Source organism: Ambystoma mexicanum, chromosome 3q (genome assembly GCF_040938575.1).
Source record: "Ambystoma mexicanum isolate Mex_15411 chromosome 3q, UKY_AmexF1_1, whole genome shotgun sequence".
NCBI lineage: Eukaryota > Metazoa > Chordata > Amphibia > Caudata > Ambystomatidae > Ambystoma > Ambystoma mexicanum.
In genome coordinates, this window is record NC_090926.1 from 30,136,331 (window position 1) to 30,280,509 (window position 144,179).

A 144,179-nucleotide genomic window follows, 5' to 3' on the forward strand; every position below is an offset into this window, starting at 1 on the left:
CACCTTAATCATCTTCTCTTTCTTTTAGCGGTGCAATGGCACTCCGAAGCAGAAGGTCGTCGTGGTCTGGGTAAGTTGCTGGTTTTTCGTTCTCTTCCTTGCAAGACGCAGGCTGAGGTTGCGGTGAGCTTTACGTTGCTAGAAGCAAAGTAACACAAAGCACGGACTGATGCTAGGATGAGGCTTATATAGCCGGGCTTGTAGCCACACCATCGTCAGGATGGCCACACCTAGTGCACGTGCTAATGGGCCCAGATACTGCTTTACAATGCCAGCCACACCTAGTGCACATGCAGATGGATGCTAACCCACACCAGACTCCCATATTTAATCTCCAGAGTCGCCAGGACGTGGGCCACATGGCTCTTCTGTGCGTCCCACGAGGACGAAGGGGGGTGGTCGTGTGGGATCTCCCTAAGGCGCCCACCACACGGGAGATCACTGAGCACATATGCCCCAGGGCAGCCAGCCATGACAGCCAAATTATCAGGGGTATGGCTGTGTTCTAGTTGATTGATGGTGTATAATAGAGAGTAAGCGTTGCGGTGTGATATGGTGGGTATTTGTAGAGGGCCCGAGATAAGGCAGGACAGGATGGGGGGGGGTGGACATACATAGCGACATACAGATAAGTAGTGACCGGGGTCGATAAAAGTATATATGGGGATACAGGTATATACGGGGATACATGTATATAGAGTATATCTGTTACATCCCTTCCATCCGTTTCATCCGTCGCACCTGGCAGGTTAATGTGTTGGCTGACAACTGCAATGCCCATGTGTGTGGCCTATGTTATTAACATATTAACATGTGTATTCATGTCTCTTTTGATGCAGTGGAGGAGGAGATTGTGGAGGAGGAAGGTTATTCTGAGCCCCAACCAGGCACCAGTGGAGGAAGTGGTGTGGTAGCCCATGAGAATCCATTGGTGCTACAGACCATCCTGGCCAGGGTTGTCTCGGAGTACACCTCGGAGGACACTTATGCCTCTGGTGCTGAATCGGACATGGAACCCACATTTCTGTTGTAGGTGAGCGATTCTACTGTGGATGCGGTTCTGTCCCAAACACCTGCAGGGGCTAGTCAATGTTGGTATGTCAGTCTGTGGTGGTTACGGCTGCATGGTCACGCTCCACAGTATTGGCTGCTGTTCCTGGGGCAGCTGACCAAGGGAGAAATGAAGTCCTGCAGCCACAGGCAGCACCAGCGCAGCAAGGGCCAGGTATCCTTGGGTTCGGCAGGTGTGGGGTCAAGCAACGCAGTGGCCGTGTGCTACCCGGAAATACTGTGTGGGAGCAATCCATGTATACTATTGCACAGCAACAGGGGGCATCATGTGAGATGTTGGCACAGGGCATTGATAGGGTGGTCAATTCCATACTCCCCCCTGAAAGACAGATGGTGCTCCAGCAGCAGGCATTGCAGTCCACATGCCACTCGCACAGGCTGGACATGTCATCCAGCAACAGGGACCGACGGGCTGAACTGGGGGCTCTGCGCACAGCCATAGCTGCTGATGCTGAGGCCCACAGGGTTCCCCTGAGGGAAGAGAATACCTCCCTCAAATCTACTCTGGCTGCACTCGAGTTGGCCAGCAGTAAACAGGCAGAAGAGTAGATGGAGCAGGTGATGAACATCTGTGGAACTCCGTGCAACCCGTGAGGTCTTGCAAGCGGAGATCCGTGCATCCCGTGAGGTCTTGCATGCGGGCCTCCGGGCCATCATGATGCAGAATCCAACCTTTCAGGCCTGCATGCTCGCTGCCATTGAGGAGCAGACCAGGGCTATACATGGTCAGCCTCCCTTACCACACACACCCCGTAATGCTACACAAGAGGGCGACGACAGCATCGACAGCACTCTATACTAGCAGTTCACGCCATGAACCCATGGAGGTTTATTTTCCCTCAACATCCACACATGTGGGTGTTGAGGTGCACCCTGCACCTCCTCCCTCCTGGGTGTGCCCCCCCCATCCCCCTGGGCCACCATTGCCTTTTCTGATTTTTTTTATTTAACTTTTTGGTCTATTGTGCATTCATGTGACAGTGTGTGGCATCTGAAGGCATCCACTATGTGTTACGGCTGGGCCCATACAGGCTGGTCTTGTGTTGGTACACTCCTGGTTTGTGCCTTAGGGTCCAGACACATATGCCGCTCATGCTTCCCCTTTCCATGGGCTTGCAAGGAGGGCAGTGTGTGAAATTAACCTACACAGAGGCATTGACCTTCCATCAGTTCTGTGGTCGGTCTGAAGTCCAACCTGTGTATACAGCCCTAGTGGGGAATTCATGATTGTTTGTCCAGTGCATGGTTAGCATACCTTTTGTTTGGACATCGATTAATGTGCATTTTTTCATGTTACATCTTCATGTATTACCTTGACTGTCTCCATTATGGATTGCCTTCCTGCTGTCTGCGTTACCCTGTCCTCTTTAGCTAGCAGAGACACACTCAAGATAGATGGGGTCCATGTGGAAGCTTTGTCACTTTGAGGCACTTGTGCTATTGTGATTGGTCACTGTGACATGGTCACCGTTGGGTCATGTGTTTATGATATGTTAGGCTGGAAGATGGATGTTCCGGTGTACGATTTCATTTTGATGTGTCAAGAGCGAGTTATTTTGGACCTAGTACCATTTGTCGAAATGCACTTTGTGACAGTAGCGTTATTTGTTGCCCATTTATTTGTCACTTTGGACATTGCATGGTGTAGCAAACGGGCAACTTGAAGTTTGGGAGGGTTTAGGTGACATACCAGGATTTAGATGTGATGTTTTCCATGGGGTTAGTGGCATACAGCAGCTTCAATGTGTGCGCCTTTTGTTCACACAGGATTTGGTTAGTTTAAGGAGCTAGGGATGCACACAATGTAGCACTTCCAAGGACACATTCCCAGGGTGGTACGGGTGGCCTTGACACGTTCCCTTTCCCCTCCCATGCGCAGCAGGCATACCACCATGTCCACCGGTACGTCACGCCGTGTTGCAGCGTTGTGCAGGACACATGCTGCCACAATGATCCTGCACAGTACTGGTGGTGCATATAGTAGCTGTCCACCGGAGTGGTCAAGGGAGCGGAAGTATGACTTTAGCACTCCGAAGGTGCGTTCCACTATGGCCCTAGTTGAAATATGGGCTGCGTTGCATCTTACCTGGGGTGGTGGGGTGGGGTTCCGTATTGGCATCATCATGTAGCTGCTCAGAGGGTAGGCACTGTCCCCTGGGGAGGTGAGAATGGTTATGATTAGTTGGCTTCGTCTATGTCTGTCAACATGCATGCATGCATGTGCACATGCATTTATACTCACCAATGAGCCATGTGTTGCCATGCCTCCCAGCTTCCAGGGTGGACCCTGGATAGTTGGCATATACAGAGGTAATGATTCCCTTGGCATCACATACAAACTGCACATTGATGGAATGCCAGTGCTTGCAATTCCGAGAGATGTGCTCTGTGGCTCTAGGTGGCCGTAGTGCCACATGGGTGCAATCAATGGCACCAAGCACTTTGGTGAAGTGTGCCACCCCATAAAAGTCTTGGAACACGGCCTGCCTTTCTGCGCCTGTTCTGGGCATGTATATGGGCCTGTGGACTGAGGGGCGTGCAGTCACGACTGCCAACACCTAGTGCAAGAGCGTGACTGCGTGGCCTGTGAAACACCCCCCCGCCCCCAACGATGGCAGTTGCCCACTGAAATGACCCAGTGGCCACAAAATGCAGCACATTGAGCACCTTTTTCAAGGGGCTCAGTGCTTGGGAGCACAGGTTGGGTGATGCGTCATCCAGTCAGTGATCAGGTCTAGGATGTTATGAGGTGGAAACCTATACCTGCCATAGAACTGGTACTCGGGCATCCCAAAAAGGCTGGTCCTGGGTAAAAAAAAAAAAAAAAAAAAAAAAAAAAAAAAAGAAGAATGAGGGGCCTGGCTAATACTTCCTCCTCCTCCTCCCACAATCACTGCTGCAAGGAATGGTACATTCAACTTTGCTGTATACAAGCATTTGTGTTCTTGCGCGCTTTTTATGAATTGTTTTAGGTGCGCGGTGACCTTACGCCTGCTTTCGCTTGGCAGACGTGTTTCCATATTAGCGCGTCTTTTCCCACATGCAGGAGAGCCCTGTTCAATTCCACGAATACGGGTTTTTAGTGAGCGTGTTGGCGTTGCAAGTATTTTACTGTGACGCCCAGATTTACGCATATTGCTGCACAAGGAGAGAACAGAAAACACTGACTCGAGGACAATCGATACCTATCCCCAAAAATGGTTGCACACACCAAACCAACCTAAATGTAACATGCAGTATTCTGCTAGCAATTTTACATACTACACATTACCTGACGTTGCCTTTTCATAAATGTACAAGTAATAGCATTCTAGGTACTAGCAAACAGGCAATTGTACATATTACTGCTTTAACACAATTGCCTTTCATCAATACCAACTTGACTATAAGATGATGCTTCATGAAGATCTGCAATTAGAGCATACCCTTTTCATGACTAACACACCACCAGGCAAGCAACACTAAACTTTCTCCTCCTGTATTTATCTCTATGGTTATCACAAGCCACTATAAACACATGATAAACACCACCTCCAAATGCCATGGTAGAAGGAACCACCATGGCAGAAGTGGAACCACTTACCGCCAACAGATTTTCATTTCCACTTTTTTTCCTCTTTCTCCCGAGAGCCAAACAGGATTTAAATGATAGCAAATTCGCAAATTTGCTAAAGATTACCTTATCTTCATGCCATTGCTTGGAGCCACAGCCACAAAGAGTAAAATGCCAAATATGTGACAATACACATACAGGTTTCCCACAGTATATAATTTTTTGGATGCTCTGTATGCAATGGTCACTTACTGAGGAGTTTTATGGACTATTCTAATCAAGTGAATTCCCTAATCATTTCTAACATTTATTTTCTCTCAATTATAAAAGATCTTATTTATTTAATATTTAATATTTATATTGCGCCGGTAGCTCGCGAGCCTCGGGGCGCAGAAACAAGGACACGAGAACGGACGGAACAGATAGTGATTAGACAGAGCAGACGGGACAGTCACATAGAATTAAGCTAACTGAGGCATATGCCGTGATGGCCGTTTATTTGAAGATATGGGTTTTTACCTTTTTGCGAAAACGCGAGTAGTTGGTTTCCAGTCTAAGGTGGTCTGGTAGGTTGTTCCAAAGGTTGGCTGCAAGGGTTGGAAAGGCTCTACCTAAGCCACTTTTGAGTTTGTGAGGTGACGTAGCAATTTTAACAAGTTGGGATGATCTCAGTGTTCTATTAGGAACGTATGGTTTGATCCTAGTTTTTAAGTAGGTTGGTGCCTTTCCGTAGATGCATTTGTGAACGATGGTTAAGGTTTTGAAATGCACCCTATCTTCGATTTTCAGCCAATGAAGCTCTCTTCTGGAGTTGCTGATATGTTCTGTTTTAGTTTTGAGCTTGACAATTCTTACCGCGTTGTTCTGTACAATTTGGTAGCTTTGTAGGCATTGCTTGGAGGCACCCAAGGACTAGAGCGTTGCCATAGTCAAGGCGCGATAAGATGGTGGCTCTTGCTATGGTCGCACAATTTTCCTCGGATATGAAAGGTCTGATGGCTTTTATTAGACGGAGGTGGTAGGCACAGTTTTTTTTGATGAACTGTACTTGGGCGTCCGCACCCAACGATGTTTCTAGCAGCATACCTAGGGTTTTAACCTTGCTTAAGACCGGAATGGGGGTATCTTTAATGTGGAAGGATGTGTAGGATGCGGGTAGCTTAGCACGAGCAGAGGATGAGCCGAAAATCATGAGTTCCGTTTTTTTCCCGTTTAGGCACATCCAATTGGTGTCCATCCATTGCTCCACGTGGTTGTATATCGTGGTAAGTTGCTCGCTATCTTTCTGATAATTGCCACTTAGTTCGAATACAAGCTGTGTGTCGTCAGCATAGTTAGTGAAATAGGTGTTTATGTGGTCTAGAACAAGGCATAGGTATTTTAAGTAAAGATTGAACAGTAGGGGTGACATACTGGCCCCTTGGGGAACTCCACAGAGGATTTCTTTTTCAAGGGAGAACTTGTCCCCCCAGTGCACTCTGGATATTCTGTTTTTGAGAAAGGACATTATCCATCTGATGGCTTCATCAGAGCAGTTGGTGGTCTTTTTTAGCGCGTTCTGGAGTAGGTTATGGTCGAGGAGATCAAATGCGGCGCTGAGGTCGAGTAGAACGAGGAGGCCTGTCTTACCCTTGTCAATAATACCGAGCATTTTGGTCTGCAGATCTAACATGGCCGTCTCGGTACTGTGTGCGGGGCGAAAACCAGACTGCTGTGGGTGGAGGGAATTAGATTCCTCTACGTGTGCCTGGAGCTGCATGGTGGCGATCGTATCCATGATTTTGAGGATGAAGTTGCAGTTTGTTATGGGTCTGAGATTATTCGGATCACGTTGGTCGAGATTGGGTTTTTTTACCAGAGGGGTTACTGTGACTTTTTTGATGGCATTAGGGACTTCCTAATCTCTAAAAGAGGCATTAATGATCTTTGTCAGGATGGGGGCGAAAATGTCTATGTTGTCCAATATTATCTTAGGTGGAATGATATTCTCTGCACAGGTAGTGGGTTTCGTGGTCGCCAGTACTTTGATCATTTCGCTGTTGTTGATCTCTGTGAACTTGAAAGTTCCAATACCTGCTGTTGCAGTCTCAGCTGGCAGAGTAACTGTCGTTTTTTTGTTGGTCAGGGAATTTATGATGGCGTCCCTGGCTTTTGAAATTTTGTTGAAGAAGGCGATCTGAGTGGCATCGCATTCTTCTTGAGAGGGTAGGAAAGGAGGGGTAATGGCTTTGGGTTTTTCTATGGATTTGAGGATATTGAATAGTTTGCTGGTGGAATTGGTGGCTGTAGAAATCTGTTCGTTATAGAAGTTTTTTTTGGCCTCGGTTATCATATGTTTATATATTATTTCACTTTCCTTCCAGCGGGCTTTATTGGCTGATGAAGGATTTTTTAGCCATACATTTTCTCTGTTTCGTTTGTCCTTTTTTTGTTCTGCAAGTTCTTTGGAGAACCATTGTGGTTTTTTTTGGGTGGGTCTAGTTGATTTAGTTTGAAGGGGGGAAATTTGGTCCGTGAGTTTCTCGAGGTGACTAAGTAGATTTGCTAACGTTGTTTCGCAGGAGTCATTCTCGGTTTGGTTTTTATCCACCTCAGCTAGGCATTGTATGAGGTGGTTCCTATCAATGTTTTTGTAGTTACGGTGTGTCGAGAGGGTCGGGCAGTTAGGGGTTTTGGGAAGAGGCAGGGTGATGTGGAAGGATATGCTATGATGGTCTGACCAAATGCAGGGTTCAGTCTTAAACTCTCGGGTTTCGAGGTTGTTAGAGACGACCCATCTTATACAATTATTTTCTTTAGCCCGGAAGATTGTGTGGTACACAAGCATGAAACATCTTTTTTCCGGGTTTGGATAATACCAGAAATGGAGGTCTTTTCCTCAATTTGAATAACAAAACTGAATACAAATGGGCAATAAGCCAACACAGTCACTTTAGTAAAAGAGTTTCTCACCTTACAATCACTTTTCCATGCCCTTCTATGTCCGTCATTCATTTTTTTTCCATTTAGTGGCACAATAAATATTCTATATAGAAACCACGGCACACTTCGGAAATCTAGCTGCTTTCCAAATTCTTATAATAAAAAAGTAGCAATAGGATTGACTCTTGAGGTACTCTGCAGTGGATGTTGGGGGGCGGTGACTTTAAAAAGGGATATGTAGGTGATCTCTGCACTACCCAAGAAGAATGCCATCTAGTGTTGTAGTGTGGTTTCCTCTTATGTTCAAGTGTGGGAGGTCGACCATGAGGCTGGGCACCACAGCCGCATGATTTTATGCAAATGGGGAACATGCGTCTGGCCATCTGCAAGGTGGTGCAGTGCATTTACAGTGATTTGCAGTCCAGGAGGATGGTGATACTTTTGCATAAAACGAGTGTGTACAAGCGCGATTCCACCATCCCACTTGCCTATGTGGCTAACAAATTGTACTCGATTTTGTTTGTGATGTCTCCGGAAAAAAATACACAAGAAAAAAAAACCTGATTGATTAAGCATAGTGAAATCGGAAGTAAAAGCAAATTAAATTTGAAGGGGAAAAAACCCAAACAAAACCCACACACAAGAAGGAAACGTGCAATACTGGAAAAGCGTACCAGAGAGAATTTCTCAATACCAAATAAATGGGGCGGAGAGGATATGCGGTGAGAAAATAAAATTGGGATGGACGACTTGCAGGGGAGTGAGAAAAATAGAAAGAAAACAGTAAGAGGGAGGCCAAATGAAAACATAAAAAATATAGCAAAGACTGTAGAAAGCATTTTGACAGAATTGCAAAAGAAACTCCAATTTGCTTTCCTTCAAAAAAAGCGGGCATACATTAGATTAAAAAAATGAAATGCATCAGAAGTCGTCATAAAAAGGTTTTCAGAGTTTGTCTCTAGGTTACGTTTTCATCAGGAAAGAATTCTTCGAATTGCCATAGAACCTCACATGGTGCTATGCAATGGCAATTTTCTAAACAAATGACTGGCCATTAAAAGTAGCCATAAGATAAAATGGGGTTTCTAGAGAAAGTACACTGGACCCTTCAATTCTGATCCTAACCATCTAATCCACCAACATAGGCGGAAAGATAAACCTGGAGGGACTAGGTCTCATCTGCTAACCTTCAGGCAAAATCGCAGAAGAACCCTTTAGATAAGCTTCCCTCATGCTGTTAAGTGCAGCCCAGATGAACTAGGCTGTGATTGTGCAAAATCTTTGGAAAATAAGGGTACATTTGCCATGATGAAGCTAGTGTGGGACTCAGTGGACCTTCTGGCTCGAGGCTGCGGGAGGTCACGTTCTGAAGGAGATGCACCATCACGTTCTGAAGGAGATGCACCATCAGCAGTACAAGCCACACAGACGGAAACCTTGGGAGTGTTTTTCTTCATTTTTTTGACAATTGCAGGACAGTATAATTAAAAGAAAACACAACTCATGTACATCAATATTTTGATTTTTATTGAAGAAATATATAAAATACAAAGGGAACGGGGCATCAGGGTGGTCACAGGACTCTGAAAATAAATACATTTGATATAAACCACAACAGGTGATAAAGGCTATTTGCATATAATAAAAATAAAACAGTAGCTGTACCAGTATCAATAGAAGATCCTCAAGGTCGTAAATAATTTATTTATGTACAATAAATAACAAGATAACTTGGGAGGGAGGTGATGGAAGTGCAGAAGTGGCCATTTGAAAGTCTTAAACAGAACAGCTAGTCATTAGGTTACATAGATCTTACAGGCTCACACAGAACGATCCTGCACTTCAAAAACAGCTCACAGAATTAGGCCTCATACAGCAGAAACTTGACTGATTACATAACACAGCTATCCTACTAGCTACACAGCGCTCGTAGGCTCAGGCATTCGACAGCTGAGCTATTCCTCAGGAATGACATTTACCTATATGGCCACCTATGCTTTTGCTCCACCTCCCAGATAGAGGAACACCCTCTAAAATATATTAATACAGATCATAAATATGTATTCCTCCCCCACACAGGATTAGAGGTGGAGTGGGGCAGGGCTCTAGAAATGGAAGTGATGGCATAGCACATTGGCATTGCATCTCTGACATCACTTCCTGACTAACTGAAAAGAAGATTAATCCTTTATTCCAGGACAGTGTTCCATCGATTAGGCAACATCATTCGTCCCTGTAGATTTTGACGAATTAGTGTGTTGTCTGGTTAGCTCCAACCCCCGTCCCCCACGCACTCCATCTGCTTCCCTATTCTTGGTTCCCTCCTGTGCATGAGCATCCCTTTAACCCATCACCTTACGCCACCCGTGCTTTTTTTTAACCATGCAGCAAACACTTGCCTGGTGGTTTTTTCGTCTGCATTGTCCTCCGCCTTCGCCACCCCCAGTCGTATCTCTTACCTTCATCTCCTTCAGTCCTCACTCCCTCTTGAGCCTTCCGTATCGATTTTTGCAACTTCACAGATTTACCCTCGACGACTCCTCTCCATCGCATCTCCTCTCTCCATCACTTTCTCGCTCCATCTACCGTCTCTCCCCTTTCAACCTCTTTAGAACCTTTAGTTTGGTCCCCCAAATAACTCCCACAATCCTTCTTCCCTCTCAATCCCCTCTAATTAAACCTACCACTCAAACAATTTTGAGCCTCCAGCCATCCTCTCAGTGGGCAGAGAAGAGAAAAAGGAGGTATGTATTGTGTGTGGACTGGATACCCCAATATCTCCGTCGCAAGACAACCAAACATGAGTCCCCTCTCACAATGTCCCGGAATAAAGGATTTGAGTACAGTTTGTATGCAGCAGCAGGATAGAATAACAGATGAAGTGTGTCCCCAGACACCGCTGGTGTAAGCCTCACCCCCCACACAGAGGCCATGCTTGCTGCGTGCAAGGTCTCCAGTGCAGTCAACAATTTGGTCAACTTCTCCAGCTGGAGTGTTGTACTCAACCAGGTCTTTTAGACCATTGCACACCCCTCGGGTGATCATGGTGGGAAGCGAGAGGAGGCATTGAGGCACTTCTTGGCCTGCTCCAATGGCAGCCATGGGACATTGCAAGCTTGTGTGCCCTGCCCAGGTGAAACCGAGACATCCCAGTGTCCAGACTGTGGCACAAACATGTATGAAGTGCAAGACTGATGGTGCATGTCCCACAGCCAGCCACACATAAGGACTATGAGTAGGCACCAGGGTTGGAGGAGATGCCATTCCCAGACTTGACAATGGTAATGACACTGGTGGCAGCCACCTTGGCTGGGGCGATTGGGCCATGTGCAACAGTGCGAGCAAAGGTTTGCAAGGCATCATATTTAGCACGCAATGCGTCAAGCTCGCCCCGCATTGTGTTGTTCTCACGAGCCAGCTTCTGCACCTCTTGCTGAAGGTCCGTCTTCTGCTTCTCCAGCTCTTCCTTTTGTGAGACACGCTTTACCCTGCAGCTGGCGGCGTAACCCCGGTTCTTCAGGGTGCGACGTCGTTGCTTGAGCCGTGCCACCTCATCTTTAGACAACCCCCGCAGGTGGTGATTCAGCTCTCGTACCGTCATGCCCATCAGCTCATCATCAGAGAGCACTGGGGTATTCTCCCCCATTTCTCGCTTCACCTGTTGAGAGACAAGGGACTATAAACAGGAGCAAACATTGGGTATTTAAACAACTTCCCAAGATAGTCAACCTTGCATTTATTTGCTGAGATGGCCCTTCAACGTTAGAACCCTAAACGATGGTTGACTGGTGTGGAGGGGTGGATAAGACTGTAGAGTCCGCTAGCTTTGAACTTATCCATTATAAGTTTCTAAATTAGGTTAGTAAGAGGGTTGATTGGGCTGGGATGGGCAACATAGGAATGAGGACATCAATGCCGACTAAGACGACAGGGGAATACGTTTTTTCCAGCAGACAGCAACATGAAGCAAACCAGAGTAAATACTGGTCTGGATATTTCGCTAGAGTCTAAGCATTTGGTTGACATTTTAAAGAGGCCTTAGTGCAAGGATCATCTTTTTTAGACTGACTGTTGGTTTGGAATATACTTCTTTACAGACGTTAATTTAGCCTGTTCAGCCTCAAAGATGTAATGTAATCAGTGCCTTAGAACATTGTTTACATAGGAAGAGCAAATGGCATTTTTGGATGATCGTGGAAATAACTTCTCACCTTCAATGCTTTTGATGATATTCCGTCTGAGGACATGGCCCTCCCTTGGGCTTGGGTTGTACTCCTGAAAAAAATAGAAATAGTTATTTGAAGACAACTCAATTCTTGTCCTTTCAGATCCCCCACAAGCACTTCTCTTTGTATGTTTTTCACTTCTCCTATCCCAGAATGTGAAACCAAGCATATTTCGAACTACTAAAATTTCCCTACACTGAAATAGATAATTTCTGGGATCTTTAGATTGATGTACACCAACCAAAATCAAATGATTATTGTATTAATGGGATGGCTTGCAAATCAGTTTGTGTGGATAATATATTAATTATTATAATTTTCTAGTCATTTTTCCCATTTTTTCTAAACCTCAAATGTTCATATTTTAAAACCAATGTTCTCATTTCTTTCTTAAGTAACCACTCATTGCACCAAATACATTTTCTTACTATGGTGTATATATGTTTCAGGATTGTGAATACCAAGTATGTTCAACTACTTAATCCCATCCCCCAAGATGGACTTTTAGGAAACTTCAATACAGCCAGAACACTGATTTTGTTTTATTTGAGGCATTCATTCATTCATTCATTCATTGTGAGGAGAAAGTAAGGCAATTTTCCGTGTTACTAATTGTGTAGATGATGAGTGCTATACAATTAGAATACTAATTAAAGTATAGCACATCATTCTAGTAATATTCTATCAGGGAGCAGAATATGCACTCGCCACTGAAGAATAACAAATGGTAGGATGTGTGTATGTCTAGAACTTATATGTCAATTGACATGGCTGGTCAGTCGCTTGCAACAGCATCGTTATCCGTTTATATACAACGGTTCAACTTGGCGCCAATAATAAAAGTGTATACTTTGATAATGTGTGTAAAATGGTTACATCTGATTTGCAGTAACTTTTGGAATGTTGAGTAAAAGGAGTAGTTACACTAAAATACAAGTCTTTTAAAAACCTGTGGTCTAGAGAGATTATTAAACCTCATTGCTTAATTGACAAGGCAGCCATATCAGAAAATGGAGTGGCTGCGCAGACCCTTCTTTGGCGTTAAATCTTTAAAACATGAGCCGGGATAATCAAGAATAGAAATATTCTTAAACATTTGAAGTGTGTAAATAGATTTAACACTTTAGCAACTCTAAACCAGAGAGGCACTCTTGCCTGGATTCAAGGATGTGCCATCATTTTTTCCCCACAACCTTTCCCCTATTCCCCCCCCCATAGGCCACTTTGCACAGCCCACAGCCTGTCTGGATTGTCACATTTGCTTTTGCCGTATAGACGGGGAGACGCAGGAACAGTCGGATGGGAACGGTGGAGGTACATGAGATAAAGGAGTGGGGCTGGGGCAGCTTCCCATCAGGGGAGGGCAAGAGCAAGACATAGTGGAAGATCAAGGGTGTCCCCTGCACAAGAGACTGTATTCGCATAATTGACCTAAAAACATTTGACCTAAAACATTTGTTTCGGTCAAATTAAATGAAAATGATATATGGGGGTGGACAAGGGTATAGATTAAGTTGAGGGGAAGGCGGAGGGGAGTTGCGCGGGGGGGGGCGTTTCACTCCCTGCATTTGAGAAAAAAAAGAAAAAAAAGTTACATAAATGTCATCAAATGTGATTAGGTCAAATGTTTTGGGTCAAATAGACCCAAACCCAAGAGCAGGGTGGCAGTGGAGATGGTGTGGACTAACTGCCACCCACAAGAAGAGGGACATGCATACAAGTCGGCGGGGGATGGAGGGGCATGTTTACATAAATTCCCCGAAGAACCAAAAATCAGGCTTGGGATATCAGTTCACTACAAAAGTGACATGCTGGGAATTTTCATGGGACCATCCTCACAGTGTGCACTGTCACTGGCTTCATGCCAGTCCCATGGCTTTCTAGAAGGACTCTTCTCTCCCAGGTTCTTCATCATATGAGGATCATATGGCCTCCAGGTCACCTCAGCAGTTGGTCACATGTCCAATTTAAAAGGACCTACCAGAATGTGGAGGAAGTGGATGTCAACATTCTACCGTCTGCTGCCAATATTTCAGGCTGGCACTGTGGCAGAATTTGTGCCACAATAAGCTCTAACAGGTCGGTTACCCCCCTCTCCACCCGCCCCAACTCCCCCATTGACCCCAGTTTAGTAAAAACGTATATGAAGGCACACAAACAGAATTTGCCAAGTAAAGATTTCTTGATTAGCAATGTTGTACTAATATTTTAAAATGTCACCATAAGTCATTTGTACCAAAGATAGAAAATTAGCAAGAGTACAGCATTTTTGTGTACCGCTCAAGACAGACATTAGTGAGGAGTGTCTGTAAATTGTCAGCTGCATGAATGGACACAAATAAATATACCTGTTAAAAAGGCTCAGAAAACATTTTTTCAGTGCAAGGCTTTGTGAGGCTGGGTGCAGTGTTGCACAGCAGTGCCCTGTATATTGAATGCTTGACCCATAATTTGCTGTGTAGAGATTGTTCAGAAGTTTCAAAAAGCCAAAAGGTTCCCAATGTTAAAGGAAAGTTAGAGCCTGAAACTAAGCCCTTAGTATGGATTTGCGGCAGACCGGGTAATGGTCAACATAAGGTGGACAAGATGGCCCTTGTCGGTCATTGATGTCGACGGTTTTCAATATACAGTGAACAAACACTCTGGAGAGGGCAGGGCTGCTAACGGTCCTCAAGCCCAAGTGCAGCATTCCAGCCCTGCTCATCCAATGAAGAGGTATTTGTCACTATCAGCACTCGGCGTCTCCACCTGGGGTGCTGATACTTGTGCGTTTTAAAGGGAACCATGATTTGCGCAAGTCATGCATCCCTTAAAAAGAAATTACCCATATGTCTGTGATTGGAAATAAGTATTTCCAGGACTTGAATGTGAGCACAGGTGAGTGGGCTGTGGTGCTCTAGGTGTGGCACTCCAGTGGACACTGCATCCAAGGACAGGTTGAAGGCTGGGCAGAGGAGTAGCGGCCTCGCATTTAAAGGATGGCAGCTACTTGCAGGTTCCACTTGCGTTCCAGCCCCAAATTGGCCGGCTCCCTCCCGCAGGTGCGAATATACAATCAATCATACAGCAAAGCGAGCTCTGAGGGTGTGGGGGAGGGGGGGGGGGGGACCAACTAGAGTGTATGGTATTTATTTTAATTTCTGAAGCACGCTAAACCCAGGGGAATCAAGGCACTGTTACAGAAGCAGTTACACATACAAGAAGCGATCACAGTAATATACCCGGGCAAAGTTTATGCATCCTACCGTGTGCAGTTTCTGCTAATAGCCACATTTTTAGAAATCTCCTGAAGACCCTCGCTCTTAGAGCAGAGAAATTGGAGGAGCGAGTTCCACCGTTTAGCTGCAAAGGTTGGAAAAGAGGCACCACCAGCTTTGGCTGGTTTGTATTTCGGTTGCAATAGTTTGTGATCGCTGACAATGTTCTGCGTCAATTAGGGGGGGAGCAGAGTTGAACAAACATCTATGTGTGATAGATAGTGTCTTGAAGATAATGCGCTCTCCGATTGGAAGCCAGTGGGCAGGTTTCCTGGCGGCCAAGATGTATTTGCGTCTTGAGATATTGAGCGCTGCTCTAATGTCTTTCCAGATCACCTGCATCTTTCCAATGTTCCGGTCGGAAGTGCCGGAAAATAAGGCATTACAGTAATTCAGCCTTGTATGATTGCACAAGCAATTGCGAGACAGCTGTCCTGGGAGAGGAAGGACCGGTCGGCATTAATCCGTTTAGTTTGGTGTGCAGAGGAAGAGGCTATAGCATTCACTTGGCACGGAAGTGTAGCGTCAAGGTAAACGCCAAGGGTGTTCACTGATGACAGGTATTTCGATGCCATCAATGCAGAAGGATATGTATTCGACATTGAGGTTCTGAATTACTGCGGCAGCCCTACCAGGAGGAGCTCTGAGGCAGTGAATGGTCATCCAGGCCTGTACTGCTGCATAGAACTTGTTTAGAGAGCGGGTGTCCAAGTAGTTGCCAGAGGTATGAGGATTTGTGTGTCATCGGCATAGTTTGTGTAGGATATGCCAATGGGGTCAAGTAGATCGAAGAGGGATTTGGTGAATATGTTGTAGAGGGTCAGGTGACATGATACGTGGGGGGCTCCAGGGGATAGGGGGCAGGTGGGGCACTGTGGTTCTCGACTCTCACGGACCGGCCTTCAACGAAGGTCACCCAAGTGGTGGCTTCCGGCGATAAGTGTGCTGCTGTGGTGGTGTTGGCAGAGGATCTGATGATCAACCAGGTAGAAGGCAGCTGAGAGATTAACGAGGAGGAAGAGCAGGAGGAGGAGGGCCGGTTTTCCCTGATCTCATCAAGCTAGTTTTTGAGGTCAAGCAAGGCAGATTCTGCCGTGGGGTTTCTAGTTCCCTCTGGATTGTGAAAATCTCTTAAATTAGACTTGGCCATTATGATCGCTTGTCTATGCTGCAGTCAATTGCAATTTCAGGAAGTCTGTGGGAGATTTTTTTCCAGTTGGCTTTAGCCAGGCGTTTAGTTTTACTAAGCTCAGGGAGTTTAGGGGTGAACCAGGAATTGGCATGTTTTAGATTTTCTTGGGACTAGTGGTGCAACTGCGTCCACTGCTAAGGTGAGAGTATTTGTGTATAAGTCAGTGAGCAAGCAGGGGTCGTTGGGAGTGCTTGCAGCAGAGGGGCAATACGGTCCTTCGTGTGTTTGCGAGAGCTGCGTGCCCAAGCTGGTGGCAGGGCAGGATGGGCATGTGTGGTACGCTCATGAGGCAAAATGGTGGAACACAATGTGATGGGTCAGACCAAGGGCACAGTGTGTTTGCATGGACGGCTATCTGGCAATTGAGGTCAGCTACCCGTTTAGTGTGTGGCCCTTTAGGCAGGTGAGGTTAAGGACACAGGGTAGGAAGCCATGAGCACTGAATGAATTGGCTAGGGTAGATGCATTCAAGTCAGATGGATCATTGAGGCCCAGGTTCAGGTCGCCCAGTTCTAGACATGGGCTCGATGCCACTGCATGCATGATATCTTCTTCAAAGGTCAGGAGGCGAGAGACAATGAAGATGGTCATGTGTCTGTGTGAGAGGGATAACTTAACTGAGAGTAGGACACAGTTCCCTGCCATAAGTACTGTGGTGTACTTATGGGATGGATTATTTGGCAATCAATAGTGAACTATTGATCACTACTTTGCATAAAGATCTAGTTAGCTTTGCGTAATCAATAGAGAAACTAAGAGTGGATGGAATAGCAGGCAGAGAACTGGGCAAACCGAGTGGACTATTGCAGTTTGCGGCCATCTCCCTTTCAGGGTAGATGGTATAAAGCAACAGGGTAAGAAGATCGGTCAATGATTTTGGGTTCCGCTCATGGGTTGAGAATCAGTGGCACAGATATATGCAACCAGCGGCTCACAGAACTAGGGTTGACAAACGCATTTGGATGTGTGATCATGTTCATTTTCAAGAGTGTTCACTTGTCAATACAAGGCACTCCCCCCTCTGCCCCAACAAAATATTTTGCACTATGAGATTTATACATCAACTTTACTGAAAAACATGGAGACCAATGCAGCGTTTTACAGTAGCAATACTCAGTGATCCAGATAAGATTTTGAAGTGGGAGTATATTACTCCCTATTTTTTTTTAAAGTTGGAAGTCACAGTAAAAATCTAAGTCCACTTCCCGATGGGAGTATTAGAAAACGGAAATGTCTTTGTAAGAATAATTCCTTTGCACACCTAATCATTCCTACACATGGATACTGTTCATTTCTTAGAATTAGGCAGTAGTAATAGTAGTTTCTTCCCGTTGTACTATGTGCACTACTGGTCCAAATGGATCTATGGAGCTGTGCGAGTGAAAGCAGGGGAACATGGTCCTACGTGTCAGTTTCTTATTTTTTGTTGGGAGTCAATTGAAATTCCTGTTATTTGTACCCGCTCTTCATTCTCAGGGCTCTCGTTATATTTACATTCATTTCATATTTGATCAATGGCCACTTAAGAGTCACAGATTATTTTCCTCCAAATATTCTAGAGCCTTGTGTTTTTTTTTAGTCATTGTGAACTTTGATACGGGCCTTATCCAAATTCTTGACCCAGAATGAAGCAATTCCTAATTAGAAGTCAAATTTTGAAGCACAAATATCCTCAACAGACAGAACTGTCTCAGATAATTGGCAATGTATAAACTGTCTAGTGGCATCATGAAAAAGTAAAGGCACAAAAGTGCTCTTAGTATCCTGTGGAAATGACTGATCGCCGACTGTTGGCTTTGAGGCATTTTTTCCAAGAAACTTTGCCTCTTAACCGAAGTCCGATTTTACAAATATTTGATCATAATTTTCGGGGCATCTGCGATCAGGACTTTGAGCTCAGTTTGTGGGTCTGACTGCCATTGACAGAGTAACGATACTGGTGAAATCTGTGGTTCAGAATACGCTGCTTATGGAACTGGAGTCCTTTTTATTATCTACTAGCAGAAGTACCCGTTCGCGAACGGATTCTGTAGACATAACACTGATCCTAGGTCGGTGTTGCGATTGCTTTTCGCTTGATGTGCTTTGCTCCCTGAAGTAAACTGCTCTGGTATGGACGTGTGTGGCTTGCTGGCATACTTTGGGGGCGGCGAGAGTTGGTATGCTGCTGCATCCTGGGATCTTCTGTGCTCTCCCCACCTGTCGCCTCACCCTGGCATGGTGCAGTTTGTTGCTGTGTATTCCGGTGCAAATATCTTGTGCATCCTAGGGCCTGGACCGTTTTGTATCGAGATCGGTCCTTCTATGACCAGTTTGATGTTTAGCCGATATTCAGCCAACAGTCTCATGGGTGAAGGGGCTGAAATCTTGGGGGGGGGGGGGGGGGGTGGGGGGGAAGGGGCAGGTTGGGAGTAGGGTAGGGTGTCCCAAGTGGAATGTAGCCAGTAATGTCCAGAGGGTCCTAACAGGTAACTATACTAAATTTGGTGCAGATTGGTGAAACGATGTGGAATTGTATAAGCAACAATGCTTCGCATATATATATATATATATATATATATATATATATATATATATATATATATATATATACACACACACACATACCCACAGTTTCTCGTTTATCACCTTCTTAGATGTGAACTTACGAATAGTGGAACAATCACTCACGTGTGAGCTACACAGAAAACCAACAGGGTCAAACATGCCACTTCATGCCAAAAGTGGACATCCGAAGAGCTTAATTTGGAGTGTACCATACGGAGAATTCGTTAGGATAAGAAGAAACAGCTCTACTCTGGCCACATATGATACAGAGAGTAAAACCACAGCGAGAGGATTTTTACAGCAATGTTATCCGAAGAAGGTCATCGAAAGAGCGTACCTAAGAGCTAGAAGTCATGACAGACAAATTCTCCTGGTGGACAAAGAAAGACAACTAGGAAAGAGAATGAAGAGACACGTCTTATCCTAACATATGATAGTAGAACAACTGAAGTAAAACGAGAGTTGCAGAGACATTGGAAAGTGCTCACTATTGATAAGGACATTGGTAAGTCACTCAAGAAACATCCAGACATCAGTTTTAGAAGGAACATTTCGATCAGACAGTTTAGTTCATAGCTTTATGGATAAAGAAATACTCGATGATGCGAGCTCCTGGCTAAAAAAAACGAAAGAAAGGTTTCTACAAATGCACAAGGTGTAATATGTGCAAGTTTGCAAAAAACTGTGCCACTTTGGAACACCCAGTAACAGGGGTAACTGCACATCAATGAAAAAATCACGTGCGACACTGAATACGTGGTATACATTCTGTCATGTAAGTGCAACAAGTGGTACGTGGGAAGCACCTAGTGCAAATTGAAAACAAGAGTGCAACAACATGTCAGGGCGATATACAACAAAGATGCGAACTATCCAATGGCCAAACACTTTACTGAATACCACGAGAACAACATGGAAAGTTTTGCATTCTTCGGAATCCATGCCATCGAAAATGGTCCTAGAGGAGGAGACCGAGAGAAAAAGCTACGACAACAAGAAACCCGTTGCATTCTAGATTTTGAAACAAAACAGCCAAGGGGCCACAACATGGACGAAGAACTGTATACCTTTCTAGGACATTGATTGTTATGATCAATGGTCCTTATGTCTGGTACATAACTGATTTGAAGTAATTTCATAAACTGGGTTCCAAATAAATATGAACCAAGTTTTGTTGCAGATTTTAACTAAATGTTGATCACATGTGTCGTGGTGATGGGTATTTGTGTGCTTTTGTGGAGAGCCACGATTGTGGAGTGGTGTATATTTTTAATATTCGGACCAGTATGAACTGACACATAATGTAGGCTAGAGACATGCAGGTAACATCAATTGGGATATTGTCAAAAAATTAATCTGTTCTGAGGCTGCTAAGAACTGAGCACCAAGCACTTTATGGACAATTAAGTCTTTATGCACGTAAGCACCTGGAACTTTGACAAACTGCACTAGGCACTTTATTTGACAAATGTCGAATGCACTATGCACTTTACGTTAAGGCATAAGACACTTTAAAGAAAATAAGGAACTAGATGCAAGCTATGTATTACCACATTACTCGTATCAAGTGGAACATCATTCGAATAAGTTGCAGGCACTATGCTCTCTATTTTAACACACCCAACATCTGCAAGACTAGTACAAAGTGTGCCGTAGGAGAGACCATATCATTAAGAAGTTAATAGTTCACTAATGACAGTACTGGGTACCACGATAGTCGTTAATGATTATTCAATCACTGACTTCACATGAACAAACTCTAACGAGGTAAAATACATAATTGGAACTAAGCTTATCTTAAGATGGCCGCCGGCACACAACTAACTAGCTACTAACATGCAAGACCCTTCTTTATTTCCACTAAATGCCGATCTGCATGTCCTGTCTCTATGCCTACAGTTGTATTGTTTTGTATTTAACGCTATGGTGATAGGATACTGGTGTTGTGAGCAAGCGGCGAGTAACGCCGCGAAACGCGTCAACTTTTTTTTGGGAAAGCCGAAATGCAAGGCATATTATATACGTCGATGCCAACTTTTAACCAATAAAGAGGTTATAAAAGACATGCTGAGAGTGATGTAAATCTCTGAAGTAATATCCGAAGGCGAGTGCTCCTCGAATGACTGATGGCAAGTCAGTTACATGGATGATATATATAATATCTGGTAAATGCATTTGCATAGATAGCGTGGGTGCGTTATGCTCCTACAGCCTCTGTCCATTGGGCACACTGCCCTCTTCCACATGACATGCTGCATCCTATGACTCATCAGTAAGTCACCAATGAGTCTATGCGCTCGCACAACCATTCCAGTATTTTAATTCATCATGATAGCATACTGCTGCATGACCACCATTAACACCTTAGGCCTATCATTGTGTTCTTCTGCCTTGATGTTTGCCGTTGACCTCACATTTGATCACCACTACCTCACAGTGCCACCTTGACTTATGTACTTGCTTTGTATTTTGGTCAGTGCTGCCTCACATTTGAATTGTGTTGTGCCCTAAGGTCGCTTTCAGACCACATTTGGATTGGGTTGTGCCCTATGTTCGCTTTCAGACCACATTTGAATTGGGTTGTGCCCTATGGTCGCTCATCTGCGATCCGACCGGTGCCTCTTGATGCACCCAGCCACACCGATACCCCCTCCCCCCTCCTAGTACCCTTGGATGCTTTTCAGCCCACTCTGAACCTATCCACTCCTGCCTACCACAGGCTAGGTCCACCCAACCTGACTGTGTCCTCCTCCACACACAGTCCCGCCCAGCACAAAATCATGCCCATAGCGTCCTGCAAGCTCACCGTTGCCACCACCACGCTGCTCATTCTCCTTGCAACACGCACTGCTCTCAAACTCTATACTCCTATCCATCCCCTCATACCCACACCACTAAGCCCACTCCCCTACCACAAGCATCTCGCTACGCAGGATACAACACTACCATGCCACATCGCACACCCTGTGTCGTAATTATGCATAGACTAGAAAGACTTAGAGCTCGCACACAGACCACAGAACTTAGCACACTACCCCTTCCCACAGAATTCAGAAACTATCGACTGAGTTCCCGCAACACTTCCAAACACTGCCCCCGCATGGGACACCCCACTCTCCCACAGCCCACCACCCACCAACCTCGCCTCATCCCACAATACCACATCACATATCGGAAACGACCACCACGCGCACTTCCACAAATAAACCACACACACCTCACATCAAATGTGCCCTCCTCAATGTCCGATCTCTCCCAGCTCATGCATCTGATATTCATGACCTCAAAACCAACAATAACATTGACCTATTAGCCATCACCGAAACATGGTTACATGAAGCATCAGGCCCCACCGTTGCACTACCACCTGGCTTCACCATACTCTGATAAGATAGACCTGACCGAATAGGAGGCGGAGTAAGCCTCATCTACAAGGAGAACCTCCAGCTCCGACTTGTCAGTCACCCCTCGACCAACAACTCTGACCTCTTATCGGCCAAACTCACACTGTCAACACTCACCTACTATACCGCCCCACAGGCAACACCCCAGACTCCCAGGATAACATCATTCACATCCTCAGCAATAATATCAAAAGCTCCACCAAAACCCTTTTACTAGGAGACCTCAATCTCGGATTCAACGATACCAAGGACAAATCTGCAGCCAGTCTCACCAAGTAACTCAATGACCTGGGCTACACCCAAATAGAAGAAAGTCCTACTCACACCAAAGGCCGCATTCTTGACTGGATTGCAGACCATAACTGCCGCTCCACTATCACCTCTAATTCCTCACTGCCCTGGACTGACCACAACTGCATAGAGTTCTCTATTCCCATCACCAAAAACCACAAAACTCTGACCCCTGCTAGCGCTGCACAAGTCAGAAGCTCTAAAAAACTCAGGATAATCTGTGCCCATACCTCAATACCCCCGAGTTAGCTCACCCATTCGCTAATGACCCCAATATCCTAGCAGACATCTACAAAGATGTCATCACCAAAGCTATCAATGAACTAGCACAATTCAAATGGAAAAAAGAGAAGAAATCCCTACACACCAACTCATGGTTTACTGAAGAACTGCATTCAATGCAATCCCAAAAAAGAGCAGCACTAAAAAACTGGAAATCTGACCCCTGCACCAGTACCAGTACCAAAAACAAATTCAATTTGATCTCCCACCAATACAAGACAGCTATCACCGATGCCAACGCCTTCAACACTCGAATTTCCAATGCCAAATCACACTCTAAAGAGATCTTTGCCATTTTTAATGAGCTCATCTTCCCCCCCAATACACTAGACGAAATAATCAAAGATGAAGCTTGGTGTACCAGCATCCAAGCTGCCATGCTACACAAAATTGACCTTCTCCAAAAGAAAATCAAAGACCACTGCAAAGCACTTCCACAACAGACAGGAACTAAACCTACCAACAACCCACGCACCTCGTCCAAGCCCACCATACCCGACTTCTCCTTCACAGACGTCACTGAATCAGAAGTTATCAACCGACTAAAAAAAAATCTCAAACCCTCCCCCTGTAAAGGCGATATTTGCCCACCAAAACTCATCAAAGACTGCGCAGACTGCTTTGGCTGCTCTTCACGGCATTCATCAATGCGTCCTTTAAAACAGGCATCATCCCAGCTACCCTCAGAGGCCTGGGTCTGGCCTCTCCTAAAAAATAAACCTACTCTCGACCCCTTACAAGCAAACTACAGACCAATAACCACTGTGCCATTCCTGCAGAAATTACTGGACAAAGCCGCACACTGCCAAATCCAACACTTTCTGGAAACCCACTCCATCCTCTGGACTAGGCAATCAGGCTTCCGGAAAGGACATGGCACAGAAAGTCAGATCACTCAAATCATGGACAAAGGCAAGCCTACTCTTCTGCTCCTCCTAGATCTCTCAGCCACTTTTTGATCTGGTTGATCAAAAGACTCACTTCACACCTCACACACTCAGCCAACTTTTCCAAAGAAGCAGCCCTCTGGATCACCTCCTTCCTAGAGGGAAGAGCCATGAAAGTCTTCTCGGACAGCGCCAACGCCACTCCCACGACAATCCACTGCGGGGTCCCTCAAGGATCATGCACTGCACCCACACTCTATAACTTGTTCACCAAGCCCCTCTTTGACAAACATGACTCATACGGCATCACATACACGAACTACGCAAGTACTTCTACCCCTTTCAGGATCATACAACGAAGACGCCAAAGCACTCCACACAATCTACTCCGTCATCAAGGCATGGATGGCAGTTAACGGCCTTTTCCTCAATGGAGACAAGACTGAAATCATGATATTAGGTCAACAGAACTCCCTAGACAAACTTGACAAACTGTGCGCTAACTTCTCCATTGACATCCATCATCCCCGTATCCACAGCCGTAAAGACACTGGGAGTATACCTTGACTCTTCACCATCTATGACTAGACAAGTCAGCACAATCACTTGCGCATCTGCACACACCACCAAACTCAAACGCCATCAAGCCCTAGCTCTCTAAACCCAACTGCCTCTCTATAGCGAGGGCAACCATTGGAGCCAAACTGAACTACTGCAATGCACTCCTAGCAGGCACATCAGCCAAAAACCTAAACAGACTACAAATCACGCAGTGAAAAAGGGGTTTCTGCGCCCATCTATTACTGCGCCACAGTGAAGTTCCGGTATCAACCAAAACCAGTTTTTCTGAATTAATTCATCTTATATTTATTGATAGCCCATAAGGATGACACGTGTTTCGGCGCCCTAAGTGTGCCTTTTTGAAATCTGGGCATTAAGGCTTGATATACTATCGTCAGAATGCATACACTGGTCTTGTGTTGTCACGCAGAAACCCCTTTTTCACTTTTTGCAAACTGAGTGGGGGAACTCTATGTCTCCGTTCTCTGCTCCCACCGGTGCGACACTAAGACTTTATTGCTTTATTTAATTTGTTGAGGTACAAGATTGACTGCACAAAAAGTTCCCCGAGCTTCATTAATACAAATCACGCAGAACAATGCTCTCCGGGCCGCTCTTAGTATCCCAAGAAGAGAGCATATCACCCAGGCCAGGCACTCAGCCCAATGGCTCCCGGTCAAAGAGCGGATCACTCAAAATCCTCACCCTCACTCACAAATGCCTCTCTCTCTCCGCCCGTCCTACCCATCAGAAACCATCCTCAAACCATCCTCCTCCCGTCCCACCAGGACGCAATAATCCAACCTAATCTGCATCCCACGCATCAAAAAAGCCAAAGCCAGAGGCCTAAGTTTCCCCTACATTGCAGCCAAGACCTGGAACGCTCTTCCTGCAGACATTAGAGCGGAAAACTCGCTCCCTATTTTACGCAGGAAACTGAAAACCTCATTCCTTGCATAATAATTAGGAAACGCTCAGGAATCCATGTAAATAACATTGCTAATGTATTCATGTCTACTGTAAATACTGTATTCGTATGTAATTACTGTATCCTATGTAACTAAGATATTGTCTGTAACAAGCGCCGCGATGACCCCGGGCTGACGTGCGCTCTACAAATCTGAATACACACACACACACACACACACACACACACACACACACACACAGTCCAGCTGTTAATTCTATGGACAGACAACACACCAGCCCTGCAGTAAAGATGAGTCGGATGTGAGATTGCAAGAAAAGCCAAAACAAAAACTACATATCAAGTTCACTGGTAAGACAACAAAATGGTTAATTGAATTTACTACCAATAGTTTATTCTCCACCTGAGGAGAAGTCCTAGTCGCCAGGTACGTTACAAGATTTGCGTCTACTCGCCCCAATGTTGGGGGTACTAGATTCCACTGCATGCTATCCTAGAACTCAAGTGGGTACAACAGTATTCAAAATAATTGTACTTTGCTGTAAAATACAACACTGCTCTTTACAATCTTTGATTTCCGGAGGTCTGGCTTCACATGCTGCCTTACCTTGATGATTGTTCATGGTATTGAGAGAAGAATGTGCTGAGGGTGAGGCCAAAAGGGGTATTAATAGGGAGTAAAAACTGCCACACTTTCAAGGTTACTAAATATGATGTGCAAGAAATATTGTCAATACCCATTATTTGGGATATGGCTATTAAGGGACAAGATTGGCGGATTGTATAGGTGTAGAAAAATCCAAAAGAGGGTTATAGGGTAAGGGTTAGGTTGAGCCTCATGCAATTTTTTGCAGTCTTGGCTGTAAAAAAAATACATCTGATCAAAATAATGGTTGGGGTTTGAATTGTTAATGTATGTATATAAATACGATGAATTGCTGGGAGAACACGCAACAGTAGCTATCCTTTGTTGCCAAATGAAGCAAATAAATGATAACGGGAGGTCTAAGGGTGATATCTACTGAAATTCCATCTGGTCCATTGGGGTAGTAAAGGTCACCATAGTATATAGGTTTGCTGCTTTTGAATTGTATCAACAATGTTTATAATTGCTCATAACAGAAGATGATTGTGATCCTTTATTTTTATCAGCAGTGAGAGGAAAATAATGTGTCATGATCACAGCAAATGGATCGCAGCACTCTACAGGCTTGTAATGGGCTTAATCAACTTAGTTGGAAGGCAAAATTAACAACAAAAAGCCTGGAAATGATAATCTATGATGGCCGGGGTCATTTTTCCCTGGCTGTTTATTCTAAAGGATGTCCGAATCTTCCATCCAATGGTATTGTCTGAAGCAGTGCTTTCTTGGACCACTTGCCTTCCCTACAATTTGGAACCAATTTTCCATAACAGGAACATTTATAAAAATGGACCCGATGATTAAGGAGAGGAAAAGCAGAATTAGGTAGGAGTTTGGGTCCCTGTGTGTGTATGATATGATAACCTGGGGCAACTACTATTGGAGAAGCTGCTCTCAATTGGAGATCGCAAAAGAACTAGGTACAAGCAAATCCTGTTATTAAGACGGTGTGGCTGGAGTATTTGTACTCAGTCTATGCTGCCTCTACAGCTCAGAGGATAGGAATTATTCCTCACAATTTAGAAACAAACAGGTCAAATCTCCAGACAATATAGCCAGGAAGAGATTGGGGGGATGGGAATTCCTGAAAATCTGATGGCTTAGCTAATGTTACAATCAAGGTGAATACCAAATAAATTATAGTCAGAAATGTAAACGTTTTCTCTGGAGAATCCACTTGGGATAAATTGAGCATTACACTTATTCAGAAAAAGGGCAAGGGCGACAGTCCAAATAATTATATGCATATTATTTTACTGGATGGCTATAGAAAAATATTTCCTGCCTGTATTCTTTAAGAGCTCACTAAACAGGTATTTGAGACTGAGCGTTCAAACAGTCTTTCGGAGAAAAATGGGTACCTTTATAAATGGGATGGGGGTAAATCACTTAGGCATTGGTGAAATCTGAAGCCCTGCCTGCTTGGATTTTTCCTTCTGCTTTTGGCTGTAGTTTATACGATAGCCTGCCTCTAAGAAAAGATTCCTGGGGTATTAACAAGGGTCTACCTAAGGTCCTGATCCAGTTACATACTGATGTGGCGGTACGGGTGAGGATCCAAGATTATGGGGTTCTCTAGAGACATCCCCATATACATACCTCCAAGTATCAAAAAGGAGGGGAAATTGAAAGCACATCTTTTTCCACTGCAATTGAAGCTAGCCTAAGTAAATGACATTGTGCTGGACCACTTTCCCATCAGTTTAATGAGCTCCTGTGTAGTTGAAAAGGACTTGGATATAAATAGGTCCATACCAAATCCAAAATAATAAGATTTAATGGTAAGAAGAAAAAGTTGACCCATCAATGGAATATCCATAAACACCCGTCGGAGGAAACTAGAGAACTGTCCTATTTAGGTTGTGGTCAATAATCGGAACTGGACGACTAACGTGAAAATCAAATTAAATAGAAAGTTGATATCTTTGGTCACAAAGTTGAAAAGGTTTGATCTTGAATATGGTGGTTTCACTTCAACTCTGCCGATTTGAAAATATAAATATAAAATACCACCCCATACCCGTTATGGATTGAAATAACCTTAATAAAAAGTGTGCACTGGCTGACAGCCACGAATGGTTTATTTTGAGGCAACTTAGTATTAAGGCTAGATAGCTGTCATTTTACCAAAAGTTTCCCCTGCTAAAAGATATCAATTGCGCTGTAATGGAGAATTGTTAGAGCAGATGTGAACCTCTGTAGTCTGGCACAGATTTGGAGCTCAAGTTTGGATACCTAGGACTAAAAGATCTTCTAAAAAGGACAATAAGATTGGTTCATGTGATAATTAGAGGTAGCTTTGATGGTGCACTATAATAGAGTTTTCCCCCCAATATTGTATACCTCACATTGTGTGTTATTCAATTTCTAAGTGTGTATCCTCAGAATACCTATGAAACTATGTTTTAACTAAACACCTTAAGTAGTTAACCCACATTCTGGCTTAGTTTGTGCACATCAAACACAGACTTTGTAACAAACAGCTCACTGTAGAGACGCTAAAGCATCTTTTTTATACAATGTGAGGAGATGATTTAAGACCGCAGCTTTTCAGTAGATTTGTACATAAAAAATGTAATGTCTACTGTATATAAACCTGTAATCTCTACACAATTATCCTGGTTATGTGTTTTAGGTGGAAGACAAATATCAGATTTGTGATGTATTACAGAGTCAAGTTTATAGAGGAATTTTCCTTTTTACATGTATTTTTATTATTACTTTTTAGATGCAATTGTATTATCAGTATTGGCAGAGGCTGGATTTAAAAATCAAAACAAAGAAAATGTAGAGCTTCTTGTTCCGTCAATGTACTGGCTTGTGAACCGTAGCAAACACGTTTAGTCTCATTTCTATTAGGCAACAATAGGCAATTGACAGATGCACTGTTCCTTCAGCCCATGTTGTAGAGACTGTCAAAAGGCATTTGCCCGAAGAAATGCCCAAAAGGTAAGTTATAACCAAAACTATGTCTGGGCAAAATATCAAACTGATGCCGCAAGACCTTTGAAACCAGTTTTCAAGTCTGTAATGTGGGGACAGTCCACATGCCAAGTCACTTAGGGTTTGAATTTAAGGTGGAGAAATTGAATGCGCTACACCATACATCAGAAAGTATCAGAAAGTAATAGAAATCTAGAAGTTGGTTTGTAGCTTCCATAACCTGAGAGTGTTCAAGCTAAAGGATAGCTTGGTGCGGTCAGTGAGGGGGGGGGGGCAGGGGGTCATTAAAGCACGCCACACAATACTGCTCATCACCATTAAGCAATTCTTTAAGAAGGAAGTAAAACAAGTTATCTGACTGAGCCCGACCAATTCTATTGGCCAGCATTAAGTTAGCAGCCCGTTTGGCTATGGTGGTTAACCATCCTCATCACCGGAGTAGGGTAACATCTTCTTATAGTTAAACATTTTTTAAATCACAAGGCTCCCTCCAATAGTCAGCCTGAACCTGGAACGGACATGGATTGTAAAATCCATCATACAAGGGAAGTCAGCAAGTTCTTAATTATTGGGGGTTAAACTATTTGTATTGCTCAGATGGACGGAGGCTAGGCCTCCCCCAGCAGCACTAGTAGTTCCTTCTTTTCTTATTGGAATGTAGCACTATTGTCAGGTCAGTCTCTCATCAAATATTAAACTTAGACATTAAAATCATCATAGAAATGATCATGCAATGTGGGGACTTGGCTATGCACCAATTTTAACATGAGGCTTATTATGACATTTTTCAGCTAGCATCCTTATGGCCTCTTTGCTAGGCCTCCAAAGGAAAACCACACATGAAAGGTTGCTACTTTTTAGCACATATTCCCTAGTTGGTTCAAGGAAGGGATAACATTAAGAGACAAAATACCCTAGCAGCACACCAATTTAGTTATAATATTCTAAAAAAAAAAAAAAAAAAAAAAAAGAAATAAAGAATGTTAGGGTGGAACACTCCCGTCCCTCGCACACTATGTGTGTTGCAGAAATACAACCAAATATTTATACAATTCAATAAAGATTATTAATTCATATGTTGCTTGTGCAGTGTATATTTTTATAAATCTCAAACATAATTTTCAAGTATTTCTCATCAACAATAATATTCAAGTGACAAAATGTAAAGATTCTTCAAAAAATATAGATCAGTCTTCAAACTAGAAATTTGTCTAGAGATATGTTGTAAATTAGCAACAATTATACTCATTGTTCAACTCATATTCAATATTCCATATTAGGCAACATGTCTCTATTCTGCTCTACGCGTTTTGGGAATTATTCGCTTCGTCAGGAGCTGCTAGTTCTCCTTTTGTACTTCCTTCCTTCCTACAGATGTAATATTTCAGTTATTATATTCATATGTGATTTCAAATATTCAATGCATCTGTCATATTTAGTTCTGGGATTGCGTAATCATCTGGATGATGCTCCAAAATGTGTAGGTTTCTATTACATTTAAAGCGCTGTACTTTATAGCATATTCTGGATATATGTCCCAGCTGGATCTGTATCCAGCTGCGGGTATAACAATATAAAAAGGAGGATGGACTATATCTTAAAAAGTAGCCAATTACAATTAAAAAGGTTTAAAATTGAGAGTAGGATTATGGTTATACCTCTTTCGAGTTGATACTCAGGTAATCTCTTCTCACAGTAGGTTCCTTATTCCTCCGTCAAGACTGGTCATGTTGCAACTTTCAGCTGATCCTAGTGCTTGTAATTTGCTAGTATTCCACTTTCCCCATTCTGGGGTAATCATATGGCATCATTCAGCATGAGTAGGCATGTCCTCCCTATAAAACATGGGTAAGAGTTATGTCACTCTTTGATTTAATACCCGTGATATTACTTATGAATCGTAAATTGATTTCCTCCCTTACCTAATTATGAAGTATGGGGACACGTCCTGTCAAATTGTAATACCCGTTTTCTGTCTGTATAGCCCCAGTGTTCTGTTGGTAATCCTTGCGGTATCCGCTAATCCAACCCAGATATATTATTATGGATATAACCATTTTAATTCATGTCAATAAGTATTTCCCATCTTCGATTCTGTCAGAGCTTACCTTCTGTGTAGGATCCCAGCCGGTTGGGTTTAGCTGCAGTAACGCTGCAAAAGACGAGCGTAATCCAAAATGGCCACTCTATTTGTGTGTGCGCGTCATCACGTTGGTAGCGTGAGGACGTCACGATTGTTTACTTGCGTTACGGCGTGACGTAGGTATGGTGTTTTTTAAAAATAAATCCTGATTAGTGTATATTAAAGCTTTATTAAAGTGCTACACTTTCTCCCCATGGTCCAGGTCAGCATTGGGAAGACACATTTCCTACCTAGCTGCAACCCACATTCCCGCATAGTTGGCCCGCATGCATTCACTTTCTGTGCGCAAAATAACTTATCTTTCTAAGTTTTTGGAAGGGCAGATGGAGAAATTTCCCATTCTCACTTCATCAATTTACAAATGTTTTTACAATTCAAATTTTTTGAGCATCATCCTGGAACTCGCCCTTACCGTACCATGTTCACAATCAAATCCTTGTTGTTCAAGATGAATATCTTTATATATTTGGCACAGTGCTGAACATTAAAGCATTGAGTTCTTGACATCATGACATTTCTTTTATCAATTAACTTGTTGTCCCTTCATCATACAATTTACCATTGTTCCGCAACAGTTTTACAATACATTTTCTTTGCGTGTTACCTACACTGTCCATGGACTTACTGTATCTTGTTGTTGAACTGTTCGATTTGAATTGTTTATTATTTCCCTGCAACTAGGGGTACTTATGATCGTTGCATTTAGGAAAATTCAATTTCAGTTTCAATCCTAATCAACTCAAAGCTGTTTTCAAACGAACAGGCTTAGGCTGAATTCTTCGTTCATCCCATCATGTGTAAGGCTGTTCAGCATCACAATCCAGTAAATCTCTCTCTGGTCCATCCGCTTCCCATGGTTCCCTCCCGTGGGTGCTTTCTTCACTATCTCCAGTATGATCACTTTGAGTTGTGCAATTGTGTGTCTGAGTTGAAGTGTCTCGCGACTGGGGATTTTGCATTGTTGGTTCCGATGGCACTGTTCATTCCACCTCTCTTTTGCTTTCCTGGTGGTTTGGCCGACGTAGAAGATAACACATTGGCAGCTCAGACCATACATCACTGATTTGGTGTCACATTTTGCAAAGTCATGGAGTCTAATTTTATTCCCCTTTTTAGGGTGTCTTACATAGCCTCCTTTCATCACATTGTTGCAATTATTACAACTTAGACATGGATATGTACATGTTTTCTTAGTACTTAGTCTCATTTGCTTTTCTTTTGGTTGTCTTTCAGCCTTCACTAGTTGGTCCCTTAGGTGCCGTCCTCTTTTATAGGCTATCATTGGTGGTTTAGGAAAACGTTGGTGTAATTGTGGGTCCAGTTCTATAATCCGCCAGTTTTTTAATGGCTTTGTCACATGATGACTTTGTCCTGAATATCTCAATGCGAAAAGGAATGGTATTTCGTTTGGTCTGTTTTTTGGTACCAATAAGTCAGTTCTTTCCAAATTCCTTGCTTTCATTCTTGCTTGATCAATTATTGGTTTGGGATAGCCCCTGCCCATGTATCTGTTGGTCCATTTCGCATTTTCAGTTTCCAATATAGTCTCAGTGGAAATCACCATCTTCAACCTTAAAAATTGGCTATAGGGTAGGTTATCTTTCAAGTGTTGTGGAGGTAATGTAATGTGTTGTTGACGTCTGTTTTTTTGTGATAGATGTTGGTTACTATAATGCCATTCTTGTTTTCAAGTTCCACATCCAAGAAATGCAGTAGTGGTGCACCCACTTCCATTGTGAATCCAATCCTTCTATGGATAGAATTGACAAATTTTAGGAATTCGTCCAACTCAGTTCGGTTGCCTCTCCAAATCACAAAAACCTCATCTATACACCTTTTCCAAGGATTATTTTCCTGGACCATTGCTCCTTATTCAAAATATTGATAGTTTTAAGATGATGCATAAATAGATTGGCATATGCTGGGGCCATTGATGAGCCCATCGACGTCCCAGCTGCTTGTAGGTAGAATTGTGACTTCTATCTGAAAAAGTTGTTGACTAATATGATTTTACTTAATTCCAGAATCAAAACTTTGTTGGCCTCACACTTGTTATCTCTCAGTAATGCCCACTCTAGGGCTTCCAAGCCATCCTGGTGCGGAATTGAAGTGTAGAGGCTTTGTACATCAAAAGATATAGCACGTCTGTTTCTTTGATGTTACTCAGTCCTTGGATGCAATTAAAAAGAAATCAGTAGCATCTCTTAGGTATGTACTAGTTTTTTGTACCAAAGGTTGAAATGCTTTATCAACATAGATTGCCAATGGGTTAAAGATACTTTGTCCCTGAAACAATCAGTCTTAGTGGTGGATTCTTTACATCTTTATGTATAGACTGGATATCGCAGAAGACACATTTTCCTGTCAAATGGCCATCCGATAACGCCTGTATTTTATGGACTTCCAAAAATACATAAAGATGTAAAGAATCCACCACTACGACCAAATCTCTTGAATATTATTGTTGATGAGAAATAATGCTTGAAATTATGTTTGAAATTTATAAAAATATACACTGCACAAGCAATGATATATGAATCAAGAATCTTTATTGAATTGTATAAATATTTGGTTGTATTTCTGCAACACACACATTGGGTGTGCGAGGGACGGGAGTGTTCCACAAGACTGTGGACATCTACTGTTTTTCTAATAACATTAAGAACACTCAACTCCCTTCTGGGTGCTGTCCAAATGACCACATCCAAAGATTTAGTTGACAAATTGATATTTGCGTATCAGAAAAAAACCTTTGCACATGTTTTGCCACTCTATAGCAACTTCTTCAGGCAATTTTATAGTCTTCAGAGGATAAAGAACAAAGAAAAACAGTGATTTTATAAGGAAATTCCAGGTTTCCCCTACCAAAAAATATTTAAAACTTTATGAATTAGGTTTGGTCCGAGTCAAAAGTATTTTTTGTAGAGAAATATATATCAGGAAGAAACACTATCTGCACTAATGTAAATAGATCCACAATTACGAGCATATTATATATAGTGCACATGGAAATATCAGCTTGATAATTGGGGCTCATTTGAGCAATTATAGAAAAATCAGTATAAAAAGCTCATTTCTTACATCAAAAGGAGGTGGTTTAAGAAAATACACATTTTGTAATTCATGCAAGTACCAGCGAATTGCAGTGGGGAGAGTAAGGGGAGGTAAGAGAAACATATTTTGGGTCATACTTGCGCAGGAAGACCAGTTAATACATTCATTACTGTGCTTGTAAGGATATTTTAGATTTAAAAAATCTTTTTTAAAAAGGCACTCCAAGATGGCTGCCGGGGCAAGGAGACGTGCGTGAAGCTCTCTCCCCCCAGGCCGTCACGGAAATGCTGCAGAATTAGTGCCCAATCGAAGGTCAGACACTGCCCCACACCTCTTCTAACCTCTAGTGCGATGGATAAGGGGGGGGGTCTCAGACCCTGCGGTAGTGACCGCATAAGGACCCGGAACGGGTGAGGGGGAAGACTGCCCCTCCCCTACCGAGGAACGCCAGAGATGACTGCCTAAGGAGGCGCGGCCGGTCTGGGAAGAGCCGGGCGGCATTTCCTCTGAATGCCGTCACAGTGACACAGGGGACCATCCGCGGTGCAAAGGAGACTCCCCTCCTCCCTTCCACGGCGGCAAAGACGGAGCTGAGCTCAAGGGGGGCAGTAGTGAATGTTGACACCTGGCAGCGCGCATAACCCCAGGCGCGAAGGGTGGAGGGACCCTGTACCCACGGACAAGTCCACACAGGGGGGTGAGATCCCCCACTCACCACAGGCCATAAAGAACAGTCGCCAGAGGAAGCGCAGGCACACCGCGAGTAGCGAGGACTGGGCAGATCTGTACCGAGGAGCAGCAAATACCCCGCTTCCTCCCTATAGCCACATGGGACGTGCTACAGACGACCCAGCAGCAGGGCAAAACAGGACCACAGCTGAGGCAGAGGCAGAGGAGCGGCAAGAGGACACAGCAGGAGGGGACCCCCTGCCCCATATTGCGGCGGGCTCGGGGCCCCCCGCCACCACACGCAGCAGGATACATCCCCCCACGCAAGTCTGACATTGGGGGCGGCGGGGGTAACAAACCCCCACCAATTATCCAGGCACCCCTATGTGGGTGTAACGAGAAGGGGGCAGAGAGGAGGGGTCTCCCCCCACACAAGCCAGACAAGGGGGTCTACGAAGAGGGGGTAAAAAGAAGGGCAACTCCCCCCTGGCACTGGAAAGAGACGCTCTGCAGGATCAGCGATCGGTGCGCACCGCGGATATTACCCAAAACAATGCAATCGCCCCCCACACCCCACACACACCAGTGCGGGGTCGTGTAGAGGAAGACAAAGGCTCAGAGCATCATCCCCGGCAACGTTAGAGACAGCGCCACACGCCCAAAGGGACAATGTCTAAGGCCAAGGGGAAAGGGGCCACAACCAAACTCCCAGAACTCCAGACAGAACGCCAACCTTCTGCAAATGTGGTCCTCAGATGCCCCAATACAGACCAGAGGAAGGGCATATGAAGACCCCCCCCAGCGAAGGCACTTTGCCCGCATCCCACGACCAAACACCCTCAAGGAATGACATGCAAGCTTGGTTCATGGAACTACAAGAAAAGTTCATGTCAACATTGCAGGAACAATTCGCTACGATAAGGGAGGACATGAAGCTGGCGATTCACGACTTGAGGCAAGACCTGACCAAGCTGGAGGAGCGGACTGATATACTCGAGAGAACTCTCCAATTGACAAAAGAAGAAACACAACAAAACAGCGAGACGCAAGAACATCTGGTGAGATTAACCCACAATTTGGAGATACAATGTGAGGATCTCGAGAACCGCTCACTTAGATCTAACATATGCATAAAACACATGGTGGAGTCAGTTCTAGACAAAGACCTCAAAATGGCAGTCCAGGAGGTGTTCAGGGACATCCTCGAAGCATAAGAGGCGGCCGAAATTGGGATCGACAAGAGTGCACAGGGTGGGCCCAAAAAGAACTGGAGCGCCAGGGGAGAGACCTAGAGATGTTCTGGTAGCACTCTCCTCATGCCCACAAAAAGAGCAAATCCTGAGAAGGGCGAGAGGGATGGACCACATAAGAATGAATGGGGAGGACATACAGCTGTACCAAGAACTGGCCCTGGTAACCCTACAAAAAAGAAGGGAGATGGCCCCCCCCTGGTCAAGGAATTAGTGACAAGGCAAATACGCTATAAATGGACATTCCCTTTCGGGCTACTGTTCACCTGGGAGGGCAGACAAAGAAGAGTGACCACATGGGAGGAAGGCCTCAACTTGATGGTGATACAAGCAGACGGAGAGGAGGAGAGTCAATCAAGCAAGGGGAGAGTACCAAAGGAGGCCGAGAGGATGGGAAACGGTTCGGCAAAGAAAGAAGAACACAGGGAAAGAGCGCTGCAGGGTGACGCCCCAGGACGATTAATGAGGATATGGCCAGAACTGGCGGTCACTCTGAGGGGACATACAAAAGCCGCTGGGTGGAGAGAGTTAAGTGGGAATTCAGTGGCACCAAGAGAAGTTCAACATGGCGGCCCGGGACGAACCCCCGGTAGTGGGGTCCGGTAAGGTCGGTGTGAGATGCGGGTTTAGGAATTCCCGCAAAGTCCCCCCCCCCCCCCCCCCCGAGTTTAAGGAGGGCAGGGGGCGATGGGCAGAACACCATATCATCCTTAGGAACCCGTGCCCTACTCGGGGACAGTTGTTTGGTTCAAAATGAATAGTTAAGGGTTGGGGGGAGTTACCAGATGGTGGTGGGGGGCGCCCGGAAGACGGGAAGCATAGCAAGGAATGGGAACCGAGGTAACTGGACTTGGGTTAGGACACCATGGGGAATCTTCGAATCCTAACATATAATCTTAGGGGCCTCAACTCCCCGGTGAAGAGGAAAAAGATGGAGAACTTGCTAAAGAGGGATAAAGCGAATGTGCTACTACTCCAAGAGACACACATTAGAGCCCGGGATAAACAGAAAGTCCACATTAGGGGGTACAAGATCTGGGCCCAGGCAAACGCAACGGAAACAAAGCGGGTGTGTTGATTGCGGTGAAAGAAGGAGTACACTTCAGCCTAGTAGATGGGCACATAGACAAGAATGGGAGGTGTGCATTTGTCAGCTCTGCGATAGAGGGGCAGTGCCTCACCCTAGCTTCAATCTATGCACCCAACACGGAACAAGACAGTTTTCGGAGGGACACGATAGGGAAGCTCGAACATTTTGTAAAAGAAGAGGTAATTCTGGGGGTGGGGGGGGGAGACCTTAACCTGGCTTGGCACCCACACTTAGATAGAAGCTCGGGGGGCTCCCACAGCCAAAGGGGCGTCATCAAAGCATCTCCGGCAGAAGATGGAAAACATGGCCCTTTGTGATGTATGGAGGGAACTCAAGGGCGACCAGAGGGGATACACGTATTTCTCGCATGTACACAATACAATGTAAAGAATAGACTACCTCTGGGCATCTTTGGGACTAATGCACAAGAATCAGGGAATAGAAAAAGGGTCAATCTCACTGTCGGACCATGCACCACTATGGACGGAGGTGAAACTCACGGGAAAGAAAGGTGGTCTCTGGCGTTGGAGGCTCCCACAGGACCTGCTCCAGGATCCTGTAGCAGGAGAGCCGATCAGGGACATGGTGGACGACGGTCTGGGAGGCGTTCAAGGCAGTGGTCCGAGGTAAAATGATAGCCCTAAAAAGGTATCGGGGGATAAACAGAGGCACAGATGGGAAAAAGAGAGGGAGTCCACGATAGTGGACATACAGGAGAAAATCCTGATACAGCCCACCAGAAGCTTTAAAATGTCCTCACACAAGGGCAATCAGAAATGCTCCGCACCAAAAAAAGCAGAGAAATCCCCATGTACCTCAAACAACGCTATTATACTAAGGCCAACAAGGCTGATAAACTCCTCGCCAGGCAACTCTGTGAAAAACAGAAGGGAATGGTGGTTAAAAACATCCAAAACACACAGGGGCTATCTACACGCACGCAGGACATGGGAGAGGCATTCAGGGAATTCTACCAAACGCTGTACACTACGGAATCTCCGGACAGTACCACCCAAGAGGCCTACCTACAGACCCTCCCCATCCCACAGATATCGGAAGAGGATAGGTTAGCACTAGGTAGCCTGATATGGGAAGATGAAGTGAGAAAGGCAATAGCAGAGCTCCCACCCAACAAAGCACCAGGCCCAGATGGCTTCACAGCCCCATTCTACAAGAAATACGCAGATAATCTAATCCCATTCCTAACTAGGTTACTAAACTCCAAAGATAGCAGGAACGTGACCCCGACAATGAACGAAGCAAAGGTACTAGTTTTCCACAAAGCAGGGAAAAGACCCCACATATCCGGCATCCTACCGCCCCATAGCCTTGATAAATTTGGATTCCAAGATATACACAAAAGTCCTGGCAGCAAGATTATCTCCGCTCCTCCCCAACCTGATAAACCGAGACCAGTCAGGCTTTATCCCGGTTCGACAACGGCTGATACACCTAGTGGAAAAGACGGGCATCACACATACTCCGGCACGCCTACTGTCACTAGATGCCGAGAAGGCTTTCGACCGGGTGGAATGGTCTATGCTGTTTAAAACTAAATCTATGGGCTTTGGGGATCAGTATATTGCAATGATAAGAGCCAACTACAAGTCCCCCTCAATTAGGATTGCCATTAAGGGGGGAGGTCACTGGAAGGGTTGATATCATAAGGGGTACAAAGCAGGGCTGTCCACTTTCACCCCCTCTTATACGCCATATTCTTGGAACCACTCTTGATTAAAATTAAGGGAATCTAGGCACATTAGAGGGATAGAAATGGCAGGCATACAACACAAAGTAATAGCCTATGCAGACTACATGTTAATAGCCCAAGAAGATGCGGGGAGGTCATTGGCGGCAGGTGAGAGAACTGGAGACGTTCGGGGCTATTACCGGACTTAAAATAAATAGGAGACAATCAGAAATACTGATCCTGGCGGACAAACGAGGAGAGGTAGAAAGGGAAGCAGTAACACTAGACCTTAAGATCGCAGAAAAGGGGATCAAATAGCTTGGAATAACACCAACACACCGGGTAGGGCTCCTATACGAAGGCAATTATCCCCCACCATTAGAAATCATAAAAAGGGACCTGGGGAGATGGAATCCCCCCACCCCCCCTGACTGTTTCCTGGTGGGGCAGAACATAGTCGATTAAGATGAACATCCTCCCGGGGCTTTTATACTACTTCCAGGCACTCCCAACCTGAGTTCCCAGATCATTTTTCAAAGCACTTTCAAAAGAGGTAGTGTCCTACATATGGAAACGGAACCCCCCCCTCCCCGAGGGTCGCCAGGGCGGTCCTCACAGCCCCTACTAGGGAGTGGGGGATGGCCCTTCCCCATTTTCATATATTTATGGTAGTATTTACCAGTGAGCCCAATTAAGGGTGCTCCGGGAATGGATGGGGAAGATACCCAAACAATCTGGGCGACACAAGATAGGGCAGTAGCTAGATCCCCACTGGGGGAGCTACTGTGGAAAGCCAACACAGGCACCCCAACCTCCACATCAGCAAAGTAATGAGAACTACATTAGAGGCCTGTGATGTCCAAACGCGTAAGGGTATGATGACCATGGTGAATGGCCCATTTACCCCCATCAGTCGGAATCCCCAATTCCCACCTGGGATGAAACGAGGGGCATCCGAGAAATAGGATACAGCGGGCTGCACGAAAATAGGGGAAATGTTTCAGGACAAGGAAATTAGACTATTCGGGGCATATAAATCTCTGCTGAACCTCACAGATAGGGATCAGTATAACTATGACCATCTTAGGCACTAGTTAGCGACACCTGAAATCAAAAGGGCGGCAACAAGAAACCTCACACAATTTGAAATGTATGTCATTACCAACTCTGGGGTCAATAAAGGGTTCTCGACGCAGAACTCAAATGGGCATATATGACCAAGTGGGAGAAAACATTGGGGGGGAAGAACTACCAAGATACCTGTGGTTGGATTTGTGGACGCAAATTCGAAAAATGACCTGCTCGGTCCCAATGAGGGAAATGTGGGTACAAATAGTAGCCCAATGGCACTACACCCCAGAAAGACTCCACACAATGTACCCCCATGCATCAAACCAGTGCTGGAGAGGGTGTGCAGAGGTGGGAACATGGAAACATATGGTGGGACTGCAAGGGGATCAAAAGCTTCTGGTTAGAGGTAAAGACTGAGATGGGGAAAATGCTTCCAGATGTTGGACAGCTGGGGGAAAGGGTATGGCTTTGCGGGATGAGAGACAATGCGGCAAGGAAGTAGAATACGTCACAGTGGAGGAGCTTTATGGGACTACTTATAGCGGCATGGACAGAAACAGTCCAAAGTTGGAAGAAGCTGGACCCTCCACTAGTATTTACACGGCTCTAAAAGGTTTGGTCACAATTGGCTATGGAGAAGCTGACCCACACAATACAAGGAACTGGAGGATTCTTCACAAAGGAATGGGGAACGATCCAAGAATATCTACAATCAGACTACATGGAGCAATGGTGCCCCCATAATATCAAAGTTACAGAAATATTTATTTAGTGTATAAGATATTCTGGTACAGAAAGGTTCCAAGCAGATCTTCCGGGGGGGGGGGGGGGTTGTGCATCGGTTGTGTACTCTGGATTTGAAAACAAAACATTTAAATAAATCTGCTAATCATTAGAAAATAGAGGTACAAGAAATTGTTTGCATAAAAACCTTACTGACAGCTTTAATATGCAGATGTTGACTATTGTACAAAGAATTGGTAAAAACACTTTGTGAAAAAAAAGTTATGGAATCCGAGAATGCAAATTGCATTTTACTAAAAACTTTAATAGTAATAAAGATAATGGTAACAAGAAACAACCTTTTAAACAGTCATAAAAAATGCACTCTACTGTGCAACCCTATATTCTATAAATCAGAAAATGCTCACACATGCCAAGTCACCATAAAAGCCAATGTAATATACGGAGGACAATACAGAGTTGAGAATCTCGTGGTTTGGAAATGAGTCAATTGCACATAAAGTATGGATCTCAACCCAAAAAAAAAAAAAAAAATAATAAAAATCAAAAACACCCACAATATTCTTTATATTAAAACTTGGTCTGCCCACGCAAAATATAACAATATATTTTTCCCCTTAACTCCTCCCCTCCCAGTAATTTGCTAATACTTAAAACTATGAAATTGCTGCTTATACACAAGCTCTTATGATAGAAAGGTCAGTATCCATCATTGATCAAATAAGCACCAATCAGGTTGATATCCGTGCACACTATAAACGTATACAAGAAATTGGATATGTCTGCATTAGCTCCTATTAACATCGACCCATCAAATTTATTTCTTATTCCTAAAAACCTACTTATGATTCAGACGGTAATGATGAACAAACATAACTAGTGTTACAAATCAGAATCAAACTTTCTTTGGATGAGAAACGTAATATCCTTTCCCTTGACCCACCTGGAAAAAATGTGCTGAAAAGCAATCTTGCACATATAAATTCATAACAAATCAACCATCCTATTTTTTTGCTCTTGGACAAAATATTGCTTTAGTTTATTGAATTACAAGCTTGCTCTTTTCACAGAAGGTGTTCGAGCAATCGAAAGTCGTAGGCTATCCAAATGGGTGGAGTCTAGTAGCATAAATTGTTCCGTTTCAGAAATTATTGTTTCAACTATTGCAAAATATTTATTTAAATCTGTTTGCCATGCACCTCACTGGTCTCCATCAGAAAGTTGTTGCTTTTAGTTTAAATTGGCAAACCAAAAAAAACTCACAAAATTCACCTACAAGCGATAAAGGATTTAAAAAAAAAAAAAGCTGGTGGCTAAAATAAAATTCAAAGATTTAAAAAAAACATGGTCTCAAACCTGAAAAAAACAAATGTTTGAACACCATGAACAACAGTCGGGGCAAGCTAGAGAATGGTGAACTAGTACCCAAGAAGTCATCAAAAAAGTAGAGGGTTGTTGGGAATTGATGTGGGTAAGGAGAATTACAATTAGAGAAAGTAAAGTCAACATGAAGCATCAGAAAAGTGATATTCCATGCTTTTGACGAAAGCAACGTTGCCATTTTCTTGCTGATTATTTTTACTGCAAAACTACAGATGGCAAGTGTGATATATATATACACAGGTGGGTCGGATTGCTGGTGTAAGCACACACCCTCCTGTATCATTTCTTGCAATAAAAGAAAAGGTGGTAAACTCAGCGAAACATCATAATTCGAAAACATTTGTAGATCCGGAAAGATCAAATAAAATGTGGCAGAGCTACATTAATGATTTAGCCATATAACAGGCATGAATCCTAGATGGCTTTGCACACCTCCAAACCACATTTGTTTTTGTAGATGGATTGTTCAGAGTCAGAATTTGTGGTTTCCTTCTTCACAACTCAGGCCTGCCAGCAACTTCCAGTTACAAAGAATTGTTCTTTTAAGCCAGTAGAACGCATCTCAAAATCCATATATTATTGGGGTTAGACAGTTCACTTTTTGACTTTTCATATCCTGGCCTAGAACAGAAACAGAAGCCTTCATCGGGGTGTATCTTTCCAGTACCAGGTTGACCCCCTCTGCCACTCTTTCACAAATTTTCTGAGTTTAAAGACAGAGCCAGATCAAGTGGCCGAGTGTACCCTTAGAGTTATTGCATTGCCAGGAGCCATCATTGCGGGCCAGTTTCTTCTGTGCACTCGTTTGGGCAAGGAGTTTATCTGACACACCCCCATGCTGCAGACAAGACTAGATAGGCATTATAAGTAAAGGTGCTGTATTTTAAATAGTTCTATAGTTTGGAGAGCCCTGTAGTTTAATCAGGTGGATTAATTGCCTATTGCAGAACGACAGTCGTTGCCGGATGTGTGTTGCAGTTTGCGACATGCACGTCATAAGCTGCAATTTCATTGAGAGCATGCTCACTTTAGAATGAGACCCCCGAAGAGGCAACAACCCACAATTCTAAAAAACGTTCCACATATAATCGCATCTTTTCATCTATAACGAAGGTGCATGTCAATTAACTCTTCATGCTATAGCTTTATGTCAGTCCCGTTTAATATGGGTCAACACGCCCGCATTCCCTTTGGGAGATAATAAAGTCATGTTTTACTTTGATAAATAGATTGCTGCAATTCCCAGAATTCAAACGGTAAAAGTAAAAAAAACAAGGATTGTATATACAGCCCCCAAAAGGAACTTGCATGTTATGGTGTATGCATGTTTTGCTAAGCGCTATCTGGCTTTGTTTTCAGTGATATTGAGTTATGGTCTTCCATCTTCACCAAATTGCTTCTGTCATGATTCCTGTCCCTCATGTCCCCAGCCCTCCAAGATGTCAGGCTGGAGCCAAGCCACGATCACCTACATGGCCCTCAAGGGCCTCTCCATCCCTCCAAAGACCCACTTGGAGTCAGACTTGGCGCTTGTGGCACCAGACTCCCTCACTCCCATAGGATAACTTTGGGGATTGGACTTTTAGTGCTTTGATGTGGACCAGATGGATGCCCCCACATATTTCGGTTCCCAGAACTGCATGTGCAGTCTAGTCTTTTGGGTGTGGTTCAGCTCAGAGACACATGGGATACCCAGAGACTATTTAAGCCACGACCAGGCTGAGAAACATGCTTTGTGTTTTCTGCACCTGCAGCGTGACACTCACCATGTTCGGATCGGTCTCCAGTAGGGCTGCATCCCTTCTGCGCTCAGCTCCTGCAAGAACAAGAACACCGTTAGGAACAGCCTTACCTAGCGGCGCTTCTGCCCATCATTCATCGCTTCTTCTGTTCTGCAGGCATCTTCGGCGGTGTCATGCCCATCGCGGCACGCCGCTGCCTAAGGAAAAGGGAAAAGAACAGAAAAAAGGCATTAGTAAGTATTCAGCAATTGTTCGCTTATTTTTAAAGACTATACGAGCTTCAGACGCTTACCTGGATCCCAGCCGCTCTGGGGGAACTCAGTCTCTGGAACTCATCCATCTGCAAGAGGGAAAAAGACACTCCAGGTTAGCGTGGAAACATCTAGAGGCGCTGCATATCGCGCTTACACCTCATTTCTTCTTCATAACCGGCATCCACGCTGAAAACGTCGCAGCACCTAAAAGACACAGAAAAAGAACTCAGTTCAATACAAATACAAAAGGGTTGCAACGTGCATCACGCGCTCACTCAGCTTCAGCACTACTCATCTCAGCAGCACGTCGCCATCCCCAGACGCCGGTCATCATCTAAGGAAGGAAAGGAACAAAGTTAGAGAACTGTTCAAAAGACTCATACTTACCTGTCGGGCCAGTGAAGTAACTAGGCAGCAACGAGCCCCCATCAATCAACGCACCCCACCGCTGAAAGTAGGACGGAGAGCACACTTTACAAGAAAACAAGTTGAGCTGTGGATCAAAGGGGAGGGTTGGACCCTGGGGAAGAAGGGGTTCAAGCACACAGAGACAATAGGGAGTTAAACTCTACCAATCCTGTGTTTCAGGCCCAGTCTCCAGTCGAATAGCCTCCAGTGAAGGGTTCGAGGTCGTAAGAGGTCAGAACAGGCCGAGTGACGTCCCCGTGGATACCAGATGAGCGTTACAGCTTCTGGTACCATTGTTCCACTGCCCATCCTCTACATAATTTAACAATTTACTTTGCTAAATATGCACAAGTCCTGCTTGGAACGATCAGGGCCACGTGAATGCTAAATAAGCACACAACATATTTCGCAAGAAGGTTTTCAACATGCATCGATGCTCCGAAAGCGTCAGCTCGACAGGCAAGGTCTGTGCTTCCACACTTCCAGGGCAGGTGGATCATCCGGGCACGTATGATGGTAGCAAAATAGCCTTCTTGTCCTTCCAAAAAATTATAAGAAATCGGTGGGTGCTGTAATTGGACCCCCGACTTTTGCAAGTCAAGTGGAAGGCCGACACCCCGGTGCCACATGCTATGCCACCTATTTTCTGAGAAAAAGGACATCAGTTACTAGTGGACGCCAGTAACCGTTGCAGTAGGACAGTAGGTCTGGCGGATCATTCAATTGGTGGCAATCTTTCACCACTTCCTTCCCCCAAAATGCAGCGATCAAGCAGGGATTGGCTTCTTGGGTGAGCGGGCTTAAAGCGAGTCATGAAGTAATTTTTTCTGATAGGTCAAGTGAGTTTCTATGGTACACAGTTCAAATGAAAAACTAGAACGTTAAGTTAATGTTGACAGTTACTGAGCGTGGCTCCGAGCGAGTCTACTGGTTTAGGAGCCGTGGCGTCACAATATTTCCCATGGAGCAACCAAGAACTGAACTCATGGCTTTTAACTGTGCTGATTATTTGATGGCCGAATACTTGACTCTTAGCCTTTACAGCTCACAGTACTTTTCTTTAATCCACATATGCCACCCCTCTCTCTACTAAGAGCATTCTCCTTCCGGTCACGATCAAGCATTATTTGATAACGCATCATGGTCCTATTCAGTGCTTTAAGCGGGATTAGAAATTGGGGGGGGTTGGGAGGGGCTCCCGTTAGAGGGTGCAGCCCGAGTACGGGTGTGCTTAGGCCACGCCCCCTATCGAGAGCCCCCAATCCCCTGAAGGGGTGGGGGCTGCTAAAAGAAGCAGAGCTATAGCGCACCGATATTATTAATTACCTTTGATGTGCCCAGCCCACTGTTCTACTGCACGTGCCAGCTGAGGTTCCTTTTATTGGAGAGCCATGTCATGACCACATTCCTCTGTTTCCATAACAAAAAAACAAACAACTGTAAACGCCTCAACATGTGAACCAACATTACAACTTTGGGTGCATGGTGCATTCCATCATAGGAGGCTAACAGACCTCTCGTCACCTGGTGATCATAGATCAAACTCCACACTGTGGAATGTTTCTTCAGTCCTTCCATGCTTGCTGTTAATGCCCCTGATCATCTTACTGAGCACAAATTAATAACACATCCTCGTCCTCAGCTTCCTGCCATGCAGGCCCTCTTCCTTCTGGTGACGCCAGCGGAGACATAGACGTTCTGGCCAGTTTCCTTCCCACTGCTTGTTGGGTATCCTCCCTGGAGGTTATGGCTGGTACTGGGGCAACAGCTGGCTGGTGATGAGGCCGGACAGACCCTCGCAAAGTGGTCAACTTTTCCACACATGCATCCTTTGGCCGGGCAATCGCATGCGTGCAGCAGGCCCCATCTGCACTGTGGGCATAGTGCTGCACCTCCCATGCCAGCATCCTTCCGAGCCCACTCTTTCTTGAAAACCTTGCTTCCCTGCCATTTCCCTATAGCATATACGTCCTCCAGTTTCACTCTCTGCATGGACATGTCCATGGCGGACGCTCTTATTTCGGCTAGTTCATGGGACTTGCCCATCTCTAGGATCCTGGCCAGTGTTATATAGGGCTCTCCAATGACCTGCTTCCTCAATTTAGCCAAACTGCAGGCAAAGATGATTTGTTGCCTAATCTGTTCATCCTCATTGTTGCACAATGCACAGGATAGAGCAATGTGCCGCAGCCTTCCGTGGAACGCATCCAGGTTTTATCTGTCTTCCTGGCTTGCTGACCTCGACCTGAACCGCTCAGTCACGGTTGATCACGGCCATAAAACAGTCATTCAGCACCTCAATGGCAGCTGCTTACGATAAATCCATAGGCTGCAGTGTCTTGAACAGATTCTGAACTGCGGGACATGCCGAATATAACAAGTTCGGCCGTCACCCGCTCACTGATCTCAACAGCAAAATGTTCGATCAATGCAGTCCGAGGCGCAAGGCAGGCTCTTGCTCCAACTAGGTCTGATCCACTCTGCAACGCCAGCTGTCCTTGTTGACGGTGTGCACTGCCACCTGCCTGTGCGCCATCCCCAGTCTTCCATGGCGTATTATCAGAGGCTAATGTGGCCTGTGCTTGTGCTAATGTGGAATGCCACAGTATATCCGCGTGTGTGTGTTGGCACGAGCGCTCACGAGGAGACGCAATCCTATGGTGTCCTTACCACCACACCCGACTGATGAGCACAAATCTCCCACCATCTATGCAGTTGACCACCAGCCCAGCAGGTGCAACCGTGCGCTGTGTGTTCCTTCTCTGGGCTAGTGCTCTTGGGCCTTAGCACAGATGCTCTGAGCCCCAAGCGAGGACAATTGTTCTTCGCACATGTTCACACTGTCCCACACACGGAGCACATACCATTTCCTTACTCACTGAGCTCCTGAGCATGGCTAAACAATGCCCGTACTCTCTACCCTATCTGAGAAGAGATCATTTACACTACCCCAGGCACGGAGCACACATTATGCCTTTCTCGTAGTTATGAAACTCCTTAACATGGAGCACAGAGCAAAAATGGAACAAACCATTGGTGGGTTACCCACCCCCCTTTTTATGAGAAGAGCTCCAAGCGTGGAGTGGAAAACTAAAGTACTTTTTTGTGTTTGTTCTTGTAGCCTTCACACAGTGCCCCGACTTCCAGAGGTCCCACCCTCTCCCTCTGTAACGGCTCTGATCCGGAGTGCACGGGTTCAACCCTTTGTAATGCCACGGCACGGCAGAGTGCAGGCCTGCACTGCTGTCGGCATATAGAAAAATGTGTATTGTGTATTTTGAGCGGACAAAAGTCACTGCCGCAGCCCAGGCCCAAATCAAAAAGGAAGATCTTCCTGGAATCATTCTGGAGTCATCAGGTGACTCCATCCTAGAGTCATCCATAACTAGTTCAGTGAGATCATCCGAAACCATGCCGAAGTATGCGTATAGGCCGAAATATTCAAATGAGATTACTATAGAGTTATCACAGAAACTACTCCAAGAGGAGTAGTGATTACTTCCAGTGATGATCTTGTATTACTCCAGGATGACCCCATAACAACTTCAGGGATGGGTTTGAATTACTCCAGGATGACCCTGTGACAACTTTAGGATGGGTTTGAAATTGTGAACGATTATTGCAGACAACTTCAGGAGGATGTTGCTTTCAAACGATTTAGGAAAAGGGTTTTGATTCCTTGTATTACTATAGGGTTAGACTTACGGATAGTGTACTGGAAAACATGGAATTTGTAGCCGTTACTTGCCATCTTTGCTAGAGCACTCAAATGTCATTAACTAAGGTTTGCTGATTTAGTATACAAAATTACAAATCCACCCCACAAAGTCACAAACCAACCTCTAAACTCCCTCATTTCACATCTCACCTCTAGCCTACATGGCATCACACCCAATAAACTCCCACAATTACAAATCACTGCACTAAAATAAACACTTTCAGTGACCTAAACAGAATCCGTTAAAGGTCTACCTGCATGACAAGACTGCCGATCACTTCACCAATATCACTATGAGCAGCTAGCAATTAGTTCGACCATTCACCACACCTAAGAAAACATTAGCTGATCACCAACAGAAATCCAATAGTACAAAAACATGTACTATTTACAAGTTGGCACCAGCCTAAAAATTCACCAAATCAACTATAATTGTTCTGCACACAAGGGTACTTGCATCTTCAGTTTCACAGAGCAGCAAGTGAGCTACAAATTACATTGTAGATTAGTAGCAGGGGCTAGTAGCAGGGGCTGGCGTGGCAACCGAACTCGGTTGTGGGGATGTTCCAATTTTTAAACTGTAATCTGAAAGATTGCGCAGGTGTGGGGTAACGTGTAGGTGTCACTTCATTGACCAAACAGGCATGACCGTCCTACTGTAACAAGAACACACTGTTAAGACGACATGGTGGTTTGAGATTGTCAAATTAGATATGTCTGACAAAACATTTGTAGCAGACAATTGACGGGTTACTTTATAGTCCAATATTTTGCAGTTGTTGCACAGCTACATCTCTGGGAACTGTAACATTACACAGACATCTGCCGATTTAATGTTGCGTCAATCAATTGTCCAGGTAAAGTAAGAGGCAGGTTCTGAGGAAGGAATGAAGAACACTAGCCATCTCTGCCAAAAGACTTAGGTTTTCCAGCTTTTGTGAACAGCCATTAATACGTTTTGGAATAGACCGTTTTCACCCATCAGCTTTTACAACATAATGCTCTTGTTTTTTCACTGCATCTTCTTTTTCCAGATTCCACTAGTAGCTGCTTTTTCTCCTCTACCTTTCTTTTTAAAGCCTCAATTATAGCTTTTCGTTATTTCATCAAATGTATCCTGTGTCTTAATACTGTTTCTTGGCTGTGGCTATGAAAGTTGAAACTTCATAATGTGACTACCAATACAACAAACATTTTGCCTGAGCTGTACACTGGGGTGACTCCCCTTAAGCGTGACCCTATCTGCCCCCTTGGAGTTTTGCTTATTCTTGCTCTCCTGGGCGCCTTCCCTCCCTCCCCGTGCAGCTACCCACAACTCAGTGTAGCCACACACATAAAAGTGTTTATAGGTATATACCCTCGAGAGTGTGCTGTGATCACTATCATTTATAAATAGTGGCGAGCTGCATCACCAATTCCACAAGGTCTACGAATAACGACCTTGAATTAATGAATGGGACAGAAAAACGATTGGTATTTGCTAATCACGCTCTACCTTGGACATCCTAGATTGGTTCCCCAACCCGTGGACTACATTTGGTCACCTGGTCACTATACCAAGTGTTCAATTTCAAGGCCTTAAAGACGGCCAAGGTCGAAACATGTGTCGGCTAACTTTATAGGAATAAATTCACCTACAGATGGATATTGTTTTACTTTCATTCGAAAAGACTGTATACATAACTTTAAGGAGGTAGAGTACGATTCGTTAATACCAATCCACTGTCTGTCCTAGCTGCACACATACTCTGACCTGGACTACGGTCCCCGAGGGCGTTCAACCCATAGTGCTTTGCCAATAACATAAGAGAAATCAGTAGACCATCTATACTTTAGAGCAGTGGTCTTCAAACTTTTTTGGCCTGGGCCCCCACCCTGAGCAAAGTTTGGGCAGGCCGGGCCCCCCCAAAAGTGCCAGATGGACAGTATGTAGAAATCGCTATGAACTTTTGTATGCCATCACTGCACCCTACTCCCAGTACAGACCCTGGGCTCTCCCCACCCTACTCCCACCACTATCCCAGTGCTGCCGCCCATCCTGGTCCCACCAAAGTCCCATAACACAAGCATACACATTTAAATAAAAAATAAATCGCCATAAACGTACCTTCTGCAGGGGACTGCGCGTGGTTGCTAAAATGCCCCGCTGCAGGTTGCTCTGGCCGTATGTGCGAGGCGGCGCAGGAGCACCCCCTCGCACATACATACATGCAGTGCCCCAGCCAGCATTTCCAATGAGCTATGCAAGGCTGGCGAAGCAAAACACCCCCAGCCTTGCATTGGCTCAGTGATCATGTGCGGCTGGGGAAATAAACTGTCAAAGGCAAACAGCGTTTCCCTTTGATAGTTCAGTCAGCCCAGGAGCACTCCCTCAGCTGGAAAAAGCATCTGAGGGAGGGCTCAGTGTTTCACTGGGCTGGCTCCTCGGCTCCTACATAATGGGTGAGGAGGCCAGTGCGTGGACGGCCCCTCACTCATTATGGTTGAGAGGGCAGGCTTGGACTTGCCTATATGGCAATAGGACGATGACCGTCCCAAAAATGCAAAATGCTAGTGTCGGCCTGTCAAAATGGGCCACTTTTTTGGCCAATTTGGGCCAGTTTGAGGAGTTGCTTCAATATGCAGCTAGTAGTTTTGACCATTGTTGCTGAATACATATTCCTTAAATATCACAATTTGTTTACATTTGAACAAAAAAACAACCCCTTGGGTACTATCCAAACAGTCTGTGACTAAAGGACTGAATATCCATTTGCAACTTCTGGCCATTTTTTCCCCATTGGTGACTAAGGCAGTTTTATGGTCCAGTCTGACCATGTGAGCCGCCCCTTCCCATTTCCTCCAATCTAAAAAAACAAAAAAAAAGTCACATTTCATGCTGGGCTATGGCGCCCCGGCGCCCCGCCCCCCCTGTGATGGGGGCGCGCCCCACAGTTTGAAGACCTCTGCTTTAGAGAGTTACTCTAGAGGAAAGAGATAATGTAAATGAGGTGGGCATTGTGTAGCGTTCATCTGTATGTGTAAAAAAAAGGGAACGACTCCGCATTGGGACGTCAGATGTACTCTTCCCCCAAACATCAAATAGATGGAAAAAAAAATAATACATTGCTTACCTAACTAGAAAAGCATGACTGCCTTGAAATACATTCTTCTTCGCGTATTTCTCTTCTACCTTCATCGATACCCTCTATCAGCAATTAACTTCACCAGGAATTGCAAAGGCTCAAATTCCCCATCCTTTCAAATGCACAGAGATTTGTTGGAATCAAAGAGTGCCATGATGATTTGAGTTATTGTCTAAAAGAAGAAATAAAATATGTAAATTTAGTATGTGCTAAGTATTTGTGAACCAGGTCTGTACCCAAAAGCATCAATTTTAGTGGGCTTGCTATGGATGTTCCTGCCTGATGTGTCCTGATTTATGAGTGAAGCGTCTCTTGGTGCTTGGTTAACTTCCTCCAGGACTTCCAATCATTCTGGCTTTAACTAGTTGTATCTGTTTGCAAATTTAGAGGTGGGTGTTCTGGAGAGGCAATACGTTCTTAACTGCAGAGCTCTTGTACCTAAAATGCTGCATTCATTTTGTGTGTGTCCTTTAAAAGACAAGAGCCCGTTTCAGTTTCTTAAATGTAAATATCAACCATAGAGAGCCTTGCAGGCAGCAACATGTACAGGAAATAGGAGGGTATGAAGGGACAGAACCCATGACCAAAGTGATCTTTACTGGGGGAAGAACAAAGTAAATATTACACCTTAGCAGGAAGGCCTTTGCTAATACTAGCCAGGCACCATCCTCCAGAAGGGTCAGAAGTCTCCCCCCGCACACCCGGGCCGCATAAGTATCGCTAATGTGCAATAAATTATGCACTACAGCAGAACTAGTGCAGTGCTCATAGCAGTGCAAAAATCCTGCAAAAAACGAAACCATGCTATGGGTAAACATTGCAGAGGTATGGTTTCTCACACATGCACCACGGCTGGATACATATAGATAACCTATCACGTAGAGGGCCTGGTGCACCCGAGGAAGGCATGGACTATTTGTGTGGAACATTGTGGGGGCATTGGAGCAGCAATAGCATTAAAGCCAGAGAGAGGCAGCCAGTATTTATCCCCTACTTGGAAACGGTTTGAAAGCAATCAGCCTGATCGGTAGAACAGTCATTGTGTGGAACTGGGAAGGAGTCGCCACACTCACGAAAAGGGGGCCTTTGTATGCTGAACAGCTGGGGAGCCTTATGGTAGAGGCCTTTAAACGGGGGATGCCAGGTGGTGGGGGTCTTGGAAGGATTATGGTGACTTTTTAAAAGAAAATATAAGCATTTGTGGCTTGGAGGGGGGGGGGGGGGGGGCAGAAATCATTTTACTCAAGGGGGGGTCTAAGAATAAAAAGCTTGAAGTTTGCCTTAAGCTTAAGCCGAAGACCATTGCCTTAAGGGAATAAAGTGACCCCAAACTTACAAATAGCAAAGCAATTCACAGCACTCCTTTCACGCCCAGGTCACAGAAAGCTCCTGCTACCGCGCCATTCCTCGGGTACACAAGGCTGCTGATAAATCCAGACAAGCAAGAAAATAGCTCAACATCATCTAACGAGAATGAACTGGTACCATCATTAGATACAAAGAAAAACCATAAAAACATTCACCACAGATCATCAAACAATGATCAAAAAAGATTTTCAAAATTAATGACAGGGATCACTATCCGTAGCAAGCATTCAATAAAGTTTACAGGCAAACTATCTTCAACTGCTGATGTCGAGTGGTTGGGGAAAAAAAACTGCATTGAAGAGGCAATAAAATCCCTCCAGGAACCTTATCAACCTATATAGAGAATGTGACATAAGAATAACTAGAACGTACAGTAATCCCGAGTCCCTGAAACTTACATTTGTATATATTAAATCATGTAGCGATTTCCCCAAAGTGTTGAACAAAGTAAACTGAGTAGAGCATGGGTCATGAGGGGAATTAGAACACGGTCCCCTGCGCCCATAAAGGCTGGCACAACTAGCCCTACTGTGAACCGAAAAGGCAATGGAAAAAAGGGGGTAAACAAGCCATCTATGTGCTCTTTACACTAAATGACGTAAAAAGCTCTGCCTCGCGGGTATAGCATCCGTAACTTCCAGCAATGAAAAAAATAATATTCAAAAGCATTACAATACAAAATGAGTCTTTGAATGCCAGACAGTTCGCTTTTTATGTGGGGCAGCTTTGACCTTGAACTTCAGAGTACCTGCCCTGTACACTTTTCACATTACACAAATCTCAACAATCTTCCACAGATTGAAAAGGGGGACGGGTGGGAGTTCAGACTCTCCTTTAATGCAAATTCAGTTGCTGGACAATTAATGGATGCCACTTTTTTTTTTAGTTGGCTGGTGTTCAATGGCTTACGTGAAAGCAATGATCAGGTTGCAAGCATTGTTAAGAGAAATAAATAGATGGGGGCATCTGTCCACTGTTTGTTAGAGGAGTCTTTTTCTCTCCCTTCTTCATGAGACCTTGGATGGCCAATATCTGCAACCATTCTCTGTGCGCAGAATCACAACGGCAAATTTAAGCCGAAAGCACCTTGTGCCACCAGAAGGAGGAACGCGGGAATCAAACAACTCAATTCATAAGGGCGTTTCAACCATCCCCAGCCTGAGACTACACCTGGCGGTGTGTGCAGCACACCCCGTACCAAACAGCGACTCAAAAAGTCTGCCACACACTTCAAAACTTAGCCAGCCTTCATGCTAGCCAAACAAATCTTTTCCACTTGGCCCCCTGCTTCAGAATGAAGCAATATTAAAAGATGCTGCGAAAGTCACACACGCTTCCCACAAGCCACACAGAACAATCCCCACACACGGGAAAAGCTATGCCAGCGGGTGTCTGTGCACTGGCATGCACCTGTCAGCATTGTGTCCTCTACTACAATAGACACATTCTGACAGGGGCTATGCGACACTGTAATGTTCTTATGCAGACAACAGAGTCAAAGCTTGGGTATCGCTGGGTCCGTCCTTCACAGTAAAGCACTGGAATGATTTTGCTCGTACCCACTGAAGGTGTGGTCACATGTACGAGTTGTATATGCACCGTAGAGGACACATAGCAATGTCGCACACAAGGGCACAGCAAGCACGTGGATAATCAACCACTTTAAAGCAACTAGGGATTTTGCAAAGGTTTGTTTAGTACCTTAAGCTTCTGTCATTTAAGCCCACACATGCACTGTCACCTAGGAACCAGGGAGGATAAGTGCTCATCCAAACTAGCAATCAAAATATATGTTAACATAACAGTGCCAGCAAGATAACAATTAGGTTTTTTACCTTTAAAAAGAATAATAATTCCTGATAACAAGATAGTCACTCTACAGGCAGTGGTCTTCAAACTTTTTTGACCCCCGAGCCATCCCCAAGAAAAAAGGTACTTGGCTTTGGCCCTATCCACATGGACTCCAAAATGTTTATCTGGTGTAGAATGGTGCAGGTGCCAAACAACGTTCTTTCAAAATCATTGCTTGCAATAACTCAAATTAGAGGGCAAATATTTGTAAACACAGCATTCTGAATTTTTTGCTACAGGGCACGTGACTAAAGTAGTGTTGGACATTTATTTCCTACAGTAACGTAGGATATACTCAAGTACAAAAACTTGATTATCATCAGTGCAGTCACTTGCAAGTTGGACAGTGGCATACTGGAGAACTAGTGTGAAGGGTGGGCCTGCCTTTCAGCAGCCAGCCATCACTATTGGGTTTATTTTTTGCAATAGCCAACCACAGGTTTTCTTCCAGCTTTGACCAATATTTAGTCTTTAGGGCTGCAAGTGTTGAAAATCCAATCTTGCAAAGGTACGAGGTGCTGAAAGGTAACAGTACGTTGTGCATTTGGATAAAGTAGGAAACTGCATTTTGCCAAAATCCACCCAAGGACAATTTTTTGAATTGTCTCTCCAGTAGGCGGTCACTTTGAAGTTCCATTAGTTCCTCCTGGAGGTGTATTGGTAGGAGGGCGTGCCTCTACGTCTGATAGGAAAGGCTGAACCACTCAGTCATTGATGCTACAATTGTCCTCTGGAAAGTACTTTTGAGAGTGGTTCTGAGCTGGTTTCCCATTAGTTCAGCAACACATGAAAAGATCACTCCGCCTCCTAAAAATCATCTGCTAATAATGGAAACAAATCAGAATGCAGAAATTAACCCTCCTCCTCCAAAGCTCCAACTTTCTTGAATGCTGACATTTTTGCGTTCGTAGCCAATGATGTGGTTGCTTTTCTGTGCCTTGCAAGGAGAGGTTTAAAAAAGAAATATAGCTTTTCAAAGAGGTCGCCATAGTAAGCTACCAGTACAAGCCAGTGTGAATCACGCAGAGGCTCTTCTTTCGTCTGGTCTAAACCCAGGAGAAAGCGTCTCACTTTGTTCCCGAGTTACTAAACACAATTTAAAACGTTGCCCCCTCGAGAGCAATCTGACCTCTGTGTGAAACAAAGCATCATGTTCAGCTCCCATTTCTGCACATAATGTGGCAAACAGACGGGCTCTTGTGCAGTGCATCTTAATAAAATGCACAATCTTTACAACAGATGTCAGCACTGCCGAGAGTCCATTCCCCATATTGCACATAGGCAAAGCTTGCTGGGGATCACGCAGTGTGTCCACAATATATGTGAAGCTACTACCAACACTTCACTTTTAACCCAGTTCTAGCACCAGACATTGAAGGACCACCATCCAAGCAAATACCAACACACGCCTCCCACTTCAGGCAGTGGGAACTTAGGAAGTAGTTAATGCCAATGACTATAGATGCAGTTGCTCTGCCCTGAATTGGTTTACAAAATATTTATCCAATATTTCAAGCACGATATTAATTCTGTACTTATAGAAGAGGACAGATCAATAATGCAGCGGAAAATTGTGGGTCATCACATAAAGATACTTTTGGATTTCTCTGCTGCACAGTCACTAAGCATTACCCGGTTGACCGTGAGAATTGTTGGCAGTATTACTCGCAGCATCTGTAAAGGGCTTTTTTCCCCTCCCTCCAGATAAAGTGGTAAGAAGCTTCCAAAGCATTTGCAGGTATTGAGGGCACGTTTTATCAGTGTCTTCTTGCCCGTGTATGCCTTGCAGCTGCCGTACAAACAAATCCCTGGTCTTTTTTGCTAATGTTTTGTTGCCAAATACGCCTTAACAGTGTTGGCTTCAGGCTTGCTAATGTAGCGCCACAAACCACACGCTGCAGCTTAACCCGTCAACCACTGCGATCCATGTGAACCCAAAATGCAAAAAAGACATCATATTTCCGTGTGCAATTTCTCGTGTCAGTTTCCACCTCTCTTTCCGCTTTTCGTTTGAGATTCCTACCATCTTTGGGCACTAAAACATCCAGTTCTATGTGTTATTTCTGCATTTTAAAGCCCGAACACCAAAAAAAAAGACTGATTCTTCCCCACCCGCCGCTCATTACCTCGTCAATCGGGGGTTTGGGGGGCCCCGAACACCCAATTCCCCCCCCTCCCAACACACACATCTTACCCACATGCGCGCACACACAGTCCAAAACTCACCTCTGCCTCCTGTGACGAATCTGCTGGGGCTCACAGCGCCTGTCAGCCCGGGCGCGGTTTGACAAGTATGATAGTTTGATTTAGAAAGACTGATCTGTGCGGTCACAGATCGGTCTTTCTAAATCACCCCCCGCTCCCATCGGTACAGTGAAAAAGATATTTTCACTTAGTACCAATGATCCATCGAAAAAAGGAGCCTGACTGAAAACATTGCAAACCCCCATGTTAATTTGGGTCACGTTATTTTTTTAAAACCATTTAAAGTTTTCAAAAATTAAAAAGGATTTAAAAGATTTAAATTGACAAACACCACATAAGATTTAAAACAAACCATGTGAAAAGGCTGGGGGGGGGGGAGAGGAGGTGTGACAAAACCATGTGAACAGCTTGAGGGGATTAAAAAAAATCTCTGAGCAGGAATGGGTCAGAAACGCTGCTTGGATAAAAAAAAAAAAAAAACAACATCATATTGATACAAGTCTCACTGTTCAGATTGTGAAGTTCTAGCTTGAATTTTTTGTTGAAGTGTGGTCCTGGACTAGGCCACAGGGTGGCAAAAACCACACCTGGATGCATATTGCACAGGGCTGATATAAACCTCAGTACTTCTACTCAACCCATGTTACATAGGGAAAAGAAATCTTCACTTGCCTGCGTGACTGGGTAAAGTGCTTCGCTGGATTTTTCTTGCTGGGACACAGGTTGACAGACCAACGCTTGGAGCGATGCTGCTGCAATGAAAACAGTTATTCAAGGATACATGGGTCTACCTGCGACAAAAATGAGCAAGGGTTAAAACCAGCTCTTGGGTGTTAGGCATCAGCTAGTAAGGGTTCCATGTGTTAAAAATGCTGCAAAAATGGCTGTTTACAGAACAAACAAAAAAAATATATATATTGCAGTAAAAGGCTGTGGTTTTGCCACTGCCATCCATGTAAAGGATGCGGGGGACACCCCTGCAACTCCCAGACCCATTATACCATTTAAGGGGAGCATGGGACACCCCCACAACCCCTGCTCCCATTAAAATGGTATACCTTTACCAGGTCAAACCACGATTTTTTGTAAAGGTAACATTTTTGCCGCAATTGTATTACTGCATACCGCTAGTAAGCCGGACTTAAGGCTGGGAAACCAGGAGAGTACACAGTGCACTGTAAATGCAACTCCCACATGAGACGTGGACTTTCAGTACCGCCCCAAACTGGACATGAGAAAGGAACAGCCCCAAAAATAGGTTTGAAATCCCCGAATATGACTCCTACTATATCTTTAAAATTACCCCACCATCACCCACAGCAAAATACAGTAGTTTTGAAATAAATAAATAAGGACATTACCATCGGCAAGTCGTAATACAGATGTGCAGATTTTTTTTTTTAAGGTGCCATTGCTGTTGGGGTCTTTGCTGTCCAAGATGAGATGATTGAGCCAATTTGTGTTCCTGCAATTGAAGAAGTACAATAAAAAAATATTATAGATGTACCAGATTGAGCGTACCAATATTTGTGCACTACACTCTGCCAGTCAGTACACATCCTCCCCCGCACACAAAAGGAACCTAGGGTGCAGGGTCCAACTGGGAAATCTCCGAAGTTCCCTATAGGTCAGTCCACCCCAGCTGGCAGAAAGCAGTCAGAGGACATACCTGAAAACGTGACTCAAAGCCACAGAGACAAAAAAAATAAAAGAGCGAGCGAGAGTAAGAGTATCAGCTTGTTATATTTTACCATTAACAGTTGAGAAGTCCAGCCTGCTGGCATTCCAATCAGGCATCTACATATCTTACATAGAATATGACAGTAGTTCTTAACTCACCGAGCTAACTTTTGGAAACATGAAATAATAGCCATGTAGCTCATACTGCAGTTAGGTAACATTGCTGATGTAGCAGCAGACTCCAGAGGGTGCCATGCCAGACACGAGGGCCCCTGGCTTCTCTGCAACATGTGGTGCCACATGCAGGCTAAGGCCTGACACCCACATCAGGATGATATACACGAATTCCACTTTAAATCACTTCTATGGCAGCGGTGAACCCAAAGTGCTGTTGGTAATGCAGTGATTTTAGTACATCAAGGGATGCAAAGACTTGCTCTATAGTAGATGGCTCCCAGGGTAGCTCAGCAGGTTGACAGACCATTGCTGAGACTGTGTTTAAGGATGAATTTAACCAAAACAATAAAAACAAAAATATATGCAAAACTTGTTAATCGAATGACTTTTTGCAATTTTTTTTTAAAAAGGAAGTGCTATAAAATATTTTTGGCCAAGGGATGGGCTGGGGTATTTCTGCCTCCGTTTAGCACCCATGAACCCATTTTAATTTCCTAATAACTGCTGTCAGCACAATGGAAGCATTTATTTGTAAACAGAACATCTTTATAAATATAACCTGTGATAAAACACAAAGCAAGGGGCACACAAATTGTATTGGTGTGGTGCTCAGGGAAATAAATAAATGCATACATCTCAAAAGAAAAACTAGTGAACGCAAGTTTCAGCAGCGTTTTTGAGTTTGGAAATGACTTTCCTTTGAACAATAATGTGTCCAGCATGTAGAATGCCTGCTTTCAACAGTGACCACCCCGTCCCCGCCACAGTGATGTTCATGGCCCATTGATTTCCGTGGTGTCCTTTTCAGGACAGAAAAAAACAGTATGAGCAAACAGAGCCAGGAAATACGTGAGCGAAAGCTGGGGAAAAGGAGCACTGCTTAGATTAGGTCACCGAGTCCCCAGCTTCCCTCTGCAAAGTTGGGGGGATTGGTAAAGCCATGGCGGAGCCTGGCCGGATCTTTGGACCCGGCACCAGATGTCATGCCGGATCTCAGACCCAGCCAATGCCGTCCCAAGGACCAGAGGGGTGACGAGGCAGAGGGACAGCCAAAGCGGGGGGGGGGCGGTGTTGTATGATATCTGGCTCCCCCACGGCAGATTGCTGGAGAGCCCACCAATCTGCTGTGGGGGAGCTGGATATCATACAACACTGGCAATGCATGCTTCTGTTGCCGCTCGCCTCTTCTTCCCCCATGGCCAAGCAAGGTGGGGGCAAAGAGGGAGAGGGACACAGGGGGAACCAGCATTGCAGTGATCCAGCCCCCCTGCCCCACGTGTTAATCTTCATGGGTCCAAAGGGGGAAAGGGAAGCAGAGGGCTCGATAAAGGCCTGAAACGCTTGCTTCCCGGCACTCCCTCCAACTGTGGTGTGCGGTCTGAGTGGAGAAGCGGCATCCCTTACCAGGCAATAAGACGCTGTCGGCACCAGCAGGAAAAAACAACGCAGCGTGGACACGCGATTCAAATGCAGGAAAGTGCACGTCCAGGCTGCGTTTATTTACCGCGCCCCCATCAAGTTGCACTGACTGAGCATGTATTTTCGATTTTCTCGCTGTCCTGGATCACACGCCCAACAGTTTGAAGACCTCTGCCTACAGTATGGCTATTTTTTAGCGCTAAATACTCATTATGTTGCTGGCAAGACTACATAGGCGTTGCATTTTCACTGTATACTAGCAAAGCAACATGCAGGCACCTAGCCAGTGAGACAACGCAGGTAAATCAAGGAAGTCGCAAGGAAATGAAGGAAGTCAGTCCTATACAGAAAGAAAGAAATATGGTCAAGAAAGACATCTTGTGGTACAGACTCTGGTCGGTACAGCTCAATGCACTGCCTGGCAGCACTGAGCGGAAAACGTTCAGAACCCCTCACCTCGTAAAGGCAGTAAAGTTACAGAAATCATACCAAGGGAACTGCATGCCGTCGTAGTGAGCTCATTACTGTTTTAACAGTGAAAACTGTGTTGCTCAGATAACGCAGCGCTGGTCATTGGGCCGGCTCTCGTCGGATTCGAGATCCGGCACCAGATGTGTAGCTGGATCACGGGAGGTAGAAAAAAGGGGAGGCCTGATTATTGTCTATGGCCCTTCAGGCAGTTCTGCAATATAATAAGGGATAAGGCCAACTAGACCAGAGATGACAAATAACTATTGTTTAAATCAAAATAGTTTTTTATTATCCAAATACACATATCATGAAAAAATCGGCTCCACAAACCAAATGCAATACATCCCTCCAAAAACCATTCATTCATAACTCATCCATCCAATAATCATATTTGCAAAAATTGAATAAAACAAGGTGATACTTTGTATATACCACAAATAGTAAATCAGTCAATTATAAGTTCAACACTCGATTATTTTACAATGTGCCCCTCTGTTGGTATTCGGGGTTTTTTTTGAAAACTGTTGTCAACATGTTTCGGTTAAGTTTTCACACGAGGATGAGACAGTCCCCTCGTGTATTGACTTAGTGTTTAACCTTCTTCAAGACAGGAGAGCAATCGCCAACTTGGCGTTGTCTCTTGGTAAAAAACCAAAGGTGAGCGGTGTGTGGCAGGAGAGCCTTGAATCTAAAAATAAAAAAGAATAAAAATTGTCATCTCTGTGTTTACTCAACAAACTATTTACTTAGTATCTACATATAGTTTGCTTAGTTAACTATATATCACCTGTTAACCTCCTCTGAAACTTTCAGGGGCTGGCGAACCAGTGTGATGGAGTCGATCCCGTAGTGAATGCTTCCAGCAATGGCGCTTCACGTAATGGATGCCCTATAGTAAAAAGGACATGTGTGTTTTAAAATTCAGAAATGAGAACCTACTCAGGTCATTCACAAATAATGGGTTGGTACTCACTGTTATTCTCAAAAAGGAAAATATTTTCTTTTTTCTAATTTCCAGTTCGAAAATAGTGCCAATTAATTCATTAAAGCAACTGCGTTTTTAAAACGCCTGCGAAGGAGAAAACAAAGCATATGAAACATGCATTAACTGCTATGTTTCAAAGCGGCAGCAATCTGTCATTGTTGGATAAACTCCAGCACAATCACGCTTTAAAACCGGGAACACTTACTTGAGACAGCCGTATGTTTAATCGCTGTTACGGCTCACTGGCAAGAAGTGTAGCAAAATTTACGGCCGTGAACCGAAGGGCTGCCTATGTAAACAACAGACACAGAGCGGCATGATTAGTGTCTGCTCATTAAACTTGGTGCACTTCGGCACTGCTGTTTATGAAAATCATTCTTCTCTTACCTTGTTAAAGGCGAGAGATGGAATCCAGGACCCTGCTGCGCAGTCAATAGTCTGCGCTCCTATCGTCTGCCAGAGTTTTTGTAAACGCTGTGCAGGCATGCGCTTAGGCCTCACAAAGCGGTCGCTTGGAATTATGGGCTTCGTAGTCTATACTGACATATACAGGCTGATTCACATGTCACTGCCTGAGAATCTCGTGCATCCATCGCGAAATATTCTGTTTGTCAGTCTTGTGTTTCCTGGCTCGACATCTGCCGGAAATGTAGCTCACCGTCTGACAGACTCATGTAAACGCTGTATAAACATGCGCTATGGCCAGAGAGAACAACCGCTTGGAATTGTGGGCTTCGTAGTGCGTAGTGTCACTATGGATGATATAATATCGTCCGTGTTCAAATATAATAAGATGTATATGTCAGTATAGACTACGAAGCCCATAATTCCAAGCGACCGCTTTGTGAGGCCTAAGCACATGCCTGCACAGCGTTTACAAAAACTCTGGCAGACGATAGGAGCGCAGACTATTGACTGCGCAGCAGGGTCCTGGATTCCATCTCTCGCCTTTAACAAGGTAAGAGAAGAATGATTTTCATAAACAGCAGTGCCGAAGTGCACCAAGTTTAATGAGCAGACACTAATCATGCCGCTCTGTGTCTATTGTTTACATAGGCAGCCCTTCGGTTCACGGCCGTAAATTTTGCTACACTTCTTGCCAGTGAGCCGTAACAGCAATTAAACATACGGCTGTCTCAAGTAAGTGTTCCCGGTTTTAAAGCGTGATTGTGCTGGAGTTTATCCAACAATGACAGATTGCTGCCGCTTTGAAACATAGCAGTTAATGCATGTTTCATATGCTTTGTTTTCTCCTTCGCAGGCGTTTTAAAGACGCAGTTGCTTTAATGAATTAATTGGTACTATTTTCGAACTGGAAATTAAAAAATATATATTTTCCTTTTTGAGAATAACAGTGATTACCAACCCATTATTTGTGAATGACCTGAGTAGGTTCTCATTTCTGAATTTTAAAACACACATGTCCTTTTTACTTTAGGGCATCCATTACGTGAAGCGGCATTGTTGGAAGCATTCACTACGGGATCGACTCCATCACACCGGTTCGCCAGCCCCTGAAAGTTTCAGAGGAGGTTAACAGGTGATATATAGTTAACTAAGCAAACTATATGTAGATACTAAGTAAATAGTTTGTTGAGTAAACACAGAGATGACAATTTTTATTCTTTTTTATTTTTAGATTCAAGGCTCTCCTGCCACACACCGCTCACCTTTGGTTTTTTACCAAGAGGCAACGCCAAGTTGGCGATTGCTCTCCTGTCCTGAAGAAGGTTTAACACTAAGTCAATACACGAGGGGACTGTCTCATCCTCGTGTGACAACTTAACCGAAACATGTTGACAACAGTTTTAAAAAAAAACCCGAATACCAACAGAGGGGCACATTGTAAAATAATCGAGTGTTGAAATTATAATTGACTGATTTACTATTTGGGGTATATACAAAGTATCACCTTGTTTTATTCAATTTTTGCAAATATGATTATTGGATGGATGAGTTATGAATGAATGGTTTTTGGAGGGATGTATTGCATTTGGTTTGTGGAGCCGATTTTTTCATGATATGTGTATTTGGATAATAAACAAAAAACTATTTTGATTTAAACAATAGTTATTTGTCATCTCTGGTCTAGTTGGCCTTATCCCTTATTATATTGCTGGATCACGGGATCCAGCCAGAGCCGGCTGCCGCAAACCCCAAACCCATGCTCTGGGTTACTTTGGGAAAAAAAAGGAAAGCGCCTGCGGCGGCCTGGAGTAGGGGAGCGGAACAGCTCATTGATGCCATGAGCGCTCTGATGGTTCCGCCCCCTACGTGTACACAGCAGGACTTTGCTACAGGTCACAGCTGCAGGAGAAGCAAACTAACTTCTTGGGGTGACCCCGTGCAGGGTGCACAGGAGGAAGTTACAGTCCTCAGCCATGACCCGGTTTATTTATGCAATGTTTGTCAGATACACGGACCCGGATTATTCATTTATTTGTGCAATGTTTGTCGGATACTTGTATCCGACAAACATTGCATTAAAAAAATATACAGATATCTGACAAACATTGCATGAATAAATAAATACCCCTATTATCATTGAAACTATCCCACACGGTGCAGCCACCCAACTGCTTTCATAGGGGAGCTGCAGGAGCTGTGCCGGGTCTGGTTCAAGTAAAAGAAAACGTTGATTATGGCGAACAGAAATCAGCAGTTTTAAGAATAAGGTTGCAGGACAATCCCTCGGTTTAAACCAGGATTTCCCCAAAGATGATCTGCTCTTTCACCATTAGCTAGAGTAATTGCTCTTCTTAATGATTCTTTAACAGTCTGCTTAAAATAATCCTCTGCATAAGCTCAGATCACAGTATAGACTAACATTGCTGTTGGTAGTTTAGGTGCACAGATGGCTGGTACGGTACAAGTGCGGGTCGGACTGGGCCATAAAATTGTCTTGCGCACCAATCCAATGACAAAGTGGCCTATAGTTGTAAATGCCAATTCATTCCTTTTGTGACCCTGTTTGAACAGTACCAAAAGGGGAAGGTTTTTTTTTTTTTTTTTTTTAAATAAAATGGGATGCAAATTGTGCATTTCAAAGAATATTTACTCAGCAACAATGGTCAAAACTATGATTCATATAGTGAAATAACATCACCATTGCCATGGAAGCGATTTAAAGTGGAATTGATATATAGTTTGAAAAAAAGAAGTACCACGAAAGCAATTGCGCCGTTTTAAACTATTATTGTGGACATTTCCTTTGATCTGAGGTCAACAGCCAGCTCCGCACCCCAAACCCTGCCTCTTTTGGCACAGCCCCCTTCAACTCCGGCCCTTGTGGAAGACCCACCTCACCCCCCAAATTGTTTCCATTTCCACCACTGGATAAGGGTGAAGATGGGGGGTACAACCCGACTTGCTGCTGGCAGCCGAATCTGCCTTGAAATTCTCTCGGCGTGTGCGGCCGACATGGGGATACCAGCCAAGAAGACACACAAAGATCCGCTGTTGGTGCAACTAAATTCAAAATAGGAAAAACAAACCCAGCGGTGTTTTGTTGTCTCCTGTTCCTCTCCCTTGCCTTGTCGTGCTCTGAGCCACCTGTGTATGAGCTCGATATATATACAAATATAATTATCATCATTAAATATACCTGGCGCTTGTACGAGATGAATAAGCGGGCGTGGAACACTCCTTCCTCCGTAATTCTCTTCCTAAGCACGTAGATGTCCCACGTGAAAACGTCACAACGACGTAAGAGTCATGTCATTACGCCGTAAAGGCATTTCAGAAAGTATCGGCAAACTTTTAAACAAACACACAATGATATCGGGTCTCATAGGGACTTTAAATCTACGATTAATAATGAAAGCAATACAAGGCTTCCGTTTAGCGTTCTCTTTCACACATTACACAGGAGTAAATGAAATAACCCCTCCCCGGGAATACCCAAATCGCCCCCATGCAGGAGAAATAAATAACCGAACTGTTATGCTAGAATGCGTACCCAAATACGTCTGTCTGCATAAGACAAACCGCAAAACGACCTGAATCCACCTGTACTTTAAAGTAAAACCGATGCACATTACAAACCCCAAAATATACAGAAATACTCGCTCCCCAATATCGCCTCACCCCTTTGAAGCACATTACGTATCCTCAAACTAAACTGAAATAACAAAAAAAACAAAACCCAATACATCTGTACTTTAAGTAAACGTCACCCCTGAAGCACATTACAAACCACCAAAATACACAGATATAGCCCCTCCCCAATATTACTGCTCTGTATTACAGTATCAATCCACAATAGATAACTTTAAGTCTTCCCAGAAACCAAATAACAATCAACTTACGAAATGTGCTTTGCAATGGAGGAATCGCTTCCGCAACGCCTTGCCTTCGCGCTCGTGCAAAAAATATGACACAGTGAACCTTCAAACCCACGTGATGCAGAGCAGCCCAAGTGAAGAAGTGGTCGGAGGCGGGCCTTGCTATGGTCCCTTTCTCGAATGGGAACTAGTATCTACCCTTTACGAAACGCTCATGTCAAGTTTCCAGGCAGCATCAGGTGAGTTTATGCCATCCAGCTCATGTAGTGAATTTTATATGCATTTCTTTTAGCATCCATTAACTTAGACGATCTCACCCCTTTGTTGTTATACTGTCAAGTGGAGCCCTTTTGCAACCTCTTGGAATGCACGTTGAAGCTGTAATTCCTTGTATATTGTACTTATCACTTGTTGAAATTAAATATTATAAGTACGTGATTTTCTAAACATCTGGTTTTGAAATTACACTGGGCAGCCTGTTGTTGGTATTATAGACACAGTAGCTGCACCGAAGCTCATTTATGGTACAGTTCAGGCTCTGCAACGCTGCAAACGCAGTAACTGCTGTGCAGCTGCTACACAGACCCTGCTCTGGTGTAAGTGACTGTCACAAAGTGTTTGTGTAGGGGCGATGGAGTTCTTTCTGTGAATTGTTTGCTGATTCTTGTGGCGTAGTTGTATTTTTTTTTGTTGCTTTGAGGACTGTTGCTTTGTACAATTTGAGTTGTATTTGGTATTTTATTTAGTCTTGTCTGGTGGATTATTCTCGCCATTTTGTTTCCATTTTGCATTTTTTTTGGCGTTCTTCTGTGAACCATTTTGCTGCCAGTTTTTTTGGTGTTGCTTTGAATGTTTTAGCTGGTGCTAATTGGTCAATGGCCTTGGTGAACCAATTCTTGAATGTCTTCTGTTGTATCTATGTTTGTATCGTTGGAATCTCTTTCACCTAGGTTGTTGTGGTGGGTTGATAGCATGGCGGCTGTTACACCTAGGGCCCAGCCCGCTCTTCCAAGCTTGCAGTGTTTTCACTATAAGGAACAATATTCATCACTGGCTTTCCCGTTCTGGCAGCGTTGGAGGTTGCTAGGGAAACGGAGATGCTGGACTGCGCGTCACGTTACCCAGCAGCTGACCACAACATGCTCCGACAAGCCAACGCGGATGCACAGGCCACACCTTCCCCTCAATAAAAGACCCTGTGGCCTCAGGTTTGGCGCTTCTAATTAGCGTATCTTCACCTATTACCAAACCTTTTTGCTGATTGATTTCTTCCTCATTGAACCCAGACTTCCTAACCGACCATTCCTTGCCTGCCCCTTTTTGGCTTTGGTACCGACCGTCTAATACTGAACCGGAACGCTAACCTGACCTCCTTTGCCCTCCTTCCCGGAGTCCGTGCGTGTTTGCTCTTCGGTCCGTTCGAGGTGGTGTATTCCATTACACGCCTTCCTGGGAACTGCATCCGCAAGCCTTCTGCAGCTTAACATGGAACTCCTGTCTTTCCGCGAACCAGCAGAAGAACCAGTGCCTGCTTGAACCTGCGGCTGCACTCGCATCCAGTGCCTGCTCGAACCTGCGGCTGCACTCACATCCAGTGCCTGCTCGAAGCTACGGCTGTATTCACATCCAGTGCCTGCTCGAGGCTACCGCTGCATTAACAGAAGCTGGGACGCATTTGGCTTGCTTCTTTCTCCTGAACTACATACTCAGTCACATCACTTCTCTCTTCCGGTAAGCACAGAAGATTGACTTGTGTTTCTCTTGTTCTTGGTACTCAGACTCCTGACTGTTCTTTCCTCTAAACTCTGGACCATTGTTTACTTTGGGAACTTACCTGGATTACTACCTATGCAATTCTAAACACATAGCCGCCCATTTGCTCCATCCCAGATCTAGTTGCGACCCTTGTGCTGCCTGGGGAGCTACCCTTTATTAACCTCCCTGTTTATTATTTTTTCCGGCCCTTGTTTCATCTTTTGGAATTCCTGCTCTACCCAGGGGTAAGACACTCTATAATTGTATCCCTTACATTACTCATCTGTCCTAATAGCTAGCTAATTGTCCGGTCCTCTCTCTCTAGGCTCCTTCCTTAGTCCAGCCGCCAGTACCTTCAGGTTTGTTACTTTACCTATAGATCTGTATCTGCTTCGTGGTGTATATTGGTGTTAACTCCTTGTATTTTCCTTACAGCCTGGTGTGGCAGTGTGGGTTTCCCCGCTCTTTTGGGTAATCTACCGCCATGCCTGTCTTGTATGCACAGCAGGGAGGTCTATTATAAAAAACAGTTACCTCAAGTAGAGGAGGTCCGCTCTGAGACACGCCCCTTAAAAGGTTTTTTTTAGCAGCGACTGAAGGTTCGAGTCCTGAGCTACTTCTTCTGAACAACGCCCCGGCCTGCCTGCACATTGGTGAGTTACAGAATTAGAAGCCAAAATGAAAGAGAGTGCAAATGGAACCCTCGGAAATCCTGACACAAATCATGCAGATGGTCTCTGATCTTAGGTCTGATATGATCTCTGCTCAGGAATCCCTTCGCCAGAGGATTGATACACTTCAGGACATGGTGACTTCGCCCGGTTTACAGGGAGCAGAAGCAGCTAGTGCCTCTGCATCTGGCTTCGGGTTTCCACCGCCTAGGCAGGACCCCAACCCTGTAGTGGTCTCCACTCAGTTTCCCCTAGCTCCTCCAGAACACTTCACAGGGGCCCCAAAGCCGTGCCGCACTTTTGTCAACCAGTGCAAGCTGCGCTTTTTGTGTCGGCCCTCCTCCTTTCCCACCTCCACCACCAAGGCTGCTCTTGTCCTGTCTCATTTGGGGGGCACAGCGGCCGCCTGGGCCAACCCTCTCTTAGAGGCAAACAGCCATGTATTGTATAACTGTGACGCCCTCCTTTCGGCCATGAGTAGAGTGTTCGATACGCGCTATACGACTCAAGCCTCTGATCTCGAGCTCCTCAAACTCGGGCAGGGTTCTACCACCCTTCTCACCTACTTGGCTCGCTTTAATCAGCTTGCTGCTGAAACCGACTGGCCGGAAGAAAAGAAATTGGCTTTTTTCTATCAGGGCCTTTCTGAGGAGCTAAAAGACATGCTCTCCACAGTTCCTGTGGTCCCTACTGCCTTTGACTTGTTGGATCTTGTTCTTCAGATTGACGTCCATAGGGCAGAAAGAAAGGGCGAGAAGAGACCAACGCTTCCTCCATTGGTCTCAGATTCTTCTCCTTCGGCTAGCTCTACTCCAGAGCCCATGCAGATCGGAACCGCAAGAGGTCGTCTGACTATGTGCACTACAGATGGACACACTGAGGAAATCACATTTGATGTAATTAAAGCACCAGCTTACAGAATCATACTAGGGATACCCTGGTTGCAACTGCACAATCCTGTTATTGATTGGGCTTTGAGCATCATTCAGTTTCACTCCGTGTTTTGCAATGGCCAATGTCTGACCGACCACAGGGTTTCCTTAGACTCACCTAGCCAGGTCCTGGCCGCGGTTTCAGGTTCAACAGGGGCCATATCAGCCAAACCTACCGCACAAATCCCTCCCGAGTGCTCCTCTTTCTCCAATGTCTTAGATAAAAGGATGGCCCAGACTCTGCCTCTTCACCGCATCTATGACTGTCCTATTGAATTGGTCCCAGGGACAAAGATACCATTGGGGAGGGTGTATTCACTAACCCTAAACGAAGACAAGGTTCTCAAGGATTACCTGGACAAGACTCTGGCCATGGGCTTTATCCGTCCATCTACTTCACCCGCTGCCTGGCTGCTCTTTTTTGTGCCCAAAAAGGAGGGGGATCTCAGGCCCTGTATAGACTACAGAGCCCTCAACGCTGTGACTGTAAAGAACAAGTACCCCCTCCCGCTGATTTCTGTTTTGCTTGACCAATTGGGACAGTCCAAATTCTTCATCAAACTGGACCTCCGTGAGGCTTACAACCTGGTGCTCATGAAAAGCAGAGACGAGTGGAATACCACTTTCAGGACCCGGTTCGGTCTTTACAAATATCTTGTAATGCTCTTTGGGCTTTGCAATGCACCAGCAACGTTCCAGGCGTTTATGAACGATGTGTTCCATGACATTCTAGACCAATGCGTGGTGATATACCTGGACAACATCCTGATATATTCCCCTTCCATGACGGAGCATATTCAACACATCTCTATAGTGTAACAACGCCTTCGAGATAATCAACTTTTCGTTAAAGCAGAAAAATGCATGTTTCACGCTACCAAAGTCGAGTTCCTCAGGTTCAATCTTACCAACCAAGGAATCCGAATGAGCTCGTCCAAAGCTTAGACTTATCCTGAACCTACTCCCCACACTTAACACACTCCCTGACAACTCTGATCCAGAGACTTTGGTCGAAGAATATAATAAAATTGTGTGCAATTTCCGTGAGGAGAGGACACTTTCTTGCTGCTTGCTGCATTTTGATAACGTGCGCTGGGAGTTCTAAGAACTCGCGCATTTCGTTTTTCCCAACTCGCCAGTTCACTCGCTTCCAGGAGGAGGCGGAGCTCTGTGCCTGTCACGTGACTGCTCACGTGACCTACCCAGGCCCACAAAACAGAGCTCAGCACACCCTTGCGGCGTTAAGACCGGCCGCATAAAGGGCGTCTGCTGTGATTCCTGCTGTTTGGCTGTTTGCTGCTTTACTGCTGTCTGCAACTGTGAGATAAACAATGACCTTGCTATCAGACGGCCCCCAAAACTGGAAAAAATCATCACAGCAACGTCGCGTGACTAACCCTTGGGCCAGAATGAAAGCCATTGCTGGGGCTAAGGTAAGCAAAACCACTGGCCGTGCGCTAATGGCTGCAAATAACTCATCAACACTAAAAAGCCCAATAATTACTGGGGAAATTAAACCTTTAGCATCTCCCCCATCATCGACTCTTGATGAACGATGCACCCCAGATGACGGCTCCAACGTATTGCTCCAGCCTTGCGTTCTTTTAGAAGCGCCAGCATTCCAACCTGACAACCAATATTCATCAGGCACTTGTGTTACCAATCTCGAATGCAATCCAACTCCCAATGGTGATCCCTGTGCAAGAGCGTTAGCCAGCGAATCTGACTCAGCTGCATTTCAAGCAGCTAGCGCCGACCGGCCGAATTTACCTAGCCTCTCTGCTGCCATTTGGGTGTCTCAGCCTGATGCGAGAGCTCCTCCAACTGAGCGATCAATGAATTCAGTCTTGTTGGCTCCTGTGCCTTTCAGGACTGATAACTTCACAAATGATGTTGACCTCTGGAAAGAAAAAGGTCTTCTTTCAAATGTAGTGACTGACGAAGAACTGCTTAAAATTTCTAATTTAGACCTGGGAAATCCTCTGTTGAATAATTCGAATACCAAACATACTTTGCAAATTAATCGACCACTAATGCCCACAAAGGTGCCGACTTTACTTCTTAATGCCAGAAACACTCTGTCACAGGAGAATTTCTCTAGTTACTCTCTGGCCAAGTCAAGTGGCCTACAGACTGGCACGATCAACGCCAAACACGTCTTGAAGCCCCCTGTTTATATTCCATGTCCATCATCTACAACAAATTTAAGTGGCTCTCTAATCGACCCTATTACACTAAAACCAGCAGGTCGAGCTACTTCAGAAGTCGTACTTGAATGCACCGAACCTGAGAACGACAGTGCCTTAGCTTGCCAGGCACCTGATGTTAGGCATCCTTCCATGTCAAGCATAAACAATAAATCCATCGATCTTAATATTCCAAGTACTTCCCAACTCCCAGTACAAAATCTCAATCTATTGCCTATACTTCTTGATCGGAGCGCGATCGCTCGTGCTAGTCGCCTGCAAAGAGTCGCTGAGCTTAAAAGAAAAAGCATATCCACCATACCTCCTCGACATGGAAATCCAACACTGAATGCGAGTACTCCGCATCATATGCAATTCCAATCAAGTGACGAGGTTCATTCAACGAACTTTGTAAAGAAATGTTCCACATTTAATCCGCAGTACAATCTGGATAATTCAACTTGCTCCTCATCACTTCAGGAACTTGAGCCACAACTGCTCGGTATTTCATCTGAAGCACTTTCGCAGATCCATAACAATGTGTGGCCGCCTCGGCGGTTGCTCTAGCACCATTTACAAAAATCTTTGAGTCTCTGATTGGCACGATAAGTGATCAAGGTGCTGCAATATCCAATTTAACGACAAAAATTGACAAGTTAGAACATTTCTCGAGCTTTCTACAGGATCAAATGACAACTAATGCAGAAATTGCAACGAGATGGCAGGACAGGCTGAGTGATCTAGCCGCTCAGCATCATTGCCAAAATGATGCTTTAATGGAAGGCCTCTTGGACTCTGTAAAATGGATGCGAAAGAATACATCCATTCAAGTATGTGGAGCCCCGGTGTCTCGAGACACATCTTCTGGTTCTAGTCATTCTCCATCGAGAAGCGATTTGGTGACAATTCCTAATGAATCTTCACAGCCTGGTTTACCAACAAGCTCGTTGGCTTCCATGCAGGACGCTCAAGATCCAACTCAGACTGTACAAGGCTCTGTTCCGCAAGTGAGCACCCTTGTACCACATACGATTCCGCTAAAAGGAACTGTATCATTGCAAACCTTAACGACAGTAAATTCTTTCAATATTTTTAAAGGCTCTGCAAAAACAATTGCTACAACGACAGAAAGCAATCAAAAAAAATATCTGCGAAACAAGCCCAGCAATCCAAAAAAAAAAGTATTCCACCGAAACAAATACAACAAAAGGTCAAAAAATTCATAAGAAATATAACAACTCCGAAGAAGACAAGTCTGTTCACCAGACCAACTCACACAATAACTACTAAGAGAACTGTTGGAAATCCTCCAACAAGTTCAACAGGCACTGTCTTGAGCTTTTCAAAGATTTCAGCAAAACGACGGCGCTTAGCAACTAGCGCTCCTTCTTCTGAACATGGCTCCTTAGACTCTTCAACTGATTTATGCAATTTATTCAGCTGATCCTGAGAATTCCACCATTGTCTCTGTCGAAGAACAAGTCGTTAGAACTATCGAACCCCCTTTAAGGAAAATCCAAGAGGCAAACAATCTTTCGAGGTTACCGCAGGCTAGACCAATCAGTAGTCAACTCTCCTTCGTGACAAAAAAGGCTCCACAGAAAGCACTAAGTTCGAGGTTAAATCCAAAACAAACATTGAATCAGCTGAAAACGCGTTTGCCTCCAACTCAGCGAGCCCCCGGATTCGGAAATTAGGAAACACAAAAATACAAGTGGAAACTTCGCCTCCAAAATATTCACTCAGATGGCAACGAAGTTAATTTAAACAGAGGAAATATTCTAAAATTGCTTGCTTGCATTCCACCTTTGCGAGCGATCACATCAGACGACATCAAAATTGTGGAATATGTCTCTGAAATGTCCTCTGATCATGTTCTTCTTCATATAGCTTCTGCAGCAGTAAAAAATATGCTACTTCAAGCAAACAAAGATCTTTTGGTATATGGCTTTGACCTCACCCTCGAGCCATTGGCCTCGAATTCCATTTCATCGACTAAAACAAATTTTGATCACGAGGCAAACCTTGGAGCTGCCAAGTGATCAGCCCTGCGTCAGTCTATGGTCTCATCCCCTGACATCTTAGATGCTGCCACGCATCAGTCTTTCGAAAGAAGAGCTAATAACCTGAAAAGATTTCCACATGGGCCACGCAAATAACAACGATCACAAACTAAACAACAAGAGCTAATTCTATTGTCATGGAATACAAGGGGTTGCACACATTTATTCAACACATTCCAGGAATCTCTGGAGAATGTATTCATCATATGTTTACAAGAAACGTGGCTACGAGATCCTCCCACACGTGATGGTTTTTCCATATTAATAAATCCAGCTGGAAAGAACCCCAAAAGCCGGCCTTTTGCAGGATTAATAACTCTCTTGAAAATCTGGAATTGGTGGACGTTGGTGACGTCTACGAACCCTAATCCATTTGTGCAAAGCACTTTGATTAGACTATCATTGAGAGCTACGGTTTCTAATCTCTTAATTATCAATGGATATTGGAATCCCGCCATGATTTCATCCTCATCTTTCATTCAGTCAGTATTGAATGAAATTGATCTTACCTTTCTAAAATACGAAAACGTCTCTGTACTCATCTGTGGAGACTTAAACTGCAGCTGGTTTAAGTTTGATCTAATCTCCAAATCAAATGTTCTGTTGCCGGATTCTGAGGTTACTCCGAGAGGCCAACTTTGGGCCAAAGATCTTCTAGATCGCAACTGTCACATGCTGAATGGAGCAATTCAGGGCGACTCTCCCGCAAATCCAACATGGCATAGCATGACTCGGTCGAATACACTTGATTATATTTGGGCCTCGTCTGACTTTTTTGAAAAATCCATCTCTCTAAACGTGCAGCCGATGACATCTAGTGATCATGACTTATTGCGATTCGTTTGGTGCGAAGAGCATTGTGGCATGCCAGAAAAACACTTAGATCGACTTCAAATAAATGCTGCAGGAAATCGACTGAGAACCAACGGCTCTACGATCGCCCATTTAAGTCATAGCTTAAATGTACTTCAGACAGTATAGTACACACCGCTTCTGACAGACCAAACTCAGATAACCCTTAATTCAAGAGTCCTTGGGATAATCCCGAAACACTTATATAGTTTAGAAATAGCAGAGGAAAAAAATCATTAAGGAGGGACCTCAGACAAATCAAAAGAACACAGTGTGATCAGAATTGTAAGGCTTTGGAAGTGAAGAAGCGGCGGCAATCATATAGAAACTGGTTAAGATCACATCTTGTCATAATCGATCAAGGATGAGCAGAATCCATGTTAAAACCTCTGGTACAGAAAAACACACGTGAAATCTGGGCCATTTTAAATGGAGGTCGCTCGAAATCCAATCCTTCAATTTCTAATGAAATTCCGAGCGAGAAATGGCATGAATATTTCACTTTATTATATGAAAACTCTGCATTGGAAGTTTCTCTCCCGCCGAGTGTGTCAAATTCCAGTTGGGACCTTATACCTTCGTGCGAAGAGATTGAATTTGCAATCGCTAAGCTAAAAAATTCAAGAGCTGCCGGCCCCGATCAAATATCAAATCTGATGCTTAAAAAGCACAAATCACATTGGGCCAAATTCATCCACGAACTATTTCTTCAAATTGCTACTAGCAAGAAGCTGCCCTCTTCCTGGTCTAAGGCAATAGTGGTCCCGATATATAAGAAGGGCTGTCGGGCTGACCCTGCGAACTATCGCCCGATCACCCTTCTCGACACTATTGGCAAGATTTTTGGATCCTTCTTGCGCCAACAGCTGGTTAATTGGGCCCTCTCATCTGGTAAATTTGACTCCAGAAAATCAGGCTTCACAAAAAATGTTGGCACCGATATGAACCTTATACTCTTGTCATTTCTAAAATTGTCAGCACTGGAAGCGAAAAAAAAAAATCTTTTTTGCATTCGTCGACCTTCGACAAGCTTTTGACGCCATCAATCGGACCAAATTATGGGCAAAATTACGCTTGTGGGAGTGCCCAGATCATCTGTTAGATCCCATCATCGCCCTGCACTCTGACACCTCGATCCAAATCCGAGTCCATTCACAAGGCGACCTCACAGATCCAATAAGAACGTTCAAAGGCATCAAACAAGGCTGTCCACTCGCAGCAGACCTCTTTAAACTCTTTATAGCCGACCTACCAGAGTGGCTAAAGTCTGTCCATTGCTTTCCTCCCAAGCTCAATGGTCACACTGTAAATCACCTGGTCTACGCTGACGACATAGTGCTGGTCGACCAGACTCAACTCGGCCTCCAACATCTTCTCTCCCGCTTGCAAGAGTTTCTATCCGCCAATGAGCTCTGTTTGAATGCAGAGAAAACAAAAATTATCTGCATTGGACCATCCATGTCAAAGAAAGATAAATCTTTCCGTTGGCATATAGAGCAAAAAGCCCTTTATGTCGTTAAGTCAATCCGCTATCTAGGTGCAATGGTCAATGACTCGCTATGTGAAGTTGCCTGGATAGATGACTTGATAGCTAAAACAAAGATCTTGAGTCTTCAAGCGGCCAAAATCAACTTTGACTATGGGAAATTTTCCATCACGCCTGTTATCATGTTCTACCTTCAAAAAGTAATACCAACAATAACCTTTGGCGGTGAAGCTGCCTTGAACATCGATCATAATGTCTGGAGCCGTTTGGAAGGAAAATTTTGGAGACGTGTCTTGAATCTTCCGAATTACACCTCAATATCCTAACTGAGATATGAGTTAGCTCTGAACTCAATTTACATGACAATCGTCTGGAAATCTTTATCAACTCTACGTAAGATACTACTTGGTTCCTCTATACCCGCATATAACATTCTCAAGCCAAGTAAAGATTCCACGGATGCATGGAAGCTTAAGCTAAACTTGATTATGGCTGAAGCAGGCATACTTGAAGAAGAGTTACTCCAGCGCCCACAACACGCGAAGAAGAAGCTAGCAACATGGGATTGGATTACAACGTACAACAGCCGCTCAGCCCTCAAGTCCACCCTTCCTTCCTCCAGAAGCATGGTTAAATTACACTCTCAACCAAAATTTCTCACAGACTGCCCTTCGCGCCATCATAGGGCACAATTTTTGAGGTTACGATTGAATGCTCTAAACACTAATGAGATGCTCTGGATGCGTAAGAACAAAGATACAGTCAGCAACGAATGCCGCTTCTGCAAAACATCAGCAGTCGAGTCTCTAAAACATCTGGCAGCAGCATGTCCCATGTTGACTAAACTACGTGAAGTACATTTAAAAGAATTCAAACCATTATCCAATGAGTCAGACGATTGGTGGGACTATGCTGTGGCAGGGCATAACATCAAGCTGTCCTGTCACTTAATTAACTTTTTTGATGAAGCTTTAAAGTCAGTTCCTATCTGAATGGCATAACTGCCCAATCGGAAACAACCCATTTATATCGGATAGTACTCCGTGAGACCGACTCTCCAAATAGTCTAGCTTGAACTGTTAAATAAGATCTGAGTAATACGAAGGAAGAGTTGGAAAGAAGGAAAGGAAGAAATACCTAACTTTTTTTTTCTCTCTCTTTTAGATGAAATGTAAAAAAAAATGATATAATTTTATGAAGTTGGAAGTTTTACAATAAAAATAAAAAAAAATAAAAAAATAATACAATTATGTCCACCTTGTTGGACCTAATCGCCCCTCTTAAACTTAGATCAAGTGAGCCCAAATCGCACCTCAATAAATGGTATACACCATTCCTTCAAAACTTAAGGCAGCAAAAAAGAAACTGCGAGGCCACCTGGAAGAAACTTCCTTCAGCAGCTAATAAACTCAAACTTACTAAACTTGCAGCCCTCTACAAAAAAGAAATCTGCCTAGCTAAACGAACCTCTTTCGACTCCCGTATATCCCAAGCCAAATCAAATATTAAGGAGTTATTCTCCATCCTCAAAGAACTAGAGACCCCTCTAGCACCACCCGTTACTTGCACTAAAGATAAAAACTGGCGCTCTGAGATCCAAAATGCCCTAGCTAACAAAATCGTTACATTACAAAACAAAATCTCATGTAAATAATCCTCCTTGAATGACCCCCTCCCCTCCAAACCTACTGAGAAGCCTACAATAATCAAAACCACCCGCTTTAACTTCTCCAAAGTCACCATAATCGAAGTAGAAAAAATCATCTTATCATTGAAACCCTCCAACTGTCAGGGAGATCTGTGCCCTGCACAACTCATTAAGGATGCTGCCCGTGACCTCTCCCCTTTCATCACAAAGTTAATCAATGCCTCCTTCTCCACCGGCTCTATCCCTACCAATTTAAAACAATCCTTGGTACTCCCACTACTAAAAAAACCTACACTTGACCCAGCCACGCCCACTAATTACAGACCTTTTACGACCGTACCATTTCTTCTAAAAATTTTGGACAAGGTCGCCTATGTACAAATTCAAAAGTACTTGGAAGAACAACATCTACTAGGAGCCAGACAATCAGGCTTCCGTCCTCAACACGGGACCGAGACTGCTCTTATTGACCTTAAAACACAGGTCGATGAGCTTAGAGACAATGGCCAAGCTGCCTTACTCCTCCTCCTAGACCTTTCTGCAGCATTTGACCTGGTCGACCATTCCGTCCTACGCACCCACCTTAACACTTGAGCTCACTTCTCCGTTGAGGCCATCTCCTGGATAAGATCATTCCTTAACGGTAGAACTATTAGGTTCTTTTCACCCGCAGCAGCAGACCACATACCCATCACCTGCGGTGTGCCACAGGGCTCCAGTGTTTCGCCTACACTGTACAGTATATTTACTAAGCCCCTTTTCGATGATCTGGATCATCTCGGTGTCACCTACACCAACTACGCAGATGATACCCAGATCCTCCTTCTGCTGTCTGGGGATTATGGAAGGATTTGGCCTTTGTGAATATTCATCATCCAGGCATGGATGGCCACACATGGACTATGCCTGAATGATGATAAAACTGAACTAATCATCCTGGGCACTAGGCCCTGTCTATTCTTCTTTCACAATTGATGGCCACAGCATCAGGTAGGTGTCATGATTCCTGCCCCTCATGTCCCCAGCCCTCCAAGATGTCAGGCTGGAGCCAAGCCACGATCACCTACATGGCCCTCAAGGGCCTCTCCATCCCTCCAAAGACCCACTTGGAGTCAGACTTGGCGCTTGTGGCACCAGACTCACTCACTCCCATAGGATAACATTGGGGATTGGACTTGAAGTGCATTGATGGGGACAAGATGGATGCCCCCACATATTTCGGTTCCCAGAACTGCATGTGCGGTCTAGTCTTTTGGGTGTGGTTCAGCCCAGAGACACCTGGGATACCCAGAGACTATTTAAGCCACACCCAGGCTGAGAAACATGCTTTGCGGTTTCTGCACCTGCAGCGTGACACCGCGTTCGGATCGGTCTCCAGTAGGCCTGCATCTATCTTCTGCGCTCAGCTCCTGCAAGAACAAGAACACTGTTAGGAACAGCCTTACCTTGCGGCGCTTCTGCCCATCATTCATCGCTCCTTCTGTTCTGTGGGCATCTTCGGCGGTGTCATTCCCATCCCGGCACGCTGCTTCCTAAAGAAAAGGGAAAAGAACAGAAAAAAGGCATTAGTAAGAATTCTGCAAATCTTCGCTTATTTTTCAATACTGTACGAGCTTCAAACGCTTACCTGAATTCCAGCCGCTCTGGGGGAACTCTGTCTCCGTAACTTATCATCAATCTACAAGAGGGAAAAGACACTCCAGGTTAGCGTGGAAACATCTAGAGGCGCCGCATACCGCGCTTACCCACCGCATTTGTTCTTCATAACTGGCATCCATGCTGAAAACGTTGCGGCACCTAAAAGACACAGAAAAATAACTCAGTTCAATGCAAATACGAAAGGGGTGCATCGCGCATCGCGCTCTCACTCACCTTCAGCGCTACTCATCTCAGCAGCACGCCGCCATCCCCAGATGCCCGCCATCATCTAAGGAAGGAAAGGAACGAAGTTAAAGAACTGTTCAAAAGACTCATTATACTTACCTGTCGGACTCTTGCCAGTGAAGTAACTAGGCAGCAACGAACCCGCAATAATCAACGCGCCCCTGCGCTGAAAGCAGGACGGAGAGCACACTATCCAAGAAAACAAGGTGAGCTGTGGATCAAAGGGAAGGGTTGGACCCCGGGGAAGAAGGGGCTCAAGCACACAGAGACAATAGGGAGTTAAACTCTACCAATCCTGTGTTTCAGGCCCAGTCTCCAGTCGAATAGCCTCCAGTGAAGGGTTCAAGGTCGTAAGAGGTCAGAACAGGCTGAGTGACGTGCCCCGTACCCGTGGATACCAGGTGAGCGTTAATGTAGGACAAGAGGTCAAAACGCTAGGCTTTTATTTGGACTCAAACGTTTCACTCAACAGACAGGTGAACTCCTTAGCTTCTTCCACTGCTTACACATGTAAACCGATCAGTGCAGCCAAACCCTTTCTGTCCGACACCAGCTGCTTGACCCTCGCTAGAGCCCGTATAATGTCCCACCTGGACTATTGCAATGCTCTGTATCTTGGGTCCTCCAAAGCTACCACCAGCAAAATACAAACTCTTCAAAACAACGCTCTTAGAGCGGCATTGGGCATCTCCAGAAGAGATCATGTCACCTCACATAGCCAACAGAATAACTGGCTCTCTATCAAAGACAAAATTCTCCTAAAAACCTTGTCACTTACTCACAAATCTCTTAATAATGCTGCCCCGATTTATTTGATCGACAGATTTCAGACAGACCTCCCTGAGACCCACAAGAACAGCCTATAAAGACTGCCTCTCTGTCCCTAATTTTAAACGCTCCACCATAGGGGGCAACAGCTTCCCAGTGAAAGCAGCTAAACTGTGGAATTCCCTACCCCCAACTCTCAGAATGGACCTGCCTTATCAAAACCTCTGATCCAAGGTTGTCTTATGGTTGAAAACGTAGGCTCAACACATCCAGGTGCTAAGTCCTCCGTATTCCATCCCTTTGTACATTCCACACCCTCATGTGCTTACTTGTATATATGTATATAAGATTGCTACTAAGATTGCTATTACTTTACTGTGTGTATGTATATATTTTTGCTGTTGTAACCAAGTTTCACATATACATGTAACTGCTGCGTACTGTTACCTCGGGGTATGATCGCGCATTACAAATAATAAAACAAACAAACAAACAAACAAGGTAAAGGCGGTACTGAATTGGCCGGTCCCAAACTCGGTCAAAGCTTTGCAATCCTTTTTATACTTCATACATTCTTTCTCTTCCCTGGCAGCCTCTCTGACTGCTTTGACAAGTGCTAAAGTTTCTTTTGCATGGTCAGAGGAAGCCCAGAAAGCCTTTGAGAATCTCAATGCCGCCTTTACTACAGCACCAGTACTCCAGCATCCCAATCCTGACAAGCCATCCTTCGTGGAAGCTGATGCCTCAGGTTTCGCTATCGGTGCTGTCCTGTCCCAGGCCTGCCTTCAATCGGGGGATATACATCCAGTCGCCTACTTTTCCCGAAAGCTCACTGCCTATGAGAGGAATTAGGCGATTACAGAAAGGGAACTGCTGGCTATCCAAGAGGCTTTCGTCGAATGGAGGCATCAACTTTTGGGGGCCAAGCACTGTGTTACTGTGTATTCCGATCACAGAAGCCTCTTGGCTTTCAAGTCCATGAAATGCCTTACTGCAAGGCAAGCTCGCTGGCGTTTGTTTTTCTCTCAGTTTCATTTCACTATAACCTACCGCCCTGCACGCCTGCAAGTTTCGGCTGATGCCTTATCCCGTTTACACACGGGTGATCAACATCTACGCGTTGATCCTGCTCCTCTCTTTCAGGGCAATGTGGTTTGCGGTTGTTCTGTCCAATCTTCATTGCGTGCTCCCTTTAGGGAGAATTCTCTGATAAGGCTAATTTCCCAAACCTAGTGAGTCCCCCAGCGGCTTTGCTGGATTTTTGGGGTTTGTTTTTTTCTCCTGCTAAGAGTGAGACTCTTTTCCTCCCACTCTTAGGCATGATTTGAGGTATGTCTTTGACTCTTTGTGTGCTTATGGGCTATGGGGATTTCTTTCTGCTCCATAGGGTATCATCTATTTTTTATGTGTGTGTTACACAGCACCCTCAGTGCAGTAACACAGGGGTGTCATAGTGACCCCGCAAACATAGACTCCAAGCCCTGGGACTGACTACTGTCTCCCATGGCATGTAAAGTCACCATTGACTTTACTAGTCCAAAATTGTGAACAGAACCAGTACAAACCATCATATTGTGGAAGTACTGGAAGGGGTTAATTCGATTGCCCCTGGGTCTGTTTCCAAGGGGGCACTGTCCAGTCGAGTTTCTGGCTGGTGGCAGTGGTTACCACGCAAAATATTCCACCGGAATATTCTCTATGGGATTTTCCCATTGATTTTAAAATGCACCACTTTCTGGTGCAATGTTAAAGATACCGCCAGTTTATTTATTTAATATTAATTTCACTGTTGGGTCTTTTTGCCAGAACTCTTTTCAAAAATGCCATTCGTGTCCGTCTCTGTAACTCTGACCAAGGTCGAGCCCTTTGTTCGACTTTTTGGCGGGCTTCTCCACAGTACCCTCCAAATGGTGCCACTCTGTCTGGGTTCCACAGGATGGTTGGGGAGGGGAATTGGCACCCTGGACTGCATTGCCTTAGCAACTCAAGTCGCACTCTGTTCTGATTGGGCCGGTGGTGAGCCGCCCGGCTCACCACTTAGCATGTTTGAGTGACAGCTAGGCTGTTGAATGGGGGTTTTTCTGCATAAAAGCAGGGCCTTTGGGACTGGAACTTCAGAAGTCGCCACAGGACCTAAGAAGCCGAAGAGGGAAGAAGCTGAGCCATCTGCAACGTCGACACCACCGGTGAAGCCCTGCTGCAACTACCTCATCACTTTCCCGGCGACGAGAGAAGATCTTCTGCTGGATGAGTCTTCTTCCTCTGAGCTGGTGGGACCAACCAGTTCGCCCTTTTTCGCCTTCCAAAGACTTCTCTTGGTCGAATCGCCCGTGCCAAGCACCCCGGCGGCCGGATAGCCTAGCTTCACCACTTTGACCGCGAATAAAAGGAACGCACCTTTTATTGACTAACTCTGCGGCTGGTTTCATCCCTGAGCAGTGTAATGACTCAACGTTTCCTCCTCGACGAGATCCTCTCTTCCCCTGGTCGAACCAACGAAATGCAACCACTGCCAGGAACAACTGCCACCGCTGGGGCTTCCTCTCTCTTTAATGTACTGTGTCCTGCCTGGCCTCCCTTTCTTCGGTTTGCCCAAGGTGACCCTTAAATCCTTGGCTTTCCAACTGGGTTGGCCCTAGACCTTCTAACCATACCTTCTCGAATTGCCCCAACCTCTTTTGAACATTCTGCAAAGACTTTTAGTGCATTTTAAACCGTGTGATACTGGGCACATTTCGCTTTGCTCCATTTAAAGTGGGCCTGGCCTATGAACTTTGGCTCTACAGTGTATACTGCCTTTATTCCCTTGCTGAGAACTCCGAAAAGTGTTGGGACCTGTTTTATTTCTATGCTCTGCCTTTTTCTCTCCCTTTAACTGAACTATTGGAGTGCCATCAGGTTATGCGTTCACATCTGTTTAACAAATCGTTGTGTTTTAATTCTGACTTGTCTAATAGTTATTAAGGGAGGTGTGTATACTTTACCTGACTGTGTTTTAACTTGCTTTTGATTTAGAGTGCTAGTATATTGCCTAAAGTGTGTTTTAAATAAATAATTATATACTTTTTATACAAAGCTTTGGTCAGTGTTTGTTTGCTCTACTGTGTTTTTAGCCCTATTGTGTATACTCTATATACTGCCCTACTCTTCTTGAGAGAAGTCTGACTGCTCAGCCACAGCTACCGGGTAAATCTGGGTGGTGCAGACACCAATTGGGTTTACTGCTTACTCCTGTAGTCTTAATCTTTTTGCAGTGTTCCCCAAGGGAACTGCACAGGATTCTGCCTAACATGCTCTCCTCGAAGAATGGGTACACTCCTATCCCGCTGAAATAACCGTTCTGGATCTCGACATCATCCATGGTTTGCCCTACATCCAAGGACGGGTTTTCATTCCACCCGGCCAAGCCCGTATGCTCGCTCTCGAATGGGCTCATGGATCTGTGGTTGCAGCACATCCTGGCCAACAGAAGACGATCGAGTCCCTATGCGGGTGGTAGTGGTGGCCCTCTATGTCCCGAGATGTTATCGACTACCTGGCTTCCTGTGCCATTTGCACCCATTGTAAATCGTCCAGGAGTAAACCAATGGGTTTGTTACACCCTCTTCCGGTTCCTTACAAACCATGGCAAATGGTGGCCATGGTTTTCGTGGTCGAACTACCGAAGATCAAGGGATATGACACCATCCTTGTAGTCATTGATTATTTCACCAAATATGCAATGTTCATTCCCTGTAAGGGCATCCCTACTGCCCCTGCTCTGGCCGATCTGTTTCTGGCTTATATTTTCAAGCATTTCGGCCTGCCTTCAGTTCTTACCTCTGACAGGGGGTCCCAGTTTACCTCCCGTTTTTGGAGGTCCCTTACTGCCGCTTTGCTTGTCAATAACAGGTTTTCATCTTCTTATCATACACAGACGCATGGGCAGACCGAGCATACCAATCCACCATGGAGCAATATTTACGTTGTTTGTGTCTCCAGTTCCAAATGACCTGGTTGGCTGCATTACCTCAGGCTGAATTTGCATATAACAATTCTATGCACTCTGCTACGAAGGCCTCACCATTCTACGCATTGTATGGCTACCACCCGCGCTCCCTGCCTCTGGATCCTGCGCTACCAACTGATAACCCGGCAGCTCTTGCCTCTGTCAGGGATTTGGATCAGTTGCATCGGGATATATGGTCTCACCTACTGCGTGCCCAGGTGAGGTCAAAGAAGTTTGCGGACTCCCTTCGCAGCCCGCCCCCTGTCTACCATGCGGGCATGTCTGTCTGGCTGTCCACGCGCCATTTGCGCATACCTGGGAAGAGGTCACTGCTGCCTCACTTTGTGGGTCCTTACAAGGTTGCTTCTGTGGACAATCCTGTGGCTGTTTGCCAGTCTTTGCCGGTCGCTTGGCGAGTTCACCCCGAGTTCCACGTCTCCCTGCTGAAGCCCTGTCCTTCTGGGACCCGCCTGCCTGCTCGTCCGGCTCCTATTCTGGTGGATGGGGAGGAGGAGTTTGAGGTGGCCCGTATCCTGGACGTTAAGATCTCGAGGGGTTTGTTGTTCTATCTGGTTGACTGGAAGGGTTACGACCTGGAGGAACGGACCTGGGAGCCGCTGGCTCACATTCATTTGCCTGGCCTCTTGCGGGACTTTCATGCCTCCAGGGGGTTGCTGCCGTCTTTGGGGGCAGATGCTGTTACACCTAGGGCCCGGTCTGCTCTTCCTAGCTTGTAGTGTTTTCACTATAAGGAACAAAATTCGTCTCGGGCTTCCCCTTTCTGGCAGCGTTGGAGGTTGCTAGGGAAATGGAGACGCTGGACTGCGTGGCACATTACCCAGCAGCTGACCACAACTGGCTCTGACAAGCCAACGCGGATGCACAGGCCACGCCTTCACCTCAATAAAAGACCCTGTGGCCTCCGGTTCGGCGCCTCTAATTAGTGTATCTTCACCTATTACCGAACCTGTTTGCTGATTGATTTCTTCCTCATTGAACCCGGACATCATAACTGACCGTTCCTTGTCTGCCCTTTTTGGCTTTGCTACCGACCGTCTAATACTGAACTGGAACGCCTACCTGACCTTCTTTGCCCTCCTTCCCGGAGTCTGTGCGTGTTTGCTCTTTGGACCATTTGAGGTGGTGTATTCCGTTACATGCCATCCTGGGAACTTCATCTACAAGCCTTCTGCAGCTTAACACGGAACTCCTGTCTTTCCGCGAACCAGCAGAAGAACCAGTGCCTGCTCGAGGCTGCGGCTGCATCCACATCCAGTGCCTGCTCGAGGCTGCGGCTGCATCCACATCCAGTGCCTGCCCGAGGCTGCAGCTGCACTCACATCCAGAGCCTGCTTGAGGCTACAGCTGCATTCACATCCAGTGCCTGCTCGAGGCTACAGCTGCATTAACAGACGCTGGGACGCATTTGGGCTGCTTCTTTCTCCTGAACTGCATACTCGGTCATGTCACTTCTCTCATCCGGTAAGCACAGAAGATTGACTTGTGTTTCTCTTGTTCTTGCTACTCGGACTCCTGACTGTTCATTTCTTCTAAACTCTGGACCATTCAGTTTACATTGGGAACTTACCTGGATTACTACTTGTGTAATTCTGAACGCTTTGCCGCCCATTTGCACCATCCCGGATCTAGTTGCGACCCTTGTGCCGCCCCGGGGAGCTACCCTTTATTAACCTCCCTGTTTATTATTTTTTCCTGCCCTTTTTATCTTTTGGAATTCCTGCTCTACCCAGGGGGTAAGACACTCTATAATTGTACCCCTTACATTACTCATCTGTCCTAATAGCTAGCTAATTGTCCTATCCTCCCTCTCTAGGCTCCTTCCTTAGTCCAGCCGCCAGTACCCTTCAGGTAGTTACCTTACCTATAGATCTGTATCTGCTTCTTGGTGTATATTGGTGTTAACTCCTTGTATTTTCCTTATAGCCTGGTGTGGCAGTGTGGGTTTTCCCGCTCTTTTGGGTAATCTACCGCCCTTCCTGTCTTGTATGCACAGCAGGGAGGTCTATTATAAAAAAGATTTACCTCAAGTAGAGGAGGTCCAGTCTGAGACACCCCCCCTTAAAAGGGGTTTTTCAGCAGCGACTGAAGGTTCGAGTCCTGAGCTACTTCTTCTGAACAACGCCCCGGCCTGCCTGCACGGTGGTGAGTAACAGTGGCCTCGTCCGCTAGTTTTGTTACAAAGTTGGGGTTGTAAGAAGATGGTCTGAAGATCAGTAGGAATACTATGTTGGATTGGTTGTTGAGTTCTATCTTGATTAGGAGGGATTCATAATCTTCCACGTTGGTTGTGATGAGATGCTCAGGCGTGATTTTTGTGTATAATTGTGATTCCACATCCTCTTCGGTTTTCTCTGTTGGGGTGCATTCATTTATAATTGTCGGGTATTGCTTCATTTGAGATGGCTTTATAGTTGTCTGATAGCCAGGTTTCTGTAAGTCTGTGCCTCCTTCGCTTAGGAGGTCATTGGTTTCTGTTGAGTGTTTTGCCATGGATCTAATGTTGGGGAGGCTGCAGTGTAGTTTGCTGGATTTCCCTTTTGCGTTGTTGTTAGTATTGTTTGTCCTGACTGGTGTGGTGTTGGTTGGGTTTCCGTTCCAGGTGGGTTTTTACCGGTTGAGTCTTTTGGGTGGGGTGGTTCTTTGTTGGTCAGTCTCTTTGTCGAGTAGACCAATACGGTTTATTGCAGGGTTGGTTCGTTTCCGGGTGGTAAATAGGGTAGCTACCCCTCTGTTGTTCCAGTCTTGGTGATATAGGGGGTGTAGAGTGAGTGTGATGGTTTCCAGTTTGTTCCTTGTTCTGGTTGGGGTATTGTCCATGGTGGAGACCGGGTTGGGATGGTTTATTAGTTGTCATCCGTTTGGTGTCCTGGTTGGGTCTGTGTTCGTGAATCTTGTTAGCTGTCGGTTCGTTGTTGCTCTGTTGTTTTTGTTTACCACTTTGTTGTATGCGGACAGGTAGCGAGCATTGTAGTCTGTCTTTGCTCTTTGTTTTGGTCTCCTTAGGCCATCTCAGATGTTTGTCGAGTTTTTTGGGGTTGTGGGATCATGCTGGTCCGTGCCTTCCCGAGTGGTTTGGGATTTCTTATTATTTCTGTTGTCTTTTCTGGCTTCTTTGTCTTTCTTGTGGCGAGGCATGATGCATGGGTTGTGTTCCTTAGTGGGCATCCTCTTTCGATTGGTGGTTTTCATGGTCTTTTGGGTTTAGTCTTGGCAGTTTGTGGTTTGTTGCTGCTTGAATTTGGTAGGTTGTGGGTAGTTGAGACCTCGGTTGATGGGACTTTCTGGTTCTATTTGTTTATTGCTTCTTTCTTTTTTGGATCCTTTTCTTTTGTTTTTTTTTAATCCTGGAGGTACTTTTCGTTATGGTTGTTGATTATTGGATTTTGAGCAAAGCAAACATGAATACTGTGTGAAGGAGTGCATGTGAATATTGGCATATATTGGTGCAGTCCTGTTAGGGAGAATTCTCATTTCTGTGCTAATTCTCTTCAACCTTAGAGACCCCCAGCTCTTTTGCTGGACTGTAGGACTTTTTAATTTTAACCCTTGAGTGAATGAGACCCTTTTCCCACTGCCTCATGTGTTTTGACCTTTTGGATTATGTGTTTTCACTGTTTTGGGGGTCTGACAAACTCCATATGCATCTACTTTTGTATGTACAGTGCAGTGTCACTGGGAAATCCTTTAGATTTCTCATAAGGTTTAAAATACCTTTTCTTGTGTGAACTACTGTTCTCAATAATAGTAAGATGAAATTGACTTTACTTACCTTTTCTCTTGGTGGGTCCAGCACACACCAACTTATGTGGAGTGCTGGGGGGGTTACCTAGTAGGCTCTTATCTTACATTCTCATGTAACATTTGTATGTTGCCCTCCCTACTTATAAATGGCTAGTGGTAGTGGTTTAATTTTTCCTACCATTGTGCTTTTCTATCGCAGGCTGAACCCTCATCTGCAGTATAGCACCCAGGGGTGACCATTTTATCAAAATGGCCCGTCTTCTTTTTTTGCCATTTTCTGTTTGTGAGGTCTTTCTTGGGTTTTACTCTGTGTGTTGAACAGATTGGAGCCCTTTGTTTGTCTTGCCTTTGGCGCACTTCAGCCCTGAGGCCCGCCTCTGGCTCCAGTGTGTCTGGAAGGACAGGCTGTGAGGGAGCGTCCCGAAAGTCCCCTATCCTTTGTCTGTAGGAATGCCTGAATGTAACCAGTCCTGAATGGCTGGCTGGCTGTCCTTTCAGGACAGTGACCCTGATGTGTGAGTGACGGCCTAGGCTGTGCATGAATGGGAGAAACCTATTTAAAAGGCGAGGGGTTTGGGACTAGAGACAGAGTCGACCACTGGGAGAAACACCCAACGAAGAAACCGTAAATGAAGATTGCTGCATCCTCCTGGACCTTTGATTTGCTAGTGAAGCCCTGCTGCTGTGCTGAAACTCCCTTTTCAGAGAATCTCTGGAAAGGACCACTTATCCCCTTGGGTTAGTGGGACCAACTAACCCAGAGTTGAACTTCACTGGACCATCTTTCCTGTCTGGCTGTACTTCTTCATTGCTGCAAGAACCAAGGGCCAGGGGTCGTGTAATCTGTAGTCAAGTGAAACGTCTGAAATCCGGCTAGAAGCTCCAGGAGTCTCCTAAGGACCCTCCAGAAGCAGGACGACCAGAGCTTGAGTCCCCTCACCAGGCCCAAGGAGTAAAAGAAGCCCAAGCAGTACCAGAGATCCGCAACAGTGCTGTTTACTAAGCGCTGAAACCGCAAAGTGCCACTGAACCAAAAAGAGCCCATAGCTGCCAATGACCTCCGAAGTACCACCGCAGGAGCCCTACAGATGTCCTCCCTCTTGTCCCCACAACTAAGGCTCAGGAACACGGGGTCTGTAACGCTGTAGCAGGACAGAAGACAGCTGGACCACTCTTCTTCAAACCAGAGGTACTGTTTAGACTTAGGGTTCTTACCTCACTGTCTTGTAGCCTTGCTTTTCTCAGTTTGGAATTGTAGTGGCTTACGTTTAGACTTGATTCCAACTCTGTTTTCACAGCTTGTGACCCTACAAGTGATTTTCTAACAAACTCTCTAACTTTGTGTATGACATTTGATTCTAAGAAGTGCCTAAGCTCCACAGACTGTTTCTAATTGTCTTTGGCTGTCCAGGGTCCCTGCAGACTCTTCTAGCCCACTGACTTTGATATGGTTTGTCCCTCGTAGGTGGTAGACTGTTACTGCTGAGAAAGGATTGTCTAGATTTCATTGGAAGATTTAGTTGCCCTCACATATACTGAGAACCTGTTTAACCTTTTTCCTTCCTTAAGCCTTTCCTTTCTGCAACCTCAGAATCTGCAAAGTATAACTAGTGTGATATAAATGCCATTACTGTCCTTGTGATTGAAGTCACCCCAGGGTGTAGCAATTGTGTATGAAGCAAATCCAAAGGTTATCCACTAACTTGCTCTGATTCTGAAAAGTATAGTTTACATTGTTACATGAATTGCCTTTCTAAAGAACACTTATTAAAAAAATGATGTTAAATAAATAACTATTTATAACTGAAACCTTGAGTGTAAGTGTTACTTGGCTACTTGTATTTACAGATTTAATTTGTACAGCTCTACAGCTCACAGTTATCCCTCTTGAGATAGGCCTGGCTGCTCATTCACACTGCCAGCCTGTGTAGTTCAGGCCTATACCAAAAGGTGGGCTTACATAATACCAAGCAGATAAGTGTTGTGTAGTCTCACACAGTGGGACTACACCAATTCTAACCTAACAAGTCAGGATGGAAATGTATTGATTGTGAGGGTGCTGGGTTCCTGCTTTTGACTGGGATGGCAAAGGACTCTCACCCAGGGGGTGCATGCTATGTTTAGGCCTCTGGCTTCCACTTTGGCCCAACATAGTCTCAGGCTTTATCCATGACACATTGGGGATTGTGAGAGTGATGGGTGCCTGCTTTTGACTGGGATGGCAAAGGATTCTCACGGGTGCATGCTATGTTTAGGCCTCTGGCTTCCACTTTGGCCCAACATAGTCTCAAGCTTTACCCTTGCCACAGTGGGGGATCATTCAGCATAAGTGCAACTAAGCAAAAGCATATAGTGTTTTTAGTACCTGAGGATAATGAGGCCATATAGGTATGATTTACAGGGATTGACTAAAGAATACGAATTTGTGATACGTGACAAACAGATGTGTATAGAACTGAACTGTACAAAAGACATTCATTCTAACTCGCTTAGAGGTCTATCTATTGAATGGTTACAGGGTGTATAATTTTTTTCTGCTACCTAAGCTCCTGAATATAAAGTGAGAACTGGCTACCTACACACAGTGGGTTCCCGGTATGGAAAATGAATGGTGAATACAACTGTGATATTGACCTTTTTTTTGCATTCTACAAGATGGATAATATGTGTTTTAAAATTGATTTTTTTCCCCTAATACTGATCTTTTATGAATTATTGATGATATGTGGATATATGTGTTCTGTCTCATTGAGATATTGGCTATGATAAACGGTTTACAATCTATAAACTGTACTAAACATTTGACAACATTGATCATTAATAAGTTCCTTATTATTGTTTTTTCTTATAGAAATTGTTGAAATTTGCATTTTTGCTCCTGAAGAAGAGTGGAATTACTCGAAATGCGTTGGGCCTTATTTTTTGTTAATCAAAGCATTATTTATACTAAACTTGAATTGTGGCTAAAGTAAAAATTCTTCTTTGAATTACCTGTCTACAAAACATACCAAACATACCATGTATAGGCAATTAATTATTTTGTAATTACACGGAAAAGTATTACTATCTATTCTGTTTCCCACTTGTTTGGAGGAGATAGGCTACATTAGTATACATAAACATATTGAAGGCTTAGGCCATAATACAGTGTGCAGGGGATGTGGGTTTCCTATTTGGAAACCTTTCTCACCTATCTTCCCCCCAGCCTAGATACCATGGCTGAGTTTTTCTCCCCCGCACCTCAAAATAATTAAAAATTCACACAAAAATCGTTTATATTTCTCTAATTGTTTGAAATCACATCATCTAAATAGGTGTGCTTAGTGTTTCCCCCTTTTCCTTCCAATGTTCTTGAAGTAATCAGCAGGTCATCCCAGAATCATCCCCAAATCATCAGGGACAAACGTGCAATCTCTTGAAGTGATCAGTAGGTCATCCTAAAATCATCAGGAACAAAGAGTTTTCTAAAATGGGGATGATGTTGGCATATTCATTAAGTCATTCTAAGCTCATCCCCAAATCATCACCCACCATTCTGAGATATTTGCTGATAACTTTAACAGTGTGATGACGTCTGATGATGTGGGAATGACTTCTAGTGTAGTTCGATGATCATCAGATGACCCCAGGATGGTATCTAAAGTCATCCTTTTAGACCAAGAGGAGCAGCCAGGGCACAGCACCGCTGTCACCGCAGACACAACCTCCTTTCCCTTTCAAGCTCTGATCACGGAGCTGACGAATGTTCACTGCTTCGCAGACCGGGGTACACTCTCCTCGTTGCCAATGTTGTCACTGACTCGTGGACACACAGCCCAGTCACACAGTTGCTGGGAACACCCAGCAGGGACCAACACAGCCACGATCCGTGGCCGCCTCAGAGGCAGGGGGCACCCTGCTCCAGCCCTCCGGTCCATGGCCAGATGGCCGAGGGCTATCCTGGGATCACCCAGGTTCCAGCCACTGGCTCTGTGGGCACGCGGGCCAGTGGCACAGAGGCCATGTTCACACGAACCCACAATAATAGGACACTGACACCAGTTTGCCATGCAGCAAGTCTGCCGCCGTTCTACGGCTTCTTTTATTGGGGAGTCATGTCATGAGCCCCTTTCTGAAAGGGGACAACACCACAGTAAGTACTGTGACAAGGAGAAGAAGGACTAAGTGTAATTTAGATTAACGGCAAATAATCAGCCCATTACTATATGTCTCTCTTCCTTGTACGAGTATTTGCTTGTGAGGAGTACCAAATGCTGCAGTGAGAGTCCATAAAGAAAAACTCAGACCACCAAGGATGCTGCTCAAACACCCAATCACATACATGGAGACATTATATGTTCCATTCAGGAGACATTCCAGTCCTGATTTTAATTTTGGAACCTGTGCCTGGCTAGGCAGGGGCTACATGATTGTGCCCTGAGGGAAATAAACATGCAGACACCATGGTGGAGGAAAACCTTTTAAAAATGTTTTTAGTGTTGTGTATATTTACATCTATTTACCTGGGGTTAGTGGACTGTACCTTCCAGCCCACTGGAATGTATGAAATGAGAGGAAGAGAACAATGGATAAGGCTTCAATGCCCAGGAGTGGCTGGCCAGCAGAGGGAACCTTCTAAAAAACAATAGAAAGTAGGAAACGGTTTGTGAGGAGGGAAGCAGCAGGTGGCCAAGACTAATAGTTCTCTGGGCGGCTCCGGCCTCACAGGATCAGAAAACAGCCGGCATCTACCATGGGCCTAAACATCATGCCTGGAGTAGCCCAGCACTCTCAGGGCCATGTGTGCTGTCTGCCGTCCCCCCCGGGGGGCCATTACAGATGGGCTGTTTGGAGGGATCAAAATTAGGATTACATAAAGGGGAGCTGAAAGAAGTTCCTGGGTATCCAGCATAAATCAGTGACCAGGAGTTACCGCTGGGGAACGAGGAGCTGGTACATAGCATTTTGCAAATCTAATTTCCACATAAAATGCAAATTTACCATTTTGTCCATTATTTATACCACATGTGCTTTACATGTTCTATGGTAGTGTTATAATGTTTATTTATAGTGTGTTCCAACCACACAGTTAATATTTGCACAAGTGTGGTTTTTTGGCTTAAATTGGCTTGGAGAACGAAAAGTAGCTCCTGATAGCGGTTGGTGTCTAGCTAACCGGGCTCTACTAGGCTATAACCACGAGCTAAATAGCTTCCAGTTCCCCTCAATTTCGAACCCTGCCAGCATCCAAGACCCTGGACTCCGTGTTCGGGGCAGCCCGGGGACAAGAGCAGAGCCCGCATGGAGAAATGGACGCAGCGTGACTCCTTCACGTTAGACCGGTAACTAGTGTTATCCATCCAGTCTTTTTCAAAATGGCGACCGGACCATCGCTATAGCCCTTATTGGAATGGAGAACGGATCGCACTCTGCGTTGCAACACTGCTCCTTCTTTGTCGGGTAAGACGCTTAGTGTATCCTTGTTGACCTATTTTCCTCCTTGTTTCCGAGGTACTCGTGTTGGCGCCCTTGCCTCATGTCAACCTGTCTCTCCTTCTGCCTCAGAACCACTCTTACTTATCATTATCTTCCGACTCGCTCCTGCCACTGTTTCCTCGTCCAACTATTTGTTGCCATTATTGTTTGGACCTTCATCTACCAGATCGCCTTTGTGATATCACCAGGGTTTTTCTGAAATCCTACTTTTTCCCTGGACTATTGGTTTGCCTCTCCAGTTACCCCTTGTGTCCGTTCTGTAGTTAACACAGACGGACACAGTTGTGGCTGGTAGGGATCGTCCCTATCTCTTCCCCCATTGGCTGCATTTATGACTTAAGGGAACCCATTCTTTAAGAGATAATTCTACTCCAGAAGGAAGTCAAGGGCAGTCTTCCATACCACACGTGAGACTGACACCCTCCCAGGCTATTACAGCAAAAGTGGCCGGGAGGTGAAGAGGGAGGAGGATGAAGCTTACCCCTCCCAATGTGAAGCAAAGTCCCCAGAAACCATGTACTTGCTGTATGGGCGAAGAGTGGAGCTCTGGCAAGCTGGCCAGAGCTCCAAGACGACAGGCGGACCTCCCCTATGCGCTGAATAGGCGCAGAGAAGAAAAGGGGTGGACCACGGCTGATGTGCGCCACAGTGCAGCGATGAATGGAGGAGGCATCCCCACAGCAACAAGGGCACCGCCCAAAGAAATAATGTGCACGTTGGCAGTGAGTGCAGCGGTTTCCTGGGCACAGGACTGCCACAAATAAGAAGTGCGACTTTGTGGCAGATGGGGCTGCCAGAAGAGATGAAGGCCATGGGGTACTGGGTAGTGCTGGTGGGCCCCCAAGGCAAGGGGTGCTGCCACTGAAGATCTGTTTTTTACATGGAGTGGAGTGGTAACACCGATGGGTTCCCCGGGCTATGGGGGCCGGCCAAAGAAAGAAATACAAGAGTCGGCCAGGTGGCATGAGTGAACAGGGCACCGCCTGAGAGGACCAGTGGCTGGGATGGGCCAGCCTCTGGTAATCGGGAGGCAAGGAAGACCTCATCCCCATAAAATGAAAACTGACAGTACTGTCATAAGCACAGGGAATGGCCGACTGCAGCAGTCACACTCATGCTACACATGTGTATAGATTGATATGTATTTGTTCTTAGTGTTTAGAACGAAGTTTGTAATATCAGACCATCCTAGATAAGGTATTAGATAAATCGGAGTTATCAAGGTCTTATGCAGAGGAGAAGGCTAGGAAGAGTCTTTTACTATTTATGCATGTCTGGGACCTGCATGATATATGGTGGGACACAAACCCTGGCAAGAGGCAGTATCGTTTTTGTTTTATTCAACACAATACATCCTCCCACATTGATTATTTCTTAGTGACCAAAGACCTTTACTGTACTGTGAAGAGTTCAAGCATGGGAGAAATTGTAATCTCAGACCATGTTTGTGTCTTTCTAGAGTTGGGTAAGTCTCTGAGAGATGTGAGAAATAGTAGACAATGGAGGTTTGATGCCCGGCTGCTGTCTTATGATGACTCTGTAGGCTCGGTTAATAATTTGGGACACTCTGAAAGCGTATTTGCGTGACAGAATAATTAGTTGTGCCTCGTACAAAAAAAGAAAGCTAAGGCAGAGTATACAAAAAGCAGAATCTACTTATACGCGCAGTATAGAGGTTCATAATTAACTCCCCATTTAGTGTGTCTCTGCCCGCTATATTGAAAGCCAAATCCGCTGTAGACAGTATAATACAAGCAAAGGCGGAAAAAGATGCATTGTAGACTAGGTAGGCATTCTGGGAGCGTGGAGATAGAGCAGGTGCCCTACTGGCTCACAGATTGAGTGGCAGGGAATCTGGAAGGCAGGTATTATCCATAACAGAAGATAATGGACCGCCTTTAAAGAGAAACAAGTACATTTGTGAGGCGTTTAGGAAATTCTACACATCCTTATATCGTGATGAGGGAAGTATAGGAGTGGAGGACATGACGCGATTCCTAGACCAGTCCCCAATTCTGAAACTGTGTAATGATGATATGCTCTCCTTAGACAGGGGAGAAAACAGTACCGGAGATTGCAGACACAATTAATCTTTTAGCCCCTCGAAAGTGTCCAGATGGTTTACCAATTGAATTTTATGTGACACTTTGCCAAATACTAGCACCATTCTTGGCAGATCTCTTCAGAGAGATCATTACCATTGGACAATTGGCTGATTCCATGCGAGCAGCAATAATATCGGTGATCCCCAAACTGGGTAAGAACCACTTGATTTGTGGCAACTATAGACCAATTTCTCTTTTGAATGCTGACATCAAACTTTTAGCTAAAATCTTTTCGGTAAGGATCAATCCTCTGCTCCCGAAATTAATTCATCAGAATCAGACGGGCTTCATCATGGGTAGGAACAGCTATGATAACTTGAGGGAGCTTTCGGATGTTATATTTATGAAGAATGACTCTCTAGAGCCTTACGCTGCTGTCAGTATTGACACGGAAAAGCTTTTCATAGAGTTAGCTAGAGTTATTTGCAACAAGTGCTAATTAAAGTGAATTGTGGCCCGTGTTTTCTGACGTTATTTGCTGGCGGTAGCCAGGGTTGCAGTGAATGGTTGTCTATCTGATAGTTTTCAAATCAGTCGGGTTACCCGGCAGGGATGTCTGCTGTCCCCGCCTTTTGTTTGCTTTATTTATGGAACCGTTGGCAATTGCAATTAGGGAGAACACCAATATCAGGGGTATCCGGTGGGTAGTATAGTTTTTAAGGTAAGATGATCTCCTGGTTTTGATTTCAGATTCAGAAGCTTCCTTCAAAGAATTGATTGCCACCTTGACAAACCTTGGTAGAATCTCAGATTTTGTGACCATACCATTAGTGTTTCCAATTTCAAGTTCATCCCACATAGGTCTCTTTGGGATTGGGTGGGAAAGTTGGGCGGATAATGAATTCCGGTATCTAGGTATACAGATATCAGGGGACATAAACCGTCTGTTGGCAATCCATATTCAGAAAAAACATACAGAGATAACGATGCTATGCTTGAAATGGAAGAGATTAAATCTAACGTTATGGGGGAAAATAAATAATTAAGATGACTCTGCTTCCAAAGTCAAATTATATGTTTAGTATGCTGCCTTTACCTTTAAAGGGAGATCTGACTCGAGACAAGTCCTGCGTACATTTCTGTGGGGTGAGCGAGAGAAGGCTACTATTCCAATGGATGTGCTGATGAAACCGGTACGCTTTGGCGGTTTTGCTTTCCCGGGCATGGTTTCCTATCATAGAGCATTCTCTTTACGTACCCTACATTTTTGGTTAAGGGAAGATGTTGTTGACACCCCGAATTGTGTAGGTATAGAGAAGAGTGTGGCCCAACCAATCCCCTTGGACGGTCTGCTCAGTTCTGAAAAAAGAATGGCACCAGGTAAAACCAGAATATTTCTACTGTTTAGCTTCTGGGACAAAATATCTGTTGAGTTTCATTTCCTCAATTTGGTGGAACCCAGTGCTGCGATTCAATAACCATACTCTTTCATGGTCTTCCTGGCAGTCTGCAGGTATTTGGCACCTGGGTCAAGTGCATGATGGTGCTTCAATGCTCTCATTTGATTTTCTTAAATTCAAATATAAGCTCAGCGCTTTGGAGATTGGTCGATATTGCATTCTTTGTGAAGTTTTTGGGAATGTGCTCACACCTTTAAATGCCTCATTGCGTGACAGCCCTGTGTTGATGCATCTTTCTAGGAACTCTCCACTTTCAACCTCTACTATATATAAGATACTGACGCAAATGAACAATAACGCTCCACCAGAACGAGGTAGAGTTAGGTTCTGAAAGTGATTGGAGTCGAATCTGCATTGGTCCATCTAGATACAAGGTTGATCTGAATCTGACGTTCACACAACAAAGAATTGTATATGGTATCTACTGGTCGCCTTTGAAGATGAAGCAATGCAAACTCATGCAAGTTGCTGGAATTGCAAAAAGAAGCAGATTCTGCAGTGTTGGAAAAGCGATGCCAGACCAACAATTGACTGGCTACATGATCTAGCAATTCTTTCAAGTAAAGAAAAGATAAGCTATCAGAGATTGAAAAGAGCACACAAGTATTCAGCAATTTGGAACGCTTTTAACAATTGTATGTATGAATTCCCTCGAAGAATTTCTTTTTTTTCTCTTCTCTTTTTCTTTCTTTCTCTCTTCTTCTTCTTTGTTCCCCTCCTTCCCCCTCGTGTCTTCTTACACTCGCTTTTTTCTTTTTTCTTATGCATCCTTCTTTTCCCTTTCTACTGTCTAACCTGTAAATATTGTACAACAACTTGAATTGTAAATAATTACATGTTTCCTGTTTTATTTATTGATGTATTGTTTCAATTTTGACTTCTATTTTAAAATTCTAATAAAGAATGATAAAGTTTTGTGTAGTGCATATAAATATTAGTGTGTAATTATGGGTATATGTTGGTATTTGTTCCAATTGAAGTAAATTCTTATAGTTCTTTAGGGATGCATGTTTATAAGTAGTGTTAGTGTTGATTATGGCTTTAACCCCTGTGGCGAGGGGTGGACATGGCCGGTAACAGCCCAAGCCAGGTAGGCCAGAGAGTAGCAAGGGTCTCTGCGAGGGCTGGGGGCTGTTACCGGCCATATCCGTCCGCCTGCCACGGGTGAAAGCCATTCACACCCTGTGGTTTATCCGGGGTGCAACTGGTTTCTTTTTTACCCTCAGGAGATTGGCATTCGTCAATAAGCACAGCCAATCACCCAAATAAAAAGTATGTCCGCCACCAGGGAACTGGAGGTGTGCCGTGACCGTAGCACAAAACTCCGGTCCTTCAGTTAAGGAGGGAGGGAGTGTGTGGGGAAGGGGTTTGGTTTGTTTGTGGGGGTTCCTGTTGCCTCCCCACATAAAAAAAGCAAAAATGGCACCACCCGGAGAAGGGCCTGGGGTGGCTGGAAACAGCGGCCGGAGAATGTGTATTCTCAACCGCTGTTCCAGCCACCCGATTGGCTGAGTGCCCTTCTCCAGTTCAAATATGTATTTTAGACTTTAAAAGGGAGGTAAATCTAGGAATACCCTGGCGTGTAGTAGGCGGGAGAAGGGGTGGCCTGCCTAGGGCCGCCTAAAGGTTGGAGCCAGCAGCTGGGGCCATCTCCTTGTCCTCCTCCACAGTGGTGGTGCCAAACACCTCGCGCTCTGAAACACTTGTGTACGAGCGCGATACAAATAAAATATCATATCATATCATAAACAGGGAGTAGGGGTCTGCTCCAGCAGTTCCACCCCAAGGTTCCACCCTAAGGATAACCCCTCACAGGGAAGGTGGGCTGAAGGGCCATATCCCTCTTGGAGGGAAAGAACAGCAGGGGAACAGAGTATAGGAACGTTATAAGGGGTTTAGCTAGTAATGTTTATATACTTTTTATGTTTTTTTTAAATCAAAAAGAGATCACCCCTGGGATTCCTTAAAAATCCACCTAGTGGCTGTGAAGATTAAGCTAAGAACTCAGGGCGTAGCCCATCTCCTGTTCTAACATCTTGTCAACTGATATTGAATTATCAATGTAAATATCACTAACCTGGGCAGACTGTGGTCCGCAACGGAAGCAACTGGCAGAAAATGGAAAATCCCCCGTGGGAATCTTGCTCCCTCTCTCCCTGTGAAGGATACCAGTGAGGAGGAAGGCAAGACCCCCAGGGAAACCCTCCTGGGGGAAAAAACCCTGGGTGGCTGGAACTCTTCGGACTGGACGGTAGAAGTCTGGCCGGTTCCCTCTAGACGAGCTGGAACGCGAAGAGGATCGAAGACCTTACCAAGGAAACAAGACAGGACAGGTAAGTGCCAGCAAGAAAGACTGCGGGGAAAGGAGAGCACTGAGTATAGGAGATGTGACGTACAAGGAATTTAGAATGGGTCCTTAATGGAGTCCGGATATTCTCGGAGATGCCCAGAAGTGAAAGAAGTCTGTTCCGGTTTGTTAGAGCTGCCGTGCTAAAGCGAACAGGAATGGAGAGTGAATTGTGAGTCACGGCGGGAGAGTGAGAGCTGGAGGGGAAGTATAGTTTTGTTGCACTCACTGACAAGGGTGGAACTCCCGACATGAAACTAATGGTGTATGTGGAATATGGCCAGAGTAAATGCCTGTGGGTATGAGATGCAGAGAGAAAGCAGAAGTTAGAAATAAGGGTTGAGCAGCCAAGGAAGATGGCTGCCTAGTCTGGGAGCTCCGTTCTCGCCCACCAGATTCTCTGCTGCATCGGCGCTAATCCTCATCATTCCCAAAGCTGGTGCCGCGATTCTGCTGCTGGGGCTCTTCTCTTGCTGTAGCTGAAATTTGGGGTGAAAACGCGGCCTGCAGCCCGGAGATTGGACACCTGGGCCTGGGGCGCCCTGCCTTCCTGCGAGACCACTCTTGCTGCGGGTGCTTCCCCGCCCAGAGGCGCTGCAGTGCTGGTGTCCCGGGCGCTGCCACCTTCCCTCTGCCTGCGGCGCTCCGCTTCATGTGAGCGCCCTCCTTGATTGCGCCGGCTGGGGCGCGAGCCTAGGACACCCGGCGCCTCGGCTGCAGACGTGCCCCCGGTCTCCCCGATGCTCCTGGCCAGCGGCCGACTACCTGTGCGTGGCGGAGGTCTGCTCTGACGAGCGGGGTCCGGGCTGAAGCACCTGCGCCCATGTACACATGTACATGGCCCCCCGCCTGTGAAATCGGGGGCCGCCTGAACGGTGCTCCGGGCCGCGGCTGACTCTCTCGCCGGTCTGTGGGCCTGCGGGCGGGCTGGATTTCCCTGACTGACGGGCTTGCCAGAAGATTTATAGCGGCCGCGGATCGCAGAGCTGTCCCCCCGCGGCCGCTTGAGTGATTGGAACTGGGCTCTCTGGCCCGCTGGGGCCCTGCTGACTCTGCTCCCCGTGAACTCCTGCATTGGGCTTAGGGATACTGCAACGAAGAGGGGCACCCATATGTGGAAAGGGAGGCGCCGACCTGGGGATGCCACAGCCTCCAGGGCTTGAAGCAGGTCTGGATTCCGGTGGAGGCACCATTGCGATCTGCATGTACTGATCTGCGCAGGGAGCACGCGGGTAAGCCACCCTAAAAGGCTGTGAGGTGGGTGCAGCTAGCTGGGACTTCTCACCCTGCCTTATCCTACTGAGGCCTCTTCCCTCCCCGCTACCTGCCTATACCCAGTGAGACTGCCTGCATATAAGACCGCTTTGCCTCCCCCTAACACTCTTTACCCGTGGGATCTGTGAGGCCAGCGCCTTTCGTGTTGGAACTAGATTAACTGTCACTCCTTGGCCGTCCTGGCGACTACATACACTCACGTGCCGCGCTCTCGCACCACACACCTGGAACTCTCAGGGTGCTAAAGAAAGGGGAGGCGCCTTCTTTATCAACGCTCGCTGATGAGGACAGGGTCACCTGACTACTCCAGGGAGGAACTCTACCTGCCTCACTAACTGCGCATCGCCTGGCGTGACCAGGCATACCCAGGTGTCACTGCTCATACCGATCCTTCAGGTCCTTCCCCCGGCCTGCTCCCTCTGTGGCAGCTGTGGCCGCGGCAAAGCCTCGGTGGGGCTCGGTACTGTACGGGCCGCCGGGCTAGGTGCTGGCCGCTGCTGCTTCTTCATCAACGTTGTGTCACATGCTACCCCCTCTAATAGTCTGCCACCACTGACCTCCTATCTTTCCCGCCGCGAGGCCCCGACCTCCTCCAACACCTACATCACCGAGTCAGTTGCGGTTCCCATCCGTAGCAATGTCCAACAGAGCGCGTGGCGCTGGCAAGGTGGGTGCCATGGACAAGTTTGCCAAGGCGACGCCTAAGGGAGACCAGGCGTCGTCCGCTGCAGCTCAGGAAGAAGGCGACCTCCTACCGGACCCCCCGCAACTGGACTTGGCCGCAATGATGGAATCCATGGCCAAAAACGTTGCAGCCTTTCATGAAAAGCTGGATGACATCAATGCAAATGTGGCTTCATTAAGGGCTAAGCTTGACCAACACGGGGCCAGGATTACCGAAGTGGAGCAGAGGACGGGTACTAAAGAGGACAATGTGCACACCCTACAAAACACAGTGTCGGAGCTTGTCCGAGACATGAAACAGGTCAAAGCTAAATGCGACGACCTCGAATCGAGGTCGCGAAGAAATAACATTTGCATAATTGGGGTTCCTGAATCTGCACTTAAGGGGCGCATGGAGCTGGCGGTCGAAAAACTCATCAAAGACCTTCTGGATGACCCTGACTTCTCGCCATTCTTCACGGTTGAAAGAGCTCATCGCTCATTGGCACCTCGGCCTAAACCAGGAGACTTCCCCAGACCAATAATAGCAAAACTGCTCAGCTATAAGGACAGGGATCACATACTCCGATTGGCCAGGGAGAAAGGGGAATTAAGGTTGGATTCGCAAATAATCAGGATCTTCCCTGATTTTTTCGGTAGGGGTGCAGCTGGAGAGATGCCGATTCAGTGGTGTGAAGAAAATGCTAAGAGATAGGAAGATCGAGTATGCAATGCTTTTCCCTGCACGCCTTAAATTCACCCATCGCAACAAGCTCTACTTCTTCACGGTCCCGGACGAGGCTGTTAAGTTCATCGAGGCGCAGATCCCACTGGCAGATCCCCCCGAGGAACCGATGGACAACGACTAGTACCGGACGCATGCTCTCCTCTTGGGAATATGACTTGATACCCTTGAATATATGTATCCTCGCTTTGTAACCTTACTTTCATCAGCCGATCTTCAGATTTATGTGGTTTTATCGAAATTTGTATCACTACTGGTGGGCGGAACGGCAGCGGCAGCCCCCACTGCAGCTGCAATTCCTTTACAGTCTAAATGTTTGTGCCTTTGCCCCGGTTGGACGTTTTCCCAAGCGTTGCCGAGTTGGGGTTGGCACGCAGTAGTTCACTCTAAGGGTGGGTATCTACACACTGCTGGTTGGGACAGGGCGGTGAGGGCGGGTGGTGGGAAAGTTGGAGTAGGTTATATTCAAAATGGCGGGAAGGCTGAGACCGGTTCTAAAAGGAGGCACTCTTGTGCTGGGGCAGCACTCGTGGTGCTGATCAGAGGCAGATCCTTTGCTTGGGATGTCCCGTAAGCTGTCTATATGGCGATCAAAATGATGACATGGAATGTTCGGGGCCTGACAAATTTCAAAAAGTCTCGTAGGATCGCGGCCTACGCGCAAAGACACGGGGTCAAGGTCCTCCTATTACAGGAGACACACGCCCTTAAACACCTATCGTCCAACATAGCACAGACCTGGGGTCTCAATAGATACTACACCCAATACTCCACCCAAGCCAGGGGAGTCCTGACCCTTATCCATAAATCAGTGCATTTCATTCTCCGCACATCCCACATCGACACGGAAGGCAGATACATGATCCTCCATTGCACCTTGGCTCACGAAGAATGCTTACTGGTCAACTTATACGCGCCCAATACTGACTCCCCCGAGTTTAGTGACGATGTGACTGCCATTCTCATGAGATATATAGACGTCCCTATAATATGGGGGGGGGGCATGAACCTGATACTTGACAATGTACTAGACAGAACAACGACCACTCGCAGAGCCACAACACGAGCGGCCAAGCGTCTCCTCATGCACATGGACTCTCTCAATTTACACGATATATGGAGAACGCTCCACCCCCATGAAAGGGACTATACTTTTTATTCAACGGTACATGACAGTTCCTCAAGAATAGTTTTGTTCCTCTTGTCTGGCAAACTGGTGGGTAGAGTCTCAGATGTCACGATCTTCGCACGCACGCTATCTGATCATTCCCCCGTGCTCCTACAGATCCAACTCGGTGACACAACGCCGTCGCGACCCGCCTGGCGCTTTAAATCCTCCGCCCTATCTGACATTGTCTTCAAAGCCGAGATCCTAGCGGACATCACCACATTCTTTGAAAATAAAAAGGCAACTGACACACCCGAAGGGATCAGGTGGGAGGCTTTTAAGGTTTACATCAGAGGGATGTGCATCTCTAGGGAAGCTGGAGTCCTGAAGGCTATAAGGCAAGCCCTAACCAACTCTGAAACTAAGCTTAAAGCCCTGGAACAGGAGTACCTCTCCACTCCGTCCCCAGTAACCCTAGCTGCGATCAGATCAGAGCTGGAACGGTTTGAGTCACATGCCATGAGTGAGGTGCAATACTATGCTCGCCCTGTTGCTGCCCGTAAATATGGGGAGGGGGACAGACCGAGTAGAACCCTGGCCAGGCTGGTGCGTGCGGAGAGTGGTAAGACCTGCATTGATAGCATTATAGATGAGAATGGGCTGAGGCACTGGTCAGACCAGTCCATACTAGACACATTCGCTAGCTTTTACGCCAATCTATATGGTCCCCAACCTGAACACTCGGCCCAGGACCTAGATGACCTGCTGGAAAGCATTCCTATGACCCTTATCTCCCAGGACACCAAGGAGCGTTTAGACGCTTCGTTCATCACCTTGGATGAGATCGTCCAGGTAATATCAGACCTTCCAAAAACAAGGCGCCTGGCCAGGATGGGCTCACCTCTGAGTTCTACCAGGAACATGTGGCTATACTAGCGCCTGTTCTACACGCGGTCTGGGCCGAATCACTTCGATTAAACAGCCTCCCCCTTCCCTAAGGGAAGCCTTAATAACAGTTGTCCCCAAACCTGGAAAACCCCCGGATGAATGTGGGTCCTACAGGCCCCTATCCCTTATTAACACTGACACGAAAATGTATGCTAAGATAATCACCAACAGGTTTCTCCCTTTCATGTCCCACAAGGTCCATGCGGAGCAGAGTGTTTTCATTCCCGGTCGATCCACGGCACTTAACATCCGCCGCCTGTTTAATGTGATGTCCAGAATTGACCCAAACGCTGATGCTGTGGCGGTAACACTAGATGCCCAAAAGGCTTTTGATATGGTCTCATGGCAATATCTGTGGGCCGTGCTGGAGAAAATGGGAGTGGGGCCAAATATGATCTCTTACATAAAACTCTTATACATGGATCCACTAGCTAAGGTCCTTGTAAACTCTGTTCCCTCCTCTCCGTTCACACTACACCGGGGCACTCGTCAGGGATGCCCATTCTCACCCCTCCTTTTTGCGCTCGCTATTGAACCCATGGCTGACCATGTGAGAGGGCGTCACATCAATAAAGGCATTCGGTTACTGGACGCACCGGAAATCATCTCACTTTACGCGGATGACGTGCTCTTGTATGTCAGAAACCCCTCCACATATCTGGACCCGATCATCCGTGATATTACCAAGATAGGCACGTACTCAGGTTTCACACTCAATTACTCAAAATCTGAAATTTTCCCTCTCACTGTAGCAACTGAACAACCGGCATGTGAGTACCCCCTACGCTGGTCCCCGGATGGAGTTAGGTATCTTGGAGTGCAGATGTCGTTAACCAAGTCCTCCCTATTAACAGTTATATCAGCACAGGTAATCTCCCTTAATTTTTGTTATCGGGGGGCCAGTCTCCCGAAACGGGAGACACACTCAAAGGGAAAATATACAAAATTGAGGACTGGCTACCCCTCTCTCAGTCCTACCACGCTAGGCCCAGTGAACTACAGAATTCTATTGAGCAGAATAAGTCACTTACCAATTAGTGAAACTTGTGCATAAACAAAGAGCCAGAGCGAGCGAGAGGAACCATCTTATTCACAAATTAAAAATATCGTCACAAAATGACATCTTTTATATGAATTTATTATATAAATGTATTCAATATCAAAAAACCAATCGCAAATAGTTAAAAAAGAAGAAACGCAGCGAGAGGTGCAGCACAAATATTAAGATAAATATTAGACATCACTGGCCACTTCTCGCTTGTTTCGAAAGCAAACACATATATTTCATATGGGGTTTAGCATCTTAGTAATGGCTACTCTGTTTTTTTAAGTGGTTTACAGACACAATACTATCTACTTGGGCTAGTCTATTGTCATGTATCGACATGTTTCGGCCGTCTAAACATATGAAACAATATCCCTAGTGTCTCTACAGACAATAAATTATTAGGCCTTCTTCAGGACAGACAGATTTCTTTTCAGGCGGTAAGACTCTTCTCCAATCCCCCGTTGCAAAACAAGTACAATCTAAAAATCAAACATATATACATTGATCACATATTAGAAAAACATTTGTTAAAAAAATAGTTCCATTCTCAAGCAACATCTCTAGTTCTTAGTTTCTAATATTTAATGGCACACATGTTACTCTCATGTGCTCATTTCACATTGTACCATAGTAAAATTGTGGTCAAATTACATTCTGTAGATTACAATGGCCTTTACTTACATCTTGGTAGAACTAAAGCTTTTTACTAGGAACACCTAGTAATGATAAAATCACTATTTCCAGGCATTCATAAATCACCTCCCGGCCTGTCATTGGAATTGGCAGGCTTGGTTGGGCTCTGAAAAAAACCCAAACATATATTTTAGTTTATGCTTTTTTGGATCATTATGTTGCGTGTTCACACATTGAATGACTCATTTATGGTTAAAACAGATTTTTTGATTATGTAAAAACCTTTTTAAGAAAATTATTTTTAGAGGGTCAAGTTGTCCTATATAGTTTAAGAGGATACTGTTATCCCATCTAATTGATCTCAGGTTCATTTATTCTTATAGTGCTATGGTTATTCATACTACAGTCCCTGTTGTTGACAGCGAGCGTTTACTTTACGGACAAGACACGCAATTCGCTTAACTCACGTGATTTCACCTCATCCGGTATGACAATCCTATGCGAATTGTTGAGAGACAAAACGTGGGTGGGTGCAGATGTGCATGCACTGTACACTTCCACTGGGTGCCGCGTAGCTATCAACGGACGTCACAACACACTTACAAGTCAAGGCGTCTTGTTCACCAACCCTAAAAAGACAAGAGCCGCCACACATAGGCAAACAGTCAATAAATAGACATTTTACCCAGAGACTGTCTTTCATAACACGAGCATCGAAAAAGCAACATCTCAAGGAGAAAGGGGCCACCCCAGGCGTCTCATCCGAGAAAACACACTTTCAAACACTAAGTTGGTTCTCTCATTCACACGGAAGCGCCACGGAGGCACTCCGTGTCTCCATCTCAGCTGAAAAAGCATTTACACATATAAGTGAATGTTGGGCATAGTAGCGCTTACCTAGAATCGGGGTAATTGTCTCCTTTCGCGCAGGCACGGTCGCGTGACAACAATCGTGGTCCAATCGTATCGGTGTGTTGTTTCCGGTTAAATGCATGACTTTCATGGTCACATGAACAATTCCATTCGTCCTGTTAAAGGGACAGCACAGTTCGGAAAAGATAATTGAAGCAAATGGAAAAAAGACCAAAACTCATGCCGCCACTGCGTATTTTGCAGGTGTCGATATTAAAAATTAATATTAAAACGGGAAGAGCCGTTCAATCTTTCATGTCATGTTTGGTATCATGTGAATGTGTAACAGAGGCAAGATGTTTTCATGAGGGACACCTCTTTATCTCAAAGTAATTAAGGAGTTCCACTCAACTGCTCAATTTAACCCTGTAATAGCCGTGTTGAGGGAATAAATCCATTTTTGTTCACTCAGGCTCAGTAACATTTCCCTGTTGCCTCCTCTTGCGCTAGCTGGAATAGTTTGTAACACAAACCACAGGATATCTGCATGTTTGTGTTTTTCTATTTCGTAGTGGGCTAATAATGGTTTATTAGGGACTTTGTTTTTCAGACATGACATATGTTCGCAGATGCGTTGTCTAATGCATCTTTTGGTCTTACCAATATAGAGGAAATTGCATGGACATTTAATTCCATAGATGACCCACGAAGATCCACAGTTGGTAAAACTGTGAAACTCCCAGTTTTTGCCATTTAACTCTATTTCTTTCAGATTGTTTGTAGAGGCACAGGCAACACATTTGCCGCATTTAAAGTGTCCCACCACTGGTGGCAATTACCACAACGTTGTCTGGATCGGCAGTTTCTCTTTTCTGGGATATGAGTGCACTACTAAGTCTCTCACATTTATTTGGCGCCGGAAGGCGAAGCGTGGGTTTGCTGGTTCAAAATCTGATGTTTTTAGAATGTGCCAGTTCTTTTTTATAGTCCGTCTTAATTGATTGCTTATAGGACTGAATGTGGTTACACATGTCATTTTGTCTTCTTGTACTTTAGGTTCCGGATGTAAACATCTGTTCCTGTTGGAGTGTTTTGCTCGTTTGTATGCCGTATTTACTATTCTCTTAGGGTACCCCCTATTTTTGAGTCTTTCTTTTAGATCTTTACAAAATCTGTCATGTTTGAACAGTTTCTCCTGATTCGTAGGAACTGCCCAATAGGCAGATTTTCGCGTAGAGCCAGAGGGTGGAAGCTTTGAAATTGAAGCAATGTGTTCTTGTCCGTGGGCTTGCGGAATAACGTGGTTGACAGATAACCACTCTGTTTTTTGAATTAGCAGATCCAAAATTGGGATGGAAGATGCATTCCATGTCATCGTAAATTTGATGTAAGTACTCTGGTTATTCAGCCATACCAGAAAGTCTTCAAGGAGCACCGCGTCTGGTTTCCAGATCATAAAAACATCATCTATATACCTATACCCCTGTCCCATCTGTTCTTTAAAGGGATTGTTGGCATGGTATATCGATGTGGCTTCATACTGGTCCATATACAAATTCGCCAGATCCGGGGCAAATGTGGCCCCCACACTTGTACCATGCATCTGGCGGTAGAACACACCATCGCATAGGAAGAAATTTATGAATGCCTGGAAATAGTAATTTATTACTAGCCCAAGTAGATAGTCTTGTATCTGTAAACCACTTAAAAAAACAGAGTGGCCATGACTAAGATGCTAAACCCCATATGAAATATATGTGTTTGCTTTCGAAACAAGCGAGAAGTAGCCAGCGATGTCTAATATTTATCTTAATATGTGTGCTGCACCTCTCGCTGTGTTTCTTCTTTTTTAACTATTTGCGATTGGTTTTTTGATATTGAATAAATTTATATAATAAATTGATATAAAAGATGTCATTTTGTGACGATATTTTTAATTTTTGAATAAGATGGTTCCTCTCGCTCGCACTGGCTCTTTGTTTATGCACAAGTTTCACTAATTGGTAAGTGACTTATTCTGCTCAATAGAATTCTGTAGTTCACCCGGCCTAGTGTGGTAGGACTGAGAGAGGGGTAGCCAGTCCTCAATTGTGTATATTCTCCCTATTAACAGACAATTACGAGGCCATGGCTCAGCTTGTCTTCTCCAGGTTCTCCAAATGGCGCAATCTACCGCTATCCCTGGCGGGCAGACTCTCTCTAATAAAGATGATAGTGGTCCCCAAGCTCCTGTACGTCTTTGTTAACGTTCCAGTCTGGCCCGGGATGAAATACTTTAAGAGGCTCCACTCGGAGTGCGCACAATTTCTCTGGCATCCAGGTTCGGTCCGCAAGAAGTGGCAACATATGACGTTACCCTATGATAAAGGGGGATTCACAGCCCCAGACCTCCGCTTGTACTGGAATGTGGCACAGGCCCAACACGCCTCTCATTGGTACACGTTCCAGAATCCGCCCATGCATGTAAAATTTGAGAAACTGGCGGGAGGTGGGACTAATATCATGACCCTGCTGCTGCACTGCGCATTCCAAACAGACGTTCAGGCAGACCCGGTGGCCACCACGGTCAGGGCTTGGAAAAATATCCTGGGCTCTGAGCAGGAGCAACACCCATGCTATAAGTGGCTTCCTTTGTGGCAATTTCCCGGACTCCCCCCTCCCCCCACACATGACCAACACCTCGTACAACACTGGGGAAAACTGGGCTATCGTGCCCTTGCTGACCTCTTCCCTGATGGTACATTTGTCACCCCTCAAACATGGCGCCCGGAACATTCCAATTCTTCGCTTGAGATGCTGCAGTATTACAGGCTTAGAGCAGCAGTACGAGCTATGTGGCCCTCATACCCAAATGAACCCCCAGACTCACCTTAAATACAATATATAGCAAACTCTTGGGGCGCCAAGGGTATAATATCCAATCTGTACAAAATGCAGCTAGAGAAAACAGCGGATAAGTCTCTCAAACCACGTGAAGCTTGGGCTAGGGAACTTGGAACGGAAATTAAAGACGATCTCTGGGGTATAATGTGCACACACACGCGCAAGGTCTCCCTTAGCGCCATATTCCGCTGCATACAATTTAAGCTCCTCAACAGGCTCTATTATACACCGTACAGAGTGGCGTCATTTACAAGTACCCCGACTCATGTGTGCCCTAAATGCAAATCCTCCGAAGCAGATCACATACACATGTTCTGTTCTTGCCCCGCTCTCAACACGTTCTGGGTGGCTGTGACAGAGGCGCTCTCCGAAATAATTGGTTCCCCGGTGAATATGGAGCCACTGGCCCTGTTGTTTGGTGTCTGGGAGGGGGAGAATGTAAGGAAAATGTCAAAATTCTTAAATGTGAGTGCCATAGTGGCCAAAAGATGTATATTGCAATGCTGGAAGCGCCACAATCCCCCCACCGTATGATATGGCTGAAAGCCCTTACCTGGATACAAATGTGCGAAGAAGAATACATTGGATCCCTGCCTGTATCATCACGTCCCAAAAACGTTTGCTCGGAATTCTGTAGCTACCTGAATAATAGAGACGAAGTGGAATGGAGGTCAACTCCCCCTCCAGTACAGCCCGTAACGCCATGTGAAGTGTAACTCCCCCTATTGTCTGTGTTTTTGTTCTTTTTGGCACCTCTCCGAGATATCAATCGTCCTTAAGCTGAGATGTTCAATTCAGTCATGTTGTGCTACCGTTTGTGCGGTTATGTTGTTAACCTGTTGCTATGTAATTTGTGCTGTACCTGTCTTAACCTTTTGCCAATAAACAAAAGAAAAAAAAAAAAAAGAAGTTAGAAATAAGAAGGTAAGAGAGTCTGAAGTATCAGAATGTGGATATCCTAGATGCGAACTTATGGAGCGTCGGTAAAGGCAGTAGCGACGCGTAAGCTAGCAACACTTCCTTTCTTATCAGGAGTCACGTGAACAGGTACGGGTATGTCAGATGTACATGAAACAACTAGACCGTTGTCTTCTACCTGAAGAACCGTCGCTTTGGGAGCCTGCATGAATACATTATGAGCCGTTCTTCCTATTCTCCTGCTCTGCCACCATGACCAAGGTTGGTAATGTGTAACACATCTTTTTTTTTTTTTAAAACAGTTTTATTCATTTCATTTCATTTCAAACCAACGACACACAACCAAACATGCAGTAGTTATTACAGTATTTCAAATGTTGTGCAACTCAAACCGTGTCTACTACATCCACCAATCCCTCCCACCCATTCGAGCCTACTCTACTTCGTGACCTGCTTCTTCATCTTGCAGAGGGGTTCCCACTCTTGTATTTTCTGCTGGGTCCTGATTGCTCGACCAGTCCTGAGTGGGCCCAAACAGTGTGGCTATTAAATGTTTCCAGGCTGTCAGGGTTTCTGCTTCTTCATCCCCTCCAGTATAACTAGCTTCCTGCCACCTGTTCTAACATCTTTTAGTTGCATGTTGCGTAGCACACCTTCCTGTCCAGTTGGTCTGGGGGTTCGGGTAGTTACAATGTGGTTCGTACCTGGTTTAAGTTAAGGAAGGTCCACCCTTGCCTTGTAGACGAGGCAGACAACCTAGAGGCTTCCCTTGTAGTCCTGTATTTATATTGGAGAACCCAGGACTACAAGCCCCAGAGTGCAAAGTTAAAGCTAGGAGGTTAGGACTGATTTTCTATACTCTGGCTTGGTGGACAGATGTATTAAAGGCCAACCTATATTGTGACAGGAACAATTCTGAGAAGCTGTAGCCAACCCAGTTTAGGTAGGAGTGACAGGCCATCTAGGCTAAGTTCTTCAAAGGGGGTGTGCTTGTAAAGGGTCCACAATGAGGTCACACAATGGGAATCACAGATTACACTTAGACAAGATGTATAAAAATACAGTTATTTATTTATGGCCAAAACACACTATAGAAAAATGACTACTAGCAGGTAGACGTATCACACAACACTAACTAAATACATATATACATTCACTTGGTTATAAGGGATAATGCAAATCAGAAACTCCTGCAAAGGAAAGGTTAGACAAGTATTATGCACAAAAAAGGTCCACAGAGAAAATTGTCCAGCCCTCAATTGCCTGGGGCCTAGTGCCCAATAGTTCAGGATACAGTTGCACAGAACTTAGGATGCAGGAGCAAATACAGGTAGGGTCTGTGGGGTCCAGTCAAGGGTTTTTAGGGTTAGGGTTCAAGTTAGACTAATGCCCAAAAGTAGCCCCAACAGTCAGATGTCTTGCACCAGCAAGCAATGGCAAAGCCAAAAGTGTTATAAATAAGCTTTATTATAAGCCCATAGACTTATAATGGGAGTATAGGGGTAGGTTAGAAACTCTTACCCCCGCCCCTACTCCGATTCTTCCCCACACTCGCCAGAACAAAGGAAGAGTGTCCGATGTTGCTTTTCCCACCGAAAGTCGCAGTCCTCGATTCCCAGGGGTTGCAGGTTCGAGCTGAACCCCCGGTTGGTGTCTTTAACTGTTGCAAGGACTCTCGGTCGAAGCATGCAGAAAAACATGATGCAGCACCCCTGTCAGGGCTGGACTCGGGTCAGGTAAGCAATTTTTGGACAGTGGTCACTGCGCACAGCGACTCAAAAGGACTCAGCAGCCGTGGCCAGACTTTCCCTCCTATCTCGGTTCCCCTTGATGCTAGGACATAAAAATTTCCAGGGCACTTCCAACGGCTTCCATTGGCAGGGTACCAAGCAGACGCCGGGAAGGGGTGGTCCCTCCACTCAAAGGGCAGGGCTCCTTTGCCTTCTAAAGATCAAGAGCAAGACAGGGCTCCTCCAGGACAGCAGCAGAAGTTGGTTGCCAGGCCTCCTTCAGTCAGGTCTCATGTCTCTTTGCAGGTCTCACAGCTTGATAGGATACTTGGTACCTTCATGTTTCTCCAGGATCTCTGAAGAAGAGGTGCAGGGGTCCTCTTCTTATCCTAAACGCCAGGTAAGAGCTGAAACTCACCCTAGCCAATAGCAGGACTAGCCCACACACACACACCAGCATTGGTCCAATAAGGACCACTAGCGGGAACATTCTTGCATACCACTCAGACACACTGAAACCAGTTTGTGGATTGGAGTCAGACAGACCCAGCCCACATCTGCCAGCAAACACACACAGCCCTCCAGTAGCCCGCCAAAAGTTCCTGCTTTCCCAGGCACTGGAAGTCCTTAGAAGGATTTCCTGCCCCTTAAGGCCAGAAAGAAGTCTAAAACACAAGATGGCAAAAGAACAGGCGAAAGATCTCAAGGCACAGCCATTTTTGCCCACAGTTAGTAGTCAAATGCGGTAAACGCGGTAAAGCTAAAATGAAAATCCCCAAAAAGTGGGGGAAAGTCACTGCTGTCACCAGCCTATCCTTTTAGCACACCTAGAGTAACCAAAAATCCTCTGAGTGTTAGTCTAGGTCCAAACAAAAATGCACCCAGTTGTACTGCAGCGTAAACTGCTGTGCACAGTGATAAAAAGTTACCACAACTGATATAAAAGTAACTAAAAGTAGTAACACAGTAATACAACTAAGGGAAACAAGGTTTCCCAGTACTGACAGCCTGAAGGACATATCAGTTTCCCCATAACATATGGGCAAAGACCAGTGTAGTGGCTTAAGTCTTCACTGCACTGCAAAAAGTACAGATCAGATTAGAAAATAAAAGCAAAAAATGTGGGGGTTCCATAAAGATGACAGGAAAGGTGCAGTAAAGAGAAATCTTTCCTAACACACGCCCCCGCCCCGCCCCTGCCCCCAGACTAAGGGACAGGAGGAACTAATCCACCCCTGGATGGGTCCTCTGTTCCAGTCGGTTATCCCTGTTGGACAGCCCATCAAAACTGCTACATTTGGGATCTGGCCTATGCCCAATAGTGAAGTTCAAGGCCTGCAAACTCATGAACCACCTGAGCCACTTTGAATTTTCTCCCTTTACATCCATCAACCACTTCAAAGGCTTAGGGGGAGGATACACAGTGAAGTGAGCCCCAATGGAAATAGGACCTCAACTTCCTAAGGCACCATACAATGGAAAAACAACTCTTCTCCACCTGGGACCAACAGAGTTTTCCACTCCTAAACTGGTAGCTGATTAGACACATAGGATGTTCCTCACCTCTGTTATTAAGCTGTGAACATTTTCCAACTATCCCAGTGTCATAGGCATCTGTCTGCAATAAGAAAGGTCTCTTCCAATCAGGTGCCCTTAAACCAGGGGCCTGACCTAGGGATTCTTTCAGGCCAGTGAAGGCCTTCTCACACTCCGGAGTCCATAAGAACTCTTTAGGTCCCCTATGAGTAGTGAGGGCAGTCAGAGGGACTGCTATATTTCTATGAGCTGCCACTTTGCTCCTGTATTTCCCAGTGAGGCCCATGGAAGTCCTCACTTTGGCGTGGGTAGTGGGGGTTTCCCAGTTCTGTACATGAAGTACTTCACCAACAAGAGGTTGCCTCTTGTCCCCACAAACTCCAACCTCATGCATGAGGAAGGCCAGTGGTTCTTGGTCAGTTTGACAGTTGGCTGTCTTTCTGAACAAGTTGGCCGATGAAGGGCCTGACACCCAGTCTCTTGAGTCAGACCCAGTTCCTCCCAAGTGGGGATTGGATCTGCCATGTCATCCAGACATGTATTGTTAAGATCAATTTTCCCATTCAGAACAGGGGCCAAGCTCATTTCACATGTGTCAGTTGCAGCCACTAATACAGAAATCCACACACTGAAGTAAGGCTCTGAAAAGGCTGACATTGCTGTCTCCTCCTCAGCACAGACTGCAAGGGATATGTTGCCATACCCAGCAGAGAGATCCTAACTGCAGCTGAACTTTTCAGCACTGAGCTGATCCACTAAGGTGTTACCTCTTAACAAAGACTGCGCTTCTGTCTTGGGGACTTAACCCAGAGCTCTAGTGTCCATACATAATCCAAAACTGGCTTTACCTCTGTATCCCTCCAGCTCTTCAGAACGGAACTCTTGGCAGCTATAATGCTCATACACTCTTTGTTTCAACACAGGGTGGATCTCACACCAACTGTCAGAACTTTCTCTTTGCTCTGAGCCACCACGATACCCAATCTCGGTGGGTTCACTTATTCCCAGAACACAGTCTGCTTTAAACCATCCTGTTATAGAGGGTGTCAGTGACATCAAGGGGGGAGATTGCCTCAGCAAACTCTCCAGATCACCTTGCCGAGGTAGGGAAAGGTGCGGAGACACTAGCCCATCCTCACTGTCGCCATTGGAAGGGCTGCTTTGCCACAGGGCAGGGAGACACAAGATTTCTCTGGCTGCCACTCTATAGCCATAATCAGGGCTCCAATTGTATACCTTAAGATACATTCCTCCGTACTATCCGCAGGAAACTGTATGGCAACCTGTCCAGGTTTACCAAAGCCTTGAGAATAGTTTACCTTGCCAAGCTGTGAAACATGACAAGGCCCAAACCACTGACCGGTAGTCAGGGATTTACTGATCAAGTTTGACAGGAGATGGTCCCACCTCCTTCTATGCGGCTCACTGAGAGCTCCAATCAAACTCCTGAGAGATCTGACAGATTTCTCACACCAGCCTGTGGATGACAGCTCAGTGACAATTGACAGGTCACTTCACCATCCCCCCACTGGGTCCGAGCACAGCAGAGGAAGTACCACTGAAGCTGTCATTCAGTAGGGTGTCAATGACTGACTTGGCAGTCATTCCCTTCGGGTTGGCACCATGGCATATGGGATTGTGATCAGCAATCACCACTTGCAACCTATTGCCTGAGGTCTCCAGAGTCAAAGGGCTAATAAACCTAGGCCTTGTCTCTGGTAGCAAGATGTTCACTCCTAAAAGTGAACTCGGCAGTAACTGAATTCTTGTCTCATCCCTATCAACCTGGTGACAGAGAGTAAGACTCCTACAGTGGTTTTCCTCTGGCACCTCCATCATGGGCCAGCAGGAATGTGTGTTAGACCACACAGGTGATATCCTGACATTAGGATGCATCACTGGGGGATTGTCGCACACCAACTGTAGGAGGAAGAGACTCACAACCTGAGTAACCTCCAACCTCTCAAGATTTGCTCTGGTGGGCTCTGTGAGCTTACTTTGCAGTGACCCACCTTCCTGTTGAACTCTTTGCTTCACTGGAATCCTCCCATTGGAAGCAGGCCTTTCTCCGTAGGCCTAACCCTGATGGTTTCCTGTTTTGTTGGCCCATATCTCTCTCTCTGGGCTCTCTCCTACCTGTATACTAGGCAGCCGAGGAGGCCCATAGGATTCAAGGTTTTCTGGGGGTCCCTCTTCCAAACCAGGAATAGGGACACGTTCACCTACCTCAACAGATGTTGTAGGTTAGGCAGGGGGAGTATTCGCCTTCCCTCTGCCTCTGTTTCTGACTCCACTAGCCATGGGTTCCCCCTTAGGCCTAGGCTTACTCTTATGCTTGGCTAAGACAGCTTGATTTTGAGACCTAGTGCTTGAAGGGTCTAGTGAGGGCCTATCAGGACCTAGGTCTTGAAGACTCAACTCACCCAGCACTCTTCTAGGAACCACTCCCCGCATATTGACAGATGCCCTGACCATTTCACTATTCACAGCTTCAATGACAGGTGCTACTGGAACATTAAGAGAGGGCCTACCAGCCAATTGAGTATCCACCACAGGAACTCTGGCAAGAACCTGTGGGTTTACCATGAAGGAAGCTACATCAGTAGGACTGGGCCTAGTGTTCCTAACAGTAGAGGTATTTACACCTCCTACCTGAACACTATCCTCAACAGAATTATCACTATGCAATAGGACTGGGATGGGAGCCAATGCTCCAGCACTACTCGTTTCCAAGGAATCTAGACTATCTTCAGACTCTTCCACTGAGGGAATGCAGTTTAAAGGGAAGTGCACCCATGCATTTGTATTTGTATTTATTTTGTTTGTATTGTGCACCTTGCCCGGGGGTATCTGGGCGCATCACTTCAGGTATACTTGGCTACAGATCAAATACAACACAGAGATGTGACATAAGTCGCAAAAAAGATGTGCAGAGGATACAACTGTTCAGATACATGAAGGAGATTACATACACAAGGAAATAATATAGAGTTTTGGTACGGGTTATACACAAGCAGGTACTCAGGGTACAGTGAAGATGAGAAGGTGGAGTTAAACTTGAGTAGAGATATGGTCTTGGGTATAGAGCCAGGTTTTGGCCGTGCTTCTGAATGTGTAGCAAGATGGTTTGGCTTGTGCGTTGGGAAGTGTGTTCCAAAGTTTAGCGGCAAGGACAGGGAAGCTGGACCCCCCCTGCTTTTTGTAGCTTACATCTGGGTATAGATAAGGTGTGAGTATGAGCTGATCTAAGAGGGCAGGATGAAGGGTGGGCGGTAAAGCGGTTGGCTATGTAGGCAGGGGCAGAGTTGGATCGGCATTTATGAGTCAGTGCAAGTGTTTTGAGGGATGTTCTGTGTGTAACAGGGAGCCAGTGTAAGCTGCGCCCGGTGTCTGAAATGTGTGCCTTTCTGGGAATGTTGAGGGCAGCTCTTATCGCATTGTTTTGAGATACCTGTAACTTGTTGATATTCCTTTTGGTTGGTCCTGAGGAGCAAGGCATTACAGTAGTCAATTTTGGCCATGATTAGTGTTCTAGCCAGGATGATACAAATAGCTGTGGTCAGGAAGGGCCTACATGCGATGATCAATTTGCATGTGTACGCTGATGCTAAGACCACTGCATTAGTTTGTCTTGTAAGGGAAAGAGTAGAGTCAAGGTAGATGCCTAAGGTTTTTGTATCATTGGAAACCTTGATAATGTTGCCATCGATGACAAAGCCTTTGAAGGCAGGGTCCAGTTTGTTGAGTCTGTGATGGGAGCCTAGGATGAGTAACACAGTTTTCTCATCATTTAGGCAAAGCCCATGTTTGGCCATCCAGGCCTGGATGACCAAGTAGACATCATTAAGGGCTTTTGAGTCAGTCATGTAGTCACCAGTGATGGGGATGAGTATCTGGGTGTCATCAGCGTAATTAGTGTAGGTGACACCCAGATAGTCAAGAATATCAAAGGGTGGCTTCGTGAAGACATTGTATAGTGTGGGTGAAACACAGGACCCTTGCGGGACCCCACACACGACTGGGGAGGGTTCAGCAGATGCAGATGGGGAAACGACCCTCATGGTTCTGTTTGCAAGAAAGGAACTAATCCAGTAAGTGGCTTCATTAGAAAAGTGGGCAGCTTTTTCAGGTGGTGATAGAGAATTTGATGGTTGACAAGGTCAAATGCTGCTGACAGGTCTAGTAGGAGAAGGAAAGCCAACTTTCCATTGTCATTTAGGTCATCAATTTGTGATTTAAGATCGATAAGGGCAACCTCAGTTCCATGTCTAGGTCGGAAGCCTGATTGATGGAGGCCTAGGAGATTATTGCTGAATTTGTAGGTAAGCAGCGCAGTCCAAGATTTTCAGGAGAAACGGAACCGTAGTAATTTGTCTGTAGTTACTAGGATTGCTCGGGTCAAGAGTGGGCTTTTTTATGAGGGGGATGAGCTAGGCATCTTTAAGATTATCTGGGACTATTCCAGATTTAAAGGAGGCATTGATAAAACTGGTGATGAAAGGGGAAAGGTCATGTGCCGCATCTTTGATGATAGGGACGGGACAGGAGTCTCCTTGACAGTTAGAGGGTTTTAGTTTTTTAATGATGTTTTCCACCTCCGCAATGGAGAGAGATGTGGAGTGGAGTGTACTAAAGAGGGTATTCTGTTAAAATGGAGGTTAGGTAGCGAGTCTGGGTGGAGGCTGTTTTTTTGGCATTGATTTTAATTTGAAGTGTGGACATTTTGTCCAAAAGGGCTTTTTGGATATTTGTGCACCAATCTGAGTCAGTGATACAGGGGTCGGAGGGCGCTATGGGCGATTCCAACTCTTTCAGAATTTTAAAATTCTCTTTGGTGTTAGATTCAGCCTGATGGATACGGTTGTTATACATATCTTTTTTTGCAAGGTATATTGCTTCTTTGTAGTTGGTGGAGGCTAGACTTAAGAAACTTTTGTTGGAATCTGTGGGATGGGTTTTCCAATGAGTCTCTGCATTTCTTTTTGTTTTTCGTAGATCTCTCAGGTGTGGAGTGAACCACGAGTTAAGATGGGCTCAGGGTTTAGGTTTACATAGTTTGAGTGGGGCTATGATGTTTAAAGCCTTTTGGATGGTTTGGTTATATGTATAAACTAGTACTGTAGGGACAGAGCACATGGATGAGGCTCTATTGAGGAGGGGGAGGATAATGAGAAGTAATTTCTCTTTAGTAATGTCCTTCTTATTTCTAGTGCAAATAGAGGGGGCAATGTTTGGTTTGAGGTTGTGTTGGCTAGCCTTGATGCAGAAGGTAATTTTGTGGTGATCTGACCAGATGCATGGGGCGATTGCCACAGAGTCAATGCTGCAGTTCAGGTCAGACAGCCAATCAAGGGTTCTACCCTTATTGTGCACGGGGGTGTGGATATGATGAGAGACGCCTAGGTCGGTTAGGGTACTAGCAAGATCGAAGGCTTTGGGATCATTAGGGTCTTGGAATCCTAAATTTAGGCCACCCAATAGTATGATTTGGGAGTTGGGTTTAGTGTTATCAGCAAAAAGTGATGATATATCATCGATAAAGGAAGTGATAGGTCCTGGAGGTCGATAGATAAGGTGAATAGTGGCTGTTTGGTTGGGCGATATAGGAAGCTTAACAGATAGTATTTCGGTCGAGGGAATCTGTTGATTCGAAATAGGTCTAAGTTCAAGTGATCTTTTAAAAATGAAGGCGACACCTCCATCTTTGGAAACATTAGAGTTCCTATCGCATCTGATGATGGTGTAGTTGTCTGGGAGGGCCAAGGATAGAGTAGGCCCAGCTGCAGCGTGCAGCCAAGTTTATTTGATTGCTAAGAAGTCTAAATCATGTGTTACAATGAAGTCCGCGATATCTAATGCATGGGCCAGCAATGATCTAGCATTAACGAGGGCACCTTTAATCAGGATATCTTTAGCAGGCTAAGGGTGGAGAGGCAGGAATGTTGGGTCTGTTGAAGGGTGTAGTGTTAAGGTATTGGGGAGGTTGGGCGTGGGTGTAGTGTGTCCCTGGGGGCAGGTGGTTGTGTTTAGTTGTGATGTGGTGATGCGAGGGTAAATATTTGTGGCAGAATCTTGAGCCTAGTCTGCTATTCCTAAGGGTAAAGGAACATGGTTGTATAGGTGTGGGCATAGTGGCAAAGTGTTTCAGCCAGAGGGCAGGTGAGTTCAGATATGGGTTAGCCAGAGGCATTGTACAGAGGATAAGAGGATGTGGGTACTGAGTGGAGGCAAGTGCGGTAAAAGCTAGGAAGCGGATGTAATAGCCAGTCACATTTGTAGTGTTGAGGTGGCATAACATAGTAAACTGTGTGATGTCTGGGTATACTAAGTTGGGAGCTGGGATCATATGCTTTGCGCTATTGGATGTGGCCAGTGGTAAAAGTATGCTGCAGAGTGTCAAAAGGTAACAATGCATATTTAGTGTTTGACAAGTTACTAGTTACCACAAAGGGCGCTAGGTAAAATACTGAGAGAAGGCCATACTGGCAGAGAGAACGCCCAAGGTTGTACCCTTACATTTGGGGACCCTCTTCCGGTGGTCACTTGCTTCACAAGTGTAACAAGTTCCACTGGCACTTGACACATAGGGATTTTTAGAGTAACCACTCACATGCTTGGGGGAGAGTTTGGGGGGGATGTGGCAGGGGTTGGCCCACTACCCTGACCTGATTCTGATAAACTCCCCTTTTTAAACTTTTTGTGGGCCTTGTTGGACATTGTTTTATCAGTACCCCATCCCTCTTTCTCTTTCTGCTCCTTTCCCTCCTCCTGCTTACCTGAAACAGGGTTGTCCTTATAGGGCATTCTATGTGATACCCATAAGTCGGCAGCAATGGCTAGCCTCTTTGGAATTAACTACTTTGAGTCAGCCAAATGCTGCTTAAGCTCTGTGGAACAAGAGGCAAAAATATGTTCAAGCATGACCAAATTGATCATGTCATCAAAGGTAGTTACCGGATAGCCTTCTATCCAGCCACACAAGTCCTTCAAAGAATTGCAACAGAACATACATAAGTCATACATTCTTTTCTTTTGTATTCTCGAAGCATCTTCAAGTATTGGGCAGGAGTCTTCCCAAACTTGAGGATCAGAGATTGCTTCAGTTTTACAAAGTATAATTTATCAACCTTTGACATTTCCATGATGGTGCTGCAGCCAGAATGGGGCAGTCTGCTGACCAGCCATGCAATCCTTTCAGCATCACTGACTCCTGATACCTCACATGTATACTCAAAAGTTACAAGCCAGTCAATTCTATCATTCTTCTCTTCATACATACTCTAGAAATCTTTACGAAACCTAGGATGTGAAGAGGACCCAGAACCATCACCAGATCCTCTGTAAGAACCTTGTGAAGCCTGAATCTTGGAAAGCTCCAGCTGGTGATCCCTGTCTTTCTGCCTTTCAACACTCTCAATTTCCAATTTCGCCATTTCAAACTCAATCGCTTTCTCTTTGAGCCTAAGGGTGTTGCTTTTCAAATTGAACAATGCCTCCACATTTGAGGAGGTCACAGCCAGAAGTCCAGAGGATGCACTCTCCTCCTCCTCATCCTCAACACTAGCCACTGTAGTGGTAGAAATTACATTACTGGTGCTGGATCCATCCCCATCTCCATTATCAGGTCCATTTGTCACGTTAAGCACAACCTTGTTTCTCTCAAAGTCCAGAAAACTAACTCCGCTTTTGTGCCAGAGACTGTCAAGCCTCTCTCAGCACACAGCTTTCTAATTTGATCCACTTTTGAGGCACTCAAAGTGGTGAAAGTGATTGTCTCCATTATATTTAGTATAGTAGGTGACTTGTATCCACAAGGCAATCAAAAATTATAGTGTTCTGTGTAAATATTATCTGGACACACCACCAGTGATCTACACTGTGGTACCCAATACAGATTCTTTTCACAAAACACCCAAATGTTATGTGGCGGAGAGGGTCATCCCACCGCTGCCACCAATTTGTTAGGACTCATTTTCTATACTCTGACCTGGTGGACAGATGTATAGAAAGCCAACCTGTACTGTGACAGGAACAACTCTGGGAAACTGTAGCCAAACCAGTTTAGGTAGCAGCGACAGGCGGTCTAGGCTAAGTTCTTTATTATTATTTATTCATTCATAGCCACAAATCCAGGTAGGGTCTCTGGGGTCCAGTGAAGGGTTCTTACGGTTAGGGTTCAAGTTAGACTAATGCCCAAAAGTAGCCGCAACAGTCAGATGTCTTGCACCAGCAAGCAATGGCATACCCGAAAGTGTCATAAATAAGCTTTATTGTAAGCCCATAGACTTATAATGGGAGTATAGGGGTATGTAAAAAAAACTCTGTAACTTACCCCCTGTACTCCTATTCTTACACAGACTTGGCAGAACAAAGGAAGAGTATCCGGCGTTGCTTTTCCCGTTGAAAGTCAGTGTCCTTGATTCCCAGGGGTTGCAGGTTCAAGCTGATCTCCGGTTGGTGTATTTTACTGTTGCAAGGACTCTTGGTCGAAGAATGCAAAAGGACTCCGCAGCTGCGGTCAGACTTTCCCTCCTATCTCGGGTCCCCTTGATGCTAGGACAGTGAAATTCTGCATGGGGTAGTCTTGCAGGCCCAGCAACGCCAACAGCACAGTAGCCCAAAAACAAAGCCGGTCAACCACAGGACGGTTCCAGGGCACTTACGAAGGCTTCCTTGGGCAGGGCACAGAGCACATGTCTGTAATGGATGGTCCCTCCACTCCATGGGTCGTAGCCCCTTCGCAGGACTACTAAAGATCAAGAGCAAGACAGTGCTCCTCCAGGACAGCAGCAGAAGTTGGTTGCTAGGCCTCCTTCAGTCGGGTCTCAGGTCTCTTAGTCTCACAGCTGGATAGGATACTTGGCTCCTTCAGGTTTCTCCAGGATCTCTGAAGAATGGGTGCAGGGGTCCTCTTCTTATCCTAAAAGCCAGGTAAAGCTGAAACTCCCACTAACCAATAGCAGGACTAGCCCCCATACACACCCCAGAAGTTGCCCGATCAGGACCTCTGGCAGGAACATTCATGCATACAGGAACATTCATGATCTCACGACACACTGAAACCAGTTTGTGGATTGGAGTCAGACAGACCCAGCCCACATCCTGCCAGCAAACACACACAGCCCTCCAGTAGCCCACCAGAGGCTCCTTCTTTAGTGGGCACTGGCAGTCCTTATAAGGATTTTCCTGGCCTCTAAGTCCAGGAAGAAGGCTAAAAGACAAGATGGCAAAAGAACATGCAAAATATCTCGTGGCATGGCCATGTTTTACCAGTAGCCACAGTTAGTAGCCAAACGCGGTAAAGCTAAAACGAAAATCCCCAAAAAGTGGGGGAAAATCACTGCGGCCACCAGCCTATCCTTTTAGCACACCTAGAGTAACCAACAATCCTCTCAGTGTTAGTCTAGGGCAAAACAAAAATGCACCCCATTGTACTGGTGTTAGGACGAAATTACCTAACCCGAAATGACCAACCTCACCAAAAGACCTAAAACACACACCACGAAAGGTTCTAAATACCAAAAGTTCAAACTTTTTGTGGTATGTCTTTAGGTCTATTGTTGGGGTCGGTCTGACTTTTTTTTTTTTTCTTTTCAAAAGGCTGCGTGGGGCTGCGGGGGTGTCCCCCCGCAATACCTCGCTCACTATACTGTAGAGTATAGTGAGCAGGGGTTGCCAGGGACACCCCCGCAGCACACCCGACAGAAAAAAACAAAAAGAAAAAACAGGCTGCGGGGGTGTCCCTCGCAGCACCCCGCTCACTATACTGCACAGTATAGTGAGCGGTGGTTGCAAGGGGAAAACCCTACAGCTACCCGAAAAAAAAAAAAGGACCCTGCAGCGCCAGTTTCCGATCACAGAAGTGAAAGGGAACCGGCACTGCAGGGACACCGCACGAAGGAAAGTAGGATGGTGGTGGTATGTTGGGGGTGTGTTGTGGGTCTGTTGTGATTGGGGGTGGGGGTTTATGGTTTTGTAATAGATGTTCGCATGAGAAATGTACAAACATTTTGTAGTGCGTACATTTCCCATGCGAACATTTCCATCACAGGTTATTCCGCTGCGGAAAAATCACGTAGATTCTTGTACTGCAGTGTAAGCTGCACAATGATAAAAAGTTACCACAAGTGATACAAAAGTAACCAAAAGTAGTAACACGACTAAGGGAAACAAGGTTTCCCAGTAGTGACAGCCTGAAGGGCATATCAGTTTCCCCATAACATATGAGCAAAGGCTAGTGTAGTGAAGCTTAAGGCTTCACCGCACTGCAAAAAGAACAGGTCAGATTCAAAAATAAAAGCAAAAAGTTTGGGGGTTCCATAAAGATGGAAGGAAAGGTGCAGTAAAGAGAAATCTTTCCTAACACAGGACTGCACTAGCATCTCCCCCATTGAATGAATGGATAATGTGGGAATTGCTTAGCAGTAATATTTATTACTCCTGGTCCAACACTTCCTTGTCCCAGAACACATCATGAGATGTCCCACCTCCCCCAGGAACCCTTTTCTGCTTCATCTTTTTACCCTGTGTCCTGCCCCTTCCCTGGGGATATAAGCCCCCTACAAGCAACCCGAACTTAATTAGATGTAACCAAGCCATAACCCGTTCAACCAAGTTGGCGGGAGAGGCGGGACAAGCTACTGGGATGAGGAAGAGTTGGACTAGGAGTAATGAAGATTACCGGTAAGTAACCCCACATTACCTCCACATCCCTCTTCCTTGCCCCAGAATACATCATGAGGTATACTAACTGGATGTGCTGAATGGGAGTAAGAGAAACACAACCAGTGTATTTGCACACTGCCCAGAACAACTTTATTAGAATTCACAATGTGCCAAAACGGTAGGTTCATCTGGTACCAACCCCCAGTGCCAAAGGCACCTACACCTACCCTGTGAAGAATCAGGCGGTAGTGAGGCACACATGTATTGGAGTCGGCCCAAGTAGCCGCCTGGTAAATATCAATTGACATCCCTTGGGCCTCCGCCCAGGATGTCGCCATAGTCCTTGTAGAACTGCCCTGCATCCACCAGAGGAGAAGGAACCCCAGAAGACTGATAGGTGAAGGATATGGCATCCCCCACCCACCTACTCATAGTGAGGATAGAAGTCCTAGACCCAGGTCTATTTCCCCCTAAGGTGACAAAGAGATTGTCAGCTTTCCTGGCGACACTAGAATGATCTAAATAGATGAGGTCTGCTCGCCTTACTTTACAATGACTTCAGCCAATTTCCTCTTGAGAAATGGGCTTCAGGAAAAGGAAGGCAGAACACCTCCTGCGAAATATGAAACTTTCATACAACTTTAGGGAGGAAAGAAGGGTCACAACAGAGAAACAATGTGTGCTCTTAAATCGGCAAATACAGGGGCTTGCTGGTAAGAGGAATCTCCTGTCCAAAGGTAATCGCCACCAGGTAAGAAGTCTTATTGGACAGAAACTTCAGGGAAACCTCCAGAGGCTCAAAAGGAGTTGTCTGTACAGCCTTCAAGACAAGGGGAAGAAGATCCCACAGTGGCAACCCCAAGGCTAGAACAGGACGTCCAAGGGAGAAACTTCTCAATTACCTAGGCACCAGAGAGAGGAATCTGCCAGAGAAAACCCAGTGGGGCCTCTAACGGCTGCCCACTGAATTTGCAAGGTGGAAACCGACAGCCCAAAAACAAACCCATCCTGCAAGAACTGCAAAACTCCCAGACCAGGGCAGCTGGTAGCAAGAAACTCATGCTGCAAGCACCAGCTCTGAAATATGCCCCAATATGTGCAATAGAATTTCAGGGTGAATAGACACTTATCCCTCTGGAAATTTACAGGAGAGCCCCTTGCCCTGAAGCCTTTCCTTTTCACCATCCAGACACTCCATCCCACCCCTCCCCCAGACTGGACCGAGCCAGAGGGACCGGGATCAAAAGTGGAGGAAGGAGAAAGACTGGAGAGACTCCCAACACTACAACAAGAGCGAACCAACTCCTCCGAGGCAAAAATGGAGCAACTAGAAGAACCACCACCTCAGAATACCTGCCTTTCAACAAAAACCTGGGGATCAAAGGCAGAGGAGGCAAGGCATGTAGGGGGCCCATCGGCTAGGGGACAACTATCACATCCGTCACCCCACGCCTCTTGACCAGGGAACTGGGAACAAGACTCACCAGATTTCTTATTCTGGGGGAGGCGAACATGTCCAGCTACAGGGTCCCAAAACCTGTTACAAATAGACAGGATGGCCTTTCCCGCCCAAGTACCCAGTCCTTGGACAGAAAATCCCTGCTGATCCTGTCTGTTATGCAGTTGTCCAGGGCCCTGTTGTAAACAGCCCTGAACGATAATAAGTTATATTCCGTCCAACATCCCAGCCTTACCGCCAACAGGGCCAGGGCTCCGGACCGAGAACCCCCCACTCCCCAGTCTTTTGGTGTAGGCCACTGTTGTGTTGTCCGACTGCAACAAGACTGTATTCTCTCTCAGGGCCTGCGCAAAAGCTTGAAGTGCCCGATATGTTGCTGCCAACTCTCTACAGTTAGAGGATCTCGAAGCCTCCTTGAGTTACCACTCTTTTTCCCGCAACTGGTTCTCCATAACTGTTCCCAAACCCTCATGCTGGCATCAGTGGTCAGCCTGGATTGCGATAGCAGAAATCCTTTCAGTAAATTGGGCGGAAGAAACCATCACTGCAAGTCCTTCCTCAGGGATGCTGGAATCGAGATCTGGTGCTCGAAATCCTTGTCTTCTGTCCAGAAATGATGTACGCAGTACAGCAAAGGCCTCGTGTGGGGACGAGCCATGGCATGGCAGCAGGAATACGCACAAGGCCATATGCCCCATAGACTGAGGAACTTCCTTGCTGTCCCCTGAGGAGAGGGCAGGAGAGACTGAAGTGTCACCTGTAGGTTGGAGGTTCTTGCGATCAGGAGGAGGACCAAACTCTGTAGAGTTCAGAATCGTGCCCCGATGAACTGGAGGTCCTGAGACCGGACTAGATGAGATTTACACCAATTCATTAGGAGGCCCATCTCTTCCAAGGTTCTTCAAGCTAGTTGAATTTGATGGGATAACACCTCCCTCAAGTAAGCCTTGAGCAACCAATCATCCAGGTAGGAGAAGACCTGGACGCCCTGAAAGTGAATAGTCGCCACCACAGGTTCTGGATCTTTGTATAATTCTCGGAGTGGACTTCAACCCAAACGGGAGGGCTGTGAACTGGTAGTGCTTTCCCGCTACAAAGAACTGCAGGAATTGTTGGTGGCCTTTCCATACAGGGACATGGAAATATGCATCCTGTAAATCCAGTGAAGCCAGCAAATCCCCCTCCTGGATCAGTGGAATCACTTTTGCAGACATTCCATCCTGGGGCGTCGAGTAATGATAGAGAGGTTCAGGATCTTCAGGTCTGTGATCAGCAGGGACCACCCCTCCGGTTTCGGCACTAGGAAGATAATAGAGTACATATCCACACCTCGTTCCTTCCCAGGGACCGGCCTTATAGCTTTTTTCCTGAGGAGATTGTTCGTTGCCAGGTGCATTGCTGCTCTCCTGGCCATGTGGCTGCGCAAGGGGGTCCAGATGACACCAGAGGTGGCGGAAATGTACTTGCATTTAATATGATAGCCCCATCTCACTGTTTGCTTGACCCATGGGTGCTTGGATTGTGTGGCAGAACCCTGCAGGCAATCCCCAACCAGCCTGAGGCTTTTGTCGTGAAGGGGGACGCCTATTCCAGGCAACCCATCTTGGCTTGTCTCTCCTCAGTCTGCTAGATGAAGATCCTTAAGGTTTCCCCTAGAGGAGAACTGCAGCTTATGTTTCACCTCCTGTCTACTTCCTGAGGTTGCTGACGTGCTTGTCTGCCTGGTACACCTTGAGTACCTTGTCCTCCAGGGTATCACCAGACAGAGTACCTTCAAACAGAATATTCATCGCCACAGATCTTTGATGGGAATCCGTATGCTAATCTTTGATGTGAAGATAGTGCCCAGTGATGGAAATCATGGCCATGGCAGAGGCTTTGACCCCGTCATAAGCCAAATCCGACAGGTATTCAACCTGAGTCTTAACAGATTGTAGAATAGGGGTTGGGATCCAAACCATTTTGTACTGCCCTCGAAGCAACCCATAGACCTCCCAAAGCCATAGTGTACGAGCAATACTTTGCTGCCCTCACGGACAGATGAGCCCTACTGTATACGTTCAGTAAAGCCCCAACTGCTTTCCTGTCTGCTGTATCTTTGATCGCTTCTTCCAGTACCTAGAGGAAGGGCCCACCATACTTGGAAGAATATATTCACTCTAAATGGTCGGAGGCATACGCTTCTCCTCCCCCTATAAGGCATATAACGTGGCCAGGAATCCATCAGGCTCCCTACATTCGTAAAGGACTCCTTCTTGACCTCAGTTAACAGTGACAATTCCATCTTTAGAGTCTTTTTCAATTGGGGATAGGGGGATCCTGGTGGCAGAAACCACAGCCAAGGGGCCTCCTTGTGCAAACCCCACGTAATGAGCCACCCGGACCAGTATGGAGATCCCCAAATCCATGTCCAGATATTTCCCCTTCTGGTAATCATCTCTCGAGCCCAAGGATTCTGATGAAGATTCAGAGGAAGAAGAAGATTCCTCTGAGGAGTGGGGGGAGGTCCTCTGTTTCATATGGTACTTACCTTTTTCCTCCTGAATGCCCTTTCTAAAGATCTGCATCAGCCTCTTTTCAGAGAATCCAGGGTCTTTTACGTGAAGAGGAACTGGAGGGGATTGGCTCCACATGCTTCTTCTTTTCAGAATTCCTCCCCATGATTGTACAAAGCCTGTTTCTGCAACAGGACCATAATACATTCTTAAACCGGAGCCTGCCTGGAAGCCGCTCTGGTAACCATGACAACCACCCCAGCAACAAATGCAGGTTGTTGTTCAACACACAGTGGAAATCTCCAAAATAGATGCCATCCAGTCTTCCCCAGCTCCCTACCCATACCCAGAAGGAACCTGCAGGCAGCCTCGGGAAGGAGCGCTGCTTCGCAGGGTTCATGCTCCTGCTGCTCCGGTACACACAAGGCTGGCAAAGCTCTGCTCGCCCACCCCCCCCCGGTACACCATTTAAAGGGTTGGGAGGATAGCTTAGGGGCAATGCGTTTGTCTTGGCACCAGGTCAATGCAGAGCAACACAGGTTTGAATCCCGTTCTCGTGTTTAGAGACTACACTCCAGTATTAAGCGTGTTCTTTTTTCTTTTAACTTTATTTTTGGATTTTCATTAAACATACAAGGTAATAAACACAACAAAGGAACAAACTGTGTGCACACTGGTCTCCCCCCTCCCTCCACCCCTCTTTGCCACTATTATCAACTGAGGATGTGCAGTTGTACAAAAACAGAGAAAATCAAATTATCCACAGCGTCTCAAAAGCCAGTTGAGTTGGTCAAGGGCACGACTTCTAGTTGGTTGATGCGGGGGAGGATGCCCTGGTTGCAGAGGAAATTAAGTAATTCACATAGGGGTTCCAATTATCAGGTGGTCGTGCGTGAAGCGGTAGAGTTCTAATGTACATTGCCTCAGTGTCTTGACAGTAGGCTATGTCTCGCAATCACAATCGAGAGCTTGGGGGCTGGCCTCTACCCCAGGCCATTGCCACTCTTCTTTTTGCTAAACCAATAGGAGACCCACTAGTTTTCGGGTATGTAGCGCGACCCCACTGGTGAGTCTGAGTAGTGCTGTCGTGGGGTCTTTCTAGATAGGCTCTCCCACAATTGCAGTCAACTTTTCCCAGACCTCTCCCCAGAATCTGTTTACTGCCGAACAGTTCCACACCAAATGCAAGAAGTCGGCAACCTGGACCCTACACCGAACACATGCTCCCGAGATCTCGGCCCGCTGTCTGTGAAGCTTAGCCGGGGTATGGTAAGTTTAATGCACATAGTTGAAATGTATTTGTTTGAGTCATGAGTTTAGTGCCACTTTCTGAGTTTGACTGAAAATATATGTCCAGTCCTCATCTGGTATACTTTCCCCAAGGGATCTCTCCCATCTGAGTTTCGCAGCTCCAGATTTCACGAGGGTATCATTTAGAAGGTTTTTATGTAACCACAACACCAGCTTACCCTCCTCTTGGGCCTGGATCGCACCGTGTAACAATTGCCATGTCTGTGGTTGTGCAGGAAAAGTGGGGAAAAGCTTTTGAGCCGACTGACGGAGCCTATAATAAATGAATGTCTCCAGCGCAGTGTTAGCACCTGCGCGCAAGCTTGTTGAAGCGTAATGAAGGATCCTTCAACGAATAGGTGGCCCACAATGTTGATATGCAGTTTACTGGCCCAGCAAATATATACCCGTTCACTAGTAAGTGGGACCCCCGGTATGCATTTTGCAGGTATGAGTGGGGAATAACGACATCGACTCTGTATTTCATCGCTATCTTTTTCCATACTGTGTATGTGGAGTGAACTATGTTCAGGGTTTTGGGTAGGGTCTGTAGCGTGCCGATTATGAGCGCACGGAGCATGTATGGGGACATTAGGGCCCGCTCTACCTGAACATGGGGCCTGACAACCTGTGTAGCATACCAGTGGCTCAGGAGCTGGGCCTGGGCCACCCAGTAATAGCACTCTGGATCCGGGAGTGCCATGCCCCCCTTCGTGACTGGTTGAATAAGAGTTGTGAACGCTACCTGCATGGGCTTGCCGGCCCAGATCAGTTCGAGGATCATGCTCCGTAACAGGGTTAGGAATTTCTGTGGGAGTACGATGGGGATATTCACAAACAGATAAAGGAGCTTGGTGAGAACTACCATCTTAACTATGGACATGCAACCCTAGAGTGTGAGCGGGAAACGTTTCCACCTTGTGATTTTGTCTCGTAGTGTGTCCACTGTTTTCCCGTAATTGTCTTTTAGGAGTGTGTGGTGGTCTCTTGATATTTGGATACCCAAGTTATGCACCCCCGACCATTCCCATTTAAGCCCATGGTTGTCTGCATATTCCCTCGTAGCATCCGTCAGATGGAATACTATTGATTTTGTGTTGTTAATTTTTAGGCTGGCAAGCTCTCCAAATCTAATCACCTCGCGCATTAGCGGGTTCAAATTCTCGGACAGGTCTTGTATAAAGAGGGCTACATCGTCTGCGTATAGCGATAGAATTATCGCATCCGAAGTAGCATCTCAAGTAGCTGTTGAGCTGAACGAGCTGCTACTCTGCTACCCTGCCTTGGCTCTACTCCGTATTCAGGATCTTGGAGTCGGCTTAAGAAGACTTCATTGAATATCTTCAGGGCAAGTGCCATCGGTAAGAGGAATCCTCTCTTACTGCGCAACACAGACTTGAATTACTAAAGAACTGTTTAATCATGAGAATCAAGCACATTGCTACTAGCATTGTAATAGTCCATTTTTTGAACTGTGTGCTCGTATCCTTTGGAGCGTGAGTTTGATCTGTTGGAACTTGTCTCTGCGCTCTTGACAAAGTATACTTTCCCGGCTTTTTTTTCCACTTTCAAACGTTTTTATCGTTCTTTCCTCTTGCCCTTAGACACGCCTCTGGCTCCGCTTCCTACCTTCCCAGCCTGTTCGTGCTCAGCTACTTTACCTGAGGTGCGCGCGCATCCGAAGTAGCATCTCAAGTAGCTGAGCACGAACAGGCTGGGAAGGTAGGAAGCGGAGCCAGAGGCGTGTCTAAGGGCAAGAGGAAAGAACGATAAAAACGTTTGAAAGTGGAAAAAAAAGCCGGGAAAGTATACTTTGTCAAGAGCGCAGAGACAAGTTCCAACAGATCAAACTCACGCTCCAAAGGATACGAGCACACAGTTCAAAAAATGGACTATTACAATGCTAGTAGCAATGTGCTTGATTCTCATGATTAAACAGTTCTTTAGGCGTGTGGCGGGTGGCAAAAGGTAAAATAGAATCTTTTTCGCCTTTTTGTTCCTCCCGTGCTATTACATGTGAGTGAAAGCTTTTAAGAAGGGCGATCCGGTAGACATTTCCATTTAGCAGTTAAATTTAAGATCACGCATCATAATAGCTAGATTTGTAGGTGGAGCTTTCACTCAAATATGGAAACCACTTTGCGCAACGGGAAGAAAATTAAAGATCTTCCCTCAAAAGAGCTGCTATGTAAGAGTCCCTCTAAATCTAAAAATAAAAAAAAAAACAATGCTGAGTCCGGCTTCCTTCTCAAAAGGGAAACGCTCTTTTCTCTCGATGTCAGTTCAATCGAATGAAGATGACCATATCCTTGATAACTTTGCAAAAAATATGTTCAATGCTGACATTCCAGAATGTAAAGCCTTATGCTCGCTGAAAGCTGCAAATGAGGATATTACTCATGATCCATTTACCGAAAAAGAAACTACAAAGAGTGCACATCTCGTGGCTGCCGATATTCACGTAGATAAGTTTACTCCACCTGCAGACATTTCAATGCTAACACTGGTCATTCTGGCAGATCTTGACAAATGGGTACGTCTTTCATTGGGCCCTTCTACTTTCATTAGCCCAACACAAAAGATCTTGCCAAATCCATACATAGCTTTTCACAAAGCAAAGCTGGATGTATTCCGAAAGCCCCTTAAATATCTACTAGTTCGCCGTCTTCAACACAGGTGAATGAAATAAAACCTCTGTCTGATAGTCACGTCCCAGGTGAATTGGATATTTCCGCTCCAGTATTCAATATTTCCCATTCACCTGAGGTACCTTTATCCTCGGAGAGGAAGCTCTCTGAAGCCATAGAGAAAGAAAAACATGACTTCCCTGTAATAACCAGAATTCTTAACCTCTTAGATAGGGGTTATGAATTTTCGCACTCATTACTTCAGGACATAAAAAATTGCATCTCGTTTAACACTGAAAAGCTAAATAAACTAGAAGGATATATTCTGTCACAAGAGGCCTGTCATGAATTCCATTTGGAGTGCCCTGAAAGAGCTGCCTTGATAGTAAACAGCGATTTCTCGGTTTCTGATACAACCCTAAGAAGCTTGAAGGGGACACAAACATTAAACAACCCCCTTCTTTCTCATGGAAAGCCCACGTCATTTGCACAAATTGTGGTAAACCCGATAAATTCAACTAATATTGGTGTTAACGGGGAAACAATTGACATACTTGAAGTAGCTAAATTGCAACACGATCGACTACTGCAGATTGGACAATTTTTGTATAAAACAAATCCTCAAATGCAATTCACTGAAACTCTACAAACTGATCAAACACCACTGCCTGTGGTAGAAAGGCATGATCCTTCGCCTGATGGTCCTTCTGCTATAACTGAAATTATGGGTTAACCTCTTTAGCTGCACGCTACCATTGGCGGCTGTTAACAAACTATTGCAAAATGCTTTTTTCCTCCAAAGAGTTCGATCTATACAGAATTCTTTAAGATGATAATGAATAATAATAATAATAATAATGTTACCATGTGATCTACAAATGCATATAAATAAGGTGAAAAAAACTGTTCATAAATGATTGGGCAGAATGCATAGACCAACTGCATGTTTATTCTTCTTTTATGCATTATGCAGAATTCATTAATGCGCAAAGCCTTCGGTTGTCTTATTTAACGCTCTGTCCTGATAAAGAGGTCCGTAGAATATATATGTTATTTAGACTTGATCTCATTCATACAAAATTGAGAATTAAATATTGGACAAAGAATCAAGACATTCCCTTTGATGATACTTGCAGATTCTGTAAAGAGACAAAAGAATCTCTTAAACATTTGTTTTTGTATTGTTCTTACTTTGAAAACACACGTGTAAATATGTTGAAAGAATTCACACATGTAAATACTATCTTTGCAAGAAACTGCACATGGATGAACTGTATGTGGGGCTCTAATAACAAAGTTATACTGGCGACGGTACGTCTTGTAAACTATATAATAACCCAAATGGAAGTTGATTGTTTTAATGTTTGAAATGCTGAAAAATGATGGAACATATTTTATTTCAAAGTGATTGTATGACTGAATGTTGACTTTTTCATGTGTTTGTATGCATAGTGGCTGTAAGTAGGAACAGAAGTATCTTACATTGTATGGTCTTATTGTTGCATAAGTTGTCTAATTTTTCTTTGTAAATTTTGAAATATGTACTAATTAGTTTTAATTTGTAAAGGTGCTTTTGCACTAAAAACAAATTTTAATAAAAATAATTTTAAAAAATGTTGTGAGGGCCAAACTGTAGGCCCCTATGCAGGTGTCTCGATCGCAAGCTGTCTGCAAGGGGTTCCATTGCCAGTGCAAACAATAGAGTTGAAAGGGGACACCCCTGCCTGGTCCCTCGCTGCAGCGTTATACTTGCGGACCACGTTTTCCCCATAGGTATGTGGGACACTGGTTTTTCATATAAGAGTGCGACTAATTTTAAGAATTGGCTCCCAAGTCCCATTCTCTCCAGCACCGTGAAGAGATGGGGCCATTCAACGGAGTTGAACGCCTTTTCGGCGTCGAGAAGCACTGCCACTGCTTGGGCAGACGGGTCGGTAGCTTCGATAGCACCAAACAGGCGTCTTGTACTAAAGGTCGTATTGCGGCCTTGGATAAACCCTGCTTGGTCTGCTATCACTAGAGCTGGCATTAGAGGAAGTAATTGTGTGGCAAGAATTTTGTTATATAAATTGATTAGGGAAATTGGCCTATATGATCCGCATTCTTCAGGGGGTTTACCGTTCTTATGTATGAGGATTATGTTAGCTTCCCTGAGTGTCTCGGGTAGACAGCCCTTTTCGGTCACCTCCTGGAAGACCTGTAGCAGGAGAGGTGCCACGATCGTGGCAAATGCTTTATAAAATTCACCAGTTAGGCCGTCTGGCCCGGGGGCCTTGGAGCTTGTTAGTGTTTTTATGGCCTCTACAGTCTCGTCTACTGAGATGGGGGCGTTTAGTGACTCTCTGTGTTTGGTCCACCCAGAAGAGTTCAATCTGGTCTAAATATTGAAAATATTGAAGGAGGGGCCTAGTCTGCTGTCCCATTTTGAGTTATTAAGGTCTTGATAGAAGGCCCGAAAAGACTCATCACTGAAGGCCAGAGTACCATCAGGCTCCTTGATATAGTCTATCGGGGTTGGGGGGGTCTCCTGTCTGAAGCCATGAGCCAGCCAGCAGGGCGCCCGGTTTCTGGCCCTCTGCATATTGGCGTATTCTGTGCTTCTGTGACAAGAACTTGGCTTCCCTTTCTGTGTAAATCTTGTAATTATTGAGCTCTTTTTTGAGGGAGGCTAGGGTGTGATGGTCTTTTTGTGTATCGTATGCTCGTTCAAGGTCTCTCAGGCGTGTTTCACTAGCTGCTAGTTCTGATCTAATCAATTTCAACACCCTGTGTTCTTTAGCAGTGCACGCCCCCCGTTACAAAGCACTTGAATGTTTCCCACAGGATCCCCGCCGATTCGACAGAGTTACGGTTTAGGTCTAAAAGGGACATTATGTCAGCGCGTAGTTCCTGGGCGAACACCTGATCCTGAAGGGCCCCATGTATGAACCTCCATGGAGGCCTGCCACCCCCGTACCCGTCAGGGGCGCCCACAAGGACAACCGGTGAGTGTGATCCGAGTCTGCTAGGTTAGTCATGACCCAATCAAAATTGCTGGTGCCATCTACATTCAGACCGTAAGAGTTCACGAGGGTCAAATCTACCCCATTCAGAGCCCCGCTTATCAGGAGGGACCTACCCTCATCGTCGCGTTGTACTGTTTTCAGCCTAAGTTTTGACCTTTTGTTGATAAGGGTAGCGACCCCTCGGGCATATGACGAATAAGAAGAAAAATACCTATGGCATCCCCGGTCAGGTACCCATTTTCTTCGGATATCAGAGTAAGATGTGTTTCTTGGATCAGTGCCACGTCGACATTGTGTCTTTGAGAAATTGGGCTACCCTACGGGCTTTGGTGGGGTTGTTAGCGCCCCGGATATTCCAAGTTACTACTCTCAATGGGCCTGTAGACGGGTGTAATCTGGACATATCCCTCCACCTACTCGGAAGGGCTCTGAGTCACTGTGCTCATGGGCTCCCTGTACGGTATACCGTGTGGCTTGTGTGGGATGGGCCATTTCACCAATTGTACTATTCCCAGTTTGTTCCTCTAACCAAAAGTAAAACCCTAACATGGGTGCAGGTGTTGCACCTTTCTCACCCCACCATTCGTGACACCCACTGCCAGGATTCTCTACGGTGTCGCGTGGTGCCAGTTGTGCCTTTTGAAGTCCAGATGCATCTTCCTGCCTTCCTGGGCCATATCCGAAACAATAACCCCCCTCAACCATACACGGGCAACCCCCAACCTGCCCGTCAAAAATCCCTCCGCCCCCCCCCCCCACATATCTACACAACCAGTTAACATTTAACTTGAAGCTGTGCTAGGAGTGCTAGTGACCAACCAACAGTATCAGCCCCTGTCAAATAAGGATAGAACGCTTTTGCCGTGTGCTCCTGAGGAGTAGTCTTGTTGCCTCTGCGATTGGGTGACGCGGCTTTCCAGGGACTCAAGGTGGAAGACTCTGCATGGTTGTTTCTACGTGGTCTCGGGATGCTTTTGCTTAAGGGTCGGCAGCCAATACTGTCTAGAAACGTGTTAGCTTCTTCTGGTGGCGTGAAGAACTTGGTCGTCCCAGCGTGAAGGATTCTCAATTGGGCCGGGAATAGCATCGAATATTGCATTTCGTTGTCTCGCAGTCGGCGTTTCACTGCTGCATAGGGCCTGCAAGATGTTTGAACCGCTTGGGAAAAATCAGGAAAGATTGGAATGGTGTCGCAGTCGAACTGCAATATACCTCTGTCTCTCGCTAACTTCAGAATCTGGTTCCGGTCCTTGAAATTGAGAATCCTGGCAATTATCGGGCGGATGGAGGTGATGAGCCAGGTGCAGGTCGGCCGGATGGTACCCGGTGGACTCTCTCGACGACGAAAAGCTGGGACAGTGCTGCGGCTCCGAATAGCTCTTTACACAAATTTTCGACAAAGTCCTCCATTTTGCCAGGGAACTGTCTTTATCTTATCCCGGTCAATCTAATATTGTTGCGCCGGGCCCTGCCCTCTAAATCTTCGTTTTTGGCGCTCACCTGTTTCATTTGCCTCTCCAACGCCGTCACTCTGGTTCCCAGCAACCCGCTGCCGTCCTCGAGATCCGAGACTCGCTGTTCGACCGCGTCTAGCCTGTCGCTATGTTTATCAAGGCGATGCTGTAGGAGGCTGACTTTAGAGGAGAGGGAGTCCAGTTTGGAATCAAGGCCGCCAATGCCCGTCTTGAGCTCTAGCAGGATCTCCCTTATGTCGGGTGCCGGGACCTGAGATGCATCAACAGTAGGAGTTAGCTCTTCTGAAGGAGACTCCGGTCATGCAGCTTGTTTAGGGGATCTGACCGCAGCCCTAGGTTCGAACAGGAGCTTCCGCTGGGCTTTGTCTGTTTTGCCCATTGTTGGCCGCCGGCGGAGGAGCAGAGCAAAAGAGGCTGTGCGGGAGTAGCCCGAGCAGTGGTACGCGGGGGAGGATTGGACAAGACAGGCGGTTTCAGCACATGTGTGCGCCCCACCGTGCGGGCTCCACCGCTAGTGAAGTTTGAGGCGAACGACCACTCCGGTCTTGAGTATCACTCCAGAGTTAATATCATGCAGGGTTCTAAAAGCCGCCGTCCGTCACTATCACTGTGTTGAGCTTTGCCGTCCCAGCGGTGTTCTGAGGGTGTATGACTAATGCAGTTTTGCCACGGCTAAGTGACATGTTCACCCGCTGTATCCACCTCCCCTGCAGTGTGTAGAAGGCGTTGCCGCAGTCCCTGGCGCACTACTGTTGACACACTGGATCGGGCCAGCTCCCCTCACGCCAGCACCCTGCCACTCCTCATTGTTCGGATCCACTGGCTGTGGGAAGGGACCCCGGGGGACCACAGGTCAGGGGCAGAATGTTCCTCCACCACAGGTGAGCAGCACGGCCCACCTCCCGGCCCGACTGCAACCATGTTAATTTTGTGCTCGCAGACCCTCCCGGGAGACCGGTGCACCTGGCCACGGACGGACGCCACGTGGACAGTGGTTGCAGCTGCACTGCTGTCGCCGTGGCCCTGCGCCCCGCTCGGTCCCCCCGGGTGGGAGCGGGTTGGTGGGACCCCGCGCAGGATAGTCTGTCAACGAGCCGGGGGGGCCCGTCTGTTGAGGCGGGGGGCAGCGGTAATGGAGAGCTCCTACCTGCGTTACAGCGCAGTCCGGGATTGCCGTCCGCGGCACTCCGGTTGTCTCCGCAATGCCCTCCGCCCGAGGACCACTTCACTTCACAGGGGGCGAGCACCACACCGGTCGCCCCCGCCACCAGCCGCAGTAGTCTGCTCATTGTTCTCTGCAGTCCGGTGGCAGCCACGTGGGGGCGTCGCTCTGCTTTGCCGGGCGCTCGGGGCTGTCAACTCAAGTCGGATCACCTACGTCCGTGGTCAAACTTTCCCAGCCCGCCGGTGGCTAGATCTCTCTCGGCGCGCAGTGCGGGGACATGGGGGCGGCGTGGCACGCCCAGTCTCAGGTCTTCTCTCCTCGCGCCAGTGTCCCCACTCAGCTGGCTCGGCTAGGCAATGCACGGGCACTTATATGTTCAGCAAGATGCAGTACAATGCTCTCTGCCAGTCACCTGCTGATTCTTGACCTCAGGCCGGCAATAATTTCAGGATTAATGGGAGCTCATCACGGAGCTCAAAGTGGAGCCGCCATGTTGGTGGGCTCGCTAGCGCCCTCTCATTATTAAGTGTGTTGTAAAAGATTAATTATTTGCAGGGAAGGAAGGCTGCTCGGCTCAAATGTCCCTCAACCAAGACCTCTCTTCACAAGGATCCTGGGAGCCACCACCTGGTGAGGCCCCACAGAGCTAGAGTTCAGGAGGTCCGCACCGGTGGGCATTGTCCCCTCCTCCAGCTACGCCAGAAGAGGATCAGCGTTCCAAAGGTGAGTCCTTGCCAGTGGTAGGAAATTTCAAAAACTGACGTCGGGTTGGTTCCAGGGGGCTTATATTCCCCAGGGGAGGGGTGGGACACAGGGTAAAATCGAAAAGGGTTCCTGGAGAGGTGGGATACCCCATGATGTGTACTGGGTGAGGAAAGGGGACGTGGAGGTAATGCTGGCACAAGACCGGGATTCAAACCTGGGTTGCTGTGTATTGTCTTGGTGCCAAGACACACACATTGGTCCTGAGCTATTCTCCAAATGCTGGAAATGATGTACAAGAGGTTGGGCCAGCAGAGCTTTGCCAGCCTTCCATGTACTAGAGCAGCAGGAGCATGAACCCTGCAAAGCAACTGTCCCACCCGAGCTGCCTGTAGGTTCCTCCCGGGTATGGGTAGGGAGGTGGGGAAGTCTGGATTGCATTTATTTTTTAGATTTCCACTGTGTGTTGAACAACAACCTGCATTTTTGCTTGGATGGTTGTCATGGTTACCTGAGCCGCTTCTAGGCGGGCTCCAGTTTGAGCATGCATTATGGTCCTGTTTCAGGACCAGGCTTTCAATCATGGGGAGGCATTCGGAAAAGAGGTAGCATGTAGAGCCAATCCCCTCCAGTTCCTCTTCACCTAAAAGACCCTGGGTTCTGTACAGAACTCATGGTGGCAACAGTAAAGACAGACACAAGTGATCACAGTTCAAGGGTGTTTATTAAACTGTATTTGCAGGTTGGAAAAACGCCTAATCTAAATCTAAATTTAAGATGGGAGCAAGCTACGACCATCAAATAATAATAAGGCAGTCCTAGTGGCATCTTGTCAAATAAAAGGGCCTATACTTAAAAGAAAACTATTGCCAATCCTTACAACTAAATACAAAAAGAGTGTGAGATGCGTTCACAAGAAAGAAAGCAGTGTTCACAAACGGTAAGTCGGGATGTGGTAGCCGGGGGGCTCCCTTCCCCATGTTTTGAGCACGGGACAAGGTGGGACTCCTGAGCATAGCATACGCTCAAACTTTCCCAGCACGAGACAGCGATTCCAAACTCGGGTTTCAGGGCTTTTGGTGGTTGTCTCTTTTCTACAAAAAGTCTCTTGCCTCTGAGGACCTGATGTGTTAATAAATAACAAACAAAAAGTTTCTTTCCAATCTAAGTTGGGTGATGACTTCACCCCTGGTTCCCCCTCTTCTGGGCTCAGACCGTTCTCATATGTTTGCCTCCCTCCGTCAGGTCCACTACAGCATTCACTTGTCGTTGGATGATGGTTTTTCACCCCTGGATCCCCTCTTCCAGGCTCAGACCCCTCTCGAATGTTAGCCTCCCTCCGTCGGGTTCACTACAGCTTTTTCCAAATGATCTCAACTGTCACATTCACAAGTTTTAATGACTTTTGTATACAATTCACTGTGGACGTCCCTCTGTTGGGTACACTCATGTCAACACAATGTTCCTTGTGCTTTCCTACTTTTCGGGATTCATCTCCCTTAGCTTTCCAATGGTTTGTCGGTCAAAGACCCTTGTGCCTGTTGCGCCCCCCCCCTACCCCAACCACCTGCAGTGCTGGCGCTCGGAATGAGCACCAACCCAGATTAAAACAAATAAAATACCCTGTGAGTGGTGCGCTGCACCACACAAGATGGCAGGCCACTCACAGGTTTTTGTAGAAAGATTTAATATCAGCACTGTCGGGCTAGTGAGCACCAGCCTTCGCTGATATTTAAAACAAAAAAAATCCCAAAACAACTGAGTGGTGTGCTGTACAGTGCAGCATGCCAATCGGAACAAAGCTGCTCACAGAAGGCACTGCCGGTCAGCGGGTGACACGCGGGGAAGGTGGATAAGCGTGAAGAATGCCAAAGATGCTAAGAAACACTGGTAAGCACAGGGAAGGCACTTTGGTTACTGGGGCTCTTCAGGGTGAATGTTGCAAGCTGGCCCCAACGCGAGAACGCCCAAACAGAGAAAACAACCTAATTGATACAGATCTGAACATTGTAGGACACTTAAGTGAAGGCAATAGAATTGGGACGAATATTGCTAAAAGCCTAAGAAAAGATCAAAGAAGTAATATAGATGCAAATATTGCGAGATGTCTAATTGTAGGCAATATAACTGAAACAAATACTGCAAACAGCCTAAGAAGAGGCAATATAACTGGCACAGATAATATTGCGCAAAGCCTAAGTGACGGCCACAGAATTGATACGCACATTGGGAAAAGCCAAAGTGATGGCTATAGAACTAATGTACAAACAAACAATGTTGCAAGCCGAGTAAAGAGAATACAATTGACACAAAGCTGGTGACAAGACGGCCTATCACCCAATACTGGAGGAGTGTTATTTCTTGGATGCAAGAAAGACTGAAAAGAAAGCGAAGAAACCCAGGCAGGATAGTGAACCATGCACCCAGTGAGCCTGGGACTCACAAACAGGTAAAAGAAGAGAGACACCCTGGTATGAGAGTAAACCATGGGTGATAAAAGAAGTAATAAGAAATGCGAAGGAGCAAAGGGGTAAAGAACCCCACCTTCTGAGTATGTGAGTAAAAGGGGAGAATCATGCCCCTTTGTTAGGATTAACTACAATACACTGACAGGAGAGTAAACCAGGGAGAGAAGACGTAAAGAAAGCTCAGGCGTCACAACCCTTCTTTGACATGTGAAACTGCACATCGTGGAGAAAACTCAAGGTAAGAGTCTTCCCCCTTGGATACATTGGAATTGTGATACAACAACGTTTAAAGCCATTAGAAAAAAGCTAAGGGAAACGGAAAACCCCTTTCCTAGTGTACTATTATTTCTTTTTTTTGTTTCTGCACTCTAGAACGTTATGATTGAAACTTCAAGAACAAGATATAAGTTTATAGCTCAAAGAAATCCCCTTCTTCACCTCATATTTACTTTAGCATGTAAGGGTCAGTTTAAAATTTTGGACACAGGACTGAGGATGCTTTCTTTATTTAACATCCTGACACAGACGTTCCTTAGTTTTGTTGAGGTAGGGAAACCCCTCATAGAGTTAGGGATAGATAGGATTTTCCTAACCCCTCTTATATCGATAATAAAAGTTTGTAACCAACATTTAACATGCCACTGTGTCCGAGTCTTACTCTTGATCTCTTACAATATGCATTTCCGTGTGTGTGTGTGTGTGTGTGTGACTAATTTATTTTTTTAATTTTATTTTTTTATTTGTTTATGACTCAGTGAGTCTTTACAAAACATACCAAAAATAACCAACAAATAAATTTACATACATTAAAATATACAATAAATCCAGCACAAATTGGCCTTTAAAATGTTCCAGCCAGTAAGATTACTCAACAAGAGTACTTGTCTTTCCAGTCCCGCTTTGCTCCCCAGCCCTTTTACTGGTACCAGATATTCTCTGGTCAAATTGATCCAAATTTCCCATTCACAACGTGAACCCTCTAAACATCAATTTCACATTTTATTAGCACTGGAATTGCAGCTGCAGTGAGCATAACGTTTGAGCCTGAAGTGATTCTATCCCACAGAAATTCTGAAGTGATGTCATTTTCTTTTCGTACAAAATTTCTGAAGAGTCTGAAGCGGTATTTCCATGAACCTTTGCAGTCTATTAGCAGGTGCCTTAGTCTCTGTTTGGCTGGATTTGTGCAGATCGAACATAACCTCTTGGCCCTGTGTCCCTGATTTCGTTTCTCCAGCACTTCCCCGCAACAAACTAGATTTAGTCTCATTCTGAGAATATTTGTGCGAATTTTCCTGTCTGGAGATTTCATCAAATATTTTGAGAGACACCCAAGTTTCTTTTCTGCCCTTAGAAATGGGTTTGCTAATGGACCCTTTCTTACTTTTTCTATTGTCTCTATCCAGTCTAGGATTTCGAGTTCTTTTTTGACTTTGAGTGGGTTTGAGACCGATGTTTCTATATCAAGTTCAGTTTTAGCAAATGCTTTGATTACATTTTCCCTTAGGGCCGAGAGGATATCTGATTTGCAGATTGTCAGATGCTTTCTCATGTCACTGTACAGACTGGTTTCTTTTCCTATGATTATCTCTCTGTATAAGGTGGTTAGTTTCCAGTTAGCCATACATCTTAAGGGCTTGAGTCCTAATTCAAATCTCAGACTGCCGATGGGTGTACAGTTTGGGAGACCTAGCGCTTTTTTCCATAATCGCCCCTCGAAGAGCTCCCAGTTTGTGGACCATAAACTTGGTCTTGCTTCTAAACCGTACAATATTACTGGTACTACTTTGGCTAAATAGTACCTCACTAGTGGTATGGTGTACAATTTGCAGAGCTTGTAGTTTAATTTAATCATTTGTGATGCTGCTTGAATTACCTTGGCCATCACCTCTACCTTATATATAGCAGTATTGGCGTGTATATTGTAGCCCAAATACTTTACCCTTTCTACCACTTTGACTTGCTCTCCACCTAGTTTCCAGCTGGTAAATTTCACTTTTTTTCTGCGGATGTTTAAAGATAAGAATATTTGTTTTGGCTGGGTTAATTGAGAGTCCTTTGATCTTAGCATACTCGTTCATTCTCGTTTGCAATCGCTGAAGTCCTATGGGTGTTCTGTCTAGGAGTACTATATCATCAGCACAAGGCCAACCAACAGATCTTCCTCCCATTCAAAATGGGGCTGGCCAATGCCGATGATTCTATAAAGGGTCCTATGTCTGACAAAAAAAGATTAAAAAAGAGCGGTGCTCCCAGACAACCCTGTCTTACTCCTCTATTTACCTCTATGAGTTCAGACAAATGGCCTGTTTCATCAAAATTAACTCTGAGATTGGTGTTTTTGTGCAGTTCCACCAATATGGACAACAGCGTTTCCGGTATGCAGCAACTTCGCAGTTTTTGCCATAGTAAAACTCTTTCAACTTGGTCAAAAGCTTTTGACAAATCAATCCATGCTCCATATAAAGGGGGAGAGTTGTCTCTTTTTGTCTGTTCATTTAACAGGTTTAAAGCCAAACCATTTATTGTTGTCGACATTCCCTTTCTGAAGCCTGGTTGATAACGTGAGAGTATTTCATGTTCTTCTACCCAATGTAGAATACGGTTTAGGAGGACCTTCATGAAAATTTTGCTCTCTATGTCGAGCAGGGCTATTGGTCTATAATTGGCCGCTGTTCGACGATCTCCATTTTTGAAGAGTGGTATCACCAATGTTGTTTTCCAAGATATTGGAACTGCTCGCTTCCTCAGAATTTCTCTGAGAAACAAAGATATAGTCCAGGGTGGAGGCAGAGTTTCCTCTATGCCATGTCGTAGCTAATTCTTGGTCTACACCTGTGGATCCATTTACCATTTTCAGATCGCAGTATTTCATAAATTCTAGCCACATTCTTCCCCTTCTTGATTTCTCGTTTATGGGAGATTTCAGAGTACTTTCTTTTGGCTGAATACATTTTGTATTGAAATCTCCAGCTAGAATTATATGACTACAGGTCGATTCTATGTTTATTATATGTATTTTCTAAGAAGTTGATCAGTTTTGAGCTGGCAGGGTTCCAGTAGATATTAATCAAATTCCATATTGAGGGATTACCCTCTTGGACTGTATGTGCTTTACATGCTTGAATACCTATGTGATTTTCCCATATTGGGACTAAACTTTTAAATATTTGATTTTTTAAGGCAATGAGAAGGCCACCTGAAGGTCTTCCCTGTGCCTTTTGAGATGCTGAAAGGCACAATACTGTATACCCTTCGATGTTTAGTGGATTTACTAACCATGTTTCTTGCAATAGGATAATATTTCCATGAGTAAACAGATGTGCCCGCATATTTTTGGCTTTTATGTTACTGGGACCCCGCGAGTTCCAACTGATCACATTTAGGCTCTCTTTTCTAAAGTTGCTGCGAGCCTAAACCTAGTTTCTAAAATACTTGGGGGAGGATCTCTGGGAGATTGGAGAGTGCATTTTCCTGTGTTTTCACTTCTTGTTCTATGATTCCCCCCCTACTAAATTTCAGTGCATTTGGGATCTTCTCTTTCTCCTGATTTATAGCTATAGGTTTTCATAGAAATAACATTCTTGATAGTGGCATTTTCAGAGCCACTGACTGAAATTTCAAGTCTGTAGGTTTCTAGTTATCTTGATTCTTTGAGCAGAACTGTCTTTGCATTGGAT

General features: G+C 45.5%; 1 protein-coding gene across 8 annotated transcripts; it reads right to left on the reverse strand.

Annotated features, from left to right (window-relative positions):
- Positions 1-9,052: 9,052 nt before the first annotated feature.
- Positions 9,053-65,594, reverse strand: MAFF (MAF bZIP transcription factor F). 8 transcript variants are annotated; one of them, XM_069652986.1, is made up of 6 exons: positions 65,512-65,594; positions 57,834-57,937; positions 57,145-57,224; positions 51,037-51,220; positions 11,758-11,821; positions 9,053-11,204 (listed from the first exon to the last, which is right to left on the reverse strand). In XM_069652986.1, exons 4-6 carry the CDS (start codon positions 51,099-51,101, stop codon positions 10,776-10,778), a joined length of 558 nt encoding a protein of 185 aa, XP_069509087.1. In that variant the 5' UTR covers positions 51,102-51,220; positions 57,145-57,224; positions 57,834-57,937; positions 65,512-65,594; the 3' UTR covers positions 9,053-10,775. The 8 variants fall into 8 exon arrangements, with proteins under 8 accessions (XP_069509087.1, XP_069509088.1, XP_069509085.1 ...); XM_069652987.1 differs by lacking the exon at positions 65,512-65,594 and adding an exon at positions 64,809-64,898 and having other exon boundaries at positions 57,145-57,221; XM_069652984.1 differs by lacking the exon at positions 65,512-65,594 and adding an exon at positions 64,809-64,898.
- Between the last annotated feature and the right edge of the window lie 78,585 nt (positions 65,595-144,179).

Coding starts and splice junctions, on each gene's coding strand:
- MAFF (XM_069652981.1), bottom strand. Junction 11,822..57,144: donor CACTTTACCCAGTCACGCAG/GCAAGTGAAGAT, acceptor TATTTTTTTCAG/GAGTACAACCCAAGCCCAAG. Junction 11,205..11,757: donor TATCATCAAAAGCATTGAAG/GTGAGAAGTTAT, acceptor GTCTCTCAACAG/GTGAAGCGAGAAATGGGGGA.